The following is a 144,179-nucleotide window of genomic DNA, read 5'->3' as shown; positions in this document are numbered from 1 at the left end:
TTTTCTGCATTGAGCTGGAGAAAATTAAAATCCTCCAGTCAGATTTAGCAGATAAATGCTCCATACTCTTTATCAATTAATCGAATGGAGGAGCCGAAATGCAAGGAGCCTCAGGGCAAATGCATGAGAAATGCATTTTCATAAAAGAGAGACAAAAAGGAAATGTACTTAAAACAACCTGCCTAAGTGACTGTCACCTCGAATCAGTTTAATTTGATTTTGGAGCATTAATAAAGCACCAAAACAGCTGCTTTTTCAGCACGACTGTGTTGCGCTTGTAATTATGGTAAGTAGGCCACAGTTTGCCAAGACACAGATGAAGAAAAGCTAATTAACAAAATCACAAAATGTCCAGAGGTGCCAGAACGTGTCTCACTGGGGCGTACAGGCTCAGCTCCAAGCTCAGTGGCCCCTTTCTTTGCGAGTTACCTAAATTTCCTCTAGATTATCCTGACTTCACCTAGGGCATGCTGGGAGACTCCAGCCTCATGTAACCCCGGTGATGAATATATTTGCGTTTTAAAAAAAAAAGGGAAGATACGATCTGTCTGCATCTATGCAGATGTGATAAATATGGTCAATAGCTAGTCTAATGCATGAATAAAACATAAACACCATGGAGTAAACACATCTGCTTCACAAGCATGTCTGCAAACCTGCCAGACAATATCATACTGCAATTCAACATATTGTGATATAGAGAGAGAGTCCACTCCTGCAATATGCCGTGTATCTCTCGGAATCATCAAAGGACACATCAGTCTCCTAATTTATATTTGGTTCCCACGTTTGCAAAGAACACTGCCTGTCATTTGCAAACATCTGCTAGTTGACTTTCACTATTACCATACCATACTTTTGACAGGGAGAAACTCTCTCCTATGCAGCCCTATGGCACACTGTCAAGTGAACACACTGCCTTATCAATCAATATCATATTTCACTTTGAGACATAAAGCTTTTTGTTGTAAACTGTCATGCATTGTTTCTGTGGAGCCTGTCGGACAATACATCAACCCTTCATGGCAGCAGAAACTCAGAGTAAAACCAACAAAACAATTTTTTGTACCTGTTTCGTGACAGTGTGCAATGCATCACATTCCTTCTGTGTGCCCAAAGGATAATAAGTCAAGGGAGAATTATTAGTAAGAGGCCACAAGGTGGGGGAAGCAGGAGGGACATGGGACTGCTGGGTAATGAGATTTCACATCTGGCATCTCAGTCGGTGTGGCCACAGGAGCTGAGGCGATTACCAAATCTCTGAGCACAACGACTTGGGTCTGTCTGGAACATTAAGCTCTCTGTGTGTGCAGATCTAATTGATGAAGATAATAACACCTTTCTTACAGAAAGATAGTTTCACTCGTTCAGGGGGAAGCATTGGTGCATGTACAATAATCCATAGAGAGCCAGTTTGTGCAATAACAGGATCTTGAGACTGTGGTAAAAAAAAAAAAGAAAAATCCACCAAATGACTGATGCTAAAGCTAACAGGTCACAGGAAAAAAAATTAAAATCCATGCATCCATGATATTCCCTAAAGTCCAGGGCCTTGAACCTTGTTGGCATCAACAGGAGCCCTGCTGGCAGTTTTACAGCTGATTCTGCATGTTGAATCTGTCAGTGTGAGAGATCACTGTGATAGGCTGTTCAGCTCCACTCAATCAGAAGACGAGCAGAGACACGGAAAAGATGAGGCAAATAAATGACTCGCAGCAAGGAGACAGCATCAATGAGTTCATATTCACTGCCTGTCCAAAAAAAAGTCACATTGTCTCATATCTGGCTTAGTGCCTATACTACAAGCCTGCGGGGGGCAATTTTATAATCTGGGGTTGCTTCACTTGGTCAGGTTTAAGTTTGGCAAAGTCATGCGCAAAAACATTAGGTCAGCAGACCACCCACATATACTGAATGACATATTTGTCAGGCATAGTCCAAGATGATGAAGCCAGGATTCATCAGGCTCAAACTGTGGAAGAATGGTTCCGGGAGCATGAGTCATCATTATCACACAGTAAATGATCACCACTGAGTCCACGTCTTAACCCCACAGAGAATCTTTGGGAGCTGCTGGACTTAACATAGTGGTCCAACTCAATCATAAATACAAGAGCTTGCAAAAAAAAAGTAATGCAACTGGGGATTAACTGCATATAAGCTTATCGAAGTAATGCCACGTTGAATGCACATCTCGCTAAAGGTGGCTCAACAGAAATTTGAATATGTGTGACTGTGCATATGAACCTCCTTTTATAACACAGGGAGCGAGTGTCTGTTTGATGAACGAGTGACAAGTTAAACAAACACTTTAGTTTATATGCACCGTCACCAAATAGGTCTTCGGGTTTCCTTTTTTCAACACGGACTTCCGCCACCTAATGTTGAGGAAGTTGGTTACCGATATTTTTTGGTATCAGTCAAACATTAGAACTACCATAGAACGCAAGGTTTCAACAATGAGAAAGTAGGAAGAAGCAGTTAAACAAGCAGGAGTGCCAACAACCATGCCAACTTAAAGGAATCTTGGAAGTGTGTGGGCAGTGATGTTACATCCTTTGAAATGTCATCATCATCATTTGTACATAAAGAGAGTATAAATGAACCTCACCGTGACCCGCTGTGTTTCTCAAACAGATAACAAACTATCATGATGAAAGCAAATTTGTGCATAATTTAACATTTTTCCCCTGCCATGTAGGTCATGGCCAGTTATGGATCTGAATTAAGGATTATTTAAAAAAAAACATAAATCCTGCAAAACCTTGCAAGATTTTGCACTGTGACTATAAGCTTCCTTCCTCTGGTGGTTGACGTCACGCAGTCTCGTCATGCATCACTTAATTCTTATGGTAGGAGGCTGTTCCAGTCCACAGACTTATATTCCTGGCAACATACACTGAAATTCAAGTTAATTTCTATTCATAAAAAGTAAATATGGTAGTTGTTGTGCCCCAGGATACCGAAACAGTCAGGGACAAGGAAAGGGTAAAAACATTTTACCGGATTTCCAAAGATCCCGAGAGACAGCAGAAGTGGATCACTGCCACAAAATGTGCTCGAAGTGAGAGTGATGGGAACCCACAGGCAAGGGATTCTGCTTGTGTAGTGATCACTTCATATCAGGTAAATAAATTGTCTGAGCATTCTCTGGAGATGAAAGCACATCAAAAAGTTAAGATGTTTGGTTGCCGCAATCTCCTGTTACATTTTTCATTTGTGAAAGGCAAATGAGTTCAGAGTTAACATCTGAAAATACACACATATTGCTGTTTAATAGCATCTTTCAAATGCAGATGTAACTTGAATGCACTTGAACACTATATGCACTTACTGTATATACATAAATAGAAAAACGAAACCCTGGCCTAACTGAAGCACCAACAAGGCCATTAAGCCATTATATTCTTATATGTACTTGTATTATGTTGTTGTGCTTGTGTTTTACTCACAGTTAGTGTAAACAACTGCACTTTTCCCACACATCTTGACACTCTACATGTCATGCATTTGTGACACAATAGTCTCAGTCCATTGCTTCTAAAATAAGGCAGTAATAATCACTAAAAATATATTGACTGTTAATGTTACAGAGAACTTTAGTAAAAGTTGCTCATTGTTGTACAGCTGTGTTCCTCCGCTGTGTCAACGCAAACGATTCGCCGACTTCACCTCTGTTGACCAATGAGTCGATCTGAAAAAATGAGAAGTCATTAATGCCCTATACGACGATGCTAATTTGATTTGATTGAAGTATTTTTTATCTACTCATGTACATGTCTGTTGATTGTCCATAGCAAAATGTGCTGTTTCCTAGACAAGCGAGCATTTGCCACAGTTCAACACAAGGTTTTGCATTGCATACATAAATCTTTTGCACAGCTTTTTGAGATTAGATTATTTGTCTTGAACAATATTCAACTGCCAGCAGAGGGAAGGAGCCAGAGGGGCAAACATGTTCCACCAACTGAAAAAAACAATTGATATCGGGAAAACATACCAATAGCAGGAGAGGGCTGGACTGAAAGCATGGACTCACTAATCATGGCCACACAGGAAGAGGCACCAAGCAACAAATGGGCTGAGGTCTATCACACCAGGCAGGTGTAGGCTGAGGCTAAGATTCCTCTGACCCAGCTAACAATTTTTGGTTCCCAGAACGTTCTGGGAATGTTACCTTTTGGTTGCGGGAATGTTCCCTGAAGGTGCCCCCAAGGTTCTCCTGTGGTTAATAAGTAAAGTTTTCCTAATGTTACCCTAACATTAGATTTTGTCACAACCTTCATACAACCTTCACAGAACATTCTCTGACCCTAACAGGAACGTTGTGTGGATGCCACCACAGGAGAGCATTTAGGGAACATTAGGCTCCTACCTAACCCTCAAGGAACGTTCTCTAAATGTTAGTTTTTGGTTTGGTTGTAACTAACCTTCGCGGAACATGCTTTGAACGTTGTGTATAAGTAGGGGAGACAGTGCAGAACATGACAGCAGGTATACATTGAATCCCACAACCAAGTGGGTTGAAATAGTGAACAGAAACATCTGCACCAAGTGTGGGTTGAAGGTCCCAGAATCAAGATGGAAGATGCCAACAAAGATGTTTGTTTACTGTGGTCCCATTAGCGCTAGGAGCTGTAAAATCCAAACTGGAATGGCTCCAGCAGATTCCAGGTACAACGTCTTAGATGTCTGTCAAGAAGGGCTACTGCACACAACTCAAGCTTAAAGGAGGTGACACAACCTTCTAAGTAAATCTTATTCATGAAGCTAATATTATAGATTGTGTCTTTGTTGCTACGGAACTTCTACACTATCTTGCACAGATTTTGTGTTGGTTGCAGTGGGACCATTCTTTGGACCCATAACAGATACACAAGCACACACACACATATATATAGTTTTACAAAGGCTCATGTGCCAGACTGTTTCTTGGCCAGGAGCAGTAACTTCCTGCACAGAGCATCAAACATGATCTTTGCAGAGGCTCACAGAAGGGACACATGATTCCTGCAGTGTGCACCTACACCCACACTGACAGTCACCCCAGCCACCCACCAGATGCCTCAGTGGAAGAAAGGAGTGAGAAAGAAAAAACTGTGCTTAAATATGAGGTTTTCTGAGACATATTTTCCTCCTGGTTGTCTTCCTTTTTTTTTTTAAAGGATTTGTGGTTCAGCAACTCTTTAACTCAGCATTTAGTGAGTAATCTTCCTCTTTGCTGTCTCCTGCTCCAACAATGAAGATTTCCACCACTTTTGTTTTAAAATCAGTGTGAGCTAGCATGAATTATGCAGCCATAAGCCAGGTCTCTACAGCTGTTCAACATCACCCTGGACACTGAGCGTGCCACCAAATTAATATGAAATCTGCCTTCCATTATGAATGAGGGCCAGGTGTGCCTCATTAAATCTCCAGAGCACACACACACACACAGACACGCACAAACAGTGGGTTGAGTTTGAAGTGTGTGCTGCCCTTCACTCGCTGGTGACAGGTACAGAGAGAAAGGCAGACAGAGGACTCGATGGAAATCACAACATCAAACCAGTCGCTGCACTCTGACTATTAAAATGCAGAAGCAGGGGGTTCATTTATGGACATTAATTATTACTGTTTTCTAACTGTGCACTTTAAGAGGCCAGTTTGATCCCAGTGTGGTTGTAGTGAGACATTTGTGGAAACAGCTGTCAAATAAATCATGCTGTACGCACAGTGTCGTTTCTGTTAAGTAATTACAGTGCAGTGGATGCCAGGAAAGTTGGAGAATACCACGTTTGCTACCGTTCGGGATCTACTCCTGCGGCTTCATTTGTGGCTCTGTCACATGGAGTGCACGAGGACATATTGTGCATTGTCTGTCTTTCCATCTGGTCGCACACGTCACAGATTCACCAGTGGGACCTGCAGTAACAGAAGCCAGATGATTGGGGATGATTCAATGCCCAGCTGGTTGAATCCTTCGGAGCGGCTGACTGTGCTGTGGGAGCGCGGCACCAGCTCACATCGTCCTCCATCTGCCGATCCTGGTGGCACCACTTCAGAGAGCTGGCCACGGCCCAGAGCAAGGCCCAGTGCCCTGCCCAGCTTATCGCCTCGCCCCCGGGCCCTCATCTGAAGTTGTCAGGCCGACCCCTCCATGGCACGGTGCCAGCTGCGCTATTGAAATCGCTCAACAATTCATCATGGCAACATAATGCTGAATAGGCACTTCCCTTTTATTTGACTGTCTGTACAGAATGACCCAGATAGACCGCTGACAACATCACTGTCAAGCGTAAGCTTCAAATCTTAAAGTTCCACTGTGTAGAAGTAAGGTGAAATCATTTTGATTTGGCAGAAAGTAAATATAATTATACTTATTGTTTTGTGTATTTTCGGTATGATGTTGTTTTTCACAACCCCAGAGTTAGCCATTTACATTTATATCAAATTAATATATGTCAGCCCTACTAAAGCTGCCATTCTTGGACTGCCATGTTTTTAATATATAGCCTACAATGGACAAGAAACATCTTTTGAGCTGTGATGCTAACTGAGAGCTACCTAGTTTCTCCATCATTTGGGAAGGATGAGGTTAGGGATATTCAGCTGCAACATGAAACTTCACTAATAAGTGTTTTGGGGTTTGTTAAACTATGTCTCTTCAGCAGCATCAGGAGATGGTCATAACCAACATTCATGGTTTTCCTCTAGGTCAAGGATCCTTCCTGATTTGAGTTGATCCATCCAACAGACATGAGGCAAGGCTTCCTCCAAACATTCTGAGAACACACAAATGGAACAAATTAGAAAGTCTGTCTGTGTTACTACCACAATGGAAAATGACACTACATATACCCAACACATTTAAAATGGTTAGATCTCACCAGTTTTTGTAACAATCAACCTGAATTCTTAACACATCTAATTCATGGTTGCATGGTCTCAGGTACGCAAAAAGTCTGTGGACTCATTCCCTCGTACATTTTTAGGTATTCTGCACAATGACAGTCCTTCAGCAGCATTTTTGAAATTCAAACATATTCCTTGACTGTAAGAATCGCCCACAGCACAGCCGAGAGTTGATTGGTGTGGACAAGCCCGCGACTTTGCAAACATAACCGACTCCATCAGCCTGACCCGCAGTCTGGAGGCTGCAGCTGTTGCTCCTCCCGCTCCACTTACCCAGAGCACCCGTCTGCCAGGAATCCCCCGCATCATCAGCAACTCATTAAGGGTTTATTTGGTTCCTTGATTAGAGCTCTGCCCAGACACTACACATACCCTCAATATCTGCACTGACGGGGATCAAGCAGCAAAAAATATCAAACAAATCAAAAGATGAAGTGGGGTTTTTTTGTTTTTTCCCCTGATGGTGCAGCTCATTATAATCAGCATTGCATTCCATGACTATGTTTTTACTCATTGTTGTTGGATGTATTAGTATGAGACAGTTAAATGTTTCTATTTTTAGATGATTCACCTACATTTATTGGACATAATAAAAACAATATAGTGGCATACATATATATGTATATATATATACATATATATGTATATATCCTCCTCCTCCTGTGGAATGGAGTTGAGACAGGAAGCGTGCTTAGACCCCCTCTGCCGGTGAGCGGATAAGTTCCTGCCCCAACACTTCACTCATCTTGATGAGCTGTCTGCCTTGAAACAGCAGCTGCCCCACAGAGGTAACCTGCACCGGCAAAGAAGATGAAAGGGAAGAAGAGAAATAGATGAAGAGCACTTTGTGCATTTCTCCCTGCTTCCTGATGCTGTCGATGTGTTTGTGTGTTTGTGTTAAGGCCATCTCGAAAACGACAGCCCAATGAAAATCCTGATGGACTGTCATGCATAGCCTCGTCGTGTTTACTGCACTTCAATGCAGAGAGACCCGGTCAAAAGTTGACAGTCAGATTGTAAAATCAGATTGTATTTAAAAGACAGAAAGTGCCTCAAAGCCCATTCCCTACTCGTTAGACACAATAAACAGACACCACAGATAACCTGGTGCCCTGGAAATATCATGTGCAAGTTGAAGTTATACAACTTGAGATAAGAGCACTGCTGGACCAGTCCAGATGAACACCGAACATCTGCTGTTCCCAGCTTCTTAAAGGTGTGTTTTTGATGTCTTCATTGTCATATATTAGTCCTTCCCAGAAACTGGGTCGGGATGACTCACAGATGAGTCATGGAATATCGTTTTTAGGTCACAGAATAAATTAGTTGATTTTTTTTTCTTTTCTTTTTACGTAAGATTTACTGATTAACACATGCATAAAATTATATTTTAGTTTATTAAACATTGCTCTTTAAAATAATACTCAAAATAACATCTGCTGTTACAGCCTTTAACATCAGTCTCTAACATGTCTGTGACTTACAGAAGTTACAGTAAAAAGAATCAAAGAAATGTTAGAATATGAACACATTTGTTGTACAGTATATTATTTCATTGGGTCAGACAGTTTGTCATCTTTAAAACCTTGGGAAACATCATCATATATGATAGTTCATGAGGAGTCTCTTTCGACGAGTTCGGCTGAGGCAGATTCGAAGGTTATACTTTTTGTGGAAGCAAAATCAGGAAATCATTGTTCCAAGCAGAGTTTTTCAATTCAAATAAATTCACTGGTGTGATAGACAAGTAGGGTACTTTTGGTACATCCATGTATATGTCTATGTACAAATATATATGAAAAAGATTTGGAAAAAATCAACCAACTACTGCCAGTGGACTGCAGGTAATTTATCCAGAAAAGAACTGAGACATGTTAACCTGTCATTTGTGCATTCCTCCATCCCAACAAGAAGAGCAACACTGTGCCGAACACTCATATTAATGACACACAAACTGCAGTTCTTGTCTTGTGCTTTGATTAACGCAGCACTAACATCTGGTGAGAATGTGTCCGATGTGTGACAAAGGCACAAACGGCTTCATAAATCTGGCCCTGATTGTCTTAATGATGCAGGGAGTTTACAGAGCAGCAGATACATTGCTGCAGACAATGCAATCTTTTTTTTATTATTATTCATATTATTATTATTGTTCTTGCACATTGTGTCTTGTGCTTGTGCCTTTATGGTCACACTGTAAAATCAATTGGCAGACCACAACATGCCACTCATCATTGTATCCACTGACAATGGTAAAGCACGTTCAGAATAGGTGACTTCATCCTCAGCAAGAATAAAAAAAAAAAGAGAGAGTGACAGGCAGCATACATTTAGGGAAATATGGAGCTACAGATGGCTGGGAGATGCAAATAATATGGCGCGTCTGTTGTGCAGCATTCATTCATGTTTAGTTTTCTGTCACAGCAGTATAGATTTCAGTTTTATCTCAGTAGTGAGTACCGCCAGAAGTCCGGCTAATCCCCTGAGAGCCTGATTGTTCTTTGGTCAGGCAATTAATCAGGCATGGGGACCCCCCACCCCCCAAGCTGTCATATTCACAACTGGTGTGATCAAAAAAAAAAACTATCAAGATTTATCGATTGGCTCAGTTAATCCTCGATATCTGATAAAAATGGTGAGTATCGGCAGACTTTCTCAGTAATGATCCAATGGTGAGACAGCATCTTGATATTCCTTAGGAATAACAGTGGCCTTCACATACCAGGAAGGATGCCATTTTCAAAATTCCTTGTTGAAATTATTTTAGTTACTTTTATTAATGCCATAGAGCACAGAGCATCTAGGCTGCTCTTTTCCATTACAATATTAAAATATATATACAGAGGCTATAAGGATGTTGACGAAGAAGACACACTTCTGCACAAGTATCACTACTCCCATTTATTTATTTATGTTTAATATGCAACATAGAATTAATAATAACTTTGACTCAATAACATATAAAAAAAAAGCACGTTTTGTGAAGCCTGAACTTGTGACCAGTAAACACACACACCCAGGATGTCCATATAAGGAGTTGTGTATTATTCCTACAGTACCAAGGGTGCGCCTGAGCACGAAGGGTTAAATTGTTAAGTGTACAATCGCATGTTTGTATGAGTTGTTGTTTTTCACTACCCCTATGTGCCTTTTATATTTTTTATCAGGGCCTGGGTCCACTTTTTTATAACTGCCCACAAGTGAAGGCTATAGGTTTTCCAACACATTTGGAAGGGAAGGGTGAGAGGAGGAATATTCAGCATGCAGCATGAGACTTCACCAATAGAAATTGCTCAATTTTACACACTGTACCCAAGTCATTTGTTATAGGCTGAAAAAGGAATAGCTCCTCTAATTTGGAAAATTGTTTTTAATTTCTCACTGATATTGGCAAACGAAGAAGAAAAGATATGACATAAAAACGTGACAGTGACAATGGCAGGAGACAATAGTGAGAATGAGCTTTGAAGCTGAACAAAGTACTGTCCCAGTCTCCACACGCTGAACATTCCAGTATTTATAAATCTCTTTCAGAGTGTCTGATGCCAGTAATCAGTGCCAAGGAAGCAGCAAGCCAGGTTTTGTAGCATCATAAAAAGATAATGCTGTCGAGTCTGGGTTGTGGATATGTCACCCAAATGCAACACAGTTTTATGTATATTTTAAATAGTTTTTTGGTAACAGATGTCATTTTTATCTCTGGACACTTTGCTTGTTAGTGACAGCCCTGCTTTTGATTCAGTAGGGCATCTTAAATAAAGCCAAACGTCTGACTCCTATTCATGCTGTTCTCTTCTCATTGTCGTCACAAAGCTTTCAAACACATCAGTACACACCTACATAACTAACTGTGGTCAAGCGTTGAGGGACCGGAGTGGAAAAGGTATGGTCACTTTGAGAGATCTTTTTTCATTGCTGGGCATATTGCATCATTGTCTGAAATGTCATCATCAGCTCAGAGACTGTGTTCAGCAAAACATCAGCTCAAGAGGATATTCTGTTATCGTCAGGCTTCCTGGATGAAAGGTGTGCAGATCTTGTTCAGGTCGAATGAATATATCAACGGACAAAATGAAACAGTCATGAGAGTCACTGATTGTGACATCTGGGGCCGGGTACTTAATAGAATTAAACCCACCCATATGTCATTTTGCCACCAGGGGTCTCTCTCTTGCTCTCAATCAAAATAACAATACACATAATGACACCAGGAAGCAGTATGGGATCATGAGCTTTGTCTTACTTCCTGATTAAGTGACTGATCCTCTCTGTGTTATTTCCCAAAGTTGCTTTGTATACCAGCTTTCTTTAAGTTGAATTCATCACACGAGAACAGTGCACAGCACATCCTGCCTATACTGCACCCTTATAACTGCAGGCGGCAACTTACCCAATTATAAAGTAATACATAAGACTTCAATCAACTTTAATTTGACCCTCAGCTGTCACTTTGGTGTTAAAGAGGAACAAATCACCACTTTAGCTCCTCAGTTTTTGGATATGTTTTAAAACGAAAATGAGAAAATGTCATGATTATGTGTCATAGTTTAATGATTTAATGAATGTACATGTTTAAAATCACTTAACATCACTACCTGCACTGCTGTGATGGAGAACTCGGACCATGACATTTGCACAGCCTCCGTATGTGGCACCGTAATTGCCAAGAAATGTATTTTGAAGCTGTGCAAGTCTGAGTCTGTCCCTCAGTAATGTATCATTGCTAAGGGTGCATGTGGAGAATACCATACTGCAAGGTATAAAATAAACAACAGAACTCAGTGTGCACCTCATTGTTTTCTCCCCAGCAGTGTGACTGTGATGTTTAGTTTGCGTGCTGCCCTTTTGAGACTTTGTGGCTGCTTTTGTCCTTTTTCACTTGGGCTGAAGGGATGTGGTTGGACTGGCATCGTCTTTGTTTTAGTCCTCTGTTTATTCATCGTGGAACATCATCGTGAAGAATGGAGCGGACGTTTGTCTGTATATGAAAGTTGCGCACGGCAGTCCTCACCCTCAGTAAAGTACGCTGGAATTGTGAGAACTGACCAAAATGTCCGTAGAAACAAAGAAAGTTGTGTACACATACACACTCCTCATTGCATTTGAGAGGAAACGTAAAGTAGAGCATGTCGTGTGATTGGGCCACAGCTGTCAACATGAGGCAATTTTCATGACAAGAAAAGGGAATAATTACTATAATAAAAGACGGGATGCATCTTGTCCTCCTAACTACAGTGGCTAAGGTGTAAACAACAACACAAGCACTATTATGAATTTGATCAATGGGGGTTTCTTCATTGAAACAGAGATATTAATTTCACTCTTAGCCACATATGTGCCCATTATACACTTTGTAATGTGTTGCTGCAGTAACATTGCTTTCACTATGTCCTTCAAAACGCATTTAAAAGATGAAATACGCCAGTGTATTATTTGACCATGACTAAAATCTATCACCTACAGTATTTGTGCACCTCAAGCTGAAATGTAACATCAAGAACACCATCAAATTGGATTTATGCTGCTTGTGTTTATGACATGGGTCGTTTTCAATACTCTGTGCTTTGCCTTTAACGGCTTAAGACGTGATTGTATCGTTGCTAGGCAACGTCAGCTGGAATCAAAGAGTGTGTCTAAAAATTGACATAGTCTTGAATGTCAGTTTGAAGCCCAGGAAGTTGGATGGAAGTAGCAGTTGGCCACTAGGGGGTGACTCCACTGGTGGCCAAACAGAACCCAGTTTGAATGAAAAACAAATTTAAATGCATCTTTTTTTCTCACTTGATTTTAAACTTCAGCAACCTTTTTTTTTAAGGTGCTAATGGTCTCAATCGCTAGATTTAGGTCTATTTGTGCAAATTCCATGCAGAACCTGTTCAAGGTGTGTCCGATTATTTGACCATCTCTTTTATGGTTCATTCAAATGACATCAGAGTCGTCACTGCACACACAAGAACTGCCAAAATCACAAGTTTGACAGTTATGCCATAAATCCTCAGACAGACAGATGTTCATTGCACATTTCTTTACCGTCAAATAAAATCCACTTCTATGGGTCCCACAGTGTTTAGGAACATCGGCATAAACATTGTCAACTCTCCACTTCTGATGCTATGAAAGTGACATGGGGGAAGGCTTTCAAACAGACTTGTGTTGTAAACAGGACCTCGTTGTACCTCATTGTGGAAGAATTAGTGACATTTAAGGACTCCGCTCCTCAGTGCCATCCTTTCCCAAAGCTTGTCAGTCGTTCCATAGTGCAAAGGATGTCAGTTGTCTTAATTAGCGGAATTAGTTTATGGTTCAAATCATCAAAAGCACAGTCTGGCTAGTTTGTCCGTTCTGTGGAAACTAGAGTGTGAGGCAAAGGCCTTTGGCAAGGAAGCTCTTGCCTTTTTCTGACATGAAACTGAATTATTTTTTTATTTTAAAGCCATCATACACTTTTACAAACTCCTCCTCATGGGTAGTACATTCAATTTCGGCCAAAACATTTATGTAAAACAACAAAGTGCTTTTCTGTTGTTGTTTTTTCTTTCTCGCAATTGTGCTGTTTAGCTGTAACTTTTTTTTTTAAGATGGTATTTGCTTGATTTGTCTGTTTTGTACTGTTTGGTAGGTGTATGTTGCATTTTGCATTTTGTTTTTGTTTTTGTTGTAAGACTTTTAGGTCTGAACACCAGAGACACCAGAACATTGAGCCTTGATCATTTCTTTTGTTGCAGCCTTAATACAAATACAGCATATGTATCACAAGGCAACGCAGATGCTCAAATTAATTTGACTTTACATGACAATTGTAATTAATTAACATTGATTAAAGATACACAGCACTTGTGTGATACACAGGACAGCTTATTTTGCCATAAACATATGATGCACTGAGTAAAATAAGTCTTGATTTTGGGAAACATTCAACACAGCCATGAAAAATGCTGATGACAAAACAAACTCTATTCTGTGCCTATTCCTGAGTTCCCCATCCAGTTGCATGGTCCTCATCAGTGTGTGGCTTTTCCCCAGCTGTCACTGAATTGTACATTTTCACATTTCCATTCTCAAGGAAAAAAGAAGCTGACTTTCCCAGGGAAGGGTTGGAGTTGGGATTTCTGTTTTAGAGCCTGTAGGGTCAAGACTGTAGTTTGGAGGTAAAGCTTTGAACAAATGAAGTGTAAAGTTTGCTGTCACATTGACAAAACTGCATCCAAAACTAATTTAGATATTTAATGGTCCAGTATAATACACAATTCACAATAACATGCCATGCAGCCTGTGAACTGGGAGGTAAAGGGAATCATCTTTTGTTTTGATTTCCAGGTCCTTGGGCAAAATGCTTCACTGACACTTAGTGTGGCTGAAAGTGTTAATACAATTTAGTTGTTTGTAATATATCTATTTCAAAATGATCTCCTACCAGGGGGTTATAAAACAAGTTGTATGTTCACCTTTAAAGGTGCAATATGCCAGTGCCCTGCATGTTTTAGAGGTTGCTCCGCTACAACACACCTGATTCAAATGAATGGCTCGTTATCAGGCTTCTGCAGCGCTTGATGACGAGCTGATCATTTGAATCAGGTGTGTTGGAGCATGGGCAACATCTAAAACATGGCACAGGGCACTGTTCTCTGAGGACCAGGGTTGGGAAACACCACAATATGCAACACTCCGCCCTCACAAGACATCAGGAAACAAATGAGTGTGTTACTATCAAGGCTGTCATGCTCCGCCTTCGTCTCCTCCTTTCATCTCTGCATGCAATTAGTTCACCTGCGGCAGGAGCACACCTGCTCCCAATCTAATCATCAGGCACCTCTACTTAGCTCCTGGTTCTGCAGTCACTTGTCGCCAGATTGTTACAGACCTCTGTGTGGTAAACATCGCCGCTCTCCTGAAGAAACCTTCTTACTCTAGTGTCTTGTTATCGCTTGTTTCTCAGCTCGTGTTAACTCCTGTGCTCACAACTCCCTCCCGCGTGCATGCTGCGCACTGACGCTTACCTTCTAGTTTCTGCATGAATTCATCTTGTCTGTTAACTCATTCATTAATAAACTGGTGAACTGCCTTCTGTCTTCGCCTGCCTGCTCTTGGGTCCATCACCACAGTCTTAGCCAGTCTCCTAGCTGTATTTGAGGACAGCAGGAAAAGACTCTGTATATGATGTACAGTATGTCATGATTACTAATTCCACTTGAACATAGCAAATAGACAGTGGAATAATGAGTGACACAGATGCAGAAAGTAGGTCAAAGCGCCCAGCTGAAGGTGACACTCCGGATTTACTTCCACAGAACGCATGATTTTCAGCTTAAAAAGTGGAGAGAGATAAACCCAGGGTTAATATTGATCTGGCATGTCCATGTTTCTGCAACAGAGAGCTCTACAGGTCCCCACAATGATTCAGTGCTAACCCTCCTCTTGAATTCTTAAGTAACCTGATGTTTGTTTCCTTTGGTGACCATGCAGATAAACAACTGTTTAAGTATATATTATGCACATGCTTCAAGCCGTAAATGTACATGGGATAATATTTTGACCGAAAATACAAATTTGATATCAAAGAGTAAATTGTTACTGGATACTCACTTTTCATCCTGCTCCATATGGGGAAGCTGTACTTGTCCCATAATTACAAATTAAAATGCAATTATGAATGTCAGAATATTAGTCTTCAAGGCGTTATCGGTGATTATCACACACGTCTCCCACCACGCAGTATATTGCTTATTAAATGTAACTATTACTCAATAAATGTAAACTGTGTCTACTTAACACCAGCAGAGGCCCATTTAAAGCTCTAAGTGCTTGTAAAACAAACACTGTAATGTTGTTTTTATGGTTTGCACTTAGGCCTGTAAAGAGGCTGTATACCATTAAATATATTGGACCAGGGGGCCACACACCTGCAGGGGTGAGTTGTGCCTGTGGGGCAGTAATCCTCTGTCTTCCTACAGCAGTCACCAGCAAATGAAGCATCCTCTATAATAATACAAACACCAGAGCAGAGCACTATGCGGCAAGGTGTGTGGCACCCACATGATGTATTCAATAGAGAAAGGGAAAGGTCATATATTCTTTATTGAGATGTCGCCTGGGCTTTTTGAGGATGGAAAACTCACTGAAAAGACTCAGCTGTTTCTTTGGTGAGAAATTACCTAACTGACGCGTTTGAGACGTTGATGGTCAAGGCTGAGGCAGAGGTACTTTCCTTTGATGTTTGTAATAATACTGACATGGTGATGAAAGCTTGACTGATAAAGCGCTTTCGTTTTGTGCAGTCTTTCATCCAGTCTCCAGATTATGAAACACAATTATGCGTCCCCCGTGCGGCGCATCACTCGATCTTTCCAGTCTGACTCAATCAAGGACGTGTCACCATCTCAACATGTTAAATAACTCTGCTGAATGTGTTCTGCTAAGTGAAAGAAGGGGCGGCTGTTATTATTCCCGCAAAATACCTGCGAGCTCAGGAAAAGAAAGAGGTACAACAGAAAATTGTCAGCTAAGGAGACAGACAATCTGTGGAGAAAGTCTAAAACCCACAGTGAGCTGCGTCTGATATGTGCACCCCTCAGTTCCTTAAGCTGATTTATAATGTAGCGCTGAATGAATTCAAATCAGTGCAGACCCTTCAAGCCTTTCTTTCTGCCATGAGTGCGTATTTATGCACTGTTGCTTCTTTGTTGGAGAGGAACTTCCCGAACCCTTGAGCTGACCGCAAACCCAAGCCAGAATGTGCCAAAATTGACACACTGTCATTTAAAGTACACGCACAAGAAAATATGCCATTTGCCTCTGACTATGACTCTTTTGAAGAAGATGCCACAGAAGTAAAAAAAAAAAGGCACAGTGATCAAAAGTTCACGTTATATCGAGACATTTTTCCACATCATAACAAGGTGGTGCACTTTCACGCTGTGATGACATGTTTTTCTCATTATTGAGACAAGCTATGACGTTTCATCACAAACTCTTCAGTATGCTGTAAGCGGGTATATATGCTCTCAGCCACTTTATTAGGTACACCTCTACAGGTGCCTGTTGATACAGAAATCTATTACATGGCAGCAAGTCAATGCATTTAGGAGCACGGTCAACCTGACGACCTGCTGAAGCTTAAAGGTGACATCGAATGCTTGTATCGCACATATATGTCAGTTATGGAGTTCTACTTACATATATTAAGTTGTTTTCATGGTTAAAAACCTCCTAGTTGCTGCATCAAAATATCTCCTCACTGACGCTCTCGCCAGCTGTGCTGTTTCAGACCAAAATCACACCCCCAGAACGTGGACTGTGTTGTGATTGGCCAGCCAACGAGAGCTTTCCCACTGTCCTGTGATTGGCCAGGTACCTGGAAGTGACGTAATAGATAGGCCAGCTCTCAGATACACAGCTCCCCCTCTGGCACGGTGGATGCTCTGCATCTCAGCAGCTACAACAAGAGTAATTCTTCTTCTTCTGCGGTTGAATGTACGCAACCGGATGTGCCCGGACTAGTGCTGTACCAGGAGGCGCTACGGTGGTGAGAGGAGTGGTGAGGTATACTGATGACAACATCAACATACAGAAGTGCCAATCCCCTTCGCAGAGCCCAAGAAAACAATAAAACCCTATTTTCTCAGCAGTGGCTGAACTGTTTGTTCTGAAACTTTAGGGTTTCATAAACGAGGTAATGACGCAGATACACACACAAACGCAGCGTTAATTGGAGCCTTTAAAGCAAGAATCAGAATTGGAAAGAAATCTGACTGAAGTGACTTTAAATGTGGCGGGGTTGTTGGTGCCGGTCATGTTGGTCTGAGTATTTTCAGAAACTGCTGATCTACTGGGATTTTTGAGCACAACAAACCTCTAGAGTTTACAGAGAGTGGTCCAAAAAAAAGAGGAAAATATCCTGGGAGCAGCACTTCTGTGGGTGAAGTAAATGCCTTGTTGATGCCAGAGCTCAGACAAAAGTGGCCGGACTGGTTTAAAATGATAAAAAAAAAAAGAAAAAGGCAAGAGTAATTCAAATAACAAGTTATTACAACACAGTTAGAAAGAAGATCATATCTGACCGCACTATACATCACACCTTGCACACGAGACCACACCATGTAACACTCTTGCATCTTTATTAGGTGTCATATGTACTTAGTAACGTGGTCCAAGTGTTAACTGTTTCTTTAATTGCAGACTGTAAATGGAAGGCAGTTTTTTTATTGTCAGAAAAACAATAGACAATGTAGTAATTATATGTAACTGCTTTTATTTAAATGCTATAATTCAAAGAAAATGTTTTTTCAATTTAATTTTCAAAAGAATATGTAAACAGGGACAAACATCTGTTATTCCTATCAATGTGACAGCTGGATTCATTTTGAAGGAGCTCTGTCTTTCTTAGCTCTATTGTCTGCTGGAAATGACATTTATATGAAGATAAATTGTTTCCCTAACTACGCTGTGCTGACAAACGTAACTGCTGTCTGGATTGAATTCAAGGAACATATTTAGAGTGAAATGAAACACTGCTTTTATACAGCGAAGTAGACTTTGACTCCGCACTCCCACAGCAAGTTTGATGAAATGTTGAAGTCACTGTGACCTGAAATCTAACACTGAAATAACAATATCAGCTACTTGCCTCCCTTAGTATGTTAAAACTGACCAAATGAGGCAGAGATAGACACGCATCTCATGCGTGTGAAACATTTTCTCAACCCCCCACAACCCTCATGTGGAGGATAGAGCAGTAGAAAATTGATGGGTGGACTTTGGTGCAACAAAGTGAGCAGTTTACAAATGTCAATTTCCAATCATTGTTTAAAAGCAAGATTATAGTGGTGACGATCGTACACACATACACTGTAGTGCCTAATTTATTATTGCTGTTGCAGATTTATGTGATTATTCTGCCTCTGTTTGGTCTTCATCAACAGGAACCACATTACATTATTTGTATGCTGCTCACTATGTGTTAGTATCTCATGTAGACACTAAAAACTGTCACTTTAATGTGCTGTTAATTTGTATCGCATAGCCATACAGCAAGTACATTCTCTGAATCATAAAGAATTTTAGGCAAGACTCAAGAAACCGGAAGCTCCTCTGAGCCACAGACTGAGGATCTGAAAATGAATCAAAGTGATGCCTACAAAGCAGGCATGGTTATCATAAGACATCAAAGTGCTCCCAGCTTGAAATTACAACTGTCTGAAATGTCATTATTATTACATCAAGAGGAACTGTGGCAAGATCTGACATAATTTTTTTCAGTAAAAACTTAGATCTACTGGTCAGAGAGGCAGAGCTGCAGGAAGCAATGCAGCCACTGCATCACTGAGGTCAAAGGTTCTGGAAACCACTTTATTACTGTTCTGTGTCTGTACTCTTGCATCAAAATGTGTTTGTTCTTGGTGACTGATCCCAAAACTCAGTGGCACCAAATGTTGAACTTGCACACAGGCAGGGTTTATTACCTATATTGCAGCCAAACAGGCAATCAAGATGTTTCTGGCTTCATTCTCGGGAAGTGTGGCTCAGGTTGCATTCTCTGTCCCAGCAAGCCAGAGAGAAAATAAACTGGATGTGACTGTTTTGGGCTGTTTTGTGTTTCCACTTAAGCCCAAAACAGTCACATCCTCTTTCATTAAAGCTATCGGTTTTACGTTACATGAGTTTTCTGTGCCCAAAATAAAAAATGTGTTGCGTTCAGGCATTGTAATGAACATGTACTTGTCAAGTAGCTAGACATGAGAGAACTTGATCTTGAATATCATTTCAAATATTTTGTCAGAACCTGGCCCTATGGGTTTTTAATTACTAAATTACAAAAAGTATTTATGGCATTGAGGAATATTGTCATATAGGACTTTTTTTTTGTTCCATGTAGAAACTGTTTCTAGCATGAACAAAATATAGAGCAGTGTAGTGCAGTCACATAATTAACTGTGAGCCAAAACTGATAATATAGACTTTGTTTCCAATATATTATGCAACACTTCCTATTAGTTGCTCTCACGTTAAAATATGCAAGGTAGTGCTCACAAGTGGGACATAACGCAGCAAGCAGAGACATTCCGTTTCTTTGAGAGAGAACCATTTATTCATAATCCAGTGTGAAACACATTAGTAGGTGACAAAAAAAAAAAAAGGAAGACACCCAGAGGTTTTAGTCTGTCTATAAAACTTGGAAGGCTAATTTATTGTGTAATTAGCATTAAATATGCAACTTCTTCTTCCAAAGCATGAGCTCATAAGGTAAGCAGCCATAGCAGTGCTCAGGCTGTGAGGGTGCTTGATGGATAATGTCTGCTGTAACCTTTATAGGATTACAGCACAACCCATTAGGGAACATTGACACTTAGAAACCACATTTTTCCAAATGTCCATTTTACAAATGCCATTCAGTATACGATGGTGTGTACTGTACGGTGTGGTTCTGCATCTACACATGGTAACAATTTTTTATTCATGTCTTTACGCTTCTGTGAGGTTTTCGCTCAGGCACTGAGCTCCTTAAAGCAGTATTTACCCACCTTTTTTATTCGGGGACCCACTTTCTCAAGATGACAAACTATCGTGACACACTTTCGCAAGTTACAGTAAATCTACTATCTATACTATAATTTCTGTAATACCTAATGTTATTTCATAGGTTAAACTAGCCATTTCCAAGAGATATGAGTGATAAAGGGATCACAGCTTCATTCATGCATGTTACTTATAAACGCATAAATGTAAAGTAAAAAAAAAAAAACTGAAATATTTTAACAAATCTTCTCCTCCAAGCCTAGGATGTGGGGCAGAAGTAGCAGTTTACCATCAATAGGTGATTCTGTGGCAAAAAGAACCGTGTTTTAATGGAAGGCAATAGGAAAACGAGCCTATGTGTGAGAGAAAATTCTAATCTTCAGCCAACTTTAAGTTTAATTACGCACACATTCTTATAACCAGACCTGGTGTATAATATTAACAGCCATAACTAATGATAAAACACAAAAGTTCCCACCCTGGATACCAAGGCACCAGGCATCTGGACCGGATACACTATCTCAAGGCTTACTAACTGTATGTATCAGACCTGGCACGCTGCTTGAGAGGATCTGCGATGATGCCTTACTCTCCAGATGTCAGACGTTGTCTCAGTTCTCCTCGTCTTCGATAAAATCTTTCAACTTAACTCATCACTGACGCCAGAGGTTCCATCAATGGTCGTCTGATAATAAAAATCTCCATAACAGGTGGTAAATATTTTCCTAAGGAGTTAATGGTGTCAGGTCTTCTTCAATAGAATATGCTGTCAGTTTTGCTGATTATGATCCTATTTAGATGAAAATAGACGGTAAAGCACAGCACATATGAAAGGACACCAGCGTGACTGTCAGTTAGTATTGTCTAATAGGAGCCTGGTTACATCCATCCATCCATCCATTCATCTTCCATCACTTCATCGTCCACATGAAGGTCAGGACGGGAGGCGCTGGGGCCAATCCCAGCTGACATAGGGCGAGAGGCGGGGTACCCCCTGGACAGATCACCACATAGAAACAAACAACCATCCGGTCTCACAACTACGGTCAATTTCGATTTACACAGGTTCGAATTTGCCAAATCCCCAAATCTGCATGTTTTTGGACTGTGGGAGGAAACTGGAGATCGGTATGTTTGTGCTATAAAGGCAAGTGTTCTAACCACGACACAAACCGTATGGTCGCCTGGTTACAGACACCTGTAAAGTTCCATTCGCAAAATCTGACACAGTGCCAGCCAAATGTCAAAGCTTCACAAAGTAAGTTTGTTTTACAAATGGAAGACTACATCCACCTTTCATAATACAGTCTATGGTTTCATGTTGATTTCAGCCTCATGAAAGAAATCAGTGCTCTGACTTTTCGCTATTATTGTCAGTAACACTTCCTGAAAGTGAGAAAACAACTGCAGAGGAGAGAATCAGCTTCACATGGTCACATGATATACAGTTTTTAAGTTTGTTAGTGTTTGATAGAGAGGTGAGAATCTTTCAGTCAGATGGGGGAGTAGTGCCATGTTTTTTTGGTGTATTTGCACTCTCATCAGGATCTTTGCAGTGCTGCTCTGGATGTACTGTAGTCTCTGGAGACCCTTGAATGACTGCCTTAAAGAGACGTTATCTGATCATGCGTCTGCAGACTGTTCCGCCGAAGAAAGACCTTTGATAGTGATCTCAAATTTGACAATGTCAGGCCTCACCACTCTATCGTGTTTCATGATGACATTGCTTAGCTTGCCACGTTTGTACATAATTCTGCTGCCGTTACATGTCATTATTTGACTTCCCATCGACTGGCTGATATTTAAAGCTCATGAGTGGCTCAGCCATCAGCATACGCCAAGAAGGGACTCAATCACAGATTTAAGGAGGATATCAGGTTTGCCTTCAATCTCTTCCCTTCTCAGTTCACCAATAACGTCGTCACTCTGCCTGTCTCGAGACGTCGCCTTCTCTCCATTTTCTATTTGATACTACACTCACAAGAGAGGGTAGGATTTACATGGATGGTCCCTTGAATACATTGTGAAATATGCTTTGAACTCTACCAGAGTTCATTCATATCTAGTTTTGGTAAACCCAAAGCAAGATTAAATATTAATGTTGTAATATGAAGCCAGAAACACTGCAGAGAACAGATGTGGGATGCTACAGCTTCTTTGCATTACATTGAAGCAGGTCTTGGGAGTATTTTATAACCATGCCAGGGGATTGTGGAGCCACAATAAATCAAATGTGTTGGCCAGTAATTATTGCCTCTGCTCTCTTTCAGGGATGCAGGGGTTTCACGCGTGAACTTCCACTCAGCAGGCTCTACAGCACTGTAACCCTCATGTGTTTTGAAAGACAAGTGAGCAGAAAGCTGAATGTCAGTTTAATTGGTGTGTTTGCCGCTGCTGCTTCACGCTCCTCAACTGGCTGCAAATTAGTTCCAGGGTGGAACTCAAGGACAAAGGGCTTGACACATTGATATGTGCACATAGATCAGTTACCGAATGAGCAACATCTGAGGAGCACTGATTGCTGCTGCAGCAGCACACTTGTGTACATTGCAGACCCAGCTTTGGCCTCTGGTTTAGCAATAATAGATAGTTATGATGCCAATACTGTTGTTTGCATCAATAGTAAATTATGAGACACAGGCCAGGGGCATCATGGGAGGTTGATATTGCTCCAGAGCGTTATCCCTGCTTCAGTGTAGCATGTACAAGTCTCATACCTCAGTCTCTTTGTTCACTGCAGTGCATTGCAAGGGTGCAGGTGCACCTTCGCACTCCAGGTTTCTTTGCCTTTGACAGCCATAGCTGGAAAACCTGGTTCAAACGTCCATGTGCAGCATCCCCCCCCCCATCTTTGTCTATTCTCTTTGTGTTTCCTGGACCCGCGAAACACACCGAGGCAGAGGAAGAGGAGGCTGATGCCACATGGAGAGGCTATGAAACCAGGAGTGCACAACCTCTGGAGTTAGAAGAAAAGTTCTGTTTAACTGTGTCACACTGCATCTGACAATCCGTCATTACTTTCAACAAAGACATACACTAACAGCCAATCAAAACTTTTTCTCCCCCCTTGTTGGTTTGTTCCAAACATAATAAAGAGTGTTGATTACTAACTGGGAAATGTGAGAAGATGTGTGAAAGTGAGAATATCTGACTAATGCAGTCATGGTGAGGAAGTTGCAGCAAATACAGTAAAATCCAAGCTTAGGTCAGTTTGTCTACTATACTGCACTCATGTTGGTTATTTATTCTCTCCATAATGGTGGCTGCCCACACACCACACTACACAATCTTACATATTTTTGTATTGATCGTTAAAGCTGCAGTGTTTTTGGGTTTTTTTAAGCAGCACAAGTGCAGGAGGGGGCAAGAAACATTTAAAGTGCTGTACATATGTAGCTTCAAGATTACAATGGCCATTTTCCTGTGCACCGCCACTAATTTATACATAAACTCAAGGCACGTCCGTCAGAAATGCAAGAGAATGAAAACAAAACAGGCATTGGAATGGCACTGCACTAGTTTCTGTACGTATAAAGGGACTGACTTACAAGCTATTCTCTCCTGAAGTTGTGTCCTAATTTTATGTTTCTTTTTTTTGTCTTGTTCATACACAATATGTTCATGTGCAAGCACATTAAAGCATTCATAAAGTAAAGCAAGCGGGGAGTGTATTCAGAAGGTTTATATCCATGCTGCTCATGCAGTGGCTGCGAGTTGTGCTGTTGCAGAACAGTTTGCAGTGAGTGGTGACTGCTTCTGCATGTCGCCCCGCTCTGATAATTGTGTCTCTCGTCACAATTACTTTGGCCCCCGCATTCCATTGGCAAGTGACATGTGCTGTTTTTCAAGCTGCTTCTTGGGACAGAGCTGAGCTGTAAATAGTGTAATGTTTCTCTCTCCAGGGAGCGCTGAGGCATTGTTGTGTTCACTGACTGCAATCTGGGAGCATCACAACACAATTTTTCACTCGTTTTTTTTTTTGTTTTTTCTAAAGAAAAAAGAAGCAGGAGAATGCCTCGCTCTCGACATTTTACAGTCCTTTTATCCTGCAACAGGTTATTCACTGGTGATATGTCATCTCACAGGTAAAGCTGCATTAATTTGTTTTGCTGCAGTTAAACTGGGGATATGAGGAAGGCACAGCTGATTCCAACTCGTTTTATTGAAGTCTGCGATAAATAAGTACCCGAGTGCCACTTTCACCATCCCGTCTGCTCCTCTGGAAACGCCTCGCTCCCACTGCAGCCGTTTAGGGAAGGTGGAAATGTTATTGCTCTGTCAGTATTATCTCACATTACCTGAGCTGCAGGATGTCACCAGTGCTGCAGAGTCTCAACCCAATTCTGGGGATGTGGAGTTAGGCCAACATTGTACAGCACAATACAGCTGCCAATTTCTGCTTTGTTCAGCCACTGCTTTTTTGTTTTGTTTTTTTACACAGGTGAAGAAAAGGTCACATCATATACTGTACATATATTCTATATATGAAATACAATTGAGAGGATAAAAAAAATAGAAGTGTAAAAGTCCTTCAGTTTCTTTCACACTAAAATTAGCAAAAAAATACCTAGAAATTTTGAACCTGGTTAAAGAAAGAAAAAGCTCCCTATTGTCCAATATTGTCCAAGTTGTCCCAAGTTACATTCTATTTACATGTAAACGGCCATAAGATGAATGTGTGCCATATAGTGCTTAGACAGAAGTTTAATTCCAGGTTTGAACGGGTTTTTGAACAGGGTGATTATCGGCATTCACTCCCAGGAATCTGAAGTGCAAGCAGGTTTTTATTTGTGTTAGGTTCTGATCGGCATTAAGGCCCTGGTATAGGACTCAACGTGCACCGTGTGCATGACGTGACTGCCAGTTGAGTGCGGGAATATAAGCCCAGCTCACCAAACAGAAAAAACATTTCGACAACAGAAGACGCAGTCGCCAAGGATAGTCCCGAGACACACGTGGCATGTGTGTGGAAGTATGCCAGGGCCTTTAGTGGGAAAGTACAGCACAGTGGGTGAACACGGCTATTTCTACTTCATCTGCTTCCTTTTTGGCAGGGATGCAAATTCCTGTGTCATTTCCGGCACAGTGCTGAGACATCCTCCTACCAGCCATGAATGTCCACGCACCAAGTTTGAATGAGGGACCAAAAGACAAAAGCAACAAAAAACGACTAATGTTAACGACCACTGAGATCCATTGTGTTCCTGTTGTTTCGTTTCTTCTTCCTCGAACTGTTTTTTTTCTTTCTGGCGCGTTTGTGATGTCACATTTCACGCACAGATGAAGAAAGAAAAATACCACAGGGCAGAAAAACCTCTGGCAGTGAGTATGGTGTTAATGGCCTTTCTTTAGTGGGTTCTGAAATCCGAGAATGCCCTCGTGTAAATAAAAGGTTTCATTTCAATGCCAATCAAACACATTCCCACTGACCAAAAAACACGGCAATGGAGTATCAGATAGACAAAGTTGACGTTAAATTAGGACAATTTTAAACTAAAATTGGGAAATTAAACACACCACTATGAAGCGAGTCGCTGGCTGTGAGCTTCAGCCTGCAGGACGTGGGAGGATAATTAATGTCAAAACAGTTGCAGTGGTACAAACAGACTTGGGCTCTGCTCTCGGCCTGACATGGCTACAACGCACCAGCAGACTTTAGAGCCCTTCCAGTTATTCAGTGGAGACACATTCCAGCAGACTGCACTGCAAATAGCCTCCTCTGACTAGCCCTCTAATGAGGTTGGGGACTGTCAACAGCCTTCCTCGCCGCTTCTTCAGCCAGCTTTGCTTGCTCCCTGTACCCACTGCCTCTCTCCCTCAGGGCCTGCCACACACTTTACACTGGCTGCACCGATTAATCAAATAAGGCCTTCTGCTGCTCACTTTTGCATTTTTTTTTAAAAGATTGTAGCCCTTGAGAAGTGGTCCTGACAGTGCTAATAATTGGGAACTTGTCTGGGCTTGTTAGCAAGGCTAAAATAGGGTGGCAAACGTGCTCCCATGCTGTAATTAAATATTTTGCAGCCACAGCAGCAGCAGTGTTTGCCCACGTGCACATTGTGGACACATGATGTTATTCTATCAAGCCACATTTTTTTTTTCCCAAGGCTGACAGAGCCATCATTCGTGACATGACCACATCCTGCAGCCTCCCTGCTGCCTGTTTGCTCAGAACTCAGAAAGACAAACTCGCTTTGAACTGAAAACATAGCTTTGCAATAACTATGATAATGCATCCATTAAGGACTGCAGTGAAAAGCTTTCATGTGACTCATGATTTGGTCTTTATTTTCAGAGATGCTGTGAAACTCATCCTCTGAGTCCAGGCACACTTTCTTATACAGCACCTGCTTATGTCGTCCAGATTATCTGGAATCTGTGGTGAAAGCTCATAGGCTGCAGGTAAAAATGATCTTAGTCCTCCGGTTTGAAAAGTGAAGCCCAGGGTGACTGTGCTATTTGCAAAAGTACTCCATTTGAATGGAAGCCTACGGTAAAATGAGCCTAATATGTATTTAATGGTCTCAGTCACATGTTTCTTCAACAGCACATGGTCAATTTTGTAAACTATGTTCCCATTTAGAGGAGAATTGACAGCTGCATTATCCAGTAGGTGCCTGATTGTAGGTTGTAGGTGAATTTCTGGTTCCAAAAACTGACGTGGTTGGCGGTCAAAGCATGAATCTAGAGGCTTTACAGTGGAAGCTTGTTTTGAAACACTTCAACCACTTTTATATACAGTCTACGATGCTACAGCCAGAAATAATAAAAAAAAAAACATTTTCGTTGGCAACCACTGCTGCCTACAGATTACAGAAAGAAACCTTCCAGCTGAAACAAGCTGTTTTGCTTTGAGGACAAGATGCCCTTACTCTTCACACTGAGCCTGGGCACACAAACACCTTAAATCATGTCAATCTTGCAAAGCTAGAACACTGTACACATCCATGTTAAGGATTCAGCCCAGTTCTTGAAAAGTTTATTTTATACACCTGGTGTATTTCCAGGAAAAAATCCCCTGGGACCATAAAAAAATATTTTTATATATCCTGCAGTAGAAAAGCATCTCAAACTGCTCCAACCGAAAATCCAAGGAAAACGGTCCCTTCGCAAGGCATCACAACTGATCCCTAAGTGTAATGTAAAACAGCAGCCAAAGGAGCAGCTTACTAAGTGTGACATACATTATAATAATACAGCGTGTCACATAATAAATAAGTCTAAGTCTTGCCGTGATCTCCTTTGAGAATTACATGTAGCATAATATGCACCAGGGCATTTATTTCCACACTGTTAGTCAAAGGTAAGTCTCTAAATGTGGATGGATGGAGGATTGAAAGTGCCATAAATGGCGTCTTCTCATCCTTTGTTTGTGTTTTGAGTCAAATCAGGAAAAGATGATGGACGGGAATGTTGTTTTTGTTGAAATATCCATGGACGCATAGACCATATGTTACAAACTAACTGCTCTGAATCCAACCGGGAAATGAGAATTGTTTTGTATACTCTGCTGGTTGCAAAAAGTAGTTCTGTGGGAAAGTGAGCTTCTACTTCTCACTTGAGTTACAGCATTTTTTTCTGTGGCAGTCACTGGTCTTGATCGTTAGTTTCAGGTCTTTATGAGTCGTAAATCAGGAGTAAATTCAATTCAAATGTTCCCATTTAGAGGAAAATACACGATTAAATACAACACGTATGCTTGGACTGTATTGTGAATGACAACTGGTACCATCCGTGGTCAAACTGTGATCGTGGGGAGTTACAATTCTTATGGATGATGTCACAGTCAGTTCCTACTTGAGTGGAAGGCAATCAAGTTACTGCTGGGGACTAAAACTATGGATTGTCATCCCATGTTTCCTTCACCCCAACCGGCCAAGAATTTGAAGCCTGAAATCTCTTTATTTTCTCTGTCTTACCATTGAAAAATTTGATTTGGTTTGATTTGATTGTTAAGCACTTTGTGAATTGCCATACAAATAAAATGTATTATTACAAAGTTGATTATAAAATTTGTTGTAGTTGTATCTTTCTGTATGTTGACTAACATTTTTTGGCAATACAATTTCTACATAAAAGTATAATTAATTTGATTTATATACAAGTACAGACTTCCAGTAAGAGTGTGTGTCATGTTTCCATCGTGTTATGTTATTACTTTTATTAATTTAACACAAAAGTTACACATACACAAAATGTCTATACTTGTGATAAACTATCACGACTACCGCCGCCTGATATCCAAGTAAAACATGGCAAATGTACTTTTTGCAAGTAACAAAGTGAAGAAAAAGCACCAAGCTTACAGTTTGAGATCAAGTTGAGTAAAATATGTGTATTTTTAGCCTGCGACATGTTGATCATTTTATAGCTCAGACTTGGCAAATAAATAAATAAATCTGCTAAACACATCTGTTAAAGCAAAAGTTCCTTTCCCAAAGCAAAGTTGTTCATAACCCTTAAATAAAATCACACATATAAAGGACATCTTATAACAATAACAATAATCAGAAGACGAAGAGGGAAAAAGTGTGAAGTTAAAAGACACAAATTAGAAAAATAATTAAAAGCTAACTCTAAAAGCACCATGGCAACAGGATCCTGGCGACGACATTGGTTAGAATGACTATTTATACAAGAACCAGCGAGAGGAGACGTAAAAGCATTAGCAGTGAAAGAACAGCATCAGTAACTCCTTCACAAACACAACGTGAGAGCAAGGACGGCACTGTCTGCTGCTCTGTTCAAACCACTTTAGAAACGAGGGGCGTCTCTGGGGCTGATACTAGAGCCACAGTGTTTCTTGATTTTCCTTTTTGTGTGCGTGTGCGTGTACAAATGGAGAAAAAGAGCGGCAGACGGGGAGAAGCTCGACAAACATGAAAAACACTACAGATTCTGACAACAGTTTATACTGGCTTTACAAAACTAACATGAGAACATTTGGTTTATCGACTTGTGCCAAAACCAAGACTGAAAAAAGCCTTTACCTTTATATGTGAGAGCTGCTCAGACTTAACAACAAATTACAAAAAACACGGAAGACTTTATCTCTGTTTGTTGGGCAAAATGGTGCTGGATATTTTATACAGAGCTTATTTCAAATGTACCTCTGATAATGTTTTAGTTCATTTTTATTCTTGATTTATTTGTTGCCCATAAAGCATTTTAAATTGTGTAAAAGAAATGGTGTGTTTTTTTTAGCCAAATAATAACACAGTGGAAATAACAGCACATTTGTGGGTTGCTGTTTTTTGTTTGTTTTTTTTAAATAAACATAATAACAAGTCTTCAAAAGTGAGTTAACTTTTTCAGCTCAACCTCCATGTTTCTGTCTTTCTTTCTTTCTTTGTAAACTCTAATAGGCAAACCAGAACTTTGGAGAAACGTTCAAAGAGGGAGAGAGAGAAAAGAAAAATTCTAATTATAAAACAAAGAAACAAAAATGAACACAAGTCAAAAAGTCACACTGTACTAAATCATGTTAATCCTGTTCACCAATGTATTCATCTTTTTTTGCATATGATATGTTTAATTTCTTCTTTTTTTTGTACAGTTTTTTTTGTTACATTAAATACGCAAATCATTTAAATGTAATAAAATGAAGTTGTGTAGTTGTTCAGAAGACTATGTTGGAATATGTTACTTGAATTGTGTTTTCTAGCCAGAAAATTACAGCAAAATGATATGCAGTCCTGTTTATTGCAAACAGAGCGAGCCAACTACTTTACTAACACTTTACTAAAACTATATACAAAGAAAGGGATAATGAATAGACCAGTGTGTAAATAAATGTGTAAAAACTAGTGTTGTTTTCTAACTCTATGCATGATTTGTACAGTTTTGTAATCAACGTTAGAGCTTTTCATTTGATTTATTTACGTTATGTGCAAGTCTTATGGCTCTTTTTTGCAGGATTAGGATGGGGTTTAACATAAAGCTGCAGTGCATAACGCTTGGTGATTTCCGTTGTTATTATTCTGCCTTTGTTCGGTGTTTGTGAGCAGAAATGTTGTCGTATTAAAATATTCATGTTGTTCAAACTTGAAGCGATTTAAGATTCATGCATCTGAACGCTACCTGTAGGCTACCTGCTGTGATGTAAGCATCTTTATTTAAAAATTCAAAATTCATACCCAGAAGCCATTGCATCAACTGAATGAGTGACTTTTAGCTGTAGAGAACAGCACTCTCCCCCAACGTTGCTTGATTTTGCTGCACTTTTGTGGTGCAGGTCGATGATGTCGATGCTCAGTGCGTGCATAGAAGCAAAAAAGACTCTTATAAAAGGTGTTGCATGGCCACAGGTCGGATATACTGTATATCTGATCGAGGACTACACACTGAAGTGACACAGATCTGCTTTGAAAATGGGGACTTTCTCTGTCACGTCAAACATAAAAATCAGATATGAGTCATAGTAATGGGAACATAGCCTTTGTGTTTTCAGTCATACTGCAACCTGCATAGTGCTGTCTTGAGTTTGGAGAATATTCCAAGCAGAGGGCGCAACGCTCTTTCCCCAGTCAAACCAGTGGCTCCTGGTTCTTTGCAGGAAGATACATAAATAGGAGGGAACTAAACCAAGAAGATCTTTATTCATCAGAGTCAGCCTGTGTTAGGCAACTACAACCAGTTACATAAATATAACAAACAGTGTATGATGTAAGAGGAATTGCAGCGTTTCACACACTTAACAATATGCAAGAAAGAAGGAAAAATACACTGACAAACAGCAATAAAAACCCTTTTTAAGCCTTAGATCACTATACATTATATACAGAGGCTGTAAGAACGTCCATTATAGAGTGTCTTATATCCTTTTCTTCAGCACAATCTGATGAAAAAAATAATTATATTCACTAACTATATAAACACACCTGAAAAAAGTGAGAAGTGCTCAATATGTTTCAAATCGGATTGAATTTGTGAAATTTAGAAGTACGTCACAGTTCAAAGTTCACTTCAAAAAATGAAACAGTCTATTATGTGTCTTCTGCTACTTTATATCTCTACTAAAAATGCATTTTTAAAATTAATCATAACTTTGACTCAACACAACACAAATATATTAAAGCCTGAATATGTGACCTATAAACACACACCCAGGCTGTCCTTATAAGGAGTTGTGTATTATTCCCAAGGCAACTTACCATGGGTGCACCTGCGGCACAGAGAAGGGTTAAGGTAAGCAGGGTGAAGGTGGAGGCAGGAGATGAGCGGCCTCATTTTTTTAAAAACGCTGCCAGATGCACTCAGATTCTGAGGTGGAGCCTTGAACACAGCTGTACTGGGTAACACAGAGAGAGAGAGAGAGAGAGACAGCTGGTTATGTGGAGCTGGAGCACTCAGTGGCAGAAAGTTTGAATGTTTCGAGACATTTGTTAATATTTAAAAAAAAAAAGTCAGCCACTGCAGTTACAGTAATGACAAACATAAAGATCTATATGTGACATTGTTGTGCGCATGAGGGGCTGCCTGCGTCTCAGCTGATAACCCTGCGTGCTCCAGCCTGAATCAGTCAGTCTGGTCAATGTGTGCCGAGAAGCCACGGATGCCAAATTGGAGGAGTGGTGGCGGGGGGTGGTTTACAGCAGATGGCGTGGGGTGTGAGATTAGACTGGCATTGACACATCGCAGGAGGCTGGTGCTGGTGTGAAGTTGCTGTGGGTGAGAGTTGAGTTTTGAGAGCTCCTCCATGGGAATTAGAACCAGCGCTGTGGAGGAGTGGATTTACATATGTGTCTGTATCCCCAACTCGGCTTCAGACACTGTTTCTCCAGCACCTCAGGGGAAGAATGTTAAGTGCAACATATTTTTTCTCTCTCTTTAAAGGAATCCAAACAGTTAGCACGCAGTGCTGTATGCTGTTTTCTGCTCCATTTCTCCCTCTGGACTGAACTGTGTGCCACAAGTTTATATATAACAGGATGAATTACTGAGTAATCACTGACCAGCCCTACTTTGCATATGGCTGCGCTGTGGGGAAGCAAAAAAAAAATATGACTTCTTTATGTTATTGCTACCATAAAGTAGAATAATATTGCTGCTGCAGTTCTTTAATAACAACCTCAGCACATAACTCTTTAAGAAATATGATGTGTTTTATATATATATACACACAGGAGTGCGTTGGAACAACTGTATTTTTACTGGGCCAATTAAGGACAAGAACCTTGCTCAAGGGCGTGAAAAGGAGTGGCTCTCTGGATTCATCTCTCCAGTGTTAAATCACTACTGTGCTATTGACCCTGTGTAATGTCTCCTGCTGACATAGTAGAAAAAAGGGGACTTTAATTATATATTCAAGCGAAAATTGTGCGGGGAATAATGTGATACCCCAGTGGCAAGGGGAGCTCAAAGTCAAGAGGAGCCTGAAAAGAATATTGAATTAAAAAAACATCACTCCTTTTTTTCTTCTTTTTTTTTCATTTTGATGATGACAGTCCCTTCTGCCCCTCTGTGGGCAGGTGTTAATACACCAGGAACAGTTTATCATTTTTATCCATTTGACCATGGAGACACAAAGATCCAAACATCACTTTCAACACAGTTTGTGCACGTGACGGGGGAATCCGATGGGTGGTGACTGGTTTTACATGTGTAGTAACAAATGCAGCCAGAGGAGGGCGCTTGAAACAACCTAAAAAAAAAAAAATGATGCTGTGTATTTTTTATTTTTCCAGAAAATGTGATTCCTGATTGTGCCAACAGAGGGCAGCAGAGCACAACTTTTAAAAGCACCCTCGCAGCCAGGGCGAGGAGGCAACACTCTGAAGTCTTTGATGGTTTCAATGGATCTGAGGCCACAAATCAATTTGTGTCGGTCGCTGACCACCGAAGAGACATCTGGGGTTATCTTTGTTCCACAATCCGCCATTCAACTGCACATTATGTTTTAAGGATTAAAATGACGTGTGACATCAATCCCTCAGCACATCACTGATCTTAGCAAGTGATTCAAGGTCACACTGTGACACAAATTATTAGCACGGGGGCCGCTGTTAATCTACTTATCAAAGCCTGACACTTGTTAGGGCAGATGGTAAACTGTTGAAGTCGAAAGCACTGAAAAGATTTAACACGAGAAAGTCACTTATATATCTTTATACATATAATGTTTGGAAAATAAGCCTTCCAAACTAAAAGAGAGAGATGGAGACAAAGAAAAGCATATTTTTTAATAAGGAAATTGAATCATTACATTTTTTTTTAATGTTTTATTTCATCACTTTGTATCACATCACTATAGAAACCAAATCTGAAGAAATTAGATTTCTTGTTAAACATTTAATAATGCAGAATAAGTTATGAAAAACAGCAACCCAATATAAAAGAGAAACATAAATACATACAAATCCATTAGGACAGACACACACTTGACACACACACCAAAGTCTTTAAATCGACCAGCTTCTGGAGGCTAATGCTGTGAGCACACAACATGGGAGTATGAAGTGAGACTGTGACATTTAGAAAACAATTTCTTGGGTTGTAGTAATTTCTTTACAAGACAACAGACAGCTTTCGACTTCCTAGTGGCTCCTGTTTGGTCGCTGTCATAAAGAATCAGCAACAGCATCACGCTGGGAAGGACACTGGTCCTTTTTTCCCTCCGGGGCTGTTGTGTTGTTACTGTTATTGCTCTTGCCTCTGTTGTGTCTTTGTATGCTGCATCCTTCATATAAGCCCTGACTGAGATTTGGTCAGATTTGGTACTTTTTTGTCGCCACTTCTTTGTGTTTTCAGTCGTATCCTGACTTGTTTGCAAATGTCTCACTTTACTCGCACCATGTTGCTGATTCCTCCATGAAAGTATTGACATAAAAACAAATCACTTCCTGTGTGTCATTGGGAAATGTCGCCATGGTGACACGAGACCTAAACACATGCTATACCGAAAATCACAGAGAAAGAGAGTCGGGTGGAGTTGATCGCCTTCATCAGCTTTGTGTGAACTTGTTTTAAAGTTCCTCACTCAACTTTTAAGTGGTATAATGATTGGTGAATTTTACTTTGAACAAGGTTATTTACTCAAGTGTGGTCTTCCAGTATTTATCTCCAGACCAGTGATCTTGTCAATTGGCCTTTTCTACCACTCCACAGAGATCAAGTGTCTTGACTCATAGCAACATGTTAATCATGTTCTCATTTAATTATTCAAAATGTACACGTCACATCAGAATAATCCTCATATTCTGTCTTCTAATTCTTGTTATAAATATTCATTGTGTGTACTGAAGTGGGAAATAATTTGACTCAAACACAGTCAGAGGCTGGTGTTCTATATAGAGACGGGGTGAAGAGGTTTTGTTGAAGGGGGAGGACTTCATCAGAGCTTCATGTGAGCACAAAGAGACGAGACAGAAACTCCATTACTGGGGAATGGAAGTCTCCTGTTGTGTGACAGTGACTGTGTGTGTGGGGGCTGTGACTCCAAGACGATACCATCAAAGTCCCCCTTTATTTTGCTTGATGAGGAAGAGATGTCGCATCCACAGAGCTGCCCGAGGGCGCGCTGATGTCATCCGTCTGTCAGAAACAATGACAGGAAGCCTCGCTGCTGCTGGGAGCCGTTTGTAAATGAGAGAATGAATGGATGAATGGAATCTACTGGTGGAATCATCAGGTCCTACAGTGAATCTGGTCGCGGCACTGATACTGGAAAGAGAAATGAATTAGCATTTTCCCAGATACTTGTGATCTGATATGTGTTATGCTACATCCTGTGCCAATGATAAGGTCTGCGCCGCCTTTGGTGAGTGCATTTTGCTTTTCATTAGTGCTGCTGCGAATCTATTTGGAATTCACACAAGCAATATCAGGAGCCGCTTGATGGTGCATCTGGGGTTTGGTTCAGTTGTGGTGCAGCGGCTGCTGCTCACTCCTCGCGCTCCACTCTTGATCCTCCGAGACACAATAGAGCTGTGAAACAGAAAAACAATCAACTTCTTGAGAGTATTTTTGGAGCCTCATGTAAATGAGCATGTGAGTGTGTGCGTGCAAGTCTTTTTCAGGGCCGTGAGGAAGGCAGATCTGTAAATTTTCTACGTCTATCAAATGTGTGGCCTGCTGCAGGAACGTTTTTAAGTCATTGTCATCCACCATTTACGTAGTTTCCGGCAGCCTGAGTTTTATTGCCAGCAGAGAGAAAAGGAGGAGTGACTATGTATTTTCCCCATCAAGCTTTGGCTGAAGTTGCTCGCATTGATGCACTCTCTCTAGCTATTATTTTGGCCTCCTTATCTGAGACATGGCGTCGGGACAGCGGTTAGCGTCCTCCAAACTCAATGCGACATGAGTAGAACTTGTGTGTAGTGTTTGATGCGAGAACACATTTTGAATTGCATGCATCATGCTGCCTGAAGCTTATGACACATATTTGCATAGGTTTTGATGTAATTTGGTCACACAACCGATTTGAATCCATCTGTTTGAAGATTTGGTTTCAGGGTTAGGGTTAAAATTATGGTTAGGTTGCGATTGTTTAAGTTTGGGGCTGAGCGACGCATTATATCCACGAGTGTCTCCACAACTATAGAAAGACAAGTGTGTGTGTGTGTGTACGTGGGCGTGCGCGTGTACGTGCATGTGTGTTTCTTTTGAGGACTTTGTTGCACAGACAGATTTATCGGCAGGGCCTTTTGTGACCGTCCCCCAGCTTCCAGCACCTTTGGATTTAACACAGGCAGTGGAGACAAACACATGTGGTCTCTCCAGATTATACCTCATTGGAGACCCACAATAGCTGCATTAGAGCGTTTAAATGGAGCTCTGAGTCGTCAACCCTCACCCTGGTGACAGGTCACAGATGCACGGATTGTAAACCGGCCGCTGCTTGCTGAAGCACGCTGCAGGATAAGACATCCATGGATCCTTGTAAGAGCAATTCTGCCTGATGTGAAAATAAATCCCAACCTCAACTACACACCGCTGCCAGAGAACATTTTAATGAGATGCAGCCAGATTGCTAATTGACTTCCTGAATCCCACGTAGCCCTATATCTCCATGGCAACTTAACCAACCATCTCTTTTCATGCTCCCAGGAAAAGTTTTTTTTTTTTAAAGCCTCCATTCACTCGGCTTTCTTCCTTTCTCTGAATAATACATTGATGATTTCATTTTAGCTCGGTTCTCATTTCAAACTAAACTGCAATGCTATTACTGGTTTAATTACACAGATTATATCTGATAGGAGTATTAATGACTGAGACTTTGTGTGGAAGAGATGGTGAGGTAAGGTTATGAAAAAGAGATTTTAGAGGAAGGAGGACAAGGAGGAGGAGGCGGAGTGGGGACTATCTGAGAGTCTGGCTCCCCGCTGACACCAACATGGCCCTCTCTGTTCTCTGTCAAAGTGACAGAACCAGTCCTGAATCACTACTGCGGACCTCCAGGCGACGCCTTTGTGGATCCCCCCCGCTCACCCTCACAGACACGCTGACCCCCCAGTACGTCAGATCATGTGTCCACACAAGACGAGTAACAAGATCCAGGACCTCTCCTCCTGCACGCAGGGACACAGGAAATCAGCGTCAGAGAAACATGCTGTAAATTGCACTGGAACAAGCTCCTCCAAACCGAGTTGATTTTTATTTAGCTGCGATGACACTTCATTTCCTCCGCTTGCGTTGATTAAATCGCTGCCTTTTCTGTAGAAATACATGTTGTATTTCATTTTCATGTTCAGCGAAGAGTTTGTCAGCTACTTTGTTGCATTTGCAGTCAAAAGATGTGGCACATTTCAAAGAGTGTGTCGCACTTCGGGTGGTTTATTGGTTAGAAATGTGACATACGGCCCACAAGTATGTATGTAACCCGTTTTTTAATTGTACCCTAGCCTTAACTAGGTCTGCCGTCTTGCGCCCCCCCCGTTTCCACAGCAGCCTAAACAAACGAATTGGCCACAGCATGCATTTCGTGTGTATTGCACAAACAAAGAAGAATGGCCCCTCCCACGTCAATCCATATGCATAAACCTACAATGAAGTGGGGGGAAATTGACAGAGACAAATACATCTTTATTTATGGGACCCTCATCAGCAGCCTTGTTGATGAGGACATCATTTCTGGTATGCAAAGTCCAATGTAATTCCCTGACATGCTTGGGAATGTTTTGCGATCTGTAATCTCACCATTAGATGTCTTTAATGCTTACATTTCATGCTTCATGATCACAATCCGTTGAAAACTAACTAATGAACTAATAATGTGACCATTAAATCAGCTATATTATAGATTTATATATATATTCATTTCCCTTATACTACTCGGAAAAGGTGGAGAAACACTGATATCATTTCTGCGAATTGCAAGAATAATGTTGCCCGCCAACCGAATATGTCACAGTCTCCTTATCATGTCTTAAAATGTCAAGATAACAACACAGAGACTGTTATGTGCAAAATCTGATGAAAATGTGTGATAGCTGTGCAGCAGGAAATATAAAAAGAATACATTTATACTTATGCCAGCATGTTTGGTAATTATTATCTTTTAATTATCTTAACAGCTGTGAGTATGTGTGAATTTCTATTCGGACTAATGTTCCAGATATTAAAAAGGGAAAGTGCAAAGACACTGAAGCAAATGTAAAAGATAATTTATATTGATTTCCATTCTTTCTTTTTAATTAGCCCGAGGGCTTAGGTCTTGACTAGATGGGGCTGTTGATCTAAAATTATTGATCAGTTGGTAAACTACTCTAAAGACACTCTGCTGGTTACCAATCCCTCCAGCTCCCCTGTGGCCTGCATTTGCCCCACTACCAAACATTTAGTCGCCCCACTCCAATGGCTCCCGAGGATATTTAATTGAAACAGGCAAAATAACACCCTTGTTGTCCTGTGGGCTCAATTCTATTACCTGCTTATGTACCTCCCAGGAGAGCATTGTGTGTGCAACTGCAAAACAAATCTAACATGTGGAGTGCATCATCCACCCTGGGATTTCACCTATGGCTGAAGCAGAGCAGCTGAGGTGGTTTCTTGGTCTAATAAAGCCACCATATGACTTATTCCAGGGCAACGATGTTGTTTATCCAAAACATCCACTCACACAATAATGAATTAGTGCCCAAACATCAATATGTTTAGCTGTGAGCACTCACTTGTGTTCCTTGAGATCTGATACTGCCTGTCGACCCATCTGCCCGAGTACGTGCGGAAAGGCAATTATTTGCATGATCACACAGTCATTGTGTTGCATCCAACCACAGACAAATGCAATTATCTAATGGTAAATTCTTTCAGAGGAGGAGAGTAATCACTCTGGCCCTTGTGTTTTCTTGCTGTCGTGCTTTGTGTCCTTGACTGCGAAGCATGGTCCGAAGCATTTTCAAGTCCAACAGGTTCAGTATCTAAGACTTAGTAGGGTTTCCTGGAAGAAAGTGACTTTACCACCCAGTGTAAAGTCAAGTGTGTAATTGCTTTAAAATAGCCGTCATTTGGTTTCCGTGAAATCGGGATCAGCCGTTAAAGCCCAGTAGAACCAAAGTAAAACCATAAACACATCATAAAAGGTAGTCAAACTTCAGATAGCAATAAATCGCTGCATATCCTGCAATTCTTTTGTTTAATTTTTAATAAATTGACAGAATTTGAAATGTATAAATGTTCAAACTTATTTCACAGTGGTGAAAAACAGTACATCTGTCTGGTTTAGCAATGTAAGAGTATGGGATCCATCACTACAGCTGAATCGATCGTCTCTTCTCAGTGACCTCAAAATGCCATAAAACTGTGGCGGACAACCATGCACTCATGCATGCTGATAAAAACCCCTCCATCTTTATCAAGTGAAGAGAGGGAAAGCTTATTCACCCATTTCCTCCTTTGTTAAATGACTGACAGCCACTTGGCACCCGTCTCCCACCTCAGCTCAAGTTTCATAGTCGCAACATTTGGATTGCTATGGCAACAGCGTTCATATTGTCAGCTCCCCACCCTCCCGCTTTCATCAAGACACCACGGTATCCTCCAGCCTTTATTGGGTGAGAGGATCCACCTTGATGCTTTCATGAAAGATTCCATGAGGGCATATATGATGGCGTTCCACACGCAGAGCTATGTGCTCTCTGGGGAGACGTGTGCCTACGCAGAGTAATCTGCCACGGGAAAACGCCCTCACCCCAACCTGCTGCTGATATTAATTACGAATCGAAAGCTACGACTATGCCTGCAGCACTTCCTGTGCTATGCTGGGAGGGGCTACGAGGAGCCACAGGGAGGTTACAGATGCTGCTCACACATTCTTAGAGTGGAAAGAGGAAGAAGCTCTTGGTTTATTCTAAACCCTTTGCTGCAGGTTTAGTGGTGGAAGCCAGAACGCCTGCATGCAATAAATCACAGCTGCCCTCAGTGATCATACAACATGTGCTCAGCCTAAGATTCCCATGTGTCGACAGCCATGATGTATCCCTGCAATATAGCCCACAGCACACTGGCATTCAACTGATTTCAGTATCTATATCAGCCATATTGGTTCCTGGAGGGTTATTTCAGACTGGAGGACTGCTATTTTATTCAACAGTGAAATTAGAATGATACATTTCTTACACGATTCTTACACATTTCTTGCAGTTTTTTAACCACAATAAGGCTGGGGCCATACTGGTGGAAGATGTTACACATCTGCAAATTTGTTAGTTATGTTTGTTTTGGGAGTTTTTTTATTTCCTGTTTTATTTTGGTGAGGGTTTAGGGCTTCCTGTTGGTCTGCACTTTGACTCCCTTGTCCTTGTCTTGTCTGATTACCTTGAGTGTTTGCACCTGGTGTCATTCCCTGATTGTCAGCACCTGGTCCCCTTTCTCCTTCTTAAGTCACTCATTTTCCTTTGTCAGTGAATTTTCTCCATGTTCTTCGTTACCTTGTTCATGTTTAGAGTTACGATCCAAGTTGATCTAGTTTACGTTTTTTGCCTTTTCTCTTGTCTTTGGCGTTCTTTTGTTTTCGTGTTTTTGAATAGCGTTTTCATGTTTTTGAGAGAACACTGAAGCCTGATTTTTGATTTTACGTGACACAGCTCTGTTAACAACCAACCATCCATTCATCCACCCACTGTCTTCCACATGAGGGTCAGGGGGGACACTGGTGCCAATCCCAGCTGACATAGCACAAAAGGTGGGGTACACCCTGGACAGGTAGCCAGTCCATTGCAAGGCCAACACATAGAGAGAAACAAGGGCAATTTAGTGTGTTCAATTACCTCTGCATGTGTTTGGGCATGTGGGAAGAAACTGCAGAACCCAGAGAAAACCCATGGACACATCCACACAGGAAGGCCCAGGACAGAAAATCAACAACCTTCCTGCAGTGAGGCAACAGTACTAGTCATGTTCTCCACTGTGTGGCCACCTGATTACAACCTCACAGCTGAATGTGTATCATCACAAAAGATTTTGAGCAATCACGGGGCAGTAACTTTGTATACCGGTCATGTTAGTGGAAGGACTGGTGTTCTAGCACAAACAACTGTCGACGCTGCAAAGAAACCTAAGAGTCTAAAGGAGAGATTAACAGTAAAAGCAATGAAAGATGCAATGTGTCAATATTGCCAGATTCATATTATATATTCAGTTTCAGAGACACAGAGGTTGCATCCGTAGACTGTAATAATTGAGGAAACTTCATTGAAGTCTATCAGGAGGTAACAATAAACTCAAAAGCCCCCAGAGGGCGACTCCACTGGTTGCAAAAAGATTTCCCTTTGAGTGGAAGTCTGTAGGGAAAAGGAATCGATTCCTCACTCAATTTATGACATCCTTAAACATTTTAAATTGTTTAATTTTTTTAATTGTTTTAATTTCTATACTTTATTTTGTTTTAGTTCCCAATGTATTTACTTGCTTCTGTAAAGCACTATGAATTGCCTTGTGTAAGAATGGCACGATACAAATAAACTTGCCTTGCCTTCAAAATGGGAGATCAGATTCTAATGAGTGGCATCACAACGGATTGCCACTTGATTGCATCATCTGTTGCATATAAAACAAGAGCTGAAGAGCTCGGGACAAAGAGGCGCAATCCATCAAAAATAGTATTTCAACAACCCACGGATAAAAACTCATAGTAAGTCTTAACAGAGTGACAGTTACCTGCCTTATCTGACTAGACTCGGTCATTATCATCTTCATTATTCACACTTCTAGTGTTAGTATTACAAGTATTTTTTTAACCCCAAAGTCCCAAAAGACCCCATGAAAATACCATCATCTTATTAACCTTTCAAAAATCGTACTTATGCAGGATTTGTTTGCATGTTTTTTTCAGTGAGGTATATACATCGTGTTTGTGTTTGTGGACCAGCAGCTTGATAACACACTCTTTCAGAGGGAGATTTTCTCTTTAGTGGCTTCGGAGCCGACAAGCAGCACTTTAATCCAACATGACAACTCTTTGTTTGTTGTCATCGGTGTTGTGTGGGTTTCAGCCCGCACAGCGCTGCTCAGTTTTTCAGTTTTAAATGGAGAAAGAAAAAATGTGTTTGCGTATCAAGTTTATCTGATATCACAACTCTTGGCTTGGTAATATTCATGAATATTTCAGATGGGGAGTATATTTTCCTCTTCACGCAGAGAGTGATTAGTTACAAAAAGTGCCTCTGTGTGGCCTGGATTACATATCAAAGAGCCACCAACTGAGCTACAGGAGGCTGAGGGGAGGAGGTGCAACTAATTCACATCAGTGGACCACCGCTGCTACACAAGGTTCAATACTTGTTTTCCTCCACTCTGATTAAAGACACACTATACACATTATTATAAATTGTGTTTATTTGTTTAACTGCAAAATGACACAGCAAATGTGGTCCTTCATGTCGGATCATAACGATCATATGCACATAAAATAAACACCAGCAATAAGGACGTATGTACAAATAAATAATGGGAATGAATGTACACGTTAAAGCCTTTTGAAATGGCCTTTGAATTTCGCTTTAGATAAATAAAACACTGTGCAGCATTGTTATGGGCATTTGGCAACACGATCCATCTTAATTTTTGATGAAAGCCTATGGGCTGACTGGTATAGAGTGGCAAACAGCACACAGCCTGCATATTTACTTCCAGCTCATTTATTCTCATTATGCAGCCCTGCAGACGTCAATGAGGGGATTTCTGCCCCACAGTGATATTCCATAATACAGAAGAAGAGAGAAGGAGAGAGAGGGAGAAAGCTGGGGGGACACATCAGGAAAAACAAGGCGGAAGCAAGACGAGAGGGGGGGTACGTTCATTCATGCTCTGCCCGTGAACTCTGACACCTTTGACAGAGGTACCCTCTGTTTCCAGACCCTGTGTTGACGGCACCATCTCATTCTTTTCCCCCTTGCTCAGTCGCCGTTGGAAATTTCACATTCGCAGTCATGTAATGAGTCCCTGCCATGTCTGGCTGGGGAGGTGCCATGATTTCATATCTGGGGTTTGCTTCTTCGCTGTAGCTGTGGGTTTGTTATGGCCAACAACATGTCACCTGAGAAATTACACAGCTGGTATTCTGTATATAATTTGTAAAGCTATGTTTTCTGTATATTTTATAACATTCATTGCAAAGACCAGAGCAAGAATATGGCCGACATAACCTATATGATCGTATACCTTGTTTAATGCGTATATTATGAATCTTTTTCCCAATAAACCGTAAGCTTACACTGTAGCACGCCAAAGCTCCAAAATTCCATAGGATTCACTTCCACTAATCAAAGATGTCTTCAAAGTTAACTTTTACCACTGGAAGCACTAACGAGCATCGTAATTGTACATGAGTTGCTGTGTTGTAAATTCCTCCTGCACATGCACAAGGATGACTATTCACTGGTGGCAAACCACATCCTTGTCAATGGTTCCAAGTTTTCCACTAATCAATAGGTGGTGGGAACCGCCGCCATTATCCCCAACTCCACTCCCACGCTCTGTGGGCTTTAAAGGTTTTCAGAAAGGTTTTATGGGAAAGTAAATTCTGACCTCAAAGACACCATGAACGTAAACAAACTTTCTTCACAAGAAAACTCCACATGGTCCCCTTACGTTTGGAGAAAAACATCCTCATGTACAGTATCTACGTCCTTCAGATGTTGATAACTTCAAAGCTTAGGCACCCTGCTTATTTGGAGCCATGATCAAATGTGACCTATCAAAACTATCAGACCTTAGTGTTTATTATACAGCAGGCAGCGGAGGGGTGGTGACTGCTGCAGGGTTCACAGGTCACATGAAACTTTTCCTTTCGTCATACTGCAACATGTTTTAGTGCTGCTCGTCTCGTAGTTTACTAGATTCATGACCTAGACTATGTAGAAACGGGCAAATAAAAGTTGAATCATCACCTGTGTGCAGCAAAACTATCAGACCTGACCAAGGGAGTGTTTGAGTATATACAGCAGCAGCAGCGGAGGGGTGGTGACTGCTGAACGGCAGGGTTTTTTGAGGAGTAGAGGTCACTTCTGAAACTTTTCCTGTTTTCAGTCATACTGCAACTTTTATGCTGCCGTCTCGTTTTACTAGCTTCAGTCTGTCGGGAAATAAAATGAATCATCACCTGTGTGCAGCACGGCAATGTCACAGGGCAAGACAAGATCTAAACACTGCTATACTGGGAAACACAGAGAGAGCCACATGGAGCTGGTAGGTGCCAGATTTTGCCAGATTTGATTGATTAAAATGAGGTTTCAATCATGTAAAATTCGGTAACATTCTCTGCACACACACACACACCAAAGACAAAAGAAGCTAAACACCACTGCTCATCAGTGTACAGAATATAATTGTAGATTATTCGGTATCAAGTGACATTTTCATCATTTTGGTCACAGTTAAACAACAACAGTCCTTTTCCCCCTCCCCATCAGGAGAGAAAGCAGGAGTCTGCCCTTCTTTCTGTTCTCATTCATACTTCATTTCCTTATCTTTATTCATTTTCAGTTAATTGCCATAACGATTTTGGGATGAAGACATATCAGTGCTAGTACTTTACACACACTTAAATTAGCATTTGACAATGGTTTGAATGTAACAGACATTTGGTTATATTTAATTTAAAGTGTAGCTGCAAAAACCGAGGTGCTTGAAAACATGTGGACTCCTGGGCCTCTTTGAGGTCAGCACAGAACTGGGCCCAGTTCTTAGCTCAAAGAGCTTCTCCATCACATTTACCACCTATATCTGAGACAGTTCCTGCAGAAAAGAGGAAGCAGATGTCTCACCAAATCGAATTAGATTTGATAAGAGCACTCACTGTTAACATGGTGCACCTCGCAAAGGTATCTTGTTACAGTTATTGCTCAGTCAAGCCATTGTGTTAATCCATTCAGTGTGATTATGATCCCCCAAATCAGGTTATTTGGATTCAAGTCAATCTGTTCACTTCCCTTCTGTGTGAAACTGAGAGGTCTTAGTCTTTCCTCTGTTTTGCTCGTTGGATGAAGACAAATGCACAGTTGAAAAGCCAGGGAGACCATGTGATTGAGAGCCCATAACTTTTTTACCTGCTGACCTCTGTCTGTTCAGGTGGCTGGCATATGGGATCGTCTTTTGCCAGGGAGTTTTTATTCTATTTTTGGTTTGGCAGATATTTGCACAGAAAACTCTTTTATCTGTGTTTGAATGGCAGGCACAGTTAAAAAATGACCACTGTAAAAGAAACGATAAAATGTCAAAAAATATCAATGAAAAGAGTCAGAGTTTTGCCAAAGGTTGCATTTATCCATGGGACTATAACCTTCTCGGGTTGGACTTAGAAAACAAATCTTCTGCCTTAAAAAGACGAGTGAACTCAAATTAATGATAAATATTTACATATACAAGTTGTTAAACTTGTGATAATTGGCTGTTGAATCTTGCCATATTTTGTCAAGCAAGCAAATACCTTCAGATTAAATCAGTCAACATCAAACTGAATCAACATACTCATTGTTACACTTTGTTTTCTCAGTTTTTTTTTAGTTGTCTGTGAAAGTACAGCAAAAACAATAGTGTGCAAACATTTTAACAACAATGATGGTGGCAACAGGAAAATACGATACAGATACAGACTTGCCAGGAGCTTTGGGGGGGAAGACAAGGTTGGACAGGTTCCATACCGAAACTCATCACAGACCTCAGTGACAGGTGTCGTCAGACAGTGACACTTTGATATGAGAGGAGGAGATGGATGTCAGCAGGGAGAGGGGGAGAAGCTAGACAATATATCTGGAGGAGATGTCTTGTCTACTGCATTAAAAAAAAAATCTATATTTATATCATTTTTTTTCCCTTTGAGTCCTACCACCTGCATTCTGTCATTAAATAGAAAAAATATCTCCATCTACTTATGTATGACAACAAACAGACAAATATTTAGTGTCGCGAAATATTAAATGACCCAGTGAGTCACAGCTGACAGAAAGTGAGTTCCCATTACTGGCAACGGTCAGTGGCTCTTCCCACCTCGTCATTTCCAGTCTGGAAATCCTCTTCTCTTAGGTCCGAGGTTATTGGATAAATTGATTTTCACCCGACCTTTACTGGCTGCTCCTCTGATGCAAAGAGTTCTTAATGATCTTGTGCTGTCAGAGGAACTGAAATCACAGATCCCAACAGAGACTATTAGTCTACTGCTGGCATTATGATGAAGGGAGGAGGGATTACTGTTGATGTATGGTGAGGGTGACACAACAATATGAACACCTGTTAATGAAATGCAATCCAATACAACAGCAATGGGGCGAAGATGGCATTAGTGAAGCTTAAAGTGGTCGATAAGTGTATGTGGAGACCTCAGAGGGTTGTGAAGTAAACCGTTTAGTGATTTATGAAGAATGTGCATGAATTAAATTATAAGGCTTGTGTGTTTATTTATCGGCTGTAAACCTAACCCTCACCCTTAAACTGACATTCTTCCACCATTGAAAAATAAAGAATATATGGATTGTGATGTTAAAAAGGGTTTTTTTCGGATTCTGGTTATAATGACATAGCCTTAAAGCAGGTTAAACAATCAAACATGTTAAGATGCTAGACGAGATTATCCTTAAACCATTCAGACCATGTGTGTTTTGCATAAAACAAAAGCTTTACCATCAACAAACTGCACCTTTATATAATCAAGATTAGATCAGATCTGGAAGAGTGCTGCAGAAATGCATTGACACATTTTATCAAAAATAATTCCTTATCCTTGTGGAACAATGGCTAGCATTGTTGCCCCACAGCAAGAAGGTCATCGGTTCAAATCCCGAGGGGGTTTTCTCTGTAGATTTTCTCTGGGTACTCCAGCTTTCGCTTGCAGGTTGTTGATTAGATTAATTGAACACTCCAAACTGACCGTAGGAGTAAATGTGAGAGTGAATGACTGTTCTCTATTTTTGGCTCTGTGACTGGTGACCTAGTGACCTATCCAAGGGGTACTCCGCCTTTTGTCATATGTCAGCTGCGATTGGCTCCAGTTCTCTCGTGACCCCCATGTGGAGGATAAATTGGTAGACAATAAGTGTAGACAGTAATTCCTTCATTTTCAGACATCCTGGAAAAATTTTATGTCAAGCAGAAATGTCTCCAGCCTTGTAAACCCAACCTATAAATAATGTATAAAGCTCCAGTGTGGAACTGCTTTTACCCCATGAGGAATTTGGATTAATTACAAAAACACTGCCTCATCTCTACATGACATACTGTATGTCTCGGTGATCCGACATCACCCCCAACTACTGTAACTTTAAAACATTCAAATCATTGGCAAATGAGTTCACACAATGCTGATGGACGAAGCCTTTCAGCTCCGCACGACTCGCTGTGTTTCTCTGTGTTTTGTCACCCAGCGACATTACCAAAGGAAGTGGTTTCTTTCATGTCAGCACAGATGGAGGCAACAGCAACATTGCGCTAGTAAAGCAAGACGACTACAAACCGGCGTGAGTATGACTGACATGACGGCCCCTGCTGCTGTCAGTGAGCGTGTTCTATGTGGGAGTGACATGTCTGCCTCTGGATTTGTTGCCGAGGTATGAGAAGACTCCATTACAGCATGATTATGGTCACATAATCAGCAGCCAACACTTCACTACACCATATTTCCACACACATGCACACATATACTGATAACACTGATTAAGAACATCTCACTATACTCCTTGTCTAATAAATGATTTGTATTTGTTATGCACTTTGCGTCTCTTCCTGTTTTTTTCCATGTCCATGAGGAAATTCCTACAAAAAACCCTACTGCTCAACAAACCTGGTCATTCAGCAGTTTCACGGGACACTGTAAAAAACGTCTTGTCCCCACCCACCCCGAGATACAGGACGCAGCATACAAATAATGTTACATTATTTCTTTTCACAAAGACCAGAAACACTTCATAACGTCAACAAAAAAATTACCAAATGTTACACACTGCAGCTTTACTGATTTGTATGTTATGTATGTATAAAATTGTTTAATTTGTAAAAAAATCATGGAAGGATTCGCTAGTAGCTGTGTTTCAAATTGGGAGAAAGAAACACACCTAGACTGCAAGACTTGTATAATATCAAGCTGTCAATGGCTCTAACTCAATTTAACTCATTCAGCATGTGTATGCAATGCTCAAGCATGTCTTGAATAAAGCTAGTGTAACAGACCTTTTTCACAGAAGATATTTTTTGACCTGAAATAGTAGAACAAACCCAGGTTTTACCAGAAACATTCATTTGGGTTGCATTCCAGTTTTAACGGAGCCAAGGTCGTGCTATTGTTCAAGTATCAGTGAAGGTCATACTGAATACTTTTTTTTTAAATCTTATAAATGTTCCAGTAAAGTAATTGAAAAAATAATTATACTGTATGGTTATTTTAACATTGATTACACAACAAACCTAATGGTGGCCTATAACCTTTCTGCTCATTAGGAGCAGACAGTACAGCCTCTTTCCTGGGGGTGGAGGTTTTCAACCCGGTCACAACGCGGGTAAGTTGCGCCGTACCGTTTTTTCTACGTTGCCATGGGTTTTTACTTTAAAACCCCCACTATTGAATGCGATAGGGACCCTTCTTTTCATTGAGTCTGTCTTTGTGGAGAAGGAGGAGGAAGAAACTGCTATTACTTTTACTGGCGGGGCGGGGGGGAGGCTGTGCGGGGGGGCAGTAGTAGCAACCAAGGGAGGAGAAGGAAAGGAACGGAGGGAGGTGCTCCGGTTTCGACCAACTGAGAAACGCAGAAGCGGCGCACCGCTGACAGTCTGCCCTCCCTCGCTTCTCTCTCCTCTCTGTCATCCTCTCCCTTCAGCAGTGGACACATATTCAACTTTGTGAACAGCCGCCGCTCGTGAAGGTGAGTTCTTGCCCTTTTCTCTGTCTTAACAACGTCTCTAACACATGGCGCTTTATATCTCCCATTCACATCCCCTCTGCTCAGTTTTGTCGCACTTGTTACAGAATGTTGCTAGCTTTGAACACGCGTGGCAGGTTGAGGACGCACCTGTACGTTGCTGTCAAATTTTAAAAAAAAAGAAGATGAGAGAGAGGAAAGCAGGAGAAGGGGGACGTAGTCACGTTTGTGTTCAGATTGTCACGAGTGGAATAGTGAAGTGGACTTTCAACAGGGATAAAACGGCAAGATGTAATGTAACATCCTCTGCATTAAATCCTGTCATGAACCTTTCAATTAAAGGTCCAGTATGTAACAGTTGTTGTAACATTTAGGACAATGTTTTAAGTGTTAAACGACGATCAAAATACATTTAATTTCATTTTCATTGTGGATTGGGGCTGAATATTTTTTATTTTTTTTAAGTTGAAATTGTAATTTAAAAGTGGCAAAAAATACTAAAGGCTACAATGTAATCAAGTACATGTCTGACTATGGTTAAGTTGTATTATGCAAATTTTAATACATAAATGTTAAACAAGTTCCTCATCTTTGCATTCAAGTATCATATTTTGTTGTAGAATAATCTTTGTGAGGTCATGGTGAGTGCAGACATAATAATAATAACAATAATAATAATAATAATAATAAAAGTTTAATTGTTGATTGAAATAAAAAAAAGACAATTAAATTGGACTAAAATCATTAAGCCTGGCTTACAATAAACCTTGTACCTTGTACCTTAATGATCTTGGTGCCATGTGTCCAGAAGTTTACTGCACAAATATCTCTGACCACATAAACCTGATGCAAAATCTAACTTTAAAGGTCCTGTTTGTATCATTTAGGTGGGGGTACTGGCAGAAATTGAGCAAACTTCCCATAATAAGTACAGCATGTTTTGCTGTTTTGTAGCCTTTTATATATACTTTATGGAAAAGTCTGCTTTCTATGTGTCTATAGTAGCCTACACACATTACACATAATGAAGCTTATCACACAAAAAGAAGGGAAACAATGAATAAACCCATTTTTTAAAAAAAGTGTATCCATCAATAATTCATCAGCTAACGCACAATTTGAGTGTGTTTGTATCTTCCAACCAGTTCTGGTATGTGAAGGCCACTGTAGTTTTTTGACTATGAAAAAAGAGGAGTAGAGTCTTCTGCTTGCTGATGTCTTACCATTAGATGTCAGTAATACCTACACACTGTACCTTTAAATACAGTTTAAAATGAAATAAATGATGCTAGAATTGCAGCCTTGTAGAGGTGACATGTCTGAATTAATGCCTTTGTGAGCAGTAAAGTTAATTTGTATCCCCTTTCTAACACTGATCGTAGATCACACCCAACCATCCCTCTCACTTCCTGGCACAGTGACTTACCCATCACACAGTAATGATCTCAGCCTGCTTATCTCTGCCTCTCCTGCACAATACTGAATCACACCTCGTCATCCAGTGTGTTGAATGGCATTATCTCCTTCAGTGTTGCCAGTGGATTTGTGCATTTTATTTTGCATGTGGTACGGTGGGGCTTAGCAATAGTTGCGTGTTGCAGGAGAGAAAATGCCTTAAGTGGATGTGTGCGTAAACCCTGATCTGGCCAGGACCAGTAGTCCTCCTGGGAACTGAAGCTCAGTCTTAATGAAGCAGAATCTCATTTCTAAGGTTCCTGTTTAAGGTGATATTTCAGGTTTTTTGAAGTGTGTTTGTATGAGATACTGACACATATTCACTACTGACTGCTCTGGCAAAGGGACAGGAGGCAAGACAGACTGTAGCCACAAAAGGCACACCTATTAGTCTGTGATATTTTAAGACTATTCTATGTATTTTGCCTGCAGACAGCTTTTTTTTTCCTCACTGGAAGCGGATGTTTGTGTCACTTGTGTAAAACCTCTCACTCCCTGCACCAAAGTCCTTTGAGAAAAGCAATGTATTTACATCAAGGCACACAGGAGTTGTTGATCCAGTGCTGCCTCCATGTGCGAGCTCAAATATAGTTATTTTGTGACTTTGTAATCCTTGTTTGAATTTGCTGTGAAATGTATTGTGGACTTATACAGGTGAACATTTTATTTTTGTTAAGTGGCTAAAATAAGTTTTTTTCTTGCATCCTTATTGGCAGCTATGTTTTCAGTGAGAGAGAGGATCTGTTTCTGAAGATGGTTCCTGTTGCATGTCAGCAACACTTTTTAAATGAATGGAAGTCATTGCAGTGTCCTAACAAGAATAGCTGCACAGCCCTGCATACGTGTGTGTGTGTGTGTGTGTGTACAGTAATGCTTTGTGGGCAGATTTTACTGTAGAGGAACTGCATACCTTTTCAGGATGATTTATTCTTGTATGCTGTGAAAATGTAAGTGGTGTCATGTGGGACTAGACAGAGCCCCAAAGTCTTGCAACAACACATGTTGTGTTTGGAGAAAAAAGGAATTTTGATTTCTTTGTTCAGGCTGCATCCATTGTAGTTGAGGCACTAACAATTCATTCATTGTAGGAAACTTGTATTTTCACGGACAAAACAAACCAGGGGATTAACGATTCCCCTTCCACACTTAATGTAATTGCTCTGTATTGTATTATTATTGTATTATGTCGCACAAGTGTCATGCTTGCATGGCACAAGATTAGAATGAAGGATGAGACTTCAGTCGGCGTGATTAAAATCACATTACAGTGACATTTAAATCAGAGGACTGGTGTTGTGGTTGTTACCTCTAGCTTTGGCAATTGCTGAGGATGTGTAAAGAACAGTTGTTGCATGCATGTTTGATGTTTTTGTTGCATTTATAGTTCAGACATATCTCACGTGGTTAACGTGGCGATTCCCTCCGCATGAATATTTACGAGGCATGCAAATCCATCACACGCGCTGCATGGAAGTGCCACAAATTCAAATGTTGGTTTTCACAGTGTTGTTGGTGTGTGGCGTCTCATTACAGATGATGCCTTTGAGGGTAATCCCAGGAAACAAGAGAAATGTTACATAGTTTATCCATAATTTCATATTTATATTTCTTTTGATGCTTTTCTTTTCTTTTCCCAACAAACTCTGTTTGGTCTATATTGTCTTTTTACACAGTTATTTGCACAGTTTTCAAAGAAACTGAAGACAAAAACTTCTGTTGTTGTAAGCACTCCACTAACACTTTGACTTGCAGTTGTGATGGTGCTGCTCCTGATATGGATCCAGCTGCTGCTAAATGTTAAACACAAAGCCCTTCTGAAGGTCAGACTGATTCTATTAGTGGATATAATCATCTCAAGCTGCTCTCCAACAAGAGTGGGTCCTATTTATGTTCTGAACTGCTCATCCCAGCAGTCAGTGCCACGTGCACATGTGTTCATATAGCCAGAATTATTGCAGGTAAATTGCTAAATTAAATTTCTAGGTCAAAAGATGAGAGTCCCTAATGGCACTTGTCATCACATGTGGTCCCCAGCCGCTCTGTATTCAGGGCAGTGGTGCTTTGTGTCCAGAAGTAGGTCGAATGCTTCTCACCAAACAATTTGAGCGAGAGCCAGTAATTGGACAAGCAAAGTGTCGACCATCTTCCAACCAGTCCATGTCAGCCTGCCCACTCTCCACTTAATATGCAGCTCCAACCTGGCGCATTTCATGGACCTTTTTCCCCTCTTTCTCTATCGTTTAGATTACAAAATGCGGGAAACAGAACATCCTTTGTAGTGGCAGACAGCCCCATTCTTCATTTGTTAGGGGCTGGCATACTCCTATCAATAACAAATGTTGAGGAACACACAGTTATGTTAACTGTTGGGATCAAACTTCCACCTGCACATCAATGGGCTTTTGCACAGTAGGTATCTGGCTGTCTCTGCTGCTCATGCATGGGGTGATAAAAATGCCTCAGCCTACATCTTGCTGCGTTGGTCTCATCTCATACACATTCACAGACTGGATCTGAGGCAGCACGTGCACTGAGGATCAAATAGATTTTGCCTTTACTTTTTCATACAGGTGTGTGTTTTTGAGGTGCTGCAGAGAACAGACATGTTTGTATGTGTGTGCTCAGTGTATTGTCTTGTGTACACATAGGTTGAGGTTAAGAGTGAAGCCACTGAGTGTTTCTTTATGATTGGGCCATATGCACTTGGACTACAACAGTGCTGACTGAAAGATGTATGCAGGCTTTGAAAAAAACACTCACCTGCCAAGGTGGCTGTGAGATGAAAGAAAACCACAGCATGAAGTGATAATTCTTTTTTTTTTTTTTTTAATGTGGTTTTGAGATAATGACACATCAATGAGTCAGCTGTTCCTACCCCCTGCACCGAAAAAACAGCTTTAGACACGGATGCTTGCGCTCACTGAAAACATGGCTTCCAGCTGGGACACAATGAAAACTGATTTTAGCCACCCAATGAACTCTATATCTGCGAAACAAAAAAAAAAGCAAAATGTTTTTTTGCTTTATCTCACCTGTAGACGGACCTTTATAGCTGGAAACATATGTTTGTGAAGTGCTCACTCTCCCAATCCAAAGTCCATAGAGAAAGTCAGCATTTGTAGCTTGCAGAGACATCGGAGCTGCCGTCTACTGCGGCCTCATTTTGTAAATTTGTGTCATTGAGGTAAATCCAAACAAAGGCTTTTAAACACTGAAGAAAATAACACGAAGGAGACGTCAGTGGATCAACAGCTCTTGTGTGTGATAATGTACAATCAGAGATAGTGCAACTTGAAGCACAGTTATCTTACTATAAGTCCTAATGTCAAAATGCTGTTCAACTATTAAGTGAACCGTAGGGACAGAATAAGAGGCTAGAATACTGACAGTGTGAGGCTCGTTGTGCTCACGGTAACAACAAATGTTTAGTGTTTATTGTCAGTGACGAATAACATGCCTCTGTTGTTGTGTCTGGAGCACAACACACAAAACAACTCATCACTGTCACCCTAGAATTATCCTGTAGCAACTCATACAGCTCCAGTGTACAGTGTTCCCCAAACCTCCGTATCTCACAGAAATGTCTTTTTCCACAGCGGTTTACATTTTAAATGTTGTCTTCTTGAAAATATCATCACATTATTTTTAATTAGCCTGACGGCAGGTGGCAGGAGCTCAGCTGCAGGTGGTACTCGAGGCAACGACACGCCCTGTACTCTGCCTCTGATGAGCTGTTTTCTTTGTGGTTAGATAGACCAGATAATTGGTACATTTCTGTGCAAAGTTATACTTCGACATTTATATGGACAACTCTCCTTGTCCCAGTATGCGGGACGGTATGTGATTTTATTTGAACGGAGTGTGTCCTCCTCCGCTACACTAGTTGGAGATATGCCCCCTTTCAGCTTGTAGTATTAGGTGTTTTTTCAGTCTAAAAAAAAATACCATTCAGGAGAATTTCTGTTGGCCTATCAGTGTATTTTAAAGACTATGAGGACCAACTAGATGCAGAGTACAAGCAGTCTGAAGATTCAGTGAAGCCTGAGTGATGTGTGGGTGTAATAGAGTAACTTGCAGCTGTCTGTTCGAACCCATCGTCTTCAACTCCTGCACCGTTTTCCATGTGCTCAAGAACCAACCTTTGATGATTGCTCATTTAGCCAGCAAATTTATTTGTATTCCCACCCCCAATTTATCCGAGCGTGTCACCTCATCCCCGCACTGCAAAGCTCTCACAGTCAACCTAGACCACCCACTCTTCCAGCACTTTGCCCCCAATAATTCTGGCTGTAGTATAGACTACCTACAGTATGTGATTGAGCTCTGTTCCTATAGAGCCATACAAGCTTTAAATAACTAAACCCCCTAAAGTTCAGTGTGTAGTGTTTTAATCCATGTCTTTTGTCTTCATTGTCTGAACCCTGCAATTAAGTTCCCTGTAAACCCTACATTGTGTCTAACACTGAAGGTTTTCTCATTTGTGTTCTGTGTTCTCACCCACTGGAGAAATTAATTTACCTCTTGATGACAAGTAAACTACCTCTGTGTAAGCTGGGGCAACCAAAGGGGGCATTTACCACATTTGTATTAAAGGTTTAAGTGTCTGACAAATTCTAACTACAAATTTGTGAATTCGAACCACTCTAAAACATTTGTCACTGTCTTATCTGTGCACCATCTGCATTGGATGCATCTCTTATCAGCTTCAGCAGTGTAATTTTCAGGCTATGATTCAGTCTGTCGGATGGATTCTGGAGCATAAGATGGCTATTAGAGATTAGAGAAAACAGGCAGACAGCAGTGAGCTGGAGTGAAACGCTGTATCCGACAAAGCAGAGAAACGTATGTAGGGTGTCGCTGGTGGTGATGTAAGAAAACAGTGATTTGATGCCTAGATACAATGTGTGAATTGTGTGAAACCTAAACTGTGATAATGACAAACAATGTAGTCATACCTGGTGGTGTTGAGCTGTTAACATTGTGTGTCCCAATGTGGCTGGCAGATGTGGTGGGAATGTGTGCAGCCGACCTAGCAAGTACCCAGGCTCTAATTGACGTTCAGCTCAGGCTCCGGCACTACAAGCAATTACAGTGACGACTCGTGTTCGCTGTGCTGCAGGCAGAGTAGAGAGTGCTGCAGCGCCGTCGTACCTGAGGCTCCCCCTCTCTCATGTTTGTCACCGCTGACAGCCAGGAAGACACTTTCTATCCAGTATGCTCTGGAAATGTGTTTGGTTGTATGAAATATTCATGTCCTTGCCTGCTCTCTGGCAATGGTGTGTATTTATTTAGCAGATTTTTCTTCTTTTACCTATGACTGATTTAGTGGAGAGATGGAGGTTGTTAATGGAATCCCCTCACCACCGTCATTAGAGGCTGTTAGATGATGCAAAGATAATAGGTGCTGATTATCAGAATGAAAGGCTTATTTCTTATTTAACAGGTCACTATAGCACCAGGGCCAATGCGCACGAACAATTAATCAGTGATTTTAAAACTGAAGGGCAAATCCACAGTGAGGTCAATGTTATCTCATGGGTTCAGGGCTTTTCTTTCCCAGCAGGAGTGGATGAGAGGACAGTATCCAGCATGGACAATGTGCTTTACATGCCTGAAGGTAGAGTTTAGCAGGTCATTGTCTTCTCTCTATGGTAAGCATAAATAGAACATGTATCAGAACATGCGGCATATATTGTTGTATTTTTGCATGCTTTTAATGTCTTTCATGATATCTCTCGTTTACGTGTCATCATTCAGAGAAAAATTAAGACATTCTCTTTGTTGTTCTGTTACGCATCATCCACTTGTTGTGTTCTCATCCTGACCTCCAGGCTCTTTGTGAACGTGTCTTTCATGGGAGTTTTTCCCATCATCTGTTGGATTCAGCACAAAGACAGTGATATCCTCATATGGCTTTGTCGTTGTCATAGTTGTGTTTAATTAATGAATTCAAATTAGGTTCACATGAAAACCATAACCAGTAAAGAGAAACAATAAGGGGGTGTTTTATGAGGAGGATGCTAATCCCTCTGTGCATTGCTGTCAGCATTGAACCCATTTCCCAATCATGTTGTCCTGATTCCTGCATGCCTGCTCAGATTTATGATGCCGCCGTTGAATTACGGGCTACATATCCCCTAAATTCAATGTTTATATTAAATATTGCTAAAAAGGGCAACACAGCCATAAGATTCTCCAAGGGGCAACAAACATGACAGCAATGTCTCAAAGAGTAAGAAGTTATTGCCTTCAAGTCACTGGGATACTGGGATGATTTCCATTTCAATTGTGGGTTCAATTTGGGATAAGTCATGCATACAGAGGTGAAACGAACAAAGAGCATTGGAATAAAAGTGACAAATGTAGAGAATGGAACAGAGGAACCCGTTGTCATTGGCTTTGTGTCCCAGGAAGGGTATTGTGTGTGTGGCTGCATGGATAACGTTACAAGGAGACCCATGGGACATGGACGTGAAGGGCACCAAAAGAAGAGGGAGGACACAATGTGACAGGCAGGGGACACAGAGGACATACAGAGACGCATAAACCTCGTCTCATACTGAAATGCTGTGGAGCCGGTGCCGTTTGCCAGTTCATTTAATGTAATCACTCATCAGATGTTCCCAAACCTCAAATTGCTTGTTTTGTCCAACAAACAGTCCAAACCTTATTCAATTAGCAGTCATTTTAAATAGGTTGGCAGGTCCAACTTAGAACCTGCAAATTAAGAGGGAGGGTATTCGGCAGGGATGGTGCACCTACCATCCAGAGGTTGCCTGGATTGTTTTAGCCAATTTATGGTCTCTGATAGGACATTTAGCAACTTACTGGCATTGGTGGGAATTATCTCTGATGATGGCCAATGGCTATGCAGCCTTTGCACATTATGTGGAGACATAGATAACTGCTCCGAAATAAGGCTCCACAGGCATTGTTGCCACTGGCTAGTATCAGGCCTAGCACAATGGGTCAATGACTATATTTTTTATTTTAAAGGCCAGTTTTCCTGACTATGTGTGTACAGTATGTGTCTTTCTCTGGATTAATATTAACAACAGCTAATTGGGGAACATGAGTTAGTGGGTGTAGTGCAGGGTCTATAGTGTGTAGAAGTTGCGACCATTAGGTGACCTAGGTGACCTCAGAAATGTCAGTGCTTCTGCAAACACACATGCAGTTCAGTAAACAAACACTTGCTGCTGTTGTCACTTTGTGGAAATAGAGGCATTTCTAATTAGGTCACGGGTGAAGACAATACACTGAACGTTTTGGAAACATCGTTCAGTTTTGTGTCTTTTTTGATATTGTCAGGAATATTGTTAGTGCAATAATTGTAATACTATGACCTTATCACTGGCATTTTTTTCATGACGGGCTGACATTTTCTTTAATGGGGTAGAGGGCTATCAGCCCAACAATAATAATAATTGCCTGTTTCATGCTTCAAACTATAATTATTATTCAACTGGCTTTTTTGGACGACCTCTAGTAGCACTCAGTTTGCTTATGCATATTCAGAAAAAAATGCCTCTGTCAAAAACATGTTCTGGTACAAATCAGTACTTCATCATTTGTCGTAGATAATGTGTCCCTTAAGTGCTGTAGCAGTCTGTCTAGAAGTAGGAGAGGAAATGTGTCCATGTGACTGAGGTGAGGTGTGACAGGCACGGTGCTGTATGTCCAAAGGCTTCCCCTGGGACCTCATTACACCATGTCAGACTCCGCTGGGTACTGGTGGACTGCTGGGAGCCCCAAGCCATTGCAGCTACATGTATGTTGATTTGGTGTGAACACGCAAATGCCACACGAAGGCTTTTTATTGGCTGAGTGAGGCCCAGAGTCAAACACGGTACTATCGTCCAAAACAGAAGATTAGGGTGCAGATTAGACATGATCTGAATCATGAAACGCCCAAGTGGGCACTTTGCTAATTGGGCTAACACATGAGCAAGAAGTTTAATCCTTTTCTTGTTTTCTCTTGTTGCCATTTCATTGATTTGTGTCCCCTTTTTGTCATTTACTGTCACAGAGAATGTGCAGACAACAAACTAACTCATATATATAATATATAATCTGTATTCAGGTATTGTGGTGCATTGCATCTTTGCAGTGAGATGCTGGTTTTCATTTGTCCATCTTGAAATTTTAATTGCATGTAACACATGCCCTTGGTTCAAGTAACCTTCAATCCACCTGTTTCTGCATAGCAAAACATGCTATAGACAAACAAAGTGAAGTGAACTAAACACATGCTCCACGTGAGTACAGTGGAAACTATATTGTTTATCCTTATATGGCATTTTTTTTGTAATTATCATGAATAATATGATGGAGGACTGCCCTGTTGAGTACACAGTTATCGTTGTTTTCAGTCTTTTCCTCACAACTCGCATGCTCAGCCGCTCAGTGTTGTGATAGTTTTGAAGGTCTTTGCACTTGTCCTTTAGCGTCTCCTACAAAGAGCCAAAACACAGCATGCCTATTTCTTAATGTGCTCACCAACAGACTTAGCAAATGTTGAGTGGAAGGAGCTTGCCAAGCCCGTACATATTCCAAATTAATTAATCAGCTTTGGGGGCTCAGCTCTCCATTTTCACAAGTGTGACCCACAGACCAGCAGTTATGAACTTCAGACCTTGTTGACCTCATTATTTTTACAACTCCAGAATTTTTGGGTGGAAACCACAACCTCTTGCAGAGCATATTTTGTAGACTCATAGCACATTCCAAATAACCTCACCTTGTAACACTTTGTGTGGTTTCAAGTGGAATTCTAATGACTGTGGTGTGATTGTTTTTTGCTGCCAAATTGAGACCAGTCACATTTTGTCATTCGAGTCAGAGCTATTATGATGTTGAGGCTTAAAGAAAATAGCTTGGTGCTAAATCACTATGCATTTTAGTCACAAATTGACTCATTTGAACACGCAAGAGGGCAGTGATATGGGTAAGTACTGTTAAATTGCATTAGCTAATCAGTGTAATGCAGGCTTTCCTGTACACAGCTAACAGAATGGGGCACATTTTGAGAGTGGTGCTCATTAGGAAATACCAACCAATTGAGCACTTTCTATAATTGGAATAATTTTCATTTAAGAAAGAAGCAAACAAACACTTTAATGCAGCACTGCTGAACTGTTAAGACAGTAGATGGGGTCGATTGAGGTTTTTACCTGGATAGTGGAGGAATGTGACCTCACAGAAAAGTGGTTCCTGGTTTGAATCCTGTTTAGATTGAGGCAGGTATTTGTGGTGTTTACATATTCTCTCCAGGTATTTCAGCTTCTTCCCAAAAGTCCAAAGACATTAGATTTGGGGCTAGGTCAATTGGAGGTGTGCTTGCGAGTTAGAGCTGTAGGATTCAGGAGAAAGATAGTGATACAGTATGTTTATTTCTAAGTGAAGATAACGCTGTCTTTAAATTTTAACCAGGAATCAACAAGAATAAGTAGTTCTAATGAGGAAAAAAATGTCTCCATGTCTAAACAGCAGAACAAAAAACATGAAGGAATCCACATCACCACACACTTGGATCTGCTGTCATCTCTGTCACACACAAACAATAAGTGGTATGAATGATTGATAGATCGATAGTGTTTTTGTCCTACTATATATGGTGTAATATGGAAGAAAACATTCAAGCCAGTGAGAAAGACACTGTGACTGTTGTGTGAACTTCCTCAGCACAGATGGCATAATACAGAATTTATGTTATACATTTTTTTTTTAAGAAGGGTTCTTTAAACCAGACAAGAAAACACAAAAGTAACTTTTAGTCACAATGGTATTGTGTTGGAGAATTGCAGAATTAGGGAAGGAAACGTGTGTTTGCTAAAAATCAATCTGAAAAGAAAGAGTGCCCTGCAGCCCCAGCAATTATTTATTTTGATTTGTCTGCATGTGTTCATCCGATTGCACTTGTGTTACTCTATCTTACACACTGTATTAGGAAAACATTTTAATAAGAACGTCTGAGATGTGAATGTGATTTTTTTTTGTGGAGGTAAAACTACATCTGGCCCTTTAACAACAGCAGACATCTGTAAGCCATGGTAAAAACACGTTTAATGTGGTTTGGTTTGTAAATGGGGAGCCACATTTTTTGAACTCAATCAAAATTCTTTGGTTTACTTTGGTGTATGTGCAAACCTTAGACGTTAGTGTGAGTGGTTTTGCCAATTTGAGGTGGCTTAAAGGCTCAAAGTAACAGATTTGAGAATCAAAAACAGATCAATAATTGGTGATCCTGAAGAAATCCTGCTTTAATATCTGAATTCTCCCATCAGTTCTAACGTGATATGTAACACAGGCTTGGAACTCAGGGTGGTCTTCAGTGGTGTGATCCACCTTCATCACCACAACTTTTGAAGACGCACTGCTGTGGATGGTTTGTTGTCTTTAACGTTGAAATTTGCATTTAAATTGGATTCATGCTGCCGTGATTTATTTTCTCAAGACAGTGACAGAGTTTTGTCGACTGCTTTGCCTCTTGAGTGTCTTGCATCTGCTACAACCATGATAACAGGAGCAGGATTTTTCTGCAGTGGAATTGTGGTCTTACTCAGTTTTATAGTGCACCAGAACCACACATTAGCCACTGACAGATCACTTGTGTCTCATAAATTCTATCCAAACTAGAGATTAAAGTCAAGTCTAGTCTGTCATGGGTGATGGCTTTTTCTCTTGTAGCAAAGAAAAATCATTTCCTCATATTGGAAAGAAAATTGAACTCAATCATTTTTGACCAATTTAAATTTAAGTGAAGTGGGGACCACATTACAACAAAGTGGTGCTACTATAAAGCCTTTTTCGCATTAAAATAAGCGGGTATACCCAGAACATTTGAACTACAAAAAGGTTCTTTAAAACCCATGTTCACGGGGTCTTGTGTTCCTACTAATGCTGATTGGAGATTAAAAACCTGTGCACATTGCACTCACATCCTTAAAGGTTAATAGCACCCGTTCAGTGTTACCATTTGCCTGGAAAAATAGATTCATTAATCTGAAGCTCTTTGAAGTCACGTTGATGTCACATATGTGATTTATCCACCTTTATAAAAATAGTCAAAGAGTGTGCCAGCTCTGCAGGGGTCATGATTATTTAGGAGGCCATGGTGGGACGGGATCATGGGATGACAGTTTGACACTGGATGTTTGCGGAGATCACCTCAGAAAGCCACTATAATTGACAACGTTAGCCTTGAGGTCTGTCACTTTTCTGACAGCCGATGAATTTGCGCGTGCCTTCCCGGAGATAACAAATTCGTACCTTCTGTTTTTTAAGCCATTTTACACTTCAGTACTTCCTCTCTAACAGCCACTTGCCCCAGCTGAGCCACAGTTTGCACCCTGTTTCATGGATATGTGATTATCCTTATTCAATGTGTGAAGTGGGTGAAGCAGGGGCCAGCATGCCCTCATGAAAGTCTGTCCACTGGTTTGATTCCCCCAGCATGTTTGTCTTCTTGTTAAACTGGTGCTGTATAGTCCCTCTGGCTCTCCAGCGTGTGGTGTAACTCACCTGCCGCTGAAACATTTAAATCATGTACTCGAGCACTGAGAGGTCCCCGGGTCCCTATTTACAGCCAAACCAAAGTTACAGATGGCTTTGCCTCTTCCTGTGGTTCACTAGTGAAAAAAGGTGCTGGGAGCTTGAAGGTTATACAGGCAGGTTTTCCTCTGTTGTTCCGTGTCGAATGTCATTACCAACACACAGAGGCCTCTTTAATACTTGAGCCCTTCTTTTTCTTCACCACCTGCAGTGTGGTGGGATTTTAGCTGGGGTCAAAAGTGTGCCAGGAGCAGTGCTATTAACCCTGCATATTGTTCCTTTAGCAGACTCTTCCTCTGTTCTTTCTAGAGCAGATTGCATTCCTTCCAGCGAGCTTGGACATAGTTAGCAAGCTCTCAAAGAACCTTCATGCAGTGGACAACAGTGGACACTCTTTTCTTCCCATTTACACAACCCTCATTTTTCAACTCCTGTTTACACCAAAGCTGCTCCTCCTTGGGTTTGCTTCAGCTGTCTCAGTCATGAAGTAAACAACATCCCTTCTCTCATTCGCTACACGGCCAGAGTCTAAAGACTTCATTCAAATGGAGTGAAAAACAATGAGTCTTCTCCACTGTGTGTTTGTGGGAGTGTGTGTCTTAACTTAACAAAGACAGGCTGGTGCTCACTTTGTAACTTGACAGAGAGTCCCTTTAGCATCTTAGTGAAGGGAGGAGGGGTTTCCAGCCATCACAGCAGTGGTATTTTGATCTGCTGCAGCAGGGAAATGTAAATCAGTACAGGGATGTTGTTCACACTTCACATGTGATTTCACGTTAATGGTGTCAATAGGAACGCTAAGCTTGCATTCTTTTTACTTGAAACTTTTCATGAGGTTTTTTTCAAAGACATTAGTCTGTAATTAGGGATGTTCATGATTCACTGTTGGTATTTTGATTGCCAATTAATCATAAACAATGTGTAATTATTTAACTCCAACACAGATGGTAAAACAGCTGTGACTGAATAGAATTAGTCAAAAGTATATAATAATCAAGCAGGCCTGGATCCTCCATCATTTTACAATTGCATGTGCGCTACCCTGGAGAGATAGGAACACATTGAATATGTGGTGTGAGTGATGGCTATTCATCCTCTGTGTAGAGGCTGTCCATGTGGTGATTCATATTGTATGTAGCTGGAGGAGAATGCTATAACTGTCTGTAGCTCTAGATCAGAGACTGTTAGAGTGCTGAGCCTGAAAAGATGTTACGCTGGCTCCAACTGAAACCAGAGAGGGATTTGTTTTGCTCAATAAGTGGTGAAAATTGTGGCAAAATGGCCTTGCCTCCCCATTCTCCACCACACATACAGTGGCTGATTTATAAGTCTGCATGTCTCCAGTTTCCTGCTGCTGTGTTAAAGCGGGAGGTGGGGTGATTAAACTGATGGCGAAGCTTTCATTCTAGTTCACAGTCAGTAAACCGCAACCAGATTGGCCCAAAAGAAAATCCATTGCTATGATTTGCCTCATTTATTGATGTGTTTAAAAAAAAAACGATTTACAGTACATGAAAGGAAAAGTAAACGGGGTTGATCAAAGAAGTATGTGCTTCACTGTATGAAAGAGATGTTCTGAGTCATTTGATTCTGGTCTTGACCCAGTAAATGTAAAAAAACTACTATCAACACAAGAGCTTTCATATCCCCTCCCTGTCGGACCAGTGCTTGAAGCTCCAGAGCCCAGAATGCAGAGAACAGCAAGTCCTCAGCCATCATCATTAGGGCTGCATGACTGTGGACACTAATGGCTGTCCCCATTTTGCTGCCTCGGCACATTTAGACGACTCATCTGAGAATTGAGGGTGTGAACACATGAATTAATTCTAGCGAGGTGAATTCAGTGCTTTTTTTCCTGCGTTAGAACAAGATGTAGGATAAGAAAACCCTTATATTGAGGACCCAACATAACTGCACACATTCAGCCATCCCATTGAATCATCAAAGGATGCTAATGGATGAGTTTGTCCTTGTTTATCTCCATTTAAAGCCTGGAAATGATGGTGTTGTTTACTTGTTTCTAAATTGAGAAGGGGGGCGAGCATGTGGAAACAGTGGTGGCAGCGTTAAAACGGGGGGGATGGTAAAATTGACGGGCAATGGATGTGCAGTCCCTGGACTCCTAATTGTGTTTTAAGATTTCAAATAGCTACATAAACATCTTTGAAAGGGAAATACTCCCAACACCAGAAGGTGTGGTGGTAAATGTCTATGTGCATATTTCAGCAAATGAAGATTTATCACCTCAGTTTCTCAAGAAAGTGGTAAATGCAATATTTGAAAATCAATAAAGGGTCATGACAAGGCACATTCATCAAGTTTGTTTATTTCTTCAGTCATGGCAGAAAGCTTTACATGGCCATCTTTTTCCAATTACATGCAAAGGCGGACATAGTCTCACCCTCTTTCTGCTGTTTTGTAGTGGCAGTATAGATTTTCAGCCATCAGAATGAACTCTATAGTGAAGAGCCCGCAGTCATTGTGCATGGCTTTTCCCTGGTTTTGGGCACAATCATTCCCTCCTTCAAATGTACACTTTACAAATCAATAAGCTTTCACAGTAATTTAACTCTGTATGCCCCTGAGTACTTACACTCTAAGCAGCAAATCCACTGTATATCTTCAGTAGAATCAAATCAGCATGGCTCCCTGTTGTCATTGCACTCCAAAAAAGGCTCTTTAATTGATGTCATGGCACAGCCTGCACAGCATTACACGTTTATTTTTCTCTGTGTAAGCCCTTTACAGGGTTAACTCAAGAGGATGCGGATAAATAGTGCCTGGTTTTCCTCTTGGTTTGGCTAGATTTGCCACAATTCCACACAAAAAAATACTGAATTTACATTTTTACTTCTGATTCCAGTGTGATTCTGGCATGTAGGGTGACATTGATGATGATTAGCCCAGTGGCTGAGCTCTGCTCCTACCTGATGCGGATCAATACTCATTGCAGTGAGATCAATCCCCCATACTGAGCAGAGGTCAGGATCCCCAATGACAAAAATGTTGGTTGTGACCAAACTGGACCTCAGGGGCTGATGTCAGTTATAATTTTCACAAGCAAAAACATTTTAAAACCAACAGAGGTGAGAATCTCTTGGTGCCTTGGTATTATATTAGACTTGACGATTCAGAGGGCCTCAGTTTGATTATAAACATTTAACACTCCATTTTGATGCATTGCATTTCTTTTCAAAAAAAGTGTATTTAATGATCCATAATTTCTACTTGCATGTTTTTACTTCCTTTTATCTTATTAAATGCAACAAGATGTCTGAGAGAACTAGCAAAATAAAATACACTGACCCTCTAACAACAAACAACAGTATTAATTCCGTTCCCCCTCAGTTTTTCTCCTCAGGATTAACAGCAAAATGCTCAGCACGGCAGACAACTGGTTCTAGAGAATCAAAGCATTTGCCTGTTGCTAAGAAGCACTGTCCGTCCATTGTTCATCATTAGTCAGAGCTGAGGAATATGCATTATGGATGGTGCAGTCAGTCAGTCCACATTACACATGAACTGTGTTATGAGTGTTTGGAGATAAAAGTAAGGATGTTAGACAGTGAAGAGCCTGCCTCACGCTGACCACAAACCCTACTGTGACACACAGCATGAGATAGACTCAGAGATCAATCAAAGTCTTCACTAATGGAAACAACTGTAAAGTTCTGTCCATTACTAGCCTCTTCAAAGCAGTGAAAGGTGGAATACATTTGCCACTTCTGTCCTTTTCATGTGTTAATTCTGTCGAAAAAAAGTACCAAAAATTACATTACATTACATTTAAAGATTCAATATTTTTCAAAAACTAAATGTATTTTCTTGTGTGGTCAATTTTGTCCTGTCCCAGTAAAGACAGGTAATAAATGAAGCCCTGGCTGCTGTTATTGACATATTTTATTTGATCTAAACACCCTTCAGTCAAACTGAAACCCTGTAGAAGACCAACATTCAATGCACAGTGTTGCATGTGTCTTTAAACAGAACTTTGACACTTCTTGAAGCAAAAAGAGAACATGCAAAACGAGGATTAAGGTTTAAAGTGTAAAAAAAAGTGGGAAAAAAACAAATGTCATTTTGTTACAGGTTTTTAAAATGCACGTGCATAGAAAATAGAAGTGCACAGATAAAAAGAAAACATTTTGTAGGAAAGTCTGCTGTCAAATGTTCTCTCTCAGTGCTGTCCCAACTTCAATATGTCCAAAACAGAGCAATTCCTAAGCCCTTTAATAGAGTCTTTCAGGGAGGCACAGGAAGAGGAACAAATGCCTCTATTCACTAGCGTCCAAAATGCTAATGCCTCCGGCTCTTAACACGTTTATAAGGGTTCCCATGTCACGACATGGCATCGTCTACCCCTAATGGTGGCTGTGGCTGTGGACCGCATGAAAAAGCCAGACAAATTATAGAACATGACAAATATGACAACAAGATTGCTGGTTACCCGGGGAACAGGAAACCCTGTTTTCCCCCTGGAAGATTCACGTTATGTCACACTAAATATTGAGGTTTATTTTGTCACAATGACTGTGGTCATTGAAACCTCTGTTCGAAGTGGAGCCTCATCCCTGACATTTAAAATGTCTATAAAAAGTTACTGGCATGAAGCGGTTTTGTTGCAACAACAGCCCACACATGAGGGTAGTTGCGGTCTTTGTTGGAATGGTTAAAAAGGAAAACAAAGAAATAAAGCAACCAATAGTACGGGTGCTGATATTGTAAGTTCGCCATTCCAGTGCCTTATATTGAATTCCTGTAACTATGCACATCTGTATGTAAATGGCAGCAACACAAAAATCTGTACTGGAGAAAGTTTCTGCTGGCAAATAAATGAAGGTCAGACTGGGTTTAACTTGAGAAAGCAATTACTCCTTATCTGCATGAGTGTTGGAAGGCAGGCAGCAGAGCGAGGCTTCAGCTTCCAGGTCCCTTTGCATTGACATTCCATCAGCTTCTCAGAAGGTATTTCTTGAATGACACTGTGGCTAACCTGTGGAACAGGTCTCAGTGGTGCATCGATGAGTTTGAATGATTGGACAAAGGAATGTGTCAAACCTTTCTCGCAACTCCTAATTCCATTTTCAATATGGCATTTCTCGATCCAAAGCTTTTCCAGATGGCCATTTGGTGACAAGACAAAAAGTGGATTGACATTATTGAACTGTTCAGGAGATGAAGCGTGAGGTGCAGTCTCCAAAGACTACGCTCCCTATCGTGCCATCGTTATCGATGTATGTTTAAATTGAAAGTACAAAGTAAACATTAGTGTCAATTGACTGTGCAACAGTAGAGCAACAGAGTGACCAACTGCCATCAGTACCTCTTTTCAAGACAAGTGAATTGTTGTGTATTCAGTATTTTCATACATTTTACCCTGGTTAGGCCTGCCTCATACTCCACATGCGCAGACCCTTTGGGGACATATGTGAACTCCCCAACATCTGTGACCTTATGGACTGCACACTCTGGCTGAGCTTACTCTTTATAGCACAACACTTTCCACTCCAGTCAGTGTTGCACAGACATTGAAGAAGATGGTAATCATAAACGTTTGCTTGAGGATAGGAGAGGAGCTCCACCACCAGCCACACATGTCCAAGCCATTGTTCAAAGAGTAAAAGCAAAAACAAAACTCCTGGTGAGAAATCAATGCTATTGGGATAAAATGTAAGTGAGTACACATGCATGTAATTCTAGACAGACGCACACCATAATTTTAGTATGACTGGAGTTGGGGCCATGTACATGCATTCAGAAATGCAAAGTGGACACAGAACACAGAAAGTTCGAGCCAGACCTTATTTCATGGTGTTTTAAATTCTGTGTTTTACCATCATTTTCATTAATTCTGTCATGGTCAAGTGCCCACTTGTGCACCAGCTCTCCTTGCTCCTTTTTACTTTAAGTCAAGGACAAAATTGTTAAGCTGGACATTAATAAATGATTGTGCCAAGAACAAAGTTATACCAGGTTTGTTACAGTCTGGGTCACTTTCTCATCAGTCACAATGACAGGTGAAATAAAATGTGTTCATTCATTCGGACATTAGCAATACAGATTTGCCCTTTGAGTGTAGCAGGGGGCTGGAGGCAATCCCAGCTGACATTGGGCTGACATTCACCAGTCTATCACAGGACTGACATAGACTGACATGACACAAATATCTATTCATGCCATTCCCATTCACACTAATGGGCAATTTAGAATCGTTAATTGTCCTAACCTGCGTGTCTCTGGACTGTGGGAGAGTAAGCCAGACTACCAGCAGAAAACCCATAGACACATTATCTTGCTGTTACGCAACCTTTCCTGACTGGAAACTGAAGTTTGTGTTGCTTTGTAAACCACTCACCCCAGCACCTAAATCACAGATTTGGTATACAAGGGTTGTTTGTTCAAGGGCTGTTGCTTCCACCACAAAGTTTAAATGTGCTACTATGTGACATAAGTGTATAACATCCTTGGATCAATTTTACTTCAATGACAATTGACTCTTATGTCTATGAGCTAAAAACACAGATTATCTCTATGGACTTGGGTGCAGTAGGGTGATCACTTAAATGCTAAGATAAAGTAGCAAAGGCATTGTTAGAATATTGGTTACCAAAAATATATGTAGTGCAAGAATGCACTCAAGTGCAGAGTAAATGTTATAATTTTGAGAATGATCTCCCGTCATGTCTACAAGCTGGTCAATGCAAACTTTCAGAATATTTTGGCCAAATGTTTGGCCCATCTGCCATGAACAGGCTGAATTGCTTTAATGTCATAAAAAACACGTCCCATTCTATAGTGAGTGGTACATTCTCTTTGATGGACCACCTTTGTTGTCATTGTTCCACAGCTCTTTTCTTGTCAAGTACTGATTGTACGCTGCATCTTCAGCGCTTTCAGTCTGTTGACATAAGCATCAAAAGACATAATGAGCTTGAAGTTGCTGGTACCTTTTAGTCAAACAAAGCTCTTCACATGTGTGTTGTTTGCCTTTGGATGACCTGTGCTGCTGAGCTCACAATGCCATTTGTTCCATCGTCAGTTAACCTCATTATCCAGCCACCATGTGCGGCCACAGCGAGGTCAGCTACAAGTCTGTGCCTGGATCACCACTGGCCAACTGGCTACTGAGATATATTACAAACCACAAAACAAATCTATGTTGCCTAAGTGTTTGGAGGAGTATGCATGATGACAGTACCATTCTTTCCCCTGGCTGCAGATAGAGACAGAATGCCATCAATAATGATTTCTTACCTCCATTTTCTTCCTTCCCCCTGCCACAAATTAGATCTTGTCCCACTCAGTTCTGTTGCTGCACAGAAGCTACGTAAATGATGTTGCTGCCTCAGTACTTTAACATAATTGTAGATTCAGAAATTGTGGACTCCAGTCTTTTTTGGCATCAACCTCTTGATAGCACTTGAGACTTGAATTATCTCCTTCTTTGCGCAATTGGAATGAGGATGTTTTTGTAGCTATTATCTCTCAAACAGTTTAACCATTTACACACAGCCTGTTGCAATGACAATTATATGCATTTTGTTTTTACTTTGCTTTACTTCTTACATTTATGGAAACATGACAGCTCTAGTCATAGTCCAATATTCCCTCTGATTGCCCTCAGGTGTGAACTGATAAGGTACTTAGTATTAGTCTGATAGTGCTCGAATCCTTGGATCAGATATTGTAAGAAGGAAAACGTGGCAATATGTGTTTTTTTAAAAGCAGGAAAAACTGTCAGACTGAAAGGCTATGATGTCGGTATCTTTTCAGACACAAAAAGTGGTATCAAGCCAACCCTAAATGCCCTACCTGTTGTGCTATAATCAGCTCCAGTGAAGTTGCCTGCTGTGTTATTCAGAAATAGGTTCTTGTGTTCATGCTCTTTCATGAGAATGAAAAGAATATAGAAAAAAGGTTCACCTTATTCCACATTGTTCGGTAATTATAGTACCATGTCATAAATAAATTAGAATATATTTTAAATTTTAAAACAAAAAATAAACTATTAAATGCTTGCAGTGTGACAGCAGAGCTGAGTAAAGCCTTGCGATGAAAGGACAGAAACTGAGCAGCAGACTGTTATCCATGTATACTGCAATATTGGTTGAAATAAACAGAAAGAAAACATAAATTGAATGTGGGAAAAGTACAGCTGTTAGTTCTCCTCTATGTGACTTTTTGTACAGCAAACAGCAGCAAAACCTCCACCCACACAGAAAACACAAAGCAATATTCTGTCTTCAGGCAGAGCTTTTGATGTTGGCCTGACAAAGGCACCAACTCCAAAAGCTCTTTTCAGTGCACTTTTTTTTTTTAAATGCCCCATGTGTCCTTTCAAGTTGTGAAAAGATAACTTTCTGGGTGTGCCTCGTGCTTCAGTTTGAAACGGGCATTTGTTATACATTTGTTTGAGCATCCTTTCAAATGATACTGGCTCTCTGAAACACTGAGAGCTTTTAGCTCTTTATTTGGTGACACACTCCACATCTGTCACAGTGGTTACGATGCTGGATACATATTTCATCGTGCCTACATTGTCCTGTGGTCACATTTCTTGTTTTATGGTTTTTGTTCTCCTCTTTTATCATTGCACTTTACCACTGCGGCCCATAAAGAGTGAAACAGAAATGGAAGTAAGCCATTTTTATGACTGGCTCTTCAGTTTTTCACCTAATGAAGGGACTGTACCTGTTATGCCCCAAGTCTGCAGGTGCTGCTTTAACGCTCATTCATAAATTTCTGCTGCCCCATAATGTACTAAGCTGTCAGTATCATGCTTGAAGTTGTAGGCAAATGTTGGGTTCTTGCACTTTCTCAGCAGGCCCCTCTGGACTCAGTGAATTATTTATTATTGACTGAGTTTTTCCATGTATCCTGGGCTGTGCTTGATTGTCAAGGAATATATGTAGTATGAAAAATATAAGTAGACATTGATAAGCAATCCATCATGTGAAGCCAGGAGGGATATTTGCATGGTTTCTTGGTACACTGGAAGGAATTGTGCCTGTGGGCTATTATACCTCACTTGGGCTAATTGGCTACCAAGAGAGGCTCTGAGAAATATAGGACTGCAGGATTCTCACTAGTGTTTCCCACATTAAAAAAAAAACACAAAAACAAAAAAAGTAACATTTTTTAAGATTAATTTTGGAGATACAATGATTTCTAGTTGTTGCTAAGGCAAAGTAACACAGAGAGAAAATTGTCAGCCCACACACACACTGAAGTAGAGTTGCTTTTTTGTGTTCAGTGAATGACCATGAGGATGAAGTTTGAAAGGTTGTGTAGCAAGCCTATTGATGAGCATTTCTTTGTAAAAACACACACTCCCAGACTTACACACACACACATCTTTAATTCGTCTGCCTCCTCATCTCTTGCTGTGCGACCATGTGAGACGGATCCTGTCGACATTTTCCACCTCAGGATTAAATGTGTAGCGCGACGGGCCGCTCTGCCTCAGTGCTCCTAAAGAGCTGACCCCCGCGGAAGTGTGTGTGTGAAGAGGTGGCGGACAGGGCGCTCCTTAAAAGGCCATTAGATCCTTACGGCTTATTATGGGTGGGTGTGCAACTAAATTATCTCCCCTGCTTTTCCTTGTCGTAAGACTGTAGTTGGGAAATAGGGGCTGTCAGGATAGCAGCAAAAACATAAAACACCTCAGTATAGGAATTAGGCCACAACGGCAAGTGAAGTCACCTCATACTTAGACCAGTTCAGAGAGAAACAATGGCAACTGCACAGATGGCGTCATGTGGTAAGGCTCCTTGAAGGTACATTCTATCAAATTAAGCGAAAATGTATTGGTGAAGTTGCATGTTGCAGTTCACCTTTCCTTTCCAAGTTTGTTGGAGAGCCTATGTAGCCTTTAGTAAGCATCAAAACTCAAAGGTAAAAATCTGAAGGTCCAAAGTGGCAGCCTTTATCTAGCTGACTCAACCCGTGATGTGTAATAAAATGGCTCATTCCACAATCAGGTGATTGTACACACACACACATCTTTTATCTTTAGCTAACCATACAGTGGTTATCCTCGCCTAGTCTCTCTCCCTTGCAGTTAGGTGTCTGTGAAGTCAAACACAAATGCAAGTTGTGTAAACGTCTCTCACCTGCTATTATACTCTGTCACACTGGTGGAAGAGATATTAAAGTGGGTGGAGCCAAACAGATCCCTGCTGTTACGTACAGTCACCCTTGAGGGGTGGGAGGTTGCGATTGTTGGGCAAAAAAAAAAAAAAAAGATCCTACTGGAAATAATTAATCCTACTGGATGGAATCAGGAGAACACACTGGTGGTGCCTTGAGTGTTTCCTGATGAACCTTTTCTGTGGCAGGTGGGCTGTTAACTGATGGAGGTGATCATCTTTTCATTTAGCTTCCTGCCTGCAGGACTTTTCTATTAAATTACAACTGAGCCGCCCTCTCCAGAGAAGAGGATTTGATTCAGGCTCTATGAGTGTGTACTTGTGTGAGCAGGTCTGTGTGCATAATGTGTGTGTGTGTGTGTGTGTGTGTGTGTGTGTGTGTGGATACACAGGGAGACTCTGGGCCAAAGTGTGTATGCTGATCCATCCAATCATTTGAAACCATGTGTGTCCAGGGTATATCTCAAAGCAGAGCCAAGCCTGGTTGCCATGCCAACACATTATGCTGAGAAACACTGCGTTTATCTTAATGAATTCATTATTCAAGTTTATATTTGACTCTGTATTCTCTGTCAGCTGTGTACACACTCTAAATAGCAGGAGAGTAGAGGCCTCTTCCATTGCAAAAAGTGACCTGGGGAAAAAGCTTATTGATTCTTGGTGGGGGGGATATGATTAAATTGAGTTCTAAGTGGGCACTTTATCTGAACTTGTCTACTGGAGAGGAGATAGGAAACTATAGGAGCCAGTGTGCTTTTGTATGGGTTCTGCTATACTATTTTCTCTTTGATGTGTTGAAATTAACCCCCCACCTCCTTCTACACAGGGTTCAATGGCACAGATAGTCTCATAACTCTGAGCCCTCAAAGTGAAAAACGATTCGATTGACTAGTCGACCGCTGGTCACTCTTGACGTGGGGACCTGAAATATGACCAATTACGTTAAAGGTGAATTAAAGTTCAGAACTACTGTAAATCTACACATTATCATGGTTAGGCCCAGCCCACTAACCAGAATCCCCGCCACCTCCAATCTGTGTGCTGTCGTGTCCTCAGATGAGAAACTGAACCGCAAACGGCCCATAACAAGTGTGCCAGCAGCATGTAAAAGATGTGTGAATGGCAAAATTGGTCTACTGCTTCTAGTACTGCTACTACCACTCCTACTACTACTGCTGCTGCAGCTACTACTACTGTCACTGGTATTGCTATTGCTGCTGCTACTATTACCCCCTTGGCTAATGCTACTGCTCCATCTCCTCCTCCTCCTACTAGTACTGCTACTAACAACAACAATAATAATAATAATAATAATAATAATAAAAATGATGATGTAAATGCTACTGCAAATTTTAAATTTCAACGATTTTCACTGCCATGTAAGAGACAAGAGACAATCGTGTTTGTTGTTTGATGAAACCCAAGTATTATGGGTGTGGTGCAGCCGTAGGTGGAACAGACGTTGTTGTGCACATTGTGTTCAGTAGGTGTACTAATCAGGAGTAGAGATCCCCTGATCACTGCCATGATCGCTGAGAGCACCATCTGTGATGCTCGGCTGGCCGGCAGTCTGGCAGTGAGAGAGACGGGTAACAGTCTGCTGCTCAGTCTCTGTCCTTTCCTCCCAAGGCTTTACTCAGCTCTGCCGTCACACTGCATGAGTAAACTGTTTTTCTTGACTTGAAAGACCTGGAACCACTTAACACTTGCCTGCAGACACATCTTAAATGACACCACCATTACAACATGAAACATTTGATATTGTTTAGATAAACCACAGAATGTGTGCACTGTAGCCCCCCCATTGGATGTTTTGTGATTCATCTGTTTATTTCATCTTTTTTCTTTTTTCTTTTTTTTTTAGATACTATTGTTTGATCAGCATCTTTGTAGTGTGCTGTGCTGAATAAATCAACTGTCATCAGGGATCTGGAAATAATTGAGAAGACCATTAAAGTGCCATGGATAATGGAGAATTGCACATAAATATGGGCAATTTCATTGCTGGAATTTTGCCTGTTTTTCATTAACAGTCACAGGTCATATAGTGCACAACATGTCACAATTGTAATGGCAGTAGTTCACAGGTTCCCTGACAGAACTTCATACATGTTTGTGTCTTTAAAATATATGAAAGAAGCCTATAAATACACCATCATGTAGTACACTGTAGTCAACGGCTCCACATTGCATCAGCGCAAGGAAACTTTTCATCAGTGCCCTCAGCGATGAGTATGAAGAGAGGGGTTACTTGTTACTATGGCAACCCGTGAGACAACCATACAGAAATGCACTTGTGTTCATATCGATTCAGAGTGCAGAGATTAAAAGCCTGTAGCATGAGCAAAATGTCGGTTTTCTGCAAGTGCCAGGTAAGAGGCTTATTGACCGTTTTTGACAGACTGCGTAACAGACGACCTTTTTTTTGTGAAATGGGCTGTGTGCCTGAAGTTCAATTAAAAGACTCACACTGTGTGTAGACAGAATGTTTGCCAAGTGGTGAGAAAAGTGTAAAACAGTCTTGGTGCTTTCTCAGCAGCCTGGTTGTCCTTGAGGAATATTGATGGCCCACCTTATCTCATTTTTAAATCCCTTTAAATCCCTTTGATGCTCTAACTTCTGATGTCTAGGTTTCGGGGGTATCATGTGAGCACTTGTAGTGAAAACATACTCCTATTTTGGGCTTTTAGTGCGGCCATGAACTGTGGGTGCAAGCATATCAGTTTTTCTTCCTCTGCGCTCAAAGCATGTCAGTGGAGAAGCGCTGTAGCTTCAGTTTTCTTTGGGGCTCTGTGTTGTTTTTGCTGTCCTCTCAGTCACTCTGACCTGCCTACAGGGAGCAGCGGGTCAAGAGAGCTTCATTTTAATTCCAGTGACATGATATGGCTGCAGCCCTCCATCTTGTAGTGGTCAGATAACGCATAGTGATTGCTGCTTGAGGGAGATAAGATATGTTATAAATTAAAGATGTTCTACAAATATCTGTGCGAGTGCAGTGGATTTACTAATTTTAAAGAGTAACTAAACCCCCTGGTCTGAAGCTAACTCCGCCCAATGCCTGATTTTGAAAATCTGAAATTATCAATGAGACTACCTTGCTTACCAAACAAAAGAAGAAGGAGGGAGAATGGAGAATGTTTTCATCCTTTTTGGTACACATAAGTCATTGCAGTTCCCTGATGTGCATGTGAAAGGAAGTTTGTAGTCTGTATGTTATAATCCTAATACATTAAAACTTCAAATTAATTTCCAAAGACCTGATGAATACCAATTTAGTAGGGCATCTATTACCACAAGGTGGCAACAGCATTGGCTGGTAGAGTGTAGAGTGTGTTTGTGGAAGTGTTCCGACTTATGGGGTTCCTGGAATGCATCTTGTTGTTGTTGTTCTCTGTCCTCCTAAAAATACCCCTTTTCTCACTGAAGTCTCACTTTGTGGAAACTGAAGTTTTGCTTCATAAACCTCTAACTCTGCTACTCCAAAGGCCACCATTGAGGAATAGCAGTGATTCTAGCTCACGAGACACCAATAAGTTCAGCTGAGTTGGTTTGTGACTTTGGTGTTTGATATCCGTCGTTCTGATTTTACAAAAGTGATACCAACAAACGGCACAACCAGCCACTGCAGTGTCATACAAGCTCTCTCAAATGTCTGACTCAAGTAATAGTAAAGTTGTCATGTAAACAACACACTATGCATTGCATCACAACAAATGTATGCTGGTTTTATTCTGAATGATATATGTCAAAGCCCTGAATTGAAAAATGTATCGGTCAAATTGCAGCATAAATTAATCAGACTTTCTGAGAGTTTATTGATCTATATGATCTGCCTCTGCCTTGTCCCTGACTTCCTTTGTGGCATTTTAACATTTTGGTTCAAAGTGTGAATAAATGTTTGCCTTCTTTTCTCTGTAAGTCTTGTCCAAAAGCAGTCAATCAGCTGGTCTGGAAGAGTGAATGGGCCAGAGGAGCAGAGAGAAAGGGAAAGGGGCTTTTCCCGGGGCAGTGCCCAGGACAATGTCACGTTTGTCTGGCCCGAGTGCACCAATACTAAGCATTTCGGAACTGGCAGACCGCCCCGGTACCTACCCATCTCCCCTGGCTTCCAGAGCTGCCCAGCCCCGGAGCACTAAGCATTTGTGCAAAGTTCATAAGGCTTCCCTCTGTTTGTGTCACCATAATGGCAGCTCCATCCTGTTGTAGTTTAAAGAGTGCTTATAGGCTCTGAGGGCCTGGCGCTGACGCTGCAGAGGCGTGTGAGTGTTCTCAGTTACTGACTTTGGCTGACTACTCTCATTATGAAAGAGACCAGACCCCCTTCACACCCCACCCCCATTCCCGGACTTCATCTCAGCATCCAGTATCTGATTCTCCTTCATCATGTTCTTCCTTTAAACCCTAATTTGATAGATGGAAACCTCAAGCAAGATACAATGAAGTCAGTCCATTCACTTCAGTCCATTTATCTACTTAAAATTCCGGCGACACAAAAATCTGGATCATTATCTGAGTCTGCACCACATTTGAACTGTCCGTGTATTAGCACGCTACATATGCCAGAATATTTCCCACAGTGTTCATGTATTAACCCCTCAATGAGATCCACCAGACATGTTCCCTATTCTGTTCTTTTTTCCTTGTTTATTATACTTTTTATTTTAGGAAAAAACAACATCATCCACAAACATTTGACCAAAAAACGTTCTAAATTTTGTTCCACCGTACTGCTTAAACCAAGCGCATGTATAAGAAAATAAATGGTAACTAATAAAAGAATGTATAGGAAAGAAAAAGTAAACTTGTGTTGAAATCAATCTGTGGACGTTCTGGTATAACCAGCTGTGAGGTATTAATACTTCTCACCGGTGTGGCAAAAGCACAATGAGAGATTGGGTCATACCCCAATCTCTCAAAGATTAAAATAAATCCGTAGGGATGGATTGGCATAGAAAAACGTAAAATCCCATTTATTTGTATTGGACACAAAAAGTGGAATTGAGGTTGTTTTTTTGTAATCCTACAAAATATAAATAAATAAAAATGTGCAATTAGCATCATAAACATAACCTCCTTCGTGGAGGTAATCCAATTTTTCAAAAAGCTACATTTCGAGATACATCTGTCCAGTCCTTTAAAGGTACAATCACCTCCACCGTTTCTCAACTGTCAGCATTTGTTAGGCCTGTGTGATAATAACCTTGTTATTTTTGACTGCCTGTCCCATGGATGCAGCCATGCTCCCGGTTGATTTTTTTCATCACGGTTATGACCCACATCAGCATAATTCAAGCATGACCCTCCTCCCTTCTTTCATTTTCTCCTTTTCTCCCGGTTAAAATCCAAGTCTCAGAGTCCGCACCATACATCATCCAGACTGGGGGTCGCTTCCTCCCTTCCCCCTCATGCGTCGTGGGAGAAAGACTGCGGCTTTTTTGTTGGGCTTGTGGAAAGGCTCTTATCGACGGATTCAGCATTCTCTGTTCGTTGAGCTTTTGCTTTACATGTTACCCTGGCCTCCACTCGAGTGCATCTGCATAGAGGTTGAGTCACACTCCTGTTCCTGTTCAACAGTGTGGAACAATCAGGTCCACTTCAATCCAGGCGCATATTTAAAAGAATTATAAAAAATAAATAAATAAAAAAAGCTTTGGTTTTTCAACCAAAAGTCCTCTTCTATTAGGGAGATAAAGACGAGAAACGTGCTTTGAAATCAAAAATACTGGATTAATGCTCGGTGACAGTCCACAGCAGTATTAGCAATTAAGGAGATCGTCAGTGGCTGACAGAAGAAGATTGAAGCAAACTAAACAGATTTCCACACAGTGGGTGACTGGTGCTCGTACGTTGTTCGGATGTTTTGTTTTTTTTCTCAACTGATGATTGCAAATAAACACTTTTCGTTTAGCTTTCAGGTGCAGGAAACATCTTTCATGACGCTGAACAGGGGTCCAGAAGGAACTCGCATTCCACCACTCTGCTTTGTACACAGGCGGTGAATAGCCTTTAGATGGGGCTTTGTGGGAATGATTGTCAGTAGCTTAATGAGCTTCTTTGCCCAGCTCGAGGCTTTTGCAACGTATGTGACTACAGTGGATCAGTTCTTGTCCCTCTCCTGCTTGAATGACATGACAGAGAACGAGCTCAGCACTCTCCATTTTCACGGAAGTCTGATTCTGTCTAAGTCATGGTTTTCTTTGATTCTGGATGTTGCTGCTTTGGAAGGGGATTGTTTTCTTCTCTCGTGAGGACAAGATCTAAATATGATTATAAATCTGCTAAGTATTATTTAGTATCTGAGAATGTCTTTTAGGTGGTCAAGTCAAGCGTGTTTTGGTCTTTCCACATGGAGGATACACACTGGTAGGCATTCAGTTGATTCAGATGAAATTATTGGCTTATGATTTACAGTTTTAATTAGTTGATATGTTGATTTATTGCATAGTTGTAGTACCTTGTGCCTCACCTAGCTTTTTTTATTCCAAAAGGTTACTATTCAATTCATGTTGCTCTCGTTTCTGGGGTACCAATGTCCATCAGGGTCTCATAGAAACGTTGCACAGCAGATCTTTAGAGGCTAAAGTGAAACTGAAAGAACGTGACAGTTTTTGGGGGCTCAGAAATGTCAGGCTAATGTGGATGGCAGTCCAGTGCAGAAATTACAGTTTCAAACAACATTAGAGAGGCTGCTCCCATACGGCTACATTTTCCATGCATGCAAATGTTTTTAGAAAACATTTGCATGCGTGACATTTAATTGTTTATTATTAAGAAAATATGAATATTTACATGTGAAGGTTTTTTTTGGGAGTATCACAAAACGAAGCACATACTATTCATCCATTTTTGTAACAATTCAGTGCTGAACCAAAGATTTTTCATTGAAAACAAACAAAAAGAACATCTACATGATCGGCACCTTGGGCACCACTTTTTCTACACTGTGGAGATTCCAACTAGAAGCTGCCACAGAGTATTCAACTGGAGACTTGACATGATCAGTGTGTAAGGGCCTTCAGTAAAGCAATTTGAGCCCAGTCCTGCTGAGGACCACTGGCTGAGCTCAAAGCAGCCAGACAACCTGCTTACACAACCTGCGGGACCAGTAATATATCTCTTGTCTAAAAGGACAGCGCGGACTTAAATCCTGAAAGTCTTAGAGTTTTTACACACTCTTAAATGTTTCAACTTAGAAACACATGTGTGTGTGTGTGTGTGTGGGGTTAGTGTCAAGCCCTGGTATGTCTGGATTATTTCCAGAGTGCTCGCTAAGTAAATACAGACTGTAGTCACATTCCCTTAAGTCCATTCTGCCTTTTGATTCCTGCCAAAGCAAATTTACATCAAACTGTCGCTGAACAGTGACTGCAATGGAAACTGACCATTTGGTGCATCGCTGACCACCCATTACTCGCACTTTACAAGCCGTTTACTGTGAATTGAATACTTGCGAGTTCATATGTACTGTAAAATAGTAATGGTACAAAAAAGCCTGTTTCTTTTATCATCTACAAGGGACAAATATTTCAAGTATTCAGTACAAACTACTCTGTATTTACAGTACACTACAATATACAGTAACCAAACTCTGTTAATTAACTCATAACTAATGTTCAATAACTAAAATGTTAACTTAGAAAAAGACCCATTCACCTATAAGTGAAGGAAATGTACAACATTTGCAAGCCCAAAGACATTTAGCAGGGTTTACTAGCAGAAATTGAATTTACCAGGCGTCAGGCAATAAAATGCACCGTCCTCTTCTGCTGTCACTTCTTACAACAGCCTCAATGGACAAACCAGGAAGTGGAAACTAATAATGCAAACAAAAAAGAAGACTGACATCCTTTCATACCAGAAAGGATGGTTCCCTAAATGCTTGAGCAATTGAGGAGTGAGTGGAGTAGCCTCACCGTGAGATGTCACACTGGACCTTTAAGGACAATTTTTAATTTTTTTTTAAAAATGTGACCGTTTTCTGCTGACTGCTGTTCTGCTACTTTCCCACTGTACATAATGTGACTCTGCTCTGTCATATTTTTAAAACCTCAAACTTCAAGCATTAGGTCCTGAACTCATTCCATTCACCTGCTCTCAACATAACCTCAGCTCAACCCTGTTAAATGATAGAGAGGGACAGGAACTGGGCCACATACTGTATCCGACAGCTTTGTCAAACAGCTTACCCACAGTAATGGTGTCCAGATGTTCAGCTGGAGGAGCAAAGGAAAGGAACAGGAAAGTCAAATGCTGAGTTACAGTCAGAGCAGATCCTCTCATTTCACAACATGAAATTAAGATTGTTTTTCCCCGTAGCCTGCGTTTATGAGACACCTGAGGGGATTTAAGAAAAGATGAGGGTGCATAGGAACAGGATTTGTGTCAAAAAGTAGTTTTTCTCCGCACATCTGTGTTTGCTGTAGTGCCATCAGAAATGGCACGAGAAATTTGTTGGCAGAAATAAATTGCCCCAGGGACTGAAGGAGGTAAGGATGTTGGGATATGAGAGCCATCGATCATCTCCTGCCGTGGCACAGTTTCATCTGAGGTAATTTCCAGCATCAATCCGATGAAATGAATGGCTGTGTAGAGGAGTTGGTTATGTTAGTTCGAGGAAAGAAAAACATCCCGGTCCCTGCAGTCCCTGCTCGCGGATTCATCTCTCTGCCAGCGAGGATCACACACTAATGTGATTATTGTCCTGGGCGAGGGGACACTCCTGTGGGACTTCAAAGAGAGCAGATCAGAGAGAAAATGGGGAAAAAAAAAAGCTGTAGCTGTGATGCAGACAGGTGCAGTGCACTTTCTGAAACCTTTTCCTTTGCTTTAAACATATTACAGGTTCAAAGACAGGACTCCAGTATCATCTGCTGTGTACTCTTAGCCACACACAGTGTGCAGGATTTATTATGGTGTCGTGTGATATGCTCTGAGGATCAGTTTAAGTGTTTCACTCTGCGTGCACCTAAATTATGCATCACGCTGGAATTAAAAGTCACAGTTATTAGCTCTGATATGGAGAGAGTCGAGGTGGTAATGTCTATGCACCTCACAGTTTGATTTGATTCCGATTCAGGGGGCTACGATTCAATTGTAAAACAATTATAGATCCATAATTAAATAATTACACATATTAACTTCCATTAATCTCCATTTGTAATAAAAAATGGAACAAGAAAGGAAACAACAGTGTGTCTAGCTGATGTGGCGGTGCAGACATTGGTATAATTTTTCATCTGGAACAACCATCACTCTCACATTCATACATGGTCACATCAGAGTGTCCAGTTAACCTCTTTTTTGGACTTGTGTGGGTGGAAACTGGAGAAACCCGAACAAAATCCATGCACGCACACACGAGGGTGAACATGCAAACTCCTCACAGAAAAGCCCTTGTTTGAGCCGGGATTCAAACCGGCGACGAAGCACACTGCAGACACAGGAAGTGATTTGTTTTATGTCCAGAAAGACAGCGGAAACAGCAACATCTCTCAGATGAATGTTCTCAGATGATGTTTGCAGATGAAGCACGCAGCATACAAGTAATGCTACATTGCTGTTTCTGCACATTAACTTGAATTTAGTTAACCAAGAAGAAAGACAGTTGGGACATATATTATTAATTATTGGTTCATAATCGTACAAGTAAGAATTATAAAGCATCTAAGGATTAAGGATTGAGGTTTTCTTTGTTGCAGCCCGAGGAGAGAGCACTGTAGGTTTGATACAGTCCAGATTTGTATTCTTGTTTGTTATATTAGCAGCACATTTTTGTGTTGTACCATAAACCGGCTTTCAGACACACAAAACAGACGCTAATTAGAAGCCGGAGAAAGCCTCCATCCTCTTTTATTCATGAGAATATTTCGGAAAAAAATAATTTACTGCACAATACTGACGAGACAAAAGCGCTTCAATGACAATACAAAAACCTCGTCCTTATTTTGTTCTCTTTTCAAACAAACTACTTCATACATACACTTGTTCCAGGGTGTCTAGTCCCAGCTGGTGTCATGTATATCCTATTGTGGTGCAGTGTGTAGTTACATAAGGCTGCAGGGTCACTGATCGGTACATGCACGGGGTGGGGTCATGAAGGTCGTCCTTCATTAGTTCACATAGAACACACGGGTCAGGCACCGAACAGTTCATCAGTGCTGCTGCTCTATATTTGCCTTCAATTCAGCCCCATTCCTCTGCTCCCCACGCTGCTCCCTCCTCATCCTCTTCCATCCAGAGCCCAGGTCTCCTGAGCCCGCTGACGCCAAAAGCCTCTGAAATGAATGGTGTGATAATGGAACTGTCGTGCTTCCTAAAGTGCAGTCAAATCGAACCAAATCTCAATTACACAACCATGTTATCTGATATTGCTCCCACTTCCTAATCTCATTTAGTACCTTGTTTGTTTCTCTCTCGTGCTCTCTCTCTCTCTCGATCGCCATTTATTTTTTGAATAATAGATGAATTGCATGGACAAGCTTGTACTAGATTATGGAAATGTGTCTTGTTGCCAGTGTTCTGAGCTGAATTTAGTTTGAATTCAGAGGAGAAAAGAGAAAAAAATAAACTGTTCAAGGCTGTCCAAAATAATTCCTTTTTTTAACAATTAATCCAACAATTATTTGGATAATTGAATGACTATTATTAACATAATGACAATTATATTGATTGGTGAATATTTACTATACAATAAGAAATAATAATGTATCTCATCACATGTCCATCCATTCTTGTGCCACATAACCACTGTAATGCATATATAGTATGTGCAAAATCTCATATGCAATCTTGTTAATATCAAGTTCATGGTGTGTATATTTTTGGTTACTTATTCCATTTGTTTGTTTTTTTTATCTTCGTAGTCTATATTATTATTCGTAGTACGATATACCCTGACTGTCTTTGCTTTAACACCGTAAATTTCCCTGTTGTGGGACTAATAAAGGATCTTATTTTCACACTACTCAATGATTATGAGGAGGGCTACGAATAATTTATATTTTGTAGTAAACTACTACCATAGTTGAAAGAACAAAACATAAAATTGTACAATTATTACAAGCCGAAGTCTACGTATCATATTGTATCACAGATTGTGTATTTAATATTATTGATGTGCTCCAACCCACAGACTAAGTATGTAACGTTTGGTGGAGGAGAGTTATGTTCCAAGCTGAGAGTTGTTAGGTCAGGAATTCTGTAAAATAAAGTATGCTAAACTTTGTTGTTGCAAGTGTTGTGGAGAGAAAACCTGCAGCAGGAGATTTAATATTCACAATCAAGGCAAGTAGTAAAAGGAGAAGTATACTTCTAAGTATACTTAGAAGTATACTTTTTGTCTTGCGTTTTCTGCTCCCTTTATCTCACTGTTGTGCCTTCTTTCAGAAGTTCCTCTTGAGTGAAAGCAGTTGCAGCAGACAGTGGAAGCAACGTCCTTTCGTGCACTGCTGTTACAAATCAACATTTATGTGGTTTTGATTATTTAATAATAATATGATGTGTTGATGTCAGAGCTTTTTAAAAGTACTGTCCATGATGTTGACTTATGGTAGAGTTCCTAAAAATCTCTAAACAGAATGGAGAATTCAATTTTCAAAAAAACCCACAAACAAAACTGTGGGAAGTGTGAAGTTCCATTTGCACAAGCTTGGTTTTTGAAAAAGAGCCAGGGAGTGTGTCAGATTTGTCGCTGGCTGTAATTGATTGGACAGAAAAGGACAAAATGACTATCTGAAAAACCAAACTGTGCACTCATTACACACTTCAGAAGCAACACAATGCAAGTCAGTTGGTGCTTAGTGTTAATCAGCTCTGCCTTTGTCTTAATTGTTCCTAAATGATCAAGTGGGAATGAGTGTGGAGGCATTATCATGGCCGTGAGAGAAGAGTGTAGATCTGCTGTCTTGCCGTTGCAGGTTTTTAGTAAAAGAGAATATTTTAATCCAGCCTGACAAGACGAGGATCTGCTTAATCCTGTTACAGGCTTGCACATTAAACTACAGTAAGACCACACTCTCCCGCTGCCTGTTGAGTGTGTGTGTGTGTGTGTGTGTGCGTGAGAAACCAGCAGATGGTTCCAGTTCAACAGTTTACTGTAGTGAACTTTGAATGGTGTACTGCACCTCACTACTCAACAAAAGCATGTTCCTCAAAACAACTTATGACCTTTATGATTCCTATATGTGTGATACATTGTATCATGAGAATTCCACAACAATAGTTGTTCTTTAATGGGCTAAGTAGACAGTATATTTTATCTTCTATTTGCTGTGCTGCCCATAAGCGCGTTCATGACACACAAATAAGCAGTTTCAGCAAAAAATACGTCAATAATGATCTGATATTTGTTGCAATAATATCAATAGCAACTGTATTGAACATTTGTATCAAACCATTTATTGCCATTATCACTCTGCCCTACATTTTATGTTTGTACATGTATTCATGAGGTGTTTTTTGAAGTGCTGACAGGCAGCCGTGTGCACCCTCGGCCTGCCCCCTGTGGCGAGAAGCAGCTTTCGGCACAGATGCTCACTTTTATGGAAATCATGGCTGCCAGTGGGCTAATTTTTGCCACTCAACAAAAGGCTGATATCTTAAGAATATTTTAACCACTTAACCTTAGTGTTTAACCATTTATAGGACTTCTGTTGCTTTGGTAACTAGGATTTGCTGGTCTACCTCCACCTTGTTTCTTCTGTTTATGTTACTTAGGTAAATCCCAACAGGGATTACAAACTTTTGAACTTGATTGATGGAGGCAGCAGTGGACCATCAACTCCTTTGTGCCATGATATGAAATTGCTGCTGCTGGGAGTTAAATGTTTGAAAAAAAATGACACAAACTTCAGTGAAAAAGGCTGTCTATAGATAAAGAGGCCCCTCATAATTTCGTATTATTAAGATTAAGATATCATAGACATAAGCAGGTGTAGATCAATCTGTTTTCCCATGTGTCCCTACTGGAAGCCATGTTGTCAGAGCAATCATCCAAGTCTTAAGATTGCTGCGAGTGCACAGGCACACAAAGCACAGTCAGTACCTCACACAACCACACTTCAAACCCCCGGAACTTTCCCTTTAAGGTGTAATTCCCGAACAGATGGCTAAACTATAGGAGTCAAGAAACAGACCGAACTTGCCAGTTGTATAGTAGAGAGCCAGTTTCCACAGCAGCCATTTTAACATGAAATAGCAGTTAGACACAGGTGTTATTGATGAGATTAATGAAGCTTTCGGTCTGTTCAGGTACTAAGTAATGAATGAGATCCGTAACACCTGTGTTTGCCCGCTGTTTCGTGCCAGACTGGCTGCTGTGAAAAAGGTCTGTTGGCACAAGTCAGAGAACGCTGCTCAATCGCAGTCATTGATATAGAATAGCAGATTAAAGAAGGACGGGATGATAAAACAATACAATTTGTACTGTAAATCATATCAATAACAAAGAGCAATATACCGTAAATTAATATTTTGGTGGATTTTGTTGGTGTTATTTTTTGGTCTTTGTGAAAAGATGTGATTTGTCCTTCATCTAATTATCAGACCTGTCTGAGGGAGTGTTTGGGTGTGTTTCCACTTGGTAGCCCGTGGTCAAGTGGAAAGGGAACTTGACTTGTAACCAGAGGGTTGCAGGTTCAAATCCCCACCCGGCCAAAAAGGGCTGCGGTACTCCTGAGCAAGGTACCCAACCCCCAATGCTCCCCGGGCGCTACTCAGTGTGGCACGCCACTGCTCATAATTCTATGGGTCAAATGCAGAGGAATACTTTCCCCAAGGGGATCAATAAAATTAAATTCTTATAAAGCAGAGGTGGGTGGGTACAAGAAGCATTGATTTCATTAGAATGCTGAATGACTGGGATTTAGAAGTAAATTCTGAAATGTTTCATAGGCACTTTGTGTGCCCAGTCATCTCGGTTTACTAGCACAGTGTTGTGGTTGCCTCGGTCTGTCTGGGCATAATTCAAATCCTTTCCTGTTTGCAAATGTCGCCAGGTGACATGAGATCTGAGTGCAGCTATACTGAGAAACACGCGCGACAGTTTTAAGTTCAAGCTTGTTCATTAACGTGTAGCTCGAGACGAGATTTAGGGCAGCTGTCTGTGCAGCTTCTTATTGTGACAAATATATTAATGATGATGGGGTAAAATTAGGTTACATTGTCTTTTGTGCCAAATTGGTGCACAATGGCTTGTGATTTGGTTTGGTCTTGTTCACGAGGAGGAAAGTTTGTCAGGCAGTGCTGCTCTATATCTGTCAGTCAGAAACGGCTTTAAAGTATGGAGGCAGATTTTTACTCGGTCCACAACACTTTAACTCCCTCTCTGTGCCACCCTCTGTGGCTGAGCTTCTGTCCCCTCTGAGTCTTGGCTAAGCAAGGTTAGGGTTCATATTGGCCTTCCCACAGTGAGCGGCTTTTAACCTCCTGCCAGCGTCATCAATCTGAGGCTGGTGCAATCGCTGCTGAAAGGAGTGGGGATTAAGACAGCCTGTGGCCTGTAAATCAGAAGAGCTGTATTCCGGGGGCCCCCTCGTGTGCATCATATAGCCCCAATAGGAACGATATACCCCCTGACTTCAGTGCAGACATTGTTACTCTCAGCAGTTAAGCCCTCAGCAGACCTCCCTCCACCAGATGGCCGAGTTGGTTCCCAATAAATGTTTAACGAGGGGAGAACAAATTAAATCAAAAGGCAAATGATCAAGCACAGTTTGAATGAAGTGTAATCCATCTAAGGTGTTGTTAGCTTGGTTAAGGCTTTTGGCCAGCACAGTAGGTCAATGAGAACACATTGTCTTGTGGGAATTTTTCCATCCCCCCTCGTTCCTCTTAACCAGACCAGTCTCACCAACACAGCACAAGCCAATTAGCAGTAAGCTCTTACCTTTTGATTTTAATCTGTGTTTAGCAACATACGTAAATCCCCATGTTTGGGAAAGAGAGAAACAAAGAAGGAGCCCCAGGCGCTGCTGTAAGACGACTTGTAAATCTTCAAATGTCGGATCTAAATTGTGATTGAGTGGGGTGAATTTATATTAAGTATATAACGTGCTCAGAGCCTCGTGCCTTGTTGGCGATGCTGTTTAGTGGGAGGAGTGGGGTCAAAAGTTGGTTCAGAAAGGTCAGTATTGAGTCCCAGACAGAGTTAATTCCACTGCCATGAGACGGGGCTGAAAGGTCCACACGTTCATCGCTCACTGAATGAATGAAATCGAATCTTTTGTTGTCTGGTCAATTATTCAATTCCATCACTCCAACAGTATTGTGACCTCGGTGTTTCACACTGACTTCAAGGCTTGAGGGAAGAGCAAGAAATCAGACAAGATTTTTAGACACTGCACAGCTGGTTGAACATTGCTATTAACCGTACACATGCCCTCCTTGACATTACAGGGATAGTTAAGGGGTAGTTCGGGTTTTTTAAATTGTGCTTGTATGAGGTATTGGCACGTTTTGCCTGAAATACTCCAGTAGGGAAAGACGGAAAAAACATATTTTAGCAAAAGGTTTGAGTCTATGATATCTATAGAATATCTAAAGTTGAAGTTGCAAAACCACTTACTTTTCCTCACCAAAGTCCAGTGACTGAGTTTGCATTGTTGACTCATAAGGACTCAGGTGCTGTTGGTGAAGAATGAAGAATTTCAAACACCAAAGTCACAAGATAACCTAGTTCAACATATTATTGGAGGCAGCGGTGGACCATCAACTCCTTTATTCCCTGATGTAAAAACACAAGATTTATGCTGAAAAAGGCTGTCAAATGGAAAAAGTGAAAACATTTGAGAAAAACATGTTCATACTTTACACTGTACACTAGATCTTCTTAGAAAAGCCTCTGGTTAAGTGGCAACAATGTGGTTTTCCTTCTGTCATAATATGTCAATACCTCATTCACCAACACATCAAAAAGCTGAGCTATCCCTAGAAATTGGATGCTCCATCAATACTAATAGGACATTAAATGCAATGAATGGACGTCGTAACCTTGTGCGGCTCATTCGTGCTTAACCATATCTGTTTTATGCAAACACCAGTAAAAAGAATCCTTCAGACCAAGAACATTATGACTTTATATTTTATATATATTTATATATATAAATGTTTATATATTTCTTCCGAACGCTTATATTTTTGTTGATATTTTCTCTTTTTTTGTTGTTAAGCTGTATGTTAAGCTGTTAAGCTAATTACCACGACACGACCTGCCGAGCTGGGTCACAGCCAACATGGGGAAGACTAATGAGCTGACACCCCCAGAGCGTACACATAGGGATAGCACACACTAAAATTCCCATACATCGCCCCTCTCTCATGCTCCTCCCTGCTCCATTTGTGCGCTCTGGACCAATCATGTGGTCATTATAGTCCAGACTCCAGTCCAGTCTGTTAGCTGGAAAATGGTCCTGTACTCTGTAGTCTGTCAGTGTGTTCGCAGTCAGACAGTTTGCGCTGACTGACTGTCTAACTATGTACACACCATTTATCCGTCAACCTCCCTCAGGCAGCGGTGCTTTGCTGCGGCGGTAGATAAACGTGTAGCTGCATTGTTAATCTCTCTGAGTCGTTGTTATCAGAATCATGCAGGCGCTGATCAAAAACAGCACAACATTGATGAAATCGGCTCAATTGTAACCCCCGCATCTGTCTTGCATTAATAAATCCACTCGCTCCTTCATTTGTTTCTTTCTTTCATTCTCAAAAAAAACTCACTTCCTGCTCGACGCTGCCACAGACATCCAACTACATCCCAATGTGAGTCCCAGGGGACGCACCGACGATAGCGGGCTCTAATGTCAGTGTTTCTTTGTTGACGCAAATGTGAACGAGCGCACACCGGAGCTCCTGTTGATGCAAATGCTAATGCACGGTGTGCCAGCAGCAGGTTCTGCCTGGCTGAGCAGAGAGCAGCCGTGCTCCCAGTTACGGGGGTGGGGGGGGTTTGTGGTGTTTGGGGTTTGCTTTTCTCTGTCTGCCAGCCAGTGTGTGGGTGGATTCATGGGGGCCTTCTCCGTCTGTGCTGCTCTCACAGGTACTGCGTCTTCGGCATCACCAGAGAAATGCACTGAGGGACGCAGAGGAGAGCACGCATTGTTGTTGTCGAGGAACGTCAAAGATTTACAGTGAAACCATGAGGTCGCAGAGGAGGAGCCCAGGAGTGGTCGCGGTGCTGCAATTGATCACCTGTATTTGTGCCTTATATACGACTGCTGCCACTGACATCCCACTGGAGGGTGAGTCTCGAACACTAACTCACACATGCTCACAAAGGAAGCTGGTTTCAATCAGTGCTGCAGTTAAAGGGGCACTTCACTCAGATAGCAAAAACACGTGTTCTTTTTACACGCGCACTGGTAACACTTTGATTTTTTTTTTTTTTTGATTTCTATCCAAATAACCAAGGACTTCAAATATAAAAAGACTGTTATTGAATTAGAAATGTTTAATTTTCATGTCAGTATCAGTATCCTTTCTTACAATACAGGACAGGTAGATCTGAAAGAAAGGCATATCCAAAACTGAATAGAAAGAGAGATTATAAGGTATGTGAGAGATACTTTTTATAGTTTGGATGAACTATCCGTTTAAATCTTTACTTACAGTACGTACACTGTAAAACACTGCAAGCTGCCAAACCATAAGCACTGCACGCTCTATTTTAAAGATCTAAAGCACATTTAGGGTGTGTCCAGGTCTGCTTTATTTTGCATGTTTTCAAACCAAAAGACCAATGAGAGCCATCTCTCATTGAAAAGTGAAGTGGCATTGGACTTCTCCAAGTAGTAAGAGATAATGCTTCTCATGTATTGGCTGTTTTGTTTTTACAGCAGCAAAATTGGCCTTTAGCTATTAATAGACTCAAAAAGATAAAGACAACTTCCTTCAAACCGAGTCGCTGCTTCCCACCGTCTCAAGATAGCACCGTGCCGACAATACTCCTGACTGAACTTCATTTCAAAACACTCACAGGGATTCAGTGAGCCCAAGTGTGAGTGCCATTTAAACAACATAGATGCTAGATAGAAGAGACAAATTGAGTTATTCCCAAATTAGAAAATCCACTTTTTCAGGATATAAAGGTTATACTGCCATTCAGTCAGGATATGAGCTTTCGTCCATATCACCCTGCCCTATTTGTGACACTGCTTTGCTTTGTAGTGCATGTACTAATTGGCACCAGGTGCAAGATGGCTGTGAGGTAGAGATATCCTTTCCCATTTCCTTTCCATAATGGCACTGTTTAACTAGTTCAAACACACAGATCACACACATCTCCTTCAAACTAGGGCTCCAACTAACGATCATTTTCCTCATTGGTTGACCTGCCCATCGCTCTCTTAAATTAATCGATTGTTGCTTCATCTTTAAAATGCTTTTGTTTCTCAAATGATATCCACAAATGTCTTGTTTTTCTTCCACAAACCAAGGAGATTTAGTTTTGTGTCATAGAGAAGCAAAGAAACCAGCAAGTCAAAGAAAGAGTTGGTGGAGTTTTGAAGCCTCTGCCAACATGCCAATCTGTAATGTTTCTGTAGAAAACCTGATTTGTTGAGTTTAGAACTTTTTATGCTGTACATTGATTCAAGTCATAAGATTTCAAGTTATGAGAATCTTCATAAGATTCCCTTAGATGTGGTGTCCATGAGGATGCCATGATGGTGTGGCCCATATCAGTTCAAGTCACATTTAAAAATGAATTGGCCTAGTAGTCATAGATAATACATGTTTGTCTCGTGTATCTTAATCTGCAGCTTTAGGTGGTCACTCGTGCAAATTCAAAGTGATTATTTTTCCTGGCACATTGATATTAATGGTCACGTGAAACGCTCAGTAATCCGTTAGTTTCAGTTAAATTGGCGCCATTCTTTCTTTACATTCAGCTCACGATGCAAATGATTTGAGTCACGTAGTGTTTTGCAGTCCAATATTTCACAATGAATCCGCTGCATGTCTACATAATAAACACTTAAGCAGAACAAATACACATTATGGGCAACTCACACAGAGTGAATTATAGAGACGCGAGGAACCAGTTGAATAAATGAACAAGGAGAGGTTATGTGGAGTCGCATCATTATTTTTGCTCCTCTAATGAGGATGTATCCCCTTGTCGTGCTTTTATCAGGGAGAAAGGCATTGAGTCATTTAGAAGGAAATAATTCACACCACAGAGAACTTTAAGTATTGTGTTGACGGGGTACATGTGCAGCTATTTTCCTTGTTTTGTGTTTTGTTTTCCAGTTTTCTTTTCTAGCGATCCTCTTCCTCTAAATAATTTGGGAACATGCCTTGAAGGTTTTATTCAAACTGGTTTTCTGAAAAGGCACAAGCCTTTCTGTGCTTACTTCTGTCTGAATATCACTTTCATTCAAGCTTGTGTTCTGAATTAAAATGTGTTTGTGTTCAAAAAGCCTTTGTTAATACTTGTGATTCTCTCCCTGCCGCCGTGGATGGTGTAGTTTTCGGTCACGTAAACAGTAAGTTCACGCTGCTGTGGTGGCGCTGGTATTAGTGACATCATTAGCTCTGTTTCAATTCATCTGCTGTCTCGCTGTCAAACACAGCAGCAGCTCTACATGTAACAATATGTGTTTGACCCCGATTCTCATCTCTCATCAGCCATGATTCCATTGCACTGGTATTTTAACTTCTAAGACTCATCCTGTTTACTTAAACATACTTACACGTACTGCAGTCACACATATGGTGTTGTGTGTTTTCCATATTTACCACATGTCACAGTGTTGCCATCAAAGCATCATATGAGATCAATCAAAGACAAATGGGGGCAGATGTACAGTTGTTTGTGAGTGTAGCATAAACAGTGACCAAGCCAGGTCACAGATACCACACGCTGTGCCGCCTCCTCTTTTTACTTTGGCTATTCCGAGCCTCTGGCTTATTGTGGTTATTGGTGCACGTCATTGCTTTCTGAAACTTTCGATCAAGTTAATGTGGAGAACCACTGATTATGCTACTCGTGTGATTTCATTGGCCAATTTTTATGCACATTTTGCACAAAATAAATAAATAAATAAATCTTGAAATATCACATAACAGTTTTTATGTGGTAGAAAAAGTGGCCAATCCATAATTTGTAAATGTGAATGAGCACAATGGAAGCAGATTTAGCTAATTAAGGACCACGTTTATGAAGTCTTGTGACTGAAACATCATTCCACAGTGCTGGAAAATCAGGCAAGGTGACTGAGGGCCAGGTCATACTTTGTGTGTTTCGTGTGCGTAGAGGTCCGCTAGGGTCTGCATGACAAATATGGTCATCGCCAATTTCCACGTCGTTCTCCAGACAAATCCACCCACGACTCCAGTGTCATTGTGCATTGACCCTACACGGCGAAAGTGCAACACTTTCCAGTCCAGTCTCTTATTTGGTCAAAAGAGACAACGGAGAAAATGGTAACCTTGGAAACATACTTAAAGTTATATGAGTGAGTCTGCTGGTACCCATATTTGCACAACTCCAAGAATACAAGAAAAATACAAACAATGGCAATTTCCTGGTGAGAAAACTGACACTACTAAAATGGAATGTAAAATTGTGTATGCATGCATGGAGCGCCATATTAGCGCAAACCCTCATTAAACTATGAATGGAGCCACTGGCATGTATGCAAATCTGGAAGAGCAAAGAGGCTCTGTGCGGACATGGAACGCAGTAAGTTTGACCCTGCCCTGACAAGGCAACTACAGCCTTTCTTGAATGAAAATAGATGTAAGCAGTGACATACGTACAATATTAGCTTACAGCAGTTAATGGAAAGACGCATAAATGCACAATTTGCTACACACCGCTGTTGAAACTAGGCTTATGTGTGTATTGGCAGTCATTTGCACTGTATGTTTCTGTAAATATGCAGTAACCATAGTAACAGCTTCTTCCCGAGGACAGGGTCACACAAATTCACCTTATGTTATCTGCACAGAACAGAAAAATGGGACCCAAACTAACTCTCTGACCAATATGGTTCATTTTTTATTCATCACAGGGAGGCCAACTTTTAGAAAAAGAAAACAGAAACTCAAAGACAAGAAGTCCTTGTGGTGAAAATCCTCTCAGCTCGTTTCCTTGTTCTGTCTGTTTGTACATGCACTGCAACAGATAAACGTCTGGAATGAGCACAGACATGTTTGTACATCTGCCCTTAAGAGTTTTATTCCAAAATAAAATACTCTCGCACATAAAAAAACATTTACATATGTTTGTGATATTTTGTCGAATATTTTTGTGGTTATTGTAAAACTCTGCTTAAAAGTGGTTTCTAACTATAAGTCAAAGTGATACGATTAGTCTGATTGTGTTCACATGAAGGGTGACCCAACATATCTAAACACTGCTTTACAGAGAAACACGTTGTTTGGAGCTGATGGGCTTAATGGGCTGTGTTTAATCAAATGACTTGTGTTACAAGTAAATGTAAATGATCCTGCGGCACAAGTAACGCATTGCCAACGCTGCCTTTACATTTCATGAGACCACAGCAGGAGTAATCCCAAGATGTTTAAAGGAGTAAAAAAAGAAGAATATTGGACACAGCAGCTGCAGTCAGGGATCACTTTAAGGTCTTATTACCTCTGATGTGGAGGTCATAAGAAGCCATTGCTTTGTGTTAAGGAATCACGAGACCAAAAAAAATGGTTGGAAACCACTGTTGTAGCATGACGTTTCAAATATTGTACTGTGTGACAGAGTTCTGCACTGAAGCCTGCGTTCTCACATTCCTGTGCCCGTGTGCCTGTTTGTTGCCCAGTTGAGCAGCTGCCCACCATCACAGCCCAGTCGCCCAGCTCTCTCATTGCTTTCCCTTTCGACGAGAGCTTCCCCGTGACGTGTGAAGCCAAGGGGAATCCCGAGCCAGAGTGAGTATTGAGGATGAAGAGCCTGTTCGCAGCCAAACACACAACAGTAACAAACAACAACAGTTGGCCATTGATGCCATGGCCGCGATGGACTCTACTCTCAGCTTTCCGTAGTCTCAGCCTTAGAACCTGACATTTCAGTACTGCCTTTTCTTTTATGTAGATTCAGATGGACGAAGAATGGCCAGGAATTCGACCCCTCTCTCGACCCCCGGTTAATGAAAGAAGAGAATTCTGGGACCTTTGTGATACCCAATAATGGGAACCTTACAGAGTACCAGGGAAACTATCGCTGTTACGCCTCAAACAAACTGGGGACCGCCATATCGAAGGAGATTGAGTTCATTGTGCCCAGTGAGTAATATAAATCTGTGGTGTGTGTGTGTGTGTGTGTGTGTGTGTGTGTGTGTGTGTGTGTGTGTGTGTGTGGGGTGCTCTGTTACAGTGCTTTCAGAGTGATTCAGGAGCGGCAGTCCTGTGTAATGACTGCACCTCTTCATTGTGAGCTTTTTACTGCATTGGATGTGGCAGAAAGTCATTGAGGCTCGTGAGGCTTGCTCCACCTCTCCACCAGCATCTGCACAGGAGAAAACATCAAACGTGATTTGGTCTCTCCATTCCTATTGTTACATTTTCCTTACCAGCACAGTCCATAAATTGTCAAACACATTCTTTGACTAAATTTGGCTGTGTTTCAGCCACTCCGCAGTGATGAAGATGAGCCACACACAATTGTCACAGGGATGTCTGTTGTCTTTCAGTTTCTAGATTGGAAAAAAAAAAAAAAGAGAGAAAATCCCACAGATTCCAATCTACTGAATGAATCAGACAGAGCTCAGGCACCAGGCCCCTCACAACATTCTAGAATGCTATCACTGACATCTGCTGGAGAGAAGTTGAACTGCACCAACTTATTTTATTTCCCTTTGTATGACACTCCACTTCAATGTAGATGTTCCTAAGTTTCCTAAAGAAACAATCGATCCTGTGGTGGTGGAAGAAGGTCAGCCTTTTACTCTGCAGTGTAACCCACCATCCGGAATACCCCCCCTGCAGATCTACTGGATGACTATCAGTAAGTTAAAAACCTTTTGTTTCAGTTGGTTTCACAGTTTAAAGTAACACCCCCTGAATGTGTTTATCCCTAAAATCTACATAAACATTGCTCAAACAGGCTGACTGACATTTAAAAATTGATTCTGTATCTCAAAGTTTTCACAGGAAAATATTACAAGAAAAATAAAAAATATATTTCACACTATTTCGTGAGATATTAACATACTAGTAGTAGTTCTGCACTAAAATGTCGTGGGAATTAGTTATACTTTATTATATAGAACCGAGGCTTCATGAGCTCATTCATTATTAAAGAAGAAAACAAGCTGAAAAGTTGCTCAAAGCTGTTTCTGAAAATAATTTTACTGTAACTCACAGAGGCTTGAGGATTTTTGAAACACAAGGCACCCAAAGGTGACATAACATTTAACTAAACAGTTGCAAGAGATAGAGATTGTGAAGCCCTGGTTTCAAATATAGAAATGCATTGTTTTAAAACTTGTGTTGTGTCTGTTGTCAGATCTCCAGCACATAGAACAGGACGAGCGCGTTTCAACGGGCTTAAACGGCGACCTTTACTTCTCTCATGCGGTGGAGAAGGACAGCAGGAGGGACTACTGCTGCTTCGCCGCCTTCCCCAAAATACGAACCATCGTTCAGAAGACCGCCATGTCTGTCATTGTCGAGACAAGTAGGTGTCCCCTCTCCGCAGCTTCTTTGCCTACAACCGAAACTCTGTTTTCTTCTCTAAATCGTTCATGGTGCGATTATTTTTGTTGACATTTACAGAACTTCAAAAGCCATCCCAATGACAAGCCGTCTTGTTTCGTGCACCATCTTGGTTTTCTGTTGAGATTTCTGTCTTGTTTTGCCATGATGCATCTACATTGCCCTTGTGTTCATAGTTTTTTTTGTCTCATTCACCTCCATTTTAGAAAAAAGTGACTTGAGTCCCGAAGCTGGTAAGTTTTGTGACCAAATCACCCTTGTGCTGTGCATCATCCACGGCTATGTGCACAATGCAGCTGTTTGAAGTCTGTTGCCTTAAGTGAAGTTCCTTACACCTCTGATTTGCATTACGAGTGCCTGATTACCTGCTACACTTCCTTAGCTAACGCGATCCTGCAGAGAAGGCCCTCTCTTCTGACGCCCTCTGGTGACACGTCACAGACACAGCTGGTCAAAGGAGAGGACTTGAAATTGGAGTGTATTGCTGAGGGATTGTAAGTAATTCTGGATTTATTTATTTTTTACCCAAAAATAGTTTTACTTGACAGATTTTTTTTAGACTGGAAGCAGCTTGAGTTTAAAATAGCAGGTTTTAGATTTCCTGTTGTTATATAACATGTCTCAATTATAGTCTGCATATAGAAATGGACGTAGTATTCTGGTAGTTGAACAAACACCTATTTTGAAGCCTTGAGATTTGCAATTTGACTGACACCAAAACAGTTTTTGCAGCCACAGATTCACTGGACTTTACAAGTGCTCAATCACCCTGGTGTCCACTCATATTTGCCATGCTTTTTTGTGTATTTACTCTAAAATGGGGACAAAATTTACCAAATTGAATAGAAATAGTTTTTCCCAAAAAGTTCCATTAAAATTCCATTGAGTTTTTTTGCAACCAGCAGTGTCGCCCATTAACTGCTACTTCCATCTTACTTCCTTGGCTTTACTTTTCCCCTTTTCAAGTATGTATATAATGATTGAGTCACAAGAACAGGAATGAAAAGGTTCTCTCCATAATCAGGATCTCAAAAGATAGAAGTTGAAACATGGATTTTACAGATCGTAATAATGACTACAAGAATAGGTCCATTTTACACACAGTCTTTGGTTTTACTTAAGGTGATAATTCACAACGTGTTGACTCACCTGTGTTTCTCACTTTCTGTTAGTCCAACTCCACAGGTCGAGTGGGTGAAGATGGGTCATCATCTCCCGCTGAAAGCAAAAAAGGAGAATCATGGAAAGTTGCTGATCGTACCAAGAGTTGACCAGGAAGACAGCGGGAAGTACATGTGCCTGGCAAAGAACGAATTAGGAGAAGCCATGCATTACTTCACAGTGACAGTAGAAGGTAGTTACACTGCTGCGATCACATCCGACTGACTCGTCATTACAATCATTTTCTGATCCATCACTTTTCTTTGAACGCGTGTCTGGAGCAGATTTGCTGTAGGAGTGCCGGGTGCACAGTAACAGTGCCAGTTAATGATCCTTTAAAAAGAGCCAGATTAGTGCTGGTTGAAAAACTCACATCGGTTAATTAAAAGTGTGAATACTACAATACTACAAAATAGTGTTCAGTCATAAATAGCTACCCACCCCCAACTGATACTTCTTATTATGGCATTACAAGAATACTTGTTTTTCTTTTAACTTTTCTCCCATGTTCTTTCTTGTGAAATAGTTGACAGTTAAATGAAACATGCTTTTAATATCTAACGCCTGCAATTTTGTGTAATGAAAAGTAAGAAAGAAAGTATAATTTGTAGCAACTACATATAGTGGATTTAAAGCTCCTCGTGTGGATAAATGTAATTTGAATACAGTATAAGGCAGGGGTCCCAAAGTGGCGGCCCGGGGGCCACATGTGGCCCTCCAATCGATTTCATGTGGCCCTCCAAATATCAAGTTTTAACGAGTCATTTCTATATTTTTTTATTTTTAAATGAATAGATAAATTTTGCATCATAAATATAAATTTTTTTATTGTTGCATATTAAAACAACCACTTATATTTTGAAATTATCCAATCCAATCCAACTTTATTTGTACAAAGTGCTGTACAGAATAATGGATAAAAGACAGAAGTAAAAGACAGAAAAGCTCACACGAGGCAATAGAGTACATATAAAAAAAAAAGGAATTAATACGGCATATTGATGATATGAGCTCATAACTGTTGCTTTTCCCAAAAAAGTTGGGCTTTTTTTTTTTTTACTTGACTGGCCCCCGACGGACCAGACGAGACCGTCAGTCGCCCACAAGTCATTTGAGACCCCTGGTATAAGGTAATAGAAATACTCAAGTGAAGTATATCGTTATTGTAGTATCACATTTTTGGGGTGACAAAATCAGAGGAGATATGATTTATTGCTTTATGGGCACTCTAAGCAGTCGCTAAGTGTAAAATACTCAAATATGTGGCCCACCCCAGGACCGGGGGGGAGGGCAGCTGAAACCTGATCAGTAAAATATCAGGGGTTCATCCCATAGAAGACAGAAAGGGAAAAAATAATGTACTGAGTGTATTCCTAGATACTGTACAACCTAATCTGGGCTCCTCCTGGTAAAAGATTGGCTGGTGTGACCTCCTGTCTCTGGTCATTTCATGTTATGTATTAGCCATGGAGTGTGAACTTGGATAACATGTGTGGCTGAGGTTTTTTGTCACCTTTCTGTAAATACTCGGTGTGAAACTCACACTCATCAGTTTGTGCTGACTGTGTGTTCACAGAGCCTCCAGAGTGGGAGTTTGAGCCTGAGAGTCAGCTCAGCATGATCGGCTCAGAGGTGATCATCAAGTGCTCGGCCAGTGGGACTCCTCAGCCAACTGTGACATGGAGGGTGAACGGTGTGCCTCTGCAGGGTCAGTCTCACATTAACTGTTACCACGTGTTACCCCGAGAAAATGTGCATTTGTTTAGTTTATATCATTCAGGTAAACCCAAATAAAGCATTTCAAACACAGAAGTTACCAAATAACACATTTGAACTTGGATAGCACTGGATCAACACCAATCAGAAAAGGGTGTATAACTGTGACATTAAGTGAAAACATATAAAGATATCGTAGGCTTAAGTCAGGCATAGATTTTAGTAGATAAGCCTTTTGTGAAGAGTTAAATTCGGTCCCCACTGGCAGAACCTCTGTTTCTTGTGCTGCTTGTGCTCACAGTGCAGTCAGTGTTAATTATGTGTCAGTACGTCGTACAACCACACTTCAAAAAACATGAACTCCTCCTGCATTGTTGACATTTTGTTTGCCTTTTTTCTGATGAACACATTACATCAGGTTTAACATGTGGAGGATGTGTGGGAGAGTCGGTGGGAACGTCACTGAAGCCATAAATACTAAATGGGTGTTGAAGGAATCCACCGTGAAACGCTGTGAGAATAATCCCGAGCTGTCAAATGCTTTGGATTCTTTAAATTGAATTTCACACTGTGAGAAGAAAACATTGTATCTAAGGGAAAGGGAAACAGACCAGAAAGATCTGTCATACCACAATGCCACTCGTGATGAAAAGTGTGACGGCGCAGTTTTTACATTATAGAGTAGAAGGACTCAGATGTGAAATGTGTTGAGAAGCGAACATGGCTGTTTGGATGAGGGCAGTGTTTTCCAACATGGCTACAAGCCAATTTTGAAGGTTTGAAAAAAAAAACAATTAACGAGTAAGAGTTTGTTAAATTGTTATTTAAGTAGCAGGGAGTGATAATGGTAGGAGGCGCTGCACTGTTGAAAATATACACGGTGACCAAGCTTAACACAAATTACAATACTATCACCAAGAAATGTAACTATGGAAATGTATTTATATTATAGTTCAACATAATGTTTAATGCATTGCTTAAAACCTTATAGAACTAAAATGCACCTAAACCCAAACAGACTAAACTCCCTTTTTTCTTTTTCTTAGTTTAATGAGCTTGCACGCTCTGTCTGGTTTCTGTTGTGTTTGACTGTGTCATTTTCTGCTTTGTTAATCTCTTATTGTTGTGTCACCTTTTTATGTCCTGTGTTTACATTTGCAATGTCCAATTGCCAAATGTACTCATTTTACAGGAGGTTTTGTTGAGCTTTTACTATAAATGAATGTCAATTACCAGTTGATATTTTATTACCTCTTTATTACTTTTAAGTTTGACTTAGACTGAGTTTTATTGACTCTACTTTTGGTTGATCACAGACACGCCGGCAGCCAGGAAGACATTCGATGACACCATAGTTCTGCATAACGCCAAAGCATCTGACAGTGCTGTCTATCAGTGTGAGGCCTCCAACAGACATGGGAAGCTGCTGTCCAATGCAAACATCATGATTATGAGTATGTATGTTCCCTGAGTCACACAGATCACTTTCTGTGTCATGTTTTTTTTCTCCTTTTTATCAAGCACACCAAAAACAGTGGAAAGATTTATTCCAGTGTGTCTGAATCACTGTGGTGAGTCACTGGCAGACTGCTGCCTGATGAGTCGAACCCCTGAGCCGGAGATGATGTTGGCATTTGCCCATATCGCAGTGACGATTCCGGGGAATGTGCGGACGAGAGAGGCTTTCTACAAGCTGCGCTGCTTCAATCAGACTGGAATTGCTCCCTGTGGAGCAACAAGTGGTGTTGCTTGACATTTATGTTATATGCTAACAATCTCCCCCACAAGCCCATGCTGATTTCGGTGTCATAAGACAAACATGTGCTGCTTTTACAAGGCAGATTAAAAAAACAACGTCGCTCTTCACCTGTGTGGCGACTTTGTTCTCGGTGACACAGGAGTTAATAACACTGGACAGTGTCTGAATGCTCAGTCCCAGCTGCTGGCTCTGTAAATGATTAGGCGAGACAGACAATTTTAATGGGAAGCTTCAACTACCACTGATAAGGTGCACGTGCTTGGCTAACTCATTATTCTATTGTTTATGTCTTTGCTTTCATTACAGGTTACTGACAGCCTGACTGCTGATTTTCTTTTTTTTTAATCCACAAACATCCCTGCAATTAGCACAACAAAGACACATTTTTTTTATTATTTTGTTAGTCCAACTAAAACCAGACTTTTAAAATACATGTAAATATGGAATTCTGGAGTGTAATTACAATTGCATGTATATGTTCTGTGCATGTTCCGCTGGTCACTCCTCCGTATGAAGACAACAGTGAGAAAAACAATCTGCAAGATTCAGACCATTGCATTTTTAGACTGACCAGGAGACCAAATGTATGCTACGGAAAGACACGAAATGCAACTTGCGATTTTGCCAATATGTATCCCTTATTTAAAGCGACCCGGTGTAGGATTTCACCCTTCAAATAATGTCTCCCAGACTATTTTGATGATACATCAACTTACAGCAGGGTGAGTGGCAGCACAGCAATAATTAGCTGCCAGCTAAACTTGTTTTGGTCTGTGACATCAGATCGACTGGGAAAAAGGCTAATTGTAACAAACTGAACGTTGGCATATTACCACCTAGAGTAGCTGAGTCAAACACAATTCATTCCAACAAAATCGATTCCGCTCGACTGTTTGTATCCTGGATCAAGGACAGTAGTTTTAGGGAATGGCCTGAATGTGCCGTGACCGTAGCTAACCTTAACTTTGCGTGGACGCATATTGGCTGATGTGAGCTCATTTAACCCACGATTACCTTTCCATTGCTGTGTTGTTGTTTTTTTTAGCTGCTACACTGCAAAGTGCACCTCTGTGATGTCTTCTTCCAGTTTCACAATGGAGACTCATACTTTAAAATTGATATCACCTTCTATTGAAGACCTGAAACTTTACCATTTACTCTTCAGGAATATGTTAACTGACATAAAACATTGAAACTCTGAGCTTCTCCATCCCTACGCTCCTGCCCGGTGTCTCAGGTCAGCTGACCAGCTGCTCCTGGAGGTACCGAGGTCAAGAGCTTTTTCCATTGCCGGTCCCAAACTTTGGAACGTCCTCCCGCTCCACATCAGACAAGCCCCCTCACTGTCCATTTTTAAAACTCATCTTAAAACCCATTTTTATTCCTTGGCTTTCAACTCAGCATGAGACTCTGCTCTTGTTTTTAGTGTTTTATTGTTTTTATTCTCTTAATATCTTTATTGTCTTAACATTCTTGTTGTTTTATTGTTTTTATTGTTTTAGTATTTTTATTGCTTTACAAGTACAGCACTTTGTCTCAGCTACGGCTGCTTAAAGTGCTTTATAAATAAAGTTGAGAAATTTGTGGATAACAGCTATTTAAGCAGGAAGATGTATTTTCTGCCTTCTTATAGTCATGACAGTTCTGCAGTCACAACTTGTTCCATCTTCCTCTGCTCTCCTAACAACCTTTGACTGATTTCTGCTTGTCCTGCTTGTTTGCAGATCTGCCCCCCATGATTTTGACCAAAGACGGGGAGGATTACTCTGCTGTGGAGCGGAAGGGAGTTATGATGCACTGCAAGGTTTTCAGTTCTCCTCCTTCCACAATCACCTGGTTAGCCTGCATTTTTTTTTTCCTCTTCCCTGTCTACTACACACCAGCAGAGAGCAGTAGCTCTCAACTGCTTGATGCATGCAATCCCTTTGTGCACTGTTCCTCTGAGTCACCGACCTGCTGCTTCTGTAAAACACACCTGTCACTTAACAGGCATGTTATTTTCAGCAAATTTAATTTCATGTTCACAGTGTAGTGTTTATCCGTTGGGTTATTGCTTTTGTTGATTTATGCATAAAAAATGCTATGTAGAGATACAAATATTTACAAAACAAAAAATGAATGGGTTATTCAGTGGTCAAATATAATTGGAAATATGTTTTACAGCAGTTTGATTCAGTTGCACAATCATAATTTAGGCACGTTTCCAAAACAATACATAGATCCATCAGATGTCCCAAGTACAATTCACTTACTAATGGCTTCCTCATTAGCCAGCAGGTCACCGACATCACTCATCCAAACCAGGTCTGCAAAAAGTCCCCCAGACCTTTTTAAAATTGCCTTGTTTACTCATCATTTATGTTCTCTTTCATTGTTGGACACTTCCCTCATCCATGGCCTTATACTCAGGCATCAACAAGGCATTTTTGTCCAGAGAACCGCTGGTCACGAGATATTAATCTATTTTTACTTCTGTAAACACCAGAGATGGTTGTGTGGAACAATCCAGCAGATCAGCAGTTAATATTCACCTAAATCATCTTTCTTTTCCATTCTGATGCTCAGTTTGAACTTACAGTTATAGTTTTTTGTGCAACACTTACAATGACACGCGTACATTTTACATCGCAGAAGTGTTAACTTGTATGTACCTACCTTTATCCCATCACCAAATATTTCCATATTTGCTGTGTTGTATACAATGTTCTGGATGTTCTCAGCACAACACGAGAATACGTCTGGCTTTAAACACCATTTCCATCACCGTCTGCTGTTCATCATCCTTCTATTTATTTAAAATGTGTATTTTGTATATTCTTTTGAACTGATGTATGTTTTTACTCTGCTTTAACTCATCTGTTAGACTGTTCCATAATTTAATCCCTGAGATTGAAACGCGTTTTCCCTCTGTCTTGACCTGTTGTCTACATGCCTAAATGACTTGAGTTGCTACCATGTGATCACCTAACAAAGTGGTCATGGAGTGTATGTGTTTTTATCCATTATTAAAATGCAAAAGTATTTTCTACTATGTTTTCCAGGAGCAAAGATGACTCCTCTGAATCTGTGGAGGGTCCCAGATTTACGGTTCACGATAATGGGTCCCTGGAGATCTACAGTGTTGAGAAAGACGACACGGGCCAGTACACGTGTTTGGCTAAAAACATCGAGGGCTCCTCTGCCATTGACGCTATGCTCTATGTGAAAGGTAAACTGCACATTGCCATGCAACAGTGCTTGCGGCGCCCCACAGTCCTCGAGGTGTATCTAACACAGTCTTCTCCATGGTAGATCCCACGAGCATCGTCATGGCCCCGGAGGACCAGCAGATCTTAATAGGTACCACGGCCCAGCTCTCATGCCTGGCAAAGTATGACAAGTCCTTCAGCAACGACTTTGAGCTCCTGTGGGAAAAAGATGATATAGAGTTAGCCCTTAACTACACCGAGAATTCAAGGTGGGATACTTGATTTTATTTCTTCTTTTTTTTTTTTTTTTCTTGCAGACTCACCGGAGAGTCGTTGTACTCTCTTCCATTTCATCACTCAATATTGTGTCTCCATCTTTCTGTCAACAGATACTTAGTGGAGGATGGTATCCTTCACATTATCAATGTCAGCCAAGGGGACCAGGGTGTGTACACATGTGTGGCAAGAACCCCGGTGGACCAAGTCACGGCCTCAGCGCTGCTCATGGTCTTAGGTGAGCTAACATGTGAACAGTATTTCTCGCTGCAGAGTCAAAGGATCGGGAGCAGCGTTAATGTATGACCCAGTCACACGCGGATCGATATGTCAGGAAGCCAAAGCAGCGCATGCACTCGCACACTGTAGCTTAATTAGCGCAGTGTAGTGCTGTGTCTGTGAGACACTGTCAACCTCCTTAAGTCTAAACTAAACAGTGGAAGCCCATGCATCCATGAAGCTTGTTCCACATCCGTTTGTGTTTGGCTGTTGATTTCATTGAACATTCCTTCCGTTGGCCTTTTTATCTTTTTTTTTTTTTCTGTCACTGCACACATTGATGTGCCTGCGATTTTTCATGTGGTTGTGTTGTCGATTTGATGTTTTGTCAGATGCCCCCGATGCGCCTGAAAACTTGATGCTGTCTGAATACAAGAGCAAAAGCGTGAAACTGAAATGGATCCCTGGGGACGATCACAACAGCTCCATCACAGGTAAAAGTAGCATTCATATGCACAGGTGTCAGTATAGTAGCGTATTCATAGTACGCGTTGGATAAATGCGTCGCGCAGTGGCTGGTTTTCATATGACATACACATCTAGGGCGTCACTGCGCGCTGAAAGATTAGATTGACGGCGTCTTTCAAAAATGAGTCTATTATTGATTCATCCAGGCGTGACTTATGATGAGGCTCTCTGAGGAATATACAGGCACAGAGCAAAGTTTGAAGACTTTTCCCTCACAGCTGGTGGTTAGATAAGCAGTTCCATTGGCAAGAGCCACAGCGCTGATTGTCTCTCCACCTTTCTACAGAGTTTATCATCGAGTACGAGGAAAACCAGTGGGAGCCTGGCAACTGGAAGGAGCTGCTTCGAGTACCCGGGAACCACAACTCGGCCATGCTTAAACTCCACGGTCACGTCGACTATTGCTTCCGCGTGTCTGGAGTTAACGCTGTGGGGAAGGGCCCTCCCAGTGAGCCCACAGAGAGATACAAAACAGTCCCAGCAGGTCTGAGGCTTCCTCCCTTCCCTTATTGTTTATTATACTTTTTGATAAGCTCCTCCAGGCCACTTGAGCTGCCAACACTGCAGCCCTGTGAAGTTTCGAAACACTCAGACCTGCTACATAATTGATTCTACTCTTGTTGAAAATCTGCTCTGCTGTGTGCCTATTTCACTGGAGATTTATTCCACTATGCTGACAAAATCTATATCCCCTCTTTTTCCACAGCCCCCGATAAGAACCCTGAAAATATCAAAATCGAGGGTCATTTACCACACGAAATGGATATCAACTGGGAGGTAAGGAAAGGAGTTTGGTCTTTTATTATCCTCTCACAGTAGATTCTGTAATGGGTATCACCCTTGCAAAGTGAATTATTCACATCCATCATAGCTTTTGGAAGTCAAAGATATTCTCTAAAAGAATAGAGATAATATTTTATCAGTGTTCAATAAGCAATTACCAATAGGAATGTAAGAAATGGAATTTGCCCACTTTTGATGTTTCATTTTGTGTTTCAAATCTTTAGAAAGGCCATATTCTGGCGTCGCTATGAAAGGTGCTCATTTTCTTTGATTTGAAAGAGAAAGGAGGGCCCGTGAAAGTGAACATTTTTCTTTTAATGCGTACAGTAATAAATTCAGCTTCATTGTCGAAAGATGAATCTCTCCTTCACTTATTATCTGGCCGCCTTGTCATGAATCCTGGATTCATGAGCTCTCCCGCTGTTAATGATTCGTCTTCGTAGAAAAAGGGTGTCTCATTCTATTTCTCACGGTCAGACTTTTGTGAGGAGATAAATCTTTTCATCTGTGAAGACATATACCAAGTGAAGACATATACCAGGCTTTATATTAAAGAAAAGCCTTTCTGCAAGACCAGGTCAATTGTTCCATTGTTTTAATAGAGAGAGGGATAGAATTCTGCCAGTGATCCAAACGCAGTTCACTGGTCTAGCTTGTCATCTTAATCCCACAGAGGCAGTGACATTGAGCAGTGAAGCGCCTTATGCAACGGTGAACGTCAGTCTGAAACTCTTCACACTAGTGTTCTTCCTTTTTTGTGCCCACTTGCATTCGCCTCAGCCCTTGTTGCCCATCGAGCACAATGGTCCTGGCCTTGAGTATAAGGTGAGCTATAGACGACAAGACGTGGACGAGGACTGGAAGGAGCACGTCGTCAAGAGACACTCATTCGTGGTGAAGAACACTCCCACCTTTGTTCCCTACGAGATCAAGATCCAAGCCAAGAACCATCAGGGATGGGGCCCCGAGCCCAAGATAGTGGCCGGCTACTCAGGAGAGGATTGTGAGTATAGCTTCTTTGTAACTGCCTTGTGAACATGTCGAACGCCGAACTACTAAAGATTCTGATATTTCCCCCGGGAGTTAGTAGAGCTAAATGGAGAGTGTATATTGGACATAAATTCATTAAGTGCGAAGAAATGCAACTCCTAAAGTGAAATGTAACCTCACTTGGCTCAATAATGTCAAGGGTTGGGTTTGCTGCTGCAGCTTTATCTGGTCTAATGTGACCAGCAGCTCGTAGGTAGTAATGCAAGTCAGCGGACACAAAGAAAAAACAGTTGTGTGGACAGTTAACTGACAGGCTCCTCCACTGGTTCTTTTATCTACAGGTTAACCATAAAGGACAGTTTATTGCAGTTTAGTTTTTATTTCAGTTGACCAGAAATGTTACATTTATAGTTTTATAAGTTTAGTTTTGATGTGATATGATATCTTCAAAACAATGTTTGCTTTTTCCAACTGGGACCTACAGTTTGTAAACTGCTTGTTTTCCCACAACAAAATCCATAGAGAAAATGGACATTTTTGACTTGTTGGGAGACAAGAGCTGCTGACGTGTTTGTTTAGTTGATGTTACTTGGGCGAATCAGAATGGTTCACAATGGACGTTAAAAACTGTATGGATACAAAATAAGTCATTTGACCTTGTAATGGTTGCAGTCGTGTGTCAACAACTGTTTACCATGACCATGAATATTTTCACTATGGACTTTGGTGCAGTTTAACATCGAGATAAAGTAGCAAGAGAGATATCATATAGACTTACAGAGGAGCATGTTTTTATTAACGGAGCCTTTTATGAAGTGGCTCAAATCTGTTCCTTGTGTGCCCACGTCGGCAACCATCAGCAGGAGCTGTGTCTCAATCGGTTGCCTGCACAACGCTGTCAGCAGAGGCTATACATTAGTACCTGATACAACTCAAGTACCCTTTTAATCAAAAACCTATGATTACACATTTGTTTATAAGGTGGTTTGTGGTTGGCTTTTCTTAGTCAAATATGATGTCATGTTAATCTGCTTGATGTGCCATTTCTTTAACAATTATAACAACTATAAGCTTAATAATAGTGTTGGTCTTGAGACATGAACTAAACATTTGAGAAATGCTGCTATAACACAATTCCAATAGACAAACAAAATATTTTTAATTAACTTTTGATGAGAAAACTTGACCAAAGCTAAACCGATGAATTTTTTTTCTTGTTGCTATTTCCCATGGAGGGGAGATTCCAGATCGTCCAGCTGGATATGTCTGAAGTTTACTGACGTGAACTTAAATGGTTTTCTGGGAATTAGAAGATCGAATTGCACAAAACGTCACACTCACCTCCTGGCTTCCATTCGGAGCTGCCAAAGTGCAAAGTAGCCAGCGTCGCTTCATTATATGTGATGTTTACAGAGAAAGATGTGGTTTCAGATCAAAATGTGCAAATGTGATTAAGTTTAAACCTAATTTGAGAATGAGGAGACGTTTAAAAGTTCCAAGTTTGTGTTCTACAGCAATAATATCTGGATTATACCGGCAGTGTGAACACTGTCATCTGTTAACATGGGTGTGGAAATTAAAAACATGACAGAATGCAGCTATGTTGCACACACCATGTGTCTACTGTGAATCAGGCCTAACACTTTCATAATGAAATGCAAGCTATTTCCACACTCCTCTGTTTATGTTAGTGGTAGTGATTTTCACACTACTCTGGTGTTTAAGAGCCAAAATCCAGAGGTTTAAGATTTTCAGGGCCATTCACATGTTTTTTTCAATTGAGATGAGGGGATGCGGTCATGATGTCCATCCACTACAATGTGCATCTGTTTATTTATAAAAAGCCAACATTTTTGAACGTGGCAGACACTATCAGTGTATCTTTTGATACTCGGCCAAAGAAGTAGGTGAAACTGGTATTTGTTTACTCTGAAATTAGCTTTGAAAGGAGCGAATGCATCCAGATTTTTCTTTTTTTTTTTAGAGTGCTGATGATTCATTGTTTTTGTTATTTTTGTTATTCTTAGTTGTTGTTTCACATTGTGGTATTTTCTGAAACGAAGCAAACTGAGAGTCTACAGCAGCTTGTGCGTGCTCAGTGTACCTGACTAGTCACCTGATATATGTTTGCAGGTGTGTTAGTATGTAACACACCTGCAAAGCTGAAAAACTTGTCTGGATGCAGATTGTTAGTTTGAAAATGCCATTTTCAAAAAAAAACAGCATGCGGATGAAGCCACGATCTTTATAGAGCCTTCCTCTACTTCCTGTGTTCAGCTTTCTTCTGGACTTGCCCCACGGAGGTCACCTCAGGTCATGACACTTCTCACTGTAGTGTCCTTGCTCTAATGTGGTGTTAGAAACTGCTGTATTTACTTACCCCTTATTCTCCATTAGTCCCTTATTTTGTATTGATTGACTGATCAATACCCAGTGCGTGTTCCTTTAAATAGCTGATCTCCAAATGTATCTACAGTATGTGTTTCGTATTTTTTGTCTTTTAATAATTACAAAATAGTAACTTTCAGGAACATTATTTTAAGTTCCCTCCCACACTGCTCTGCTTTCCCCTTTGACTCATTTTCAGTTGACTGTGAAGTCTAATGTGTGTTTGCCTTTGCAGTTCCCTCTGCTGCGCCTGATGATGTTGCTGTGGAAGTGATGAACAGCACGCTGGTCAAGGTTAGCTGGATGCGTGTACACAAGGACAAGCTACATGGACATCTGGGAGGCTACAGGGTAACACTTTAAAAACAGATCTTTGCTTTTAGACACAGTTTAAAAGGAATGACCCTGACCTTGCCCTCAGCGTTTGCATTTCTCACCCCACTCTCTTGTCCTTTGCTCGGGCAGCTTGATGGTCTCTTTGCTGAAGACACCAGAAAAGAAAGATTAATAATAACTTAATCAGGACCTCAATTTGTATGATGTACACGTTGATGTCTTTGAGTGTGTGACGGTCTGTAACGTTGTAGATAAACTGGTGGCGTCTGCGCAGCCTGGTGGACTCAAAGAAAAACCACGGAGACAAAAACACGCTGACATTCCCCGGGGACCGGAACCACGGCACGATACCGGGACTAACTCCTTTCTCCGAATACAGTCTCATTGTCATGACCTTCAACGGGCGGGGCAACGGCCCCGGCAGCCATCCCGTCAACTTCAAAACCCCAGAGGGAGGTGAGTTTGTGGAAAAACAGCATGAAGTCTATTGATTCGCCACTACTGAAGAGAAAATCTAATAATAGCCAAGGAAACTGGGTTGCAGAATCCAACCAAATGCTTACTGTGTGTGTGTGTGTGTTTGTTGCCTTCTTTTGCCCTCACAGTCCCGGAGAAAAATCCTGTTTTCAGGGTCACAGATGTTCAGAAACACACCGTCTCCCTGGTCTGGGCCCCACCACTGGAGCCTAATGGGATTCTTACTGGGTACCTCCTCGAGTATCAGCTCAGTACGTATATCTGTGTCTCATCCTTAAACACTTACAGTGTCTACATTGTTTGACGCAGTAGCCTTGCTACCAAAACATAGTTTTCCCCTTGAGTTTAACAAATGTTCACATCTCAGTAATCAAATCTTCTTTACCAATGTCATGTAAATGTATGAAATGATCTAAGTCGCCTCACTGTTTTATACGCACAGCTTCTTCCTCCGTAGGTGAGATTTCAGTGGCAGCAACAAACAAAGTGGTAACAAAACATGTGCAGTTTAAACACAAGTGTGTGCAGTGCTCATTGAGCGTATCAGTGAAAGAACGGTGATTTATCTTAGACTCACGGGTGATTGTCTAATCCATGATCCTGGGCATGGAAGCAAAAATCATTGTGCGGCTCAAACAGGGTCACAGTGAGGTCAGAGTGTGTGTATAGGAAACCTGTCAGGGTGACGTCTCCTGCCCTGTGTGTCCCAATCTTGGCCAAACTAGTGCTGACCAAGGCCTCCGTGTCACAGGCTGTTAAGGTCCAGTGTTACTAACTCTATACTGTCTGCAGGAGAACGTCTTGAGTTTGGCTTACAGTCTTCAGGGGATAGCATCACTTATCACGTCACATGCAAACATTCACTTAGCCTTTTATGACTTTAAACAAAAGTCATAACGGAGCTTAACATCTAACTTTTAACAGCGCTTCAGCGCCACATTTCCCGGCTAATTGACTTTGATTTGGCGGCTGCACAAGAGGGCCAAGTGTCATACGCTATTTCAAGGGGGAGGACGTTTTCATTGTGCCCCAGCCATAAAGCTGATGGACTCCTTGAAGTGTGACTCGGTTTGAAGTCCTCTTGTAGGAAGCCAGGCGAGAAATGTTGAGGGGTATCGATGAATCATCAGTGACACAAGTGGAATCTCCGGCTGCAGGACAGCTGTTTGAGACGCACTACGCGCATCCTTAGAGCAGCCTTTTAATCGCTTCACGTTTCACAGGTTTCGCTATTATAATATTGTTTAACACATCAAGCATGTGGTAATAGGCTCCTTTAACAGGTCTAACTAAAGTGCTTTGAAATGTGAAACCTCTGATCATTGTGTCAAGTTGCCACAGAAGGAGATCAATGTTTTTTTTATATATACATCATGAAGCTTCCTTCACATGCACAAGCAAAGGCGGTGCCATTGTAGTGTGCATCTATTGCAATGAGATAAAAATATATACATTTTTTGGAATGCAGCATTTTGCGTCTATCTTTTCAAACTCGGGCCAAAGAATTAGGTCAAACTGGTCTTTGTCAGTTAAAAAATAATAAAAAGCTTTAAACCTCCATCATTCAGCCAAAGCTCCTGAATAATTTGCTGAATGAGAGGATGCACAGAGATTTGGATATTTTATTGTTTTGTTTTGTTTTGTTTTTTGCACCCACATTGATCAGCCAAGCTGCTGTGAGGGAAATGGGATCCTGACACTCCGCTGTCTTTGTTTGGATTTTTTTTTTGTTTTGATTCATGACTATTAAGGTATATTTAGAGAGATTGATTAAAATGTTTTCAGTTTTTTTATCTCTTTTAATAAAATTACAAATAGTTGCATTAACTCATTTATTTATTTTTTCCAATCAAAGAAGCAAATGTTCATGCCTCCTAGTTTTAAACAACTCGGGTCTTTCCACACATTTGTTACACGTTTTCAGAAGCTGCATGAGAACTGCTCACCAACTCAAAAGCCACGGACCCTACCAGTTACCTACAAGCTTGTCATAGCACTTGACAATTCAATCCAATCCAACTTTATTTATAAAGCATTTTAGAGACAACACAGTTGGCCAAAGTGCTGTACACAGACATGACAAAACATGAACTGTCCCACAAATGTCCATTTGGGCACTTTACTCTTATACATGCAATTTTGTTTCTAAAGGTAAAATTCTACGTACATGAGTTAAACTTATGTGAGGATTTTTAGCGATTGTGTGTGTACACATTGATGAATTTTAAAAGACCATTTTACTCTTTTACAGTGGAGTAACTTGCCATGAGAAGAACAATTTAAGTTTATATACACACACACACACACACACACACACACACACGGGTGGATAATGGCTACAATTAATTCTGTTTGGCTTCTCCTTTGGGCTAAACTCACTCTTTCGGTTGGTTGGGCAATTCACAGATTTCAGAGTCTTTGTTTATTCTACACTAAACGAGGCCAGCCCACTTGGCCCGGCAGGCTGAAGAATATTTGGACATATTGCTTTTCTGCAGCTTTCAGCCAGGTCACTCAATTGGCCCATTTAGACGTGGTATTAACATCCATCCTGTGTGACCCGATTACCAAAGTGTTCAGATCAAAGTTCAGTTGAAACGCACCCAAATTGCTTTCCTAATGCATCTTCAGATCCATATTCACCATTAAAACCACATTCAGTGTTGGCCTTGTATGCAAATGCATCCTCAGGATGCACGAAGGCCCGCCTCCTCATTTGACGCCGTCTGACACGCTGCACTTTGACAGTGAACTCAGAGGAGTGAAACATTTCTCACAGCCCATGTGTTTAGTTTTTTGTAGACACAGTATTAACCCCCGATCAACACGAAATTTCTTGTTCGTGTTGGTTCAAATCTTATTTCACGGTAGAGCTGCATGCATTGATTTACTCAGCCCCTCTCAACTTTTCTTTATAACTCTCTCTCTACTCATTGCTCTGGCTAATGAACAGACAACTTTAAAGCTGAAGTGTGTAACTTTTGGCGATTTTTGTTGTTGTTGTTGTTGATGATGATTTTATTATTCTGCTTCTGTTTGGTCTTTGCGAAGAGAAACAATGAAGCAACTATTTCCTGGTTGCTCGGTCAAGCAATACTTACAGACCTAACCGAGGGAGCGCTTGTGTGTATACAGCAGCAGAGCAGGGTTAGGAGGGGACGAGAAGCGTTTATCCCATCAAACCGCTGAACGAGTTTGTCACTGAGAAACTCAGAGAGCAGTATGTGGAGCTGGTGGAGCTCAATCAGCACTGTGTGATGTCATAGGTCATTCCTTTGAATGTAATGGATATTTGTTATATTTAAAAGTAACACACTACGGTTTTAACACTGTCTACTTGTGATTGTGTTTCTCTGGATGGATGTTATTACCAAGCCTGAACGGGGCCTATAAGATCATGTGCACCAGCGTCAGTGTGTCTGGATAAGTGAGAAAGAATCCATCCACAGAGAAGAAAGAGGATGTTTGTGGCCTCTTCTTGGCACCAGCTTGTATTGCATAATTTACCAGAAAAAGATCGCTTTTATTGTTTAAAAAAAATCACATGTCTGATCACAGTAGGTGGTACGCAGGAGGAAAAAGAGGTGTAGACCAATACATTCTTGTCGCTGTTTGCTACCAAAGAGACGTCGCACCTTTTCCACAGCAAAGGTCACCTCGAACACCTGCTGTGTTTGTTTTTGTTACAAAGAACATAAATGCCAGCGCTCTACCTACTTGCCTGGTGCTTTTTTTTTTAACGTACTGAAAAATGAGATCCCATCACGGCATAGTCAAAGTGCAGAAAACAACACGGCGATGTTCCACATGTGAATGTGCGGGATACAAATGCATGTGTTTGTTAAATTCAAATGAGGTTGAAAGGGGCATTTATCAAGAGAGAGAACAAAAAAAAGAGAGCAGCAAATAACAAGTCTTCAATCCTCAATAATGCCAAAAAAACGAAAACATGCAATTCAAACTGACAAGTGACATTTGCTTTCTTTGGCATTGGCGAAATGTCTTGTAATTGTCAGTGGGGCGTGTTTTCAAAGGCCAGTTTGTTGGAGGAGTTGCAGCTCTGAAACTGCACAAGCTGAACACTTGGTGTTTGGCAACGCTAAGTAAACAATTGAAATTAGATTTCTTTTGTTTGATGCTTTTAACAAATTAATTGTCCGTATCATGCTGGATAGATGAGAACGGGCATACATAACCTTCCTGTTGCCCGAATGACCACCCGCTCTAATGCCTGCAAAAATCCTGGTGACCACTGTACACTGTACTATGTCTAAAAGCTGCTGTGTTGCATTTTTATAAATTGCCATTTTTATTGCCAACACAGCAAAAGCCAGACCTGGCCCCTCGTAGTAAACACTTAAAGCTGCCGTGCATTACTTTTTAAATATAAATGCAGTATTCCCACACTGCACACGGCGTGATGTGCTTGACGGAGGGACGGCAGAAGCACAACAGTGACACTGGTAAAGGAAGACAAGAAGACGGCAGAGAAAAGTTAGAATATGGGCCGAGACTAATCCTTTCAGGCTCACCTGAGGAGTGGAGAAAGACTGATGTCACTGTCCGCCTCCTTGGGTGAAAATTATAAGAAGCGTCCAAGAAAAGTTTCCTCCTAACTATAGTCCTGATTCGTGCAGACAGCCTTTGTGTGAGTGTCACGAAGCAGGAGGAGACATGTCTTCCTCGGAGCAGCGTCCCTGTCACTCACTGCAAAAACTTAGTACATGTCCGTTTTTACTTCCAGCAGGTTGTTTTTAAGCTTGAGATGGAAACCCGCTAAGAAAAGTACATTTATTGTCTTTGATTCCCTTGTTCCATGTGCTCCTCGTTGGGTGGGAAGAGAGAGTAGTGATGTTAGCAGTATTTTAGAGACAGTGGTTAGACACTGGAGCTTAAATCACATGCTAGATAATTATTTTATAATTAACTTGAATGAAATTGTCACTGAAAGTAAACATAATAGTGAGTGTTGATCCACCGGCATAGAGAAAGTTGAATGAATGGAAACGGGGACAGCGCACAAATGATGAAGGCAAAAGATTGGGTATAATCGTTGAAAAATAAATGCAATGATGTATTTTATTTAAAAATGTGATGTAATTACAAAATAAAAAGCATTGGTTTACAGGCTTATTATAAGTGCAAACAAGATATAAGGACAAGACAGGATCTGAACTAACGGCCAATAGCAATTAAAAATAAGGTCACTTATTTCACCTTTTTGTGACTGTAATTTCAGTACAATTCAGATATGTGTATGCGTAGGGGCCGTTAGAATTGCTTTATATGTGTAGGGTGACGGGGGTGGGAGTGGAAATCGGTTAGCTCCGTAATTCTACGATGGAGTCTTCCAAAGTACATCATAAATTTAAGACTGTGACCAAAAGTACTTCATTTTCTTAATTTTTGAAATGAACACTACAGAAAACGACCAGGAGCAGCACTTAGTGTGATTTAATTAGCTAACTAAGGAAATTAAATGGCTTCATGTCACATGTTGAGGACAAGGACTTGAAAATGTGGGAGAAAGGTGTTTAGTAAAATGTGAGTGGGGATGAGGCATATAAAATGAAGTATATGTCATTACTACTGTCGTAGGCAGAGTCCGACATGTGCGGACATATTTTGACTGTACCCTGAGGTTCCTTAAGTTATTTTTCACCTTTTCTTTTTTTTTCTTACATCTAGTTAACGACACAGAAGAGGTGGGACCACTGCAGACGGTCGACATCAGCAACCCGATGACCACCAAGCGGATCCTGCGCGACTTGGAGCCCCTGAGCAAATACAAGTTCTACCTGCGCTCATGCACCACAGTGGGCTGCGGGCCTGTTGTTAGCGAGGAGTGCACGACCACCTTAGAAACAAGTGAGTGATGGGGGTGGGGGGTGTTGGTTGGTGCATATTAGGACACTCCTTTATGCGAGTGTGAATGAGTGAGCGAGAACGAGGTTTGCGTTCAGGCTGAGGTGACGAGGCCGTGTCACTGTTCGAAAATGGCATTGAACTTGCAGAATATGATACATTCCCGGGAGGCCAAGCATTTCATATCTCCTTTTAAGTCATTTTTGTGGATAAACAGTTGTATATGGGTGTCATGGAGGTTTTTCATTTCTCACCAGAGAGAAAGTGCCTATTGATTGTACAGAGAGCATGAGCTATGAAACAATCAGCTAAGAAAATAGCTTTTAGCAGGAGGCAAAGTGAAGATTTTGATGCTGAACGGTGTAATCATGAAGAAGTCGGTGGCTTAGTAATCATAATGAGCCGGCTTGTAGCGTGTAATCTTTTCCTTTCAATTACATGTCGTTTCTTGTGAGTGAGGACTGCACACCATTTTCCAGCTGGCTCAAACTTAAGCCGAGCTCCTGAGTGATAGTGGCCACCGGTATGAACGGTCGGGCGGGAAATGAAATCGGAAAATGAATGTGGAGTCACCCGAGTGTCCCTTTGATGGGCCCACAGCAGGAGCCGCATACACACAAATTGTGTTTTTCAATAATTAATTAGCTCAACGTTATGTTGAAACACACTGCAGGTGCTAAATATGCAAGAAATAACTTGTTGTGGAAGAAGCACGATAAGAAAGCTCATTTTTGCTGAAGGGTAGGGTTTTTTTTTTGCATGCTGAAAAGCCAGAAAAATTGATAACAGTGAAAAGGACAATTTTACAACAATTTAATGTATTGAATTGCGGTTCAGTCCAGCGGTTGTGTGTCTTGTCTGTGTCTGTGTGTGTTTGCGCTGAGCGTTGTAGTTCTCTGTGCTAACTCTACTGTGCGCTCTCGCCATCACTCTCCTGCCACTAAAAAGAGCACTGCCGTCAGCATCACGTCTGATAATACCGCGCGTTATTATTCAAAATGTGTACGCGTGTGCGCTCGTGTAATCGTTTGCCTCGCAATGCAATGTTTGTCTGCTGCTTTGTCTGTTTCCTTGATTGTTCTCTGCTCTTCCCTGCAGCTTCCACTATGGCTTCCACTGTCGGCCTCAGTATGTAGATCTGTGTCTATGTAGAAACTGTAGCATGTCATACCCACACAAAAATATCAAATTGACATTTTTCGATGATATTTATTGATTGATTGATTTTCAGTGGGCTTCAGTTCGGCATATAATGCGTAATAGATTCAAAGGTGGTGGAGCATTACTGCACAACACCATCAAAACATTAAAGCACCAGTGTGTAGGATTTAGTGGTAATTAACTAGGGATATTGCCACCAACTGAATACCAGAATCAACATGGCAGAATCAATTGAAGTTTATAGCAAGGTAACAAAAACACCGCTATTCTTACATTTCAGGTTACAATAAAACAATGAAAATGTCATTTTAAAGGTCCGGTGTGTGTAGTGTCAGGAAACTACGGTGGCCCTGTTGTGGCTCTTTGTTTGCAAAGTAAGCTTCCACCTCAAAAGTCAAACATTTCAGAACATTAAGACCTCCTTAAACAGTGTTCTTTTTAAAAGGATGGTACACTTATACAAACATACCAGTGGTAGTAAATCAAATTTTCTGCCCATAAAAACATACTGTATTCCTTTTCTGTTTGTTGACCGAAGTGACGTCTACACACAAGACCTTTAACTAAGTTATTTAACAAAGTTCTCAACCTTTAATGACAGGCGGAGAACTATTTCTTCAACACTGACACATGCAGTACTGTAATTTTCTTGTCCTCTTTGGAATTGCAGATTTCTGAATCTCTATGTGGGTATGACATGTTTGACAGTCACTATGGAGCTCTGTCGGCAGGTAGTGAGTGCATGTTTAGATTTAGAAAATGTGGACAGGTATAAATGCTGCAAGCCTGAGTTATTCGTCAAGCCGTCGGTGTCATAACATCTTAGCACAGTTTATGTTTCCCGTACATTATCAAAAAATGCAAAACACTGTGTTCCCGCACAGATAATTGACCTTGTCTGCTGTTTGCCCTTGCCGTCAGCAGCGAGATCTGTGATGCCTCCTTTCATTAGAAAAATGTCAACTTCTCCTCAAAGATAAAGTTTGCGCTTTCCTCTCTAATAGTAATGGTAATGAGTCGCCTAATTATGAATTCACACTAATCTGGGCTCATTAGCGACTGTAAACGAATATTGACTTTTATCCTAGCAACAGCAGAGTCGGCGCAACACGTCTAACTCAAGCTGACGAATTAAATGAAGCCAGGAATGAAGATCAGACATGCCAAACATTCATCCTTCTCCCATTTAATGATGTGCAAAAAAGAAAATGGAGCTGCGGTTAAAAGGCAAGATCAGATTTATTCGTCTCAACATCTCACCTGGTGTATAAACACATGAAAAATGTCATTTTCTTTCTTCCTCAGATGATGTTTCTGTATGTAGTCACTAATTTTCGAGCTGAAAATGGCATGCGTGCTAACAGTAGAAGGTAGCGCCCGGGGCTCTATCCCCCAACTGATAACCACAAGATCTGTTTTTCTTTTCAGGCAAGTCAGCTTCCCCCACACCTCCACGCACTCCAAAGTCTCGAGTGACCAAACCCACTCGTTCCACCATAGGTAGAGCTGCAGCACATTCTCACACCACAGGCTTCAAACCATAAAGTCAAATAAAAGTTGGGAAATAAATAGAATCAAATACTTTTTTAGGTTCTAGGTTTTACAGCGAACCCATGGACCGTACAAATCGATATTCCGAAAAACAGAAATGAAATGTGTATTGTGCAGGCTAATAAGCTACTTTCCCTACATTTCATTTTCTGTATTCAATGTTTCCGTGTGTAAATTATGGGAAATTGTGACCTTAAACATTCCGGACGTTCTGCAAACCAAATTTAAAATATTGGAAGCACTGGCCTCTTCTCCCCAGACTCGAGACTTCCTTGCCAGGAAGTTCCCGAAAGATGGGAAACGAGGAGCTGTGCTGTTAGCCGCTGTTACGCTGTGTTCATGCACACACACATACTTGCACATTGCTACCTTGTCTTCTCTTTTATTTTTTGATAAATGAGAGATTGGTTGGCTGAAGCTTTATCGCATACCTGTCCATGGGAAAATAATCCACATTGATTCAATTTTCTCTCCTCTTTCAGCTCGGAATAAGCATTTTGTAGAAAATATTGAGTGTTTAAAGGTTTTTTTTTTTTTTTTAAAGATATTGTGATTTTATTTGCGATTTAGTCAAGTTTCACTTCAGTATTCATTGTGTCGTAGATACAACAACAAATGATGATGCGCTACCACACGACACAATCAAAATTGTACACTAAATTCTATACTAATACAAGGATTAATATGTGTTTATAAACTATAAGAGTTGCATTTCTATTACATGGTATAACAATCAAAAATACTGTAGAAGAATACAATTGCAGCCTTTTCCATTTTGCTATTTGCATTGTTTCAAATTGCGATTTCAATTTGAAAAACTACTGACACAGACCCTACTTTTGTTTCTCCTCCTCTTTTTTTAATTGTGACACTGTTATCAGTGAAACCTCTATTTCAATTGAACATCTTGTCTATAAGTGCAAGGAATTTAAACTGGTGCCGACTTTGACGTCGTTTGGATGGGATATCTGTGTGGCAGATATCTCACTAAAGTCACCACTTCTGTGCACGCATAATACACAATACACACAATAAAAATGCAAAAATTCTAAGACAATACACTGGCTAACTAGTAGTACCAAATATGTCCTTCCTCACTCTGACGTCTCATACGTTTACTATATCCTTTACGGGAGACATGGAAGTGATCGACTAGCGCCGTGAGTCATCGGCGAGGAGATTTGAGTGCGTTGTACATGTTATTGCCTGATCTAGTTCTCATTAAATGCAATCAATTGTCATTTTTTCAACAGTAAAGAGAACGATAGCATTTAAAGGCGACCAAAATGAAACGGCCTATTACTTTGAACGTAGACTTCCGTGGATTTAAGAGTGTGGGAAACATTTTGGCTCATGTAACTACACTACAACATTATATAACATTAGTGTCTATATATTGTAATCTTTCATGCACTTAATTTTGTATTTCATATGCCTTTGGTTTCCAGTGGCTCCAAGAGTTGGACTGTAGACTATTAGCTCTGCTTCATTGTTTGTTATAAGACAAGTGGATGCTAATGAAAAAGCTGGTTTTAATTTCACTGCTGTACCACGGGGAAATCTTGGATTCTAGATCCATAACCTGATGCGAGCGCGGAGTCGATTGAAAGAGACAAATATGTCTAATTGTCAGTGATTGATTTCTTGGGCCCCAGTCCCTCTGTACACGGCATGATATTGACCCAACCGTCACCTGACATTTCCATGTAATCTTCAACTGTGTAAACAGCAACACAAGCTCTGGGAGAAGAAGTCGTCCAGGGCAACAGCTGAGCCGAGTGACGGCAGCGAGGAGAAATGTCCTCCTGAGCTTCATCAGTGAGGTGTGAACTCATACTGGGAGGGTAATATGCACAGGACACAGAGATAAGTGGATAAGTGGAAGCTGTAGAGAGCTCCTATATCAGAATATTTCCCAGCCTCCACTTCCATACGAGTCGTCCTGACTTTGAAGGGGGCGTCTTCCAGAGCATGGACTCCCCGCTGGGCGAGCAGCTGCTTTGTGCCGCATTTAATAGCAAGCCGAGAAATGTCGTGACAAAACCACAGCCGACAGCCTTTGAGATATTTTTAGTACGGCGGTCCATGTCAGTTGAAGTCATCACACAGCTCTCATAATTGGAATTACCATAGTTGGGGACTAATCCATCAACATTAGTCTGAGGGTGTCATGTGCAGCGGTTGGGGTGGGCAGTGGCACCGCAGACGCAGGTGTCCTTGTGTGCTGAATTATCACCTGAGCAAATAACACACCTGAGCTGGAGATGCAGTGGAAGATTTGCATGTTTGCCATGGGGAAATGAAGTGGATTGTGCTTTGTTGACTCGCTGAGACAGCTGCTGTAAAACCACACTAATGATGCATATCATTCACCACGTTTATTAGATTTTCCCTTTCTCTTCTGTTCAGTTTCAAGAGGCGCGTTTCGCGTCGTGACTTATTGGAAGCTTTGAATTGCTTTAAGAGCAAATAACATAACTAAAAAAAGATATGTGATCATAAAAGAGAGCGTTAATAATTGAGTACTCAAAGGAAATAGAACCAGAACTACAACTCTCAAGTGTGGATGCTGACTTGTTTTTCTTGAACATAATTTAACATTTACTGTGTTTTTCTTCGTTCACATTTTTAGATTAAGCTATTTTTTGTACAATTTTTATTATTATGTAAAACGTTATTTATTTATTTAATTATATATCCAAGCAAAGATGTTTACTATCTTTTGGTTTTCAGCTTCTTCCCTTTGTTTAATTTGTACAGGCAGATTCATAGACACTGCCTTTGAGTCTTTTGGTCTTTTTATAGGTCATTTATGGATTAAATAATGAAAAAAATGGACTCCAGATAACAAGCAAACAAATATTTGTGTTTGATCGTTAACCCTTAAAGATCTTTTTATTCTTCACCTTTAAAAAAAGTTTCCACGTCCACATCGCTCCTGTCGAGTGTGCTGTCGAGGGTGTGTGTGTGTGTGTGTGTGTGTGTCCCCTCCTGTCTATATAATTGATATGTCCTTACAATAACGTCAGACGTGTGCTCGCCTCCTCCACAGAAGGGGAAGAATAACGTCTTTCGTCTCATAATGACAACACTCACTAACTGTGCCATGAGGACTTTGACCTGTTTTGACCAGTTCTTCCTGACTATTTCTCTTCCTTCTTCTCTCATTACTCCATCACTTCTGTGCCTGGTTAAATGTCAGCTCAGCTGTTAGTGACCGGTTTGCAAATATCAGGATATCTGAAGGAGAACATGTCTTTATATTGTATATATGAACAACTGAATGCTCATGTTATCCATATCACTGACAGGCTTTAATGAGTTGCATGAGTTACACTGTGCAACTCATGCCTTTAGAAGCTGGCTTGAGAATTATAGAATACTTGAAGATGTTGCACAGGTGAGGAGGGAAACCAAAATGATGGAAGCATATTACAGTCACCTTTATTTTTCTGAATTACCAAGCAAAGCTTTCAGTAAATAATAAGAATAAGAACAATATTTTTTTCTAAAAAAAATGATATTATGCTCAGTTTTTTTTTTTTATATATATATTCAACTCTATCTTTCTAAAGCACCAAGCAATGTTTTCAATAAATATTTTTTTTGAATTTGGTTGTATTATTTAATATTTCTGTGACAATAATCTTCAGGTATTTTTCTGAATCAAGAAGATATGTTAGATAATTGTTGTTGTTTTTTTTTAAAAAAGAAAGAAAAGACATTTTCAAAACAAAGTTTTACTTAAAGTACCCACTTTTGGTATAACCTTGGTTATATGATGGCAAAACAGGTGCTTTTTTTTTTCTTTTTCATTATTATCTCTGCAATTCAGAAAAAACGAGTTTTTTATAAACATTTTCCGGTCAGGTGAATGCAGTATACGTCTGTACACAACAGCATGAATTGATTTTAAAAAAGAGAAAGAAGGGGAAAACATTGCCCTTCAAGGCATCAGTAGAATCTTAGCCCCACAGACTCACTGTGGGGGATTTTAATATGTGGGCAGCATTTCTTCGTTGATTAATTAGACAAGCAGGATTAGCTGTTTAATATTAACACTGGCCTGTTTCCATCAGTTGCAAAGCGCCCACGCCGCCGTCTGCGGTTGCATCAGATAGACTTTGTCAATGTAAACATTCAATCAAATGTCGGGATGAAAAGGCCAAGGTGTGTCAAAGTCACCGGGACTGTTGTTGTCTCCTCAGGTTTGGCCAGCATCCATGGAGGAATATCCACCCAGGGCTGGTTTATCGGCCTGATGAGCGCCATTGCTCTGCTCATACTCATTGTGTTGATCGCCTGCTTTGTCAACAGAAATAAAGGCGGGAAGTATTCCGGTAGGTGCTCACACACACACACACACATATCACCTTGCTTAAATAATAATAGCTGCACAGAGCGTCATTATTTTCCAATTTCCCTGTTTGTTGCTATGAAAGAACTGATCAATTTATCCTGGGAGCCTTTACAAGAATACCTGCATGTAAGCTGATATGTGTTTCTTTTCCCCAGACCTCCGAATTATTTTAATGCAAATTTATACATAAAAATAGGCTTTTGTATTGATAGGAAAATGAGCCTTTCTATACTGTGCGTGTGTGTGTGGAGCATTTGAATGTGACATCATTTAGACACGCAGCTTTTTCCCCGGCCACAATCTAAACAAAGTGCAGCGCACAGCGAGACAAGATGCAAATGCTGCGCACGGGGCGGCCGCCATGACGAGCGCTGTGGTATCTCAGCGATGGGCCTCCTGTTGTGGACATGAGGGTCCTGATCAGCTTTATTATTCACAGCTAATGGCCATCAGGTTGTCGTCTGAGCAACGATGGCTTCACTTGTCAGCGGGGGGAAAAAAAAAAGAAAGAAGAGAGAGAAGCTGCTATGTCCCTTGTTTTCTCATTAAGTTCTCATTATCGCCCATTGCTCGATCAACCTCCTTTTTCACACGCTTGCTCCGTGTGTTTTCTTCCCTATCACTCTGCAAATAGGAAAATAGCATTTTAAATCTCGCTGTTCCAAGTGATTATTGTATTTTTTTAGAAAATAATAACATTTATTTTGATTTTATGTAGAATTACATGCATTTTTTTAAATGTACTTTTGGTCATTTTTGTTGAAGGTGTGATATCCTGTCTCTCTTTGGTCTGAATAGAAATGATGTAGCATTTTTTTGTCAAGCAATACTATCAGACCTGAGCATTTCCGTATGTGTACACAGGGAAAAGGTGCTGAACTACTTTCACCGCTAAAACTGTTTGAAAACCGTCACCCCGCTTTACTAGCACAGTGTTATTGTCGCCTCTGTGTGTTCTTGACATAAGGCAAATCACTCCCTCTGCACAGTATGGTAATGTTGCCGAGTGACACAAGATCTAAAAACTGCCTTACTGAGAAACACGGGGAGAGTCGTGTGGAGTTGATTATTCATCTCTGTGTGACGCCATTTGACAGTGTTTTTCTTTATATTGTGAGTTGCACACCACTGTTTTAAATCAGAATGTTTACACAACACACAACTGAGATTTTACACCAAAAAATACATCGAAATGTACATTTATGTTAGCTATCTCGGTGACCTTTCATCCAGTGAATAAGTGCAGGGAATAAGGGAGCGAGAATCTCGCTCGTTCAAATAACGTTTGCCAGTCAGGGGGAAACCGTGATTTTTATTGGTATCCATCTCCTGAGGAAACCACTGATATCTCCTCTTCATTTTCCTTGTGCACAGTAAAGGAAAAAGAAGACCTTCACCCAGACGTCGAGTCCCAGGGCATGAATGACGACACATTTTGCGAGTACAGGTAAGCGTAACAGCGGCAGCGCTATTTCACGCACAACAGTGTATGACTTTCTTCTTTTGCTAGCAGCTCTTTTCCATTAACTTCTCTCTGTAATTCTCTCTCTGTGCATTTCTCCTCTGGCTGAAATGACGACCCAGCGTGCGCGAGGTGCACGCGGCGCCCCACACCTCCTCTGTTCGAGACATTTGATGAACTGAGTAACTGGCATGTATGTGATGAACAGCGCTCGTGTCCCCTGAGCTGTTTACACATCAGTGTTGTCAGACTGTTAGCCTCCCTTTTATAGGACATCGTGATTGTAGCTTTGATGTTGTGTTGGTGTGAGATGTGTTCGATTTGGCGCCATAAAGACATCCACAGTGCAGCCATTTTCTGTCCTCGCGGAGCTAAATGCAGACTGCACAGTGCACAGCAGGAGGCTCGAACCAATCAGTGTAATTGAAAGCAGCTCATCTCCAGGGCAGTAATATCTGGCCACGTTTCATTAATCCTGTAGTGGTCCAATTCATAACAGTCTGCTGCAGCACAGAGCCCCAGTGTAATTCCACAATCTGCATCTGCACAACTAATGCTGATGTGATGAAGTCACAGAAAATTGTGACTGGACTTTTTTTGTTCAATTTGTCACAAATGTCTTTCCCGAGTTCGCGGTCGGGTCACCCTATTAAAATGGTAAATGACGCTAAAAAGTCCCAAAGAGAGGGAAAAAGCATGTAACAGCTACTGTCTCTTGGCTGAAGACTAGATTACGAGAGTCCAGTGCCAAGTAATAGGCTACATCCATACTATTATGTTTTCATATGAAAACAGCACTGTGAGATAAAAAAAACGATCTGCTTCCAAGGTATTTTCGCTCTGTATTATATACACACTCATGTCATAAACAACTGAAACACTAGTTTGTTGTCAGATTATCTTTTAGGCGCATATTTGTCGGTGTATTTGCGGCGTAGAGAGTTGTCGCCAGTACTGTAGTAGCAATCGCACCACTGAAGGGACTCGCATGCATAAAATAGCCAATAGGCGCACCCACTTTCTCTGAAAACAGATCGTATCGCTTGATTTAGACTATGCTGAAAACTTATTATGAAATTATTCAACAACAACGCAGAGAAAGTCCCGTACACAGTCTCGGTGTTGGTCTGATAGTGATCAAAATCCCTTGAATCTGAATCTGGTTCTATGTAAAGCTCTTACAGCACAGTCTTGTAGGGGGCGTCACATTTTGTATCGCCAGATTTTAACCACGAGCCCTTGTAACTCGGTTTCAAGTGGAAAGGGGCAAAGGTTAAGGTTAAAGGCTGAATGACAATTTTAAGAACATCTGTCTTCTGACCAGCAGAGAGTTTGGAAAGTTAGTTACTATTAAAAACGAATCCAGTAAAAGTACATAGTTTGTAAAAGTGCATTTCAGGACAAACACAGTGTGCGGTTTCAGTCTCAGCACCATTTTATTGTCCCCTTCAGTGTTTCCTCACTGTGGCGGATGCTCTGGTGCATGCAGGGAGAAGCACTGATAATTGTCTCAGCAGGTGCATCAGTGAGATCATTTCCAATTGGTCAGCCAGAGGAAAACACTAATGCCAATCACAGTGGCTCATCGGGAGAAAGGCGGCGATAGCTCACGCCCGCAGCCCGCTCGTCTCTCCGTAAGCTGCGGGCGTGAAGCCATGGGCGAAATGAGACGACTCTCAAATCCACTCTTCCCTTTTCATGCAGCGACAACGACGAGAAGCCGCTGAAGGGCAGCCAGCGCTCGCTGAGCAGGGAGATCAAGGCGGCGGACAGCGGGGACAGCCTGGTCGACTACGGCGACGAGGACGCTCAGTTCAACGAGGACGGCTCCTTCATCGGCGAGTACGCGGGCCGAAAGGAGAAGAGGGTTTCCGCTGAGATCAAAGCCACCACTCAGACCCCGGCGTGAGGAGCAAACATCTGTCTTTTCTCCTCCACACAACCGCTTTCATTCAAACCCCCCCGGGACGAAACAAAACACAGACAGACATTATCCACACTGAGCGCACGTTTTGTGTCAAATGTGATGTGTCGTCGCCAACTGCACACTGCACACTGCACACTTCTCATTGTATTAAGCTCTGTTTTGTCAAAGTTGCAACAACATTCCTGAAAAAAAAGAAAAAAAAGGTGTATATACAGTGTATATTCTACGTGTGGAGTGTCTTTTTTTTTATAATTATTATCACACAAACCATTTATAGGGCTTTGATTTTTTTCTTTCCATGACTTCAGCTGTATTTCTGTCTGTAGAAAACGAGTTCACTCTCCATCCTGCAGCAGACCACACGCGGTATCACGTGGATATTTTTCCAGTTGGAGCAAATATTACTGACCTTTTTGTATTTGAAATGGATACAGTAAATATGTTGTAAGATGTGTATAAAGGTTGCTTATTAACTTATTTTTTTTCCAGTGGTTTTATACCTGACAAGATAACCAGAAAGTTGACATATCATTTTATATCACAAGCATCGAGTCTTGAACCATAAACCTCCCTGTGATGTTAGAGGAAATTGTAATTTAGTCGTTATACTTTGCTTATGAACATTTAGAGCTATTGGACAGTGTAAACTGCAAAAGAAATGACTGTGTTTTGTAAGACTTCTCTATCACTGGTCATTACAGTATGTTCCTGAGTATACGTTAATAAGAAAATGACAATTTATTCCAGTTTATAGACGATTGATGTGAAATGTCTCACACGTGTAACCCCCTATTTCTGGTTTTGGTGTCACAGTTTTATACAAAATGTTTGACATAATTTGGGAAATACACAAGTTGCTTCCTTGACAGGGAACGCATGAGACGGTTGATACCAGTCTGGTGTCTGTGTTTCTGAATATGGTGTATTGGTGTCCACTCGCGCGCGCCATGCTTTATTGTCCTCGGAATGGGAACATAATTCACAAAATCTACATCATGTTCTATTGGGAAGAAGAAGAAGAGCTGAAACTAGTGATTGAGACCATTAACTCCTCAGGGACATTTTTACTGACTGATGTTGTTGTGACTCTGGGTTGTCCTCAGTAAGCAAAGTAGAGGACGACACTGACACTGAGACATTTCTATTTCTGGACATAAGCAGACTATTCCAATCTTAACCAGTGAAGCAAGTTCATCAGAGCCTCATATAAAGTCTTAGTATGATAAAAAGAAGACACTGATAAACACCACTTGTGTCGGTTACAATAACAGACAGACGTGATGTCTAACAAAGCAAAATAGAAAATGGCATGTATTAAAAGAAACAAACAAACCGATAAACACAGGGAAGCTCAATGGATTATGACCGTTTTTACCGCTTTGTCTGATGAACAAAGTAAAGATGATATCAGATGTAAAGAGAAGAGCTGATCATTTTTCTTCACTGGAATTATTGATCCATGTGTGGAGTGTTTTTTTTTTTCTCCTACTAAATCACATCAGAGGCTTCTCAGCAGTCGGAGTCACAGCGTCAACACCGATTAATATCAGAGCTTGAAAAAACTTCAGATTTATTACGGGGGAAAATCAGGAATACTCAAGCATTTACTTCATGTGTGAAACTATTAGCTGTTTTTTTTTTATCAATCCTTTTTTTTTTTTTGTTCTGTCCGAATGACGATCTGGTTGGTTAGTGGTTAACTCAGTGACAGGCGTGTGTCCATTGTCACTGACCTAACCTTCTTCGGTTGGGTTTGGCAGATTAGAGTTTCAACATCCGTTACCATGGCGAAGCAGACGCAGCTTTGTAGGATCAAAAACCGCCGCATTCAACTTGACGCTATGTGGATAAACGCAAATCCTGCTTCATAGTACGGGCTTCAGCTGATACTTGTTGTTTCTCGCAGACACGGGAGTGCTATCAACCTGCTCATGGCAAGAAAGCATATTTTTCAAGAATTGAAACTGATACTCTTAGGGATGTACTGCTCTGCTGTCCAAACTCTATCCGTATTTGTGCAGAAACAGGTTAGAAAAAAATCGAATTTATATGCAGAAGCCTAGATATTGCGAATCCGCAGCATGGGTCATGAAATACAAGCATTTTGATAATCTTAAATATCTTTTCTTTTTCTTTCTTCTTACCAGAAATGTCCATATCTGTTAAGGCCCCTTTGCGGCACAGAAATCCTCTTATTAAACGTGTTTGCAATTCCAGATACATATGAACGTCAACAGGATGACGTCATCAGTGTTATAACTCAGATTTAGCTGCAGAGCCACAGAGGACGGCGAGTATTTTTAGGTTGAGTGGCTCTCGGCACTTTCAGGAAAACGTGAATTTCGGTGGAGAAGAAAGTTCCATCGTCCCTGTAATGGATCATATGGACTCTTGCGATCAGATTACTGTGATTGATCTGGCTGCATGTTTGTCATCCACCAACACTGCATTATTCCGTAGCGAGTGCTACCCCAGTCCTAACAAGCCTTACTCTGTTTATTCATTAGCACCGTGATCACAACAGTCTCCATGTTTTGTTTAAAAAAAGAAAATCATCCGTTGCATGGGAAACAAAACAATGTTATTTGGTGTTTTTGATGTCATTAAATTGCTTTACTTTCCTACACTGGTAATGGTCTGACTGTTTGGACACAGCCACCACAGACAGATATCATATATAACAACTCTATGTTATATAATTCATGTTTTTGATACGTAATGTATGGAGGTGGATTAAAAGCTGATTAATTCATGTCTAAGTGTCTGCTTTCCCTCCAGTCAGCTGTTAAATACGAGTGGAGGAAAGCAGTACAAAAAAAGTGTTAAGCACGCCCTCATTTACTCAGAATAAAAATGACAGATGTTTGACAAATTGTTCCCATCTGCAGCATGACTTGAACAAATGTAGTCCCTGGGTCAAGTCTCTGTCTGAGCTGAGCATCATGTTTGATTACTTTGGCTCCAGGAGAGAGAGAGACAGACAGAGAGAGTCACGAGAAATCAAAGGAGCGAGCTCCGACAGCCGCTGGATCAGGGAGTGAGAGTGGTAATCATGTCTGATGGTTGATAGTAGAGAGGGGAGAGTGTCACTGTGAGGGTTTTTCAGCGAACCGGTCACATCTGCCACAAATACCCTCTCATCACTCAGCGCGGTTTGGCTTTGGCTGCTGCTGTTCTCACATACGCGGTGACCTTCAGGCCACTGGGCAACCTCAGCTCTTTGGCAACCATGTGAAAAGCTGGATGTGCCTCTAGGAATGCAGTAAGTGTTTGTGACGGCTCCTCAAAAAGCAGGATTTTTTCTCGACAATCACTCCTCTCTTTTTTTTTTGTCTTTTCAGTCAAGCTGACTTCAATTTTGGTTTCCCCTCCGTTAAAAAAAGGTGTTATCGATCTCTCTATGTGCTCACGTTTACCATGGTCATCGTATGGCGCCCATTCACCACGTTTGGTAATCACATGATGTTACATTTGCAAATTGTGTTCCCATTTAGAGGAAAACAGACGACACCGGTGTGAGTGACAGCTGTTCGCAGGTGATGCAAAAGATCAACATGACGCCGTAATTAGAGGCTTCAACGTGGGAATTCCGATGCTAATGAGTGACGTGGCGACGCAACCTGTTACATCTTTAGCTGTGAAAGTGTTTGCTGAAATGTTGTGGTGCCACAAAATTACATTTTTATGAAGTCAGTGCACCGCTCCCTTTCCCAAGTGCATCAGGGAACTGAAAGGATTTACAAATACTTTCTCACAACTCTGGGTTTATTTAGCTTCTGATCCAAAACACGTATTTACTGTGACACTGCAAACCCTGCACCGTGTTACACACACTGTACCTGTTCTATATTTAAATTCAAATGTCATAAACCCTGAGATGAAAGAGCGGGGATTTAGAAGTACACACTTAAAGGATGTGCATCGTGCCTGTTGTCATAGATGGGGGTACATATGCAGCTACTGTGCCAAACATGAAAGACTCAGCACTAAAATATATGAAGACACGCTGAGTCACACACACACACACACACACACAGTCCATCAGACCTGTACCACTTTGCTATTGCATTAGCAGGAGCTTTTAATCTGTGTCTTCAAGTCTGTACAGTAGAGTCTTTGATGTGCTTTAGCTTTCTGTGAGCAACATCCCATTCTACTGGGTATGAAAGACTGCAGGCGTCTTTTCTTCTTCATGTCCATGCACTTTGCTGGTGACTAGATATGTATCAGTACATCATACAACGTACATCAAAAAAATCCAAACTATCCCTTCTTGAAATGTCTTGTTGTGTTTTGGATATACAGCATATTTGCTCTCCCGGAAAACACGGCTGCCCGCAAGGACAAAAGACGGCTAAAAGGATTTTAGCCACTCAACAAAAGGCTCAGTTAATAAGGTCTACACCTTTCTAATAAAATAATGTACAATAATTGCATGATCTTTTTATTTTTACTGGGGACATTATCCACATACGTTTCATCAAATTGAAGTGACGTCAATGTTCCAACTAAAAACTATATAAAGTAAAGTAATTAAGAGGAGGTTTCAACTTTTTCAAACCCTGCAAAATAAGTTGAGAAAAGGGTTAAGATTTTTAAATAGTTTTTATTTTCCTTGAAACAACACATTTGAAGCAACTCCTGTGTGCCATGATTTAAAATAGGTGTTTCCTCTATGGCGTGTGGGAGAGTGAGCAGTTCAAAATGCTGTCAAACGGTGAGAAAAAGCAGAAAAACAAACACATATTCTTACATCTAAACTTACGCAGATACAGATGTTATCAGTAAGAGTGAGTGCTCGAAACGTCCCAAACGTTTCCATGGAAACAACAGCGTAAAAGCCGTTCGGTCTTCACCCAGGTGCCGTGATTGAATCTATGATCTACTTGTTGAGTCTCGGTGCCTGTGATTGATTAGTTATGCCTGCACAGGTCGGCTCAGAAGAGGAAGTTGTCCACCACACAGCCCGGATGTTTGGGCTCTTCGAAATGGCGCGAGGGAAGCACCTGCCTCATTTGTGAAGGTATGAAATGACTATTCGAGAATGTTCTCCATCTTGTTTGTGTTTTCTTGTGTCATGATTACGATTGTTAGGGTTAGGGTTGTTTCATAAGCACTTTGTGATTTCTTGGATTGCTCACCATGGCTTCAGAGGCGTCCAGGGTTAATTAGACACAGGTGTGTGTGTGAGAGAGGATAATTTGTCTGTGGTGGTTTGGTTTGTGTCACAACCCCCGTGTGTGTATATATATATACATACATACATACATATACATACATACATATACGTACATACATATATTGTCGTATAATATATAATTAACTGCTGTGAATCTGCAGCACAAACACAATTAGGAGTTTTGAAGGAAAATAATGACTGGTTTGAACAGAACTGATTTGTAATTATCAAGTGATTGTTGTAGAACACATTTCTGATTAACTTATAGTTGGTTAATTGTCATGAAGAACTTGACCGAATTAGAATTAAGAATTTACTAATTCATTTCCTTGACTTTGTGAGTCCTGAAAAAACCCAGACACAAGACATCTAGATGTTCAATGACAATAATTATCTTAATATCGGAAATTCACCTGATCCACTTGATTTTGTGCTTTGTATTATAAGAGAGCAAGAAGGTTGGGCTCTCATGTCCACCTTTCTATGTTGAGTTGGCATGTTCTCCCTGTGTGCGTGGATTTCTCCTGTTTCCAAAAACATGCAGAAACAATCCATAGGTGTGAGAGTGAATGGTTGTTCGCCTCTGTATGTTGGCCCTGCGATGGAGTGGCAACCTGGGATTGGCACCAGCAGCCCTGCAACCCTTAAAGTGCATGGTAGATGATGAATGATGAGTGAATAGATGATAAAGCTGTACATGTCTTATCCGTTCTTAATACGTCATATGAGTGACTTGAAAATGCTGCCCAGCTCACTAATATAAATTATAATCCTAGTGATTTATTTTTAAGTGCCACAAGGGGGCGCCTGCATCATTTTCAGTCATTTCACAACCACATGGTTATTAATAATAATAATAATAATAATAATAATAATAATAATAATAATAATGTTTTTTCTCTTTAAATGTATCCTATCTGTGATGCAAGGGAAAACTGTTTCTTTGCAAAATGTGAGGTTGAGTGCTTTTGATTAGTTTGAGAGTTTTTTTTATTTATTTTATTTTAATATAAATCACTCCCCCTGGCCATTTATGTAACCCCTAATATTTTTTTTGTTGGTAACTCAGTCATTTCCAAGAGCGATATGTTTTGAAAAATGAATCGGAGCCTCATTTACTACTTGTGTTATTTAATAAATCTTAAATTTGTCAAATGCATCGCGTAAAGCGCGTTTTTAAAAAACATCGCCACAATATTGTGATTCTCAGTTTTTTGGGTCAAGAAGTATTTATACTCTCCCTTGTCTTTATGTAAAAAGTATTTTTCTGTAAAATAACCTTGCCGTGCTGTTAACCAGCCTTTTTATGCATTACACAGTCTAGTACAACAGCAATGTCAAAGACTTCAATAGTGCTCCGTCGTGTTTCTGTATTTCTAATTGAAGTCGCAGTATGCAACAGAAGTGAGCGTTTCTATGGGGCCACATCATTTAATGAGCGACGACTCCGGGAAGGGGGAGTGTCAATGACTTAAAGCACAAGGTGAGCTTTTAATAGCTGCTGTGATGTGACAAAGTCTTTCCCCACCCCCACAAAGCGCTTTCGTATAAATCAGAGTTACAAATAGCTCAGGACTTAAATGAACGATAGAATTGCCTCAAAGGACTCGCAATGAAAAAAAAAACTCTGTTAAATAAAGTGGGAGAATAGACTCCTTCATGTGCCATATAAATTTCTTTCCATGTTGCCAAAAATGCCGTGAGGCCGACATTACAATAGCAAGGGGAGGCAGTGGATCCAATTATCATTTCACAGTGCATCTGTGATAAAATATCCACATGCTGTTTCCTCATGCCGGGTGCCTTCATATTCCTTGATAAAGCAGGAGATATCAAGTCACTTATTGGCACTACTGTGGTTTAGATCGGGGAATTATAAGTGGAAATTAACGCAGCGGATGTGTGAATCATGCAGTCAGGTAATGAGAAATTGGAGTTACAGTGAAGGTGGCGGCGGCGAGGGCTCTCAAGCTTTGAAGCAGCGATTCATTTGGAGTGCTGCACAAGTTTCCGGTGCCAGCACGCAGGGCTGTGACTCTTTCAAAGTGCTCCCGCGTCCGGGACATCTGAGCGACTGATCTCAAAAGATCGCACTTGTGGCTGCAAATGAATTGGTCCCGCGGGTTTCCAGAGCTGTCGGCAAACTCACTTTGAATGAGAACTTCATACATCAACAGAATTTTCCCTGCGAGTAGCAACTTTTTGCAGGAAAAAAAAAAGAGGAGAAAGGAATAACGTAAAACATTTTTTAATGCTTGTCCTTTTTTGGTGTGTTACTTGAGTATACACGTGGTGTAAAGGAACATCTGTGGAACATAATTGTGCCGTAAGTGTACACGGTGGAATGCAGACCCAATTTAAAAAAAACACACTTTACATGATTTCCATTTTATATTGTATATCTGGTAAATGTATGACAACATTTTTGCTCATATTTGTGCACTGGGTGTTTTCTTTGGAGTACATATTGAAGGTGGAAATTGTCTTCTGATTGCAAAACCAGCTCCTGCTGTGAAACTTTGGGATTTATTGGATGATACCATCTGTCAATCACACTGGTGTCCACTCATTTTACGTCATTGACTAATTCAAACAAACAGTTTGCAACCAGTGCAGTCGCCTCGTGGTGGTTAACTGCTACTTCCGTCCTGCTTCCTACGCTTTTTTTTACAGTCTCTAGCAAGAATGGAGTATTTTGGTCATATTTAGAAGAAACCTATCAAATTCACTTGAGCAAAAATTTACATGTTGTTGAAGACTATATAATTGATATTGATTTGAATTTACAACCTCAACCCTCTGAAGCTGGTCTAATGTCACAAGAAATTTAGGACAAATTTGACCCAGATGATCAAAGATTTCCCCCTGGAGCAAGAGGAAAACTCTTTTCAAAATTAGTCAGGATTTTAAAACACCTGTAGTCTGACCCCAGCTGAATTTGCACCCCTAATATAGATAATTTGATTTCCACACTCCTGACATTGCTCAAGATTTGATCTGCATAGGTGTGAATGAAATGCATTTACTTACTGTGCTGTCATTTACACTATAGAAACACCAGTTGCCTTCCTACTGTGGTGCCGTTGAATGAAAAACACTGATGCTGCACCTTATTTTCATTCAGCCTTTGAGCGTTGAGAGTTTTTCTCTTGAGGCATAGCCCTGGAAAAAAAAGTAAACAAAATCAACATTTCATGTCTGACTGCTTTCATGTCACCTGTAGTGTGCAATACTGTATAGGTGGAGTGTGATTTTTTGTTGTTGGTGTTGGTGTATACAGGGTAACAAATCAGTTGCTGGTTGTGTTCTCGTGATCATCTCCAGACTGGTCCTTGCTTCACTGTCTTGTGGCGGTTGTCTCTGTTGCAGTGTTTCCAGGCTCTTGACTGCTCTACTGTCCATGTTCACTTTGCTGTGTGCACTGTATTTGCTAGCTTTTATTGAAAGACAGATGCTGTTACTGCGTGAGGCTAACAAGACCAGTTCTTTCAGATAAATAAAAGGCTGATGTCCTGTCCTTGGCAAAACTAGACAAAACAAACAAACCTTGAAGTTACACTGAGTAAAATGTTGCAGCATGTATTGAAGTGGCAGTTGAATATCCCTCTCCTCACTCTTCCCTTTGTGTTTCCGAGAACCTATAAAGCCTTTAAACTCAAAAGATGTTTACTTTGTCCATTAGTGAGCCATCAGTGAACTGATTTTCAGTTTCCAACCGGACATACAATGTTGCTTTCTTTGGTGTGGCTGACATACATTTGTTTCGATCCAGTGTTGTTGGTGCAACATGTCGTGACAATGAGGATCAGGTCCTTTTATTTTTTAGTGTTGCAGTGTTTCTTGTGACACTTGTGAACGTCTTCAAATGAGGACCAGTGACCAGAAGCCATTACACAGATCTTATCATAAGATACTTGAGCACTGCCTTTCTTGTGACCCTACTTGAAAGGCGGTTGTGAGGGTAATAATGATTACACTGCAATGTCAACTGTTGGTGCCCAGCCCTTGATGTTGCTTTATAATCCAAACTCTCACTCAGCACACTGCTTTCTTTCTGGGGAGGTGATAATTTACTGGAGAGGTGTTGGAAGCCTCGAGTGTGAGAGCATCCTCTCAGTATTTTGTGCGAGGGCCAGCACAGACTGAAGTATCTAGCACACACAGATGCCCAGAGTGGGCTTGGCTGCCACCGATTTGGGAATGTAGGCTACAGGGGAACACATGGTGGGGCAAAGGTAGCAGAGGACCCAGGGGAGGCAGACAGATGGGCCTCTATTAGACAACTCTGAGAGCTCCACTTCTCTCTGGATGCAGCCCAACACTGCCAGGTCAGAGAATGAAGCATCAGCCTCTTCAGTTCCAGGTGACTTCATATTTGACCTTACTTCACCCTTCATCTGTAGTCATGTGTTCATAGCTTGTGTGTCAATGCTCCAATAAACAAAAATATATTGATAGTTTTCAGTAATGTTACCACATGCTTCTTTAATCCCTTATGACATATTATGGTCATTTTATGACTTAATACTATGCATACTTACATACAGCTCCTTTTTTAATTCAGAATCTTTCACATCAGAATCAGAATCTTTCACGTTCTTCATATCAATTCAGGGCTTTTAATTTTCTAAATACAAAACAGGAAGTGCTGCACTTAAATGTTGCGATGCACTAAAAGCTGACCTGGGTTCTGCCTTTTAGGAGTGATGGCCATTACGGACCGTAAACATGTGACGGCTATAGTATGTTGACTGTAAAAATACACACCCACAGTGAAAAGTATCACCGCTGACCCCGCCGTGCAATGCGGTCGAGTCATATCATAAAACTACTATTGCAGCACTTATCGTGTATAATGGTAACATTAGTGGATAATTACATAAAGTCAAAAGTTCAAATGATGATTAAACCCTATAAAGCTTCATCACTGTAAATACTCCTTCATCTCTGTGTAATGTGAACTGATAAACGGGGTAAGAGGGTAACCCAGGAATTGCCCCGAGCTTGTATTCAATAACAATGCAATTTCATTGCTGCTTAGATTATTTATTGAAGTGCTATGGAAGGCACCGAACAAATTGTCTTTATTGTTCCAGTGGCTCCTTGCAAATCCCGGTTCACTGCATGTGGGTTTGACAATTATTACCCCTCATACAACGTCCTCTGCAAAGGACAAATAGACTTCTCAATGTAAGTGTGCATCATTACATATGTTAATATACCAAGTCTGTTGTCTCAAGCTTCCTGGGGCATTAGCTGTTCAATTTATTGGCCATCAAGGGAAGTGTAATGCAGATGGCTTGTTCTAGTGTGTCAGGGTTTGATGTTTGAGCTACGTTTGCATCTCTCCATGAATTGAAGCTTAACAACAGTGTTACAAGGTACACTTGGGAAATATATGGTAAAAAAGAATATTCTATCTAGGTTACATGTTCTTTTTAAGGCTGTGTAGGAAGCAGAGACATAAAAAGGATCGGATTAATTTACTCAAAATGATGCATCCAACGCACAGGCAAAGAAGTGTGCAATACTAGGCTCCGGATAAAAAGATAGCTAGAGCAAAACAGACTCTTGCTAACTAAAATAAGTTAGTCCCTCTTATGTCTATCTTCTGTGCATGTTCAGCTGTGTGGCTTCCACTGTAAAGAACCTTTTTCAAAGACCTAAGAGGTTCCTGCTGATTGTTGTTGTTTGTGTCTCCATCAGGATGAACAACCTTGAAAGATTAGGCAGTTTGGGCTTCAGTCCCCTGGTGGGCAGCAAGGATGCTGCGGGGGGGTCGAGAGAGATCATTAAAAGTTTGGGGGGTTTTTATTGCAAAAAGCTTTGTAGGAAGGAACAGTGAACATGGACAACATTCAAATCGTGTTGGCATGAAAAGATGAGCTATAGTTAAGTGAACTGCTGGATTTTTAACTTCAAGTTATTTTAGTAGTAGTAATGGTAAAACATTTTTTTCTATAGAAAACAGTAAAACAAAATGCTGTGTGATGCAAGCTCCACACTTAAGTTTCTTGAACTTTCAGAAAGCCCCCCACCCCACAAACTTTTATGGAGGCGCACCTCCATAATACACCACTCATTTACCTGGCTGGACCATACATTTAGTCCCTAGTCCCTGTGATTGAAATGGACATGCTGTATTCCCTATAAAGTTCCTAGTTCCTGCAGTGCAAAAGTGGCTGTGTTCTCCCTATATGATGAATACAGGATACAGAATGGTCCTCTTATAATTTACTAATGTATGTTATCCTGCAAAAAAGGACTGAAGTGTAATCAATCAGGCAAAGCCTATTTCTGACAGGCAAGGTGTTTCCCCTGGGTCTCGGTTCTACCTCAAGCTAAGACTAATGACTCTCTGGTTCAAGTAGGTTTAGCCATGGCCATTCCCACTGGCTCCAAGCAGCTGCGGTCTTGGTGAGAATGCTCCTCCGACACGTGTTATCTACTGCTGGTCCACCTGCACCTCCAAGCACCTGCACAGTTTGCTTCACCAGAGGGGGTTGAGTCAGGAACAGGTCTTTCAAAGATTTCGTCCACATTTTTCACACCAGTTACTGCAGGATAATCTGAGTCAAGCGTCTCCTTACACAACACTTTGAAATACCCTCCAACTTTAAGAGGATCAGCCTCGGTGCATGGTCACAGTAATTTAGGCTCTGATGCCTCTGACCTTCAGGAGGAAAAGAGAGTGAAGAAAACAGCACGCAAATAAAAAAACTAAATTAGTTCTTATTTTTGCTGAAGCATACCGCAAACAAGCCATAATAAATCTGCAGAGAACAGAGGAGGGTGGGTGTGATCAATGGCTTACAAATTCACTTCAGGTGAGATCTTTGGCTGTTAAACCTCAAATGCTGTCCCCTCTCTGAGATTAAAATGTCTTGCGGCAGTGGAATCTTTTCCACCTGACATTAACATGCGGCTCTGACTTTATTGTTCAAGCCTGACATAAATATCAAAATCCTATTTCCTTCTCCCTCACCAAATATTTGTCATGCACAGGATCCCCTCCTCCAATATGTTATACCGTTCTGCCATAGCCAACGGCATGTCTATCATCACAGATGCATGTTGAGCATATAAGCATTGTTCAAAGTGGCAATGCTTTAGTTAAAATTCTAGTCTGAGCGGGACGTGCATCAAATGTCAAGAAAGACGGCACTTTGTTTTTAATATTGACTCTACGTCGTCATCATATGTTGTCACTTGCATGCTGAAAGCTGTATGAAATTCTTCAAAGCAACGGGTGCTTGAGTAGAGTTGCAGGTTTTGAGAGTGGTTTTTTTTGTGTTTTTTCCTAACATCTTGGTCTGGACTCTTGACATATTTTTACCTGTCTTGTGTCGGACTCGGTCAGGACTTGAGACTATAATCACCTTAATACCCGAGGAAGTTAGGTTCATGAACACGAGGAGATGTGTGTTGAGAGCTGAAATGTCTGTGATAAAATTGGCAATCCTAAACCGTTTATTTGCATTGCAACATCTAAAGAGACACTGCAGTCCCACCGCTTGCTCACTTGAAGGAGAGACTTAGACATGTCACAGCAGAGAGTGGAGCTCAATTCATGCGCAACCATTTCTATGACAAAATGTATAATCTATCAACTTGGTTGCTTTACCTGGGTTTAAAGAGATGGGAACTTTCTATTGTTTGCTAATAGAAAGTTCCAGAGCAAATATATGACCTTGTCACATCCTAATGTCGTTTTGTGTTTCTCTGTGACCAACAGGCCTTGCTCTAGGCATGGACTGGAAAAATTGAACTTGTAAAACTTAATGTAGTCTAACTTATTTCAAATTCAATTAAAGCATTAAGCAGCACTGACCTATCACAGTCAAATATAAAGCTAAAAAGATGCTTGTCTTTGATTTCCATGATCTTTTCAATTTCTAGTGAGGTTTGCTTCATAAGTTTAGTGTTGTGCAGAGCACTACTCAAATATCAATACTTCCAATACCAAACAAGTCCATTTTAGGCTTGATTCTCTTTTTAACATCAATATTTACATTAGTCTAATAGTCACTAATTTGGCTTCTACTTCCACCACTTATGGGAACCAAGGCTGTATAAATGAGCTAGAATGTGCCCCCCCACACACACACACACACACAGCTCCACTGTCAAGCGCAGCCATGTGTGGAGCTTTATCGATTCAGAGAACAGCAGTGATGCTGTATGTGATGTACATTGAAAGGATGAGGTACTTTTGACAACACCACAAACCATGTCGGGCATTTCATATGTAATCGTAGTGCAGAACATATGAGAGGTCATGGAGTGGCAGGAGAGAAGAAAACACCAGGTGCTGCAAGGACAAGACAGACATCCCATGCTGAGTCCTTGGTGTTGACGGACAGTATCCCAATGGATTTCTAAAGTTTCTATCTCATCTAATTTAATATATCCAGGCAAAGAGAGAGATTGTAATACAAGCCAACTTTATGTAGTCCCTGAACATGAGAAAGTGATTTGTATACGCTGGTGTAGTGATGTTAAAATGACAGGCCCTACACAGTATTTTTGTATTTATTATCTATAATAATAATTATAGTTAGCCGCTGTTGGTTTGGCAGAGAGGTTGGTGGTTGGTTAGTCGGTGGAAGTTGACAGCACCAAGAGTTCATAATGCAGCTGATGTCAGATCAGCTGGTGTAGCTGTCAGACGTGTCTCTGTACAGACTGTAGTCTCTGTGTTATGTTTATATTCAGCTCAGCTTTGATTGTTTCATGTGTTTTTTCTCACTGAAGGTGTAAATGAGTTGCAAGGAACATGAGATTCTTTTTTCCCCTTTGGAATGATCATGTTGTTTTGAAATGATAATCAGTTTTGGGTTTGCCTGAGCTGTGGCCACAACAGGGAGACTCGGTGCACGTTATAGCCGACCCACTGCAGTGGTCGGACACAAAAAAAACAGGAAGCCTATTTGGGTTGGGTTCAGACAGAAACATATGACCCGAGCTGCGTTTGACTCTGCACATCCATCATCAAACTTGCGTCATCTGGTGACAAACCTTGATGTTGCTTGTTGATCTGCAACAATAAATCTGTAGCTTCTGCTGGGAGCTTCACTGTGACTTGTGATAAAAGTGTTGCAGACAAAACTTTCTGACAATTGCAGTCTCTGCTTGTTTCCCCCGTGGGGCATCTCAACAAATCTTACAGCACTGTAGGTTACACTACTCCCATGTGGGAAATAGCAGTATGGAATGAGCACTTGATGTGGTGCAAACTCTGTGTATATTTTAACGTTCACATTAGCATATATATACATAGATATATCTTTAAATGATTGTTGAATACTAACAAAATGATGCCTTTCCCCACCATACACCCCCCTGTAGGAGGAGCTATTCCATCTGTTTTCTCTAACATGTTCCCCTTTTATGTGTGTCCAATATCGCACGCTATCGATACAGATACATTAGACCACTAATGAACTACGAAGCTGTTCATCCATCCATCCATCCATTATCTACCGCTTTATCCTCCACCATTGGGTCACAGGAGGGTGCAGTGCCAATCTCAGCTGACATAGGGTGATAGGCGGGGTACACCCTGGGCAGTTCTAGAAAGCTGTTCAGTTCAATTAAATTCAATATTATTTATATAGCACAACATTACAAACACAATTTGCCTCAGAGGGCTTTACAGTGTGTACACCCCCTGTCCTTAGACCCTCGTATCAAATGAGGAGAAACTCCACAAAAACCCCTTGTATAGGAGGAAACAACGCATTTGAGTCATTTCAAAGACACAAATCTCCAACTGTGTAACATTTTTACAGTCTATCCATAGTGATTCCCATCCCTGATAGGAAGGTTACTTACAGTATGTGTAAGTGCGACCCTTCACATTGCGTGTTTGCAGAATTGGAATAAATGTGACATTTTCTAGATGTATGCGGTAAAGTCAGCATTCTCAGTGAGGCTGCATTTGTTCGCAAACACTTTTAATGTGTGACGAATAGGATGTCATGTCCACATTTGTGATAGTTCACAAGTGTTGAGGCAAAATTCTTACCTGGAGGAGGCGCAGGATGGTTTATTGGAAGGTTTTTGTTGTGAGGAAATTCCAGTATGTTTGTATCGCGAGGAAACTCATCCACAGATTACCCACAGTGTTGTCATGCCAGAAATATTAAAAACAGGACCTAACAAATGTAAATATTGAGAGTTATTTGAAATAAAATGCAGCCAGAAAGTGGTACAAATCGTGTCGTAGGCATGTGAATAGGTAACCACTATTTGCTTGGAACATCTTGAGCTGTGGGACCACATGGACAAACCTGAAACGGGTGACTGAATGTCGCCCGTTTCATCATGGGAGTAATCGGTGCATTTAAAGTGCTCCTCTGTAACTTTAACTCCGTCGAGGTAACTGTCGAGGTAGTAGAGGACCTGAAAAACCTGCATCCATATTAATCGTGCTCTTGTCAACACCTTGTCATAAGAGCAGCGCAGTAAAGATGATATGATTTAAAATGAGGTCAGGGTGTGATCGTCGTGTAGCAGAGGTGACGGTACACAGCAATTTCATTCTCTCTATATTTTCAGAGGAGGACTATTCTGGACACATCACACACTGTAATTGAGGCAGCTGTCAGATTGCGGATTTTCCAACTGTTCTGTGATGGTGCTTTGCCTCAATGTGGCAGTTAAATAATAACCAAAAAAAAAAAAACTAAAACAAACAATATTCAGTGGTGATGACGGTTATGATATTGTGAACAGCATATTGTACACGCACAGGTTTGTAAGAGAGCCGTGGTGTGAGTATCGCAATTACTCATTATTTTGCAATGTCGCGATATCGTGTCATGACTTGCATATCGTGATGATATTGTATCTTGAATATTTTGATAATATCGTGATTTCAATGTCATGATAATATTGTGACTTAAATATCGCGATATCGTAGTGTGACTTAAATATTGTGTTATCTTATGTCTTAAATATGATGATATTGTGGCCTAAATATCATGTTATTTTCATGATATTGTGACTTAAATATTGTGATATCATTTTGTGACTAACATGAGATTATCATGATTTGTGAATTAAATATGATAATATCGTAATGTGATTCAAATATGATAATATCGCATTGCGAATTAAATATCATGATAATATCATATCGTGAAATATGATATCCTATCGGGACTTAAATATCGTGTTGATATGGTATCGTGTTGTCTCTGTTGAACATTTTCCTTCTTCTTGTATTTGGCTGAACAAACCCTTTAAAAATAAAGCAAATGTTCAAGGCGACAAACAGAAGACAGAATCAGCAGGTAAACAGAAGTGTTTACCTGCTGATTAATTAATCTCCATGGACCTCAACACACATTTATATTCCAGGATTTTCCTTTGTTTGGCTTAGAGATCAGTTGTATTGAATTTTTTATGTACTAATTTATTTATTTTGCTTAGCCAATGATATTGACCACACGTGGCGTCTTCCTTTCCATGGATTTCCTGCATTTCTGGACCATTGTCTCGTTCAGTCAGAGCCTCCAGGACCTGTCGATGCAGGAGCTCATACTGTAGCAGCGCTGTGTTGTTTCCACACAGAGTCTGACTTCGCTCTGCAGTCCAAGTCCAAAAAACTTGATAACATTTCAAAAGGACAGATTATTTTCAGGAATGATGACCTTGTTGACATTGATCCCTCTCTGCCTGAGAGGAGATGAAGGAAGCGAACAGGTGACGCTTATCTGATGTTGGAGCAGATTATCAGATTTCAGTGTCTAACTGACCGGAATCCAGCTGCTTTTTTTTTTTCTCCCTTGTTTTTATTTTTCTTCTTCTGCTACAGAGCTCGCATATCTTCACTTGATCTCAGCCTATAAATCAATCTGATATGTGAGTGTTTGTCATTTTTAAGAATGTTAAAGTGAAACGTAAAAGCACTTTGCACTTGTACTTTCGTAGTAATACGCATCTTTTTTATTTAATTTTTCTTCATTTGTGTAATTGTGTCTTGTCTTGCCTTGCACATGTCAAGGATAAAAGTTTTTTTTGTTTTGAAGCAACTATACAAACATGCTTAAGGGTAGGATAAACAATTTCTGCCACTAAACTCTCATCTGTGTTCTAATTTGTAAAGTTGCTATAATACTAATTTAAACGCCAACTATTTTGACAATCAGTTCATCGTTTTGAGTGGTTTTGCTTCCTAAATGTGAATATGTAATAGTCTCTTTGCTTTGTGTCACGAAGAAATCATTAAAACTCTAACGTTTTCGTTTGTTGACAAAAGGAGACATTTGAGAACCTCATCATATCCAGGATTGGTGAACACTGATCAACATTTTCTGACATTTATGGACCAAAGTCCTTGGTGCTGTCAAAGTACTCGATTAATCCATCGTGAAAATCATCGTTAGTTGAAGTCCTAATTGTATCTCTTTAAGGTTAAAAACAAAAAAAACCCAAAAAAGGCCACAAGTAATCATTTCCTATTGAATATCGAAGCCTGTTTGAAAAGTGCTGTCCATGGTCCTGAAATAACTATTTGAATCTGGCTGCTTGTTAAATGTGTTGTCCTGTGCTGTGATCACAGCCTAAATGTGCCCACATGAGGGAAACTTGAAATACTGTCCATCTTTATGCAATAACTTCAAGACACATTTTTAGAAATTGTTAACTTGTAGTTTATAGTTATTCTATGAACATTAGTTAAACGGTTTCATTTAATAGGCAGGTGCCCTCCTCTGTTTAATTATTTTCAGTTGTACTTTGGTTGCTATGACTGGTTGCGATGACTTTTTCTTTTTAATGAAAATCAAATAAAACACTTTCCTCTATGAAAGATGATGCTCCAGCTCATTGACGAGGTAATGGTGTATGCCTCAGGTCAGACAGGAAGAAGAGGTGATTGTGATGATAGTCATTTAACATATTCACTGGCGTACACTGTATTACCATCAGCAATTTTACGGTTGATTTAGAGGCACTTTATCCTCTCTTTTATAGCAGAGTTTTCACAATCAAATGTGCATCAGCCCTCCTTTTATCATCTCATGTTCGCTGAGCCAGCACAGGACAGTTTATTGTCATGGACTATTTCATTACGTCCAAATATGAATGCTTTTTATCCAAATCAGTTTTCTGAAGGGAGGGAGGGGTGGGAGGGACAGGGGTGCTCTCCTTGTTGTTGCTTTGTTCAGCTGCTGATTTGTGAGCGTGTGAGTTTGAAAGTGTCACCACAACAGTATCACTCAGCTGAAATAAACTTAAAAATAAATCCATAAAATGTGTTTCACATGCACATTTTTTTAATGTTATTTGTCGGAATCCGGAAAGGGATCAATAAAGTTGCTTGAAATGAAAAGTCAA

At 40.8% G+C, this 144,179-nt stretch overlaps 1 protein-coding gene across 6 annotated transcripts; it reads left to right on the top strand.

Moving 5' to 3' along the window:
- The first annotated feature begins 48,561 nt into the window (after positions 1-48,561).
- Positions 48,562-128,280, top strand: chl1b (cell adhesion molecule L1-like b). Of its 6 annotated transcripts, XM_044024154.1 has the most exons (30): positions 48,562-48,692; positions 88,878-89,079; positions 91,306-91,323; positions 93,616-93,724; positions 93,888-94,078; positions 94,677-94,799; positions 95,301-95,471; positions 95,716-95,742; positions 95,892-96,003; positions 96,682-96,863; positions 98,247-98,378; positions 99,703-99,840; positions 101,870-101,981; positions 103,187-103,353; positions 103,437-103,602; positions 103,723-103,847; positions 104,221-104,322; positions 104,643-104,840; positions 105,063-105,133; positions 105,920-106,142; positions 108,753-108,868; positions 109,105-109,309; positions 109,459-109,581; positions 115,019-115,198; positions 116,294-116,323; positions 117,785-117,856; positions 122,116-122,247; positions 123,642-123,714; positions 123,852-123,922; positions 125,434-125,492. In XM_044024154.1, exons 2-29 carry the CDS (start codon positions 88,977-88,979, stop codon positions 123,901-123,903), a joined length of 3,453 nt encoding a protein of 1,150 aa, XP_043880089.1. In that variant the 5' UTR covers positions 48,562-48,692; positions 88,878-88,976; the 3' UTR covers positions 123,904-123,922; positions 125,434-125,492. The 6 variants fall into 6 exon arrangements, with proteins under 6 accessions (XP_043880089.1, XP_043880084.1, XP_043880085.1 ...); XM_044024149.1 differs by lacking the exon at positions 123,852-123,922 and having other exon boundaries at positions 48,564-48,692; positions 125,434-128,280; XM_044024150.1 differs by lacking the exons at positions 91,306-91,323; positions 123,852-123,922 and having other exon boundaries at positions 48,564-48,692; positions 125,434-128,280.
- The last annotated feature ends 15,899 nt before the right edge of the window (positions 128,281-144,179 follow it).

Source organism: Solea senegalensis, linkage group LG4 (assembly GCF_019176455.1).
Source record: "Solea senegalensis isolate Sse05_10M linkage group LG4, IFAPA_SoseM_1, whole genome shotgun sequence".
NCBI classification, from domain to species: Eukaryota; Metazoa; Chordata; class Actinopteri; order Pleuronectiformes; family Soleidae; genus Solea; species Solea senegalensis.
This window is presented reverse-complemented; position numbering and strand designations above follow the sequence as displayed.

Excerpts from the sequence above, each read along its gene's own strand:
- chl1b (XM_044024149.1), top strand. The coding sequence starts at position 88,977 with ATGAGGTCGCAGAGGAGGAGCCCAGGAGTGGTCGCGGTGCTGCAATTG. Across the intron at positions 96,004-96,681 it reads GAGTGTATTGCTGAGGGATT|TCCAACTCCACAGGTCGAGT; the intron begins GTAAGTAATTCT and ends ACTTTCTGTTAG. Across the intron at positions 99,841-101,869 it reads TGCAAACATCATGATTATGA|ATCTGCCCCCCATGATTTTG; the intron begins GTATGTATGTTC and ends GCTTGTTTGCAG.